The following is a 142,803-nucleotide window of genomic DNA, read 5'->3' on the forward strand; positions in this document are numbered from 1 at the left end:
TGCAGGGCAGCGCACCAGGCAGGGCCTCCTGCTCTGTGTGTTCAAACTTAACACTGCGCTGTCATGCGGTGGAGGCACAGCCAGCAGTCTTCTAGAGGCTGTTAAGATGGTCAGTGTTGGGCTGACCAAAGAGGAGACCATCAGTGCGTGTTCTCACTTTGCACGGGCAGGAGCAGGACGGAGTCATTTTTTGAGGCGGGACAGATGAGATGAGAGTGGCCAGGATTTTTTTCCTAACGTCAGTCGTGCAGGTCAGAGGGGGGTAGGAACGCTTCTCCCGTCACACTGAACCTTATCTCAATCCCGCTCCCCTCTGTGTCCGGCGGTGAGGAGGTTCTCCTGCCGCCGCCGGTGCCGCCCGCTCGGTCCCGGGCCGGCTGCGCACGGGATGCTGGCACCTCAGCGGGCCGGGCTCCGCCGGCAGCCGCGCTTTGCTAATAGCTACGTTCCATTTCCTCGCTTCGCAACTTGTAGCAATAAGTTTCTGAAGCGAAACCCGTCTCCAAATCCAGCCACGCGCACGCGTTTGTTTTACACCCGAACGGCTCGGCGATGCCCGCCCTGCCCCGCAGCCCCGCCCGCGGGGTCCCGCCGAGCCCTTTGTCCCCGCACCGCTCGGATGGACGCCGTCACGCTCGCGGGGCCGCCGCGATCCCGCCGCTCCGCGCAGGCAAACGGCGCTCGGCTCGGCCCCGCCGGGGGCTTCCTGTTGGCGGCGGGGCCGGGCGGCTCGGGGCCGGGCCGGGGCGGGGCCTGGCGCCGCCGCCCGCCCTCCCGCCTCCCGCGCGGAGCGGAGCGGAGCCCAGGGGCCGCGCGGCTCGGGCCGGCCCGCGGCGGCGGCCGCTGACGGAGAGGAGCGGCGTCGGCGCCCGGCGGCTGCGGCATGTCCCGTCGAGGCGCCCGAGAAGGAACTGAGAATGAGATTGCCGTGGAAAGCTAAAATGGTAACCGGGTCTTCCCGCGGGGTGCGGGGTCGGCTTTGCGTCGCGGCGTCCGTCTGCGCTGCGGGTCGGAGCCCGGCCGGGTCCGTGCGGGGCTGCGGCGGTTCTTTGTGCGGCTCTTCGCCGCGATCGTCACGGCACGTGTCCGGTTAAAGTCGGGGAGACGTCGCGCTCCTTTCTTTCCTTTCGTTAGCTGTGAAAGCTGTTAAAGCTTCGGCTGCGCAAAGTTTTTGCAGCTGGAAATAATAGGTTTTGAAGAAGCGAACCGCAGCGCTTCGGATCCCTCCTGTCAGAGGAGCGGAGGGTCGCTGCGCTTTACACGCTCGTGGAAGTTGAAAGGCTGTCCGTCCGAGTGTGCAACGGTTTTTAAAAGTGCCGTTCCTTCCCTAAATGAAAGGCCGGAGAGATTAATTGCTTTAGAGAAGGGGGGTGGGAGGGAGAGGGAAGAGAGGCTGCTAATCAAAACCAAACTATTTCCCTAGAAAAGACTTTGTACAACTATTTGAAATATGTGCTAGTCTAGGAAAAATAGCTAAATGGAAAGTCAGGGTATCTCGATACCACAGGAAGGGCCAGCTTGCCAAGAATATCTCCAGTGTTCCCTCCGTTTAAAAGTATCCATCTCGCTTTGATTGTTGTGCTTATTTTGTGCAGCCCATCTCTGCCCTCAGCAGCACGGCACCTGGTATGGATTGCGGTCTGCAGGAGAGGGGAAAAGTTCCTTTCTCTGTTTTTCTCTCCCTTTCCCGGCAGAGCTCAATTCAAGACTGGGGTGAAGAGGTGGAAGAGGGAGCTGTTTACCATGTCACCCTGAAAAGAGTGCAGATTCAGCAAGCTGCCAACAAAGGAGCGAGGTGGCTCGGGGTAAGTGAAGCTGGCACGGTGGCATTTTGGAAAGCCGCTCGTGGACTTTGGAGCCTGCCACAGAGAGCTGGATTTCACACCAATCTCTGTGATATTAACTTCTAGCACTGGCTGCTCTCGTCATTTAAAAACAACAGTGCTGGAGTTGTCTGTCAGGGCAGTCTGAAAGAACTGTTGGCTCTTCCTTTTTTACAGATGTGCATAAAAACAGATCTGACCAGTCGTGGCCATGGATCAGGCGATGCTTCATGCAGAAATAAGGGTTGTCTTTTGGTCTGATCTAAAATGTTGGGCATTTAACAGTTATTTCACATGGGCTGTGATTTGTTTTAGTCTGCTTCATGTACCTCAAGCAAAGAGTCACTGTATTTTAACTAACGAGGGTCTCTCAAAAGTTAGCAGAAACTTCTTCCAAGTTTGAGTGAATGTAGCTTTGGGTCTTGTTTCACTCTTTCTTTCTGGGCCAGATGAGATGTTGGTATTCCCTTTTACTTGTCAGCATTTCTGCAAGAACTACAGCTATGTGCTCGGTGTATTTCAAAGCAGGGAGGCTTTAGCGGTGAGTGAAATAAGCTTAAATGCACACACACTTAATTTGGCATGCTGCTGAGTGCCTTTACCTTTGTCAGGCCAAGTCCCCAGCTGATAGAAAATGTCCTCACTTCCCTAGAATCGCTGCAGCTGTGTCAATCTGAGCCAGGACTTCAGGAGGTAGCTGTAACTTTGGTATTATTTTATGTTAATAGATTTTCTTCAAGATCAAAGGCAGTCACATAAGAACTTGGTTTGTGATAGTGTCCAGGTTAGTATTTTCAAGCCCTTTTAAATCTGCTCAAAGATTTATATCAAATAGTTCTCTTGTGAAGTTCCACGTCGTGAAGCAATATAGCGATGCTGAAACCACAATCAAGAAAGATAAGCAAATTTTGTCCTGCATACAGATAGTGCTTAGAATTTCCCCTTTCCATGCTTGCAAGAAGTACACAGAATTCTTTTCAGAAGAGATAATTTCAGATCTGCTTCCTCTGAGTGGTAGATTTCCCATCTCTGCCTCCCGTTTTTACCAGGGTCAATAGAAAAACAGTAGAAAGTATTTTTGCACTCCTGTAAGATTCCCAGATGGTGGTTTTGTAAGAGGTGGTCACTGTGAGTGAGCCCACATCCCAAAAGCATCCTTCAGAAAAGCATGAATTTCTCCTGTTTCAGACAGTTGTTCTGCCTGTGTAGAAGGAATCTGCTAAGCCTTGATCACGTTCTCAAAGGAAGAATGTGTCTGTGTTGCTCAGACCACTAGCACAGCTTAAGGTGCTGGTCTCAGGACAAGGGACTGCAAGGTCACAGAGTTGGCTTTTGGCTTTCTATGTCTAGTGCAAGCTTCTTCAGGTCAGGTGGAGCCCTGTTAGTGGGGCAGTGTGTCACCTGTGCCAGGCATAAACCAGTGACTGCAGCTTCCAGGCTGGCATCTTTAATCAGCAATAATCTCATGCATTTTATTTAAGGATATTTTTAAACATATGGGTTTTTTGTTCCCTTAAGCCGTTCAGAACAGAAAATATTTTAAGCTCTTTGCGATCTTGTTTTATTAATGGCTTTACTGTGGTTCTAAGGCCAGCAAATAGCCTCTAACCCAGGATGTTATCTATGAATAGGCATCCCTACCTCCTGCGGTTTTGCCCTGAAAAGCATAATTGTCTCTTTTGTAATTGCTATCAGGTGATTGCTTATTTATCTATTTGTCTTTTTATTTATAATCTGGAGCTTACAGAGTTTTATGATGTAATTTTTATTTTTTTTTCCTCTCAAAACTTTGAAATTCATAGAGCTTAATTAAAAAGCTGTTGGATTCATCAATGGCGGCCCTCACCCTCAGGTTGAAGACAGGAGGACATCTGAAGAATATGGGAATAATGTATTTGTGCATTTGCAAGTATTGAGCTTTAATTGTAACAAATATGGTAACTCTGTCACTGATTACGTGTGGGTTAAGGTTAGAAAACAGTGACTTATTCAGTGTCGGTTTGTATCCCGCAAAGGTCTACTTAGTTTGACCTTCTCTGAGGCATTGAGTTTCTGGTGCTTTACTGCAGAGGGTCAGGTGCCTTGTGACTTGAAAAGCCAAAGTTCTTCAAGAACCTCCATGTTGCATGTGGATATTGAATGTTGCGTGGCATCAGAGTAGGGGTTTGGTCCAGTGATTCTGGAGTGGATGGTTCTTAGTGGTGCTGTGTTTGTAAACTGGAGATGTTTCAGCTGGAAAGCATTGGAGGGTGAATTACTTGATGTGTCCAGGGATGAATGCCTCCAGGGATGGGGCATCCACAACCTCCTTGGGCAGCCTGTTCCAGTGCATCACCACCCACTGTGTGAAAAACTTCCTCCTAATATCCAACCTAAACCTCCACTGTCTCAGTTTAAGACCGTCTCCCTTTGTCCTATCACTGTGCACCCTCATAAACAGCTGTTCCCCCTCCTGTTGGAAGTCATGGATAAATATGTTCTTGAAGAGGTACCAGTAAGTGAATGACCTTAGATTATTTATATTTCAAGAGGGCTAATACACTTTTCTTAAAATTCTATACACTAACATAACTGTCCAGGCTTCTGAATGGTCATCCCTGCTGTGAGGGAATGTTTAAAAGCCCGCTGTAGGATTACAGCTTAAGTCCCCTGACCACTTGTTTATTTTCAAACTTCTATAATTAATAAAAGGAGAAGATAAACAGGCTGTGACTTACACAGTCGTCAGTAGTTCTGTATCTTTCAGAAGTGTGAAGCTTTTGTATAAACACCACATTTTCAGCTTTAAATTTAATACAGACATCAAAGGATGCCAATAATAACTACTGGTTTTGTCATTAAATGCTTAGTCACTAAATATTTAGTGAAGATTAAGACTTTAGGCACTACAGCATTAGGAAGGATTAGTAACCCCAGCAGTAGCTCAGTGTTGTGATAGATGCTGCACAAAAGGACTACCCTGACCAAAAGGAATGTACAGACTAAGTATCAGATAAGGCACAAATGTCTGTGCACATATGTTATCTCTTCTGCTGGCCAGTGTCTGAGGCAGTGCTATGAATCTCACTGCAGTCTTGGTGTTTTTCAAGTTATTTGCAAACATCAAGGCAACAGAAAGTCTTAGGAAAATTTTCCAAAGCCAAGTGTTTCTTCTGGAGGTGTTTAAAGAGGATCCCTAGTGAGCATGAAAAGTTCAACAAGAGAAAGCATGAAGACTTTCTTTTTTTTCTTTTTTTTTTTAAACCTAAGTGGGTGGAAGTGTCTCCAGAATAGATGTGTGGCAGAAGGCATCGTCATGAGAGCGAGAGAGGTGGTGTGGAGACTGGGAACAATCCAGGAACCATGCAGGCCATGGAAATAGACTGATAACCTAACTTGTGTGAGAGAATGGGGAGGCAAAGAACTGTATAGATGGATGGGATGATAAGGGCCAGGAGCCTTTTCAGTGGATGTTCAGCATCATTTTGAATGAGATTACGTCAGGCTAGAGAAAAAGACCTACCAGTAACGGGATTAGAAGGTGAAAGGGTGTAGCAAAGAGTTTTAATGATATGCCTAGAAAGAGAAGGTTGTATAAAAACTATGACACAAAACCTAAAAAATGAGATTGAGCTTACTTTTGAGGATGTAAAGGCAGCCCATAGGCTGGCACCCTGCATGTCAGAAAGGACAGCGCTATTGTCTGTGAAGAAAAGGCAGCAAAGCAGAAAAGGCAGGTGAAGAGTTTAGTGTTTTGTGGTCTTTTTTTGGTCTTGAACTGTCAGCCATGTACTTGTGAAACAAGGCTGAGAGACTGGCTGAATCATACTGTAGCCAGAAGCAGATAAGAGTAGAGCTGTATAAGTAGATCAGCTTCTGAACACCTTAATTTCTGTTGCCAAGAGCAGTATGCTGACTGAGTATAAGTGCTGGAAAAGGTGAACTCCAGTCGATGACTTACTGTAAGACACAAACTGAAGAGTAAACAGGGAGTTGAAAGAAAAGGGAAGAAGCAGCAAGTAGGTGGAAAAAAAGAAGGAGTTTTTTAAGAGGTGATGTACTGAAATAAACTTTGAACGGAAGAAGTGAGTGATGAGAATATGAGAGGCAAAAGGTCCAAGAGAAGGAGTTATGGGGAAATGGGATGGGATCTGTCAGATAAGTGATAGGATCAGAGAAGGAGCACAGGCAAGAAAATTCCACAGTTGTCATACAGTAGAAATGAGAGTTGCTCAAGGTATCCTTTGCAAAGAGGAATGAGGGCTGGAGAATTTCAGGAGCAAGGACTGCAGATGTAGAATGAGATTAAATTGAAACACTAAATTTTTTTGACTGTGGAGAGGACAAAAATGAAGTAAAAGGGAAGGGAAAAAATGTTTTACTGGTGAAGATAATTGGCCTGGTGGTTGTGTGTGTGCCAGGTGCCAGTGGGTGCATCCAGTGAAGATGCACCAAGGATAGGGGTGAGCAGGATAAACCCTACAGAGATGGAAAGAGAAAGGGATGAATGATGTAGGACAGTAAGGCAGGCAGAAATGAATGACTGTATAAAGAGCAAAGACAGTTTAAGGCTACCTCAGTGGAGGAAGATCCTTGGTAACTGACAAGAATTGAGCCAAAGCAGTAGATACTGCTAGGAAGCAAAGAGAAACTGCTGGTCTGGAGACAGCTGCCTGTGGGAGTCCTGCAGGTCAGTCTTGCAACTGAACTGCTGTCATGTGTTCATTAAGGTCAGTGACAAAAGCAGAAGCACGCTGACAAAATCTAATGGTCTGGCAGAGGAGAAAGCAACGAGAGGCTGACGTTTGGAATCGGTGTAACTGGAGCAGGTTGAGGTTACGTAGCAGAACACAGAGACATGTTTGTGAAAGAATTAAAATTTCTGCTACAGGCTGATATCTTTGTCCTTTTTTGTCCCTTCCAACTTTGGACATTTTAGTCAATCAAAGTACACGTGACCCACGAGGATGATTGAAACCAGAAAGGCAGATGTGATGCTCTGGTGTTTTAGGTTATTGCCAGCAGAGATGGGAAGCGTGGATCTCCTTGGATGGTGTCCTTGGTGTGACTCTGCAATTCTGGTTGTTTTCAAGAAAATTGGTTTAAACTAGGAGATAGGATAATCAAGAAAATGACAGCTGTCTCTGACTATTACCTGAAGATTATAGTTTGGTTATCTTAACAAAATGAATAAAGTTTCAAATCATCAGATCGACCAGATAGTGGGGTGACACTGCAGGGAGAGCAAAGAAAGCAAATAACTGTACAGCATCAGCACTGAAGCTGCTTTGTGGTAGAAGTCCCCACTGTCTGAACCAGGCTGATGAGGAAAAGATGAGGCTGTAAAGCCTTGCTTAATTCAAGGTAGGCAGTGGTGCTAGTCTGTCCTGGTGCTGGAGAGACTGCTCTGTGAAGCAGAGTCACCGATGTCATTTTATGTTCAAAGTTGTTCGAGAAGCAGCAGAGAAGGGCAGGTGGGAGAGGAGTGCCTGCAGGGGAGGCAGGAGGTGATGGCAGTGAAAGTGCATGAAGAGTGCCTTGTTTGTGTGAACGTGCACTGGTAAGCAGAACGTGGGGAAGCAAATGCAAAAAAGTAGCAGAGAGGCATTAGAAAAGATTGAAAAATTCTGGTGTGGAAATGGAGGAGGGGGGACAGTGGGATAAGAATGATAGAAAGGATGCATGCTACAGAAAATGAGCAGCGAGAGGCATGGGTGTGGTACAGGCAGATGGACAAGAAGATTACAGAATGAAAAACAGAGTTTTCAAAGTCCAGTGAAGTTATTTTTTGCAGAGCTCCCCTGTCAGCCAGCTGGAGTGTTTTATCTCACCCTTCCAGGGGCTGCAGGGAGGGGTGGGAGACTTGTGTCCAGAGCTCCAGGAATCTAAGGGAAGTAGAGAGCAATGAGAACCAGGAGGGGCTCCTTAATGCTTGCAAATGTTCTTCCTGTCGGAGTACTTCACCTTACCCTGAAAGGAGTGGGGAAAAGACCTGTGCTTTGCCTCTGGAGTTTTTACTGGGGCAGGTCTCGGAAAATCCAGCCAGGAATGGGAGTTCCCTTGAGCCCAGTGCTGGGGAGGAGCCATGCAGGGCCTGTATCTCCACATCTTAAATGGTTGCTAAGCTTTGTGAGCCAGTCCTCAAGTATTAAGTTTCTCACTGTACTAATGGATGACACAGACTGCTCTTCCTTTCTGTCTTAAATATCCAGATAACGGTGAAATAATAAGCTCCCTCATGGCCAGTGCTGCCTGATTTAGTTTAGCCATTGGTTACATTTCTAAAGCAGATTTTAGAGACATGTTTTTTTTTTCCTTCTGCTTTCCTTCTTGGCCGCAGCTGGACTTCTGGCTCTGGAGTCTGTTAAGTGAGAGATTGACTCAAAAGATTACTTATTTCTCAAGCCATCTTTAATGCTATAGCATTGGGCGTACAGCTGAACGTGTTCTTCCAAAACTATGAAGACCTTGTTGTGAAAGGGTGCTTTAAATCCCTCCAAAATTCTGAAAGGGAACAAGGTGAGAAGCTTCAACTCTGTCGTTAAATATTTATGTATTTTCCTAGCACTGATAGTGTTTGATAAGTACCTTTCCTGAGAACTTCATGGCGCGTTAAAACTGATTTTTGAATAATTGTCTTGTGCTGCATGTAACCACATGTTTGGCTTCTGAATGCTTCTGTAGTCATGTACGTTGGCAGGAAGCTTGTGTTGGAGAGATCAGTGAGAAACGGTACAGAACTGTCTAATTGCAATTAGGACCTAGGATATAACCTCCTCACTGACTTGAAAAGCAAGTCTGCAAAGAAGTTTTAGTTGGGATTTATTTTCTTTCCAATGCTGACCTCCTAAGTACAGGTTGAGATTTAAATGGTGCCTGGAACCATCAACATTTTCGGAACGTGCAAAGCCTCACATTTTCTCTGAGCCTGATCCTGCCCTCCTCTGTGCACTTTTAAGCCAACTCTGTGATTTATTTTGATCATACTCTTAGGTCCCAGATGTTCTTCTCAAGTGTAGTTTTCTGTGCAATCAGTAGGCCAGCACTTAGCTGATCTTTGTCCTTGCTGCAGCTTTCTGTTTTTCACTCTTGATTTGTAGCATTTGTTGGTCTCTTCTGGCTAAATCAGACTCCTTGAAATCCTGCTGCCTGTTGTGACCACCAAGCCCAAGGCTGGGCTATAGTTCAGACTGTGTATTTGGCAGAAGTAGAAAGGCAGTTGACAAGGAGCTGACAGGCACCCTGCTGTTGCACTCAGAATGCCGTGTTCTCTGAGGACCTGTCTTGCAGATGGAGGATGGAAGATGGGGAGTGCTCACATGGATTTGGTGTGGCAGAAGGTAGTTGCCAACTGCTGGAGACCCAGCAAGGAACGCAGATAGGAGATTTCAGAGACAATCAAATGATTTTACCTATGGACAGGTACACAGTTATCGAAAGAAAGCCCTGGAATTCATTTGGCTTACCTTCTGGTTTTGAGTAGGCTCTTTCCTCCTGCCCTTTCCTTCAGCTGTAGTCATAGTTGTACGCTAGCATCATACCCCTTATTAACAACTGCTTTTTCCTTACTTCCTCATTCAGGTATGCTTTTCTGCTCTAGGGATATTCCAGTAGCACACTGCGATGCAATCATTAGCTGGGTGTCTGTGCAACAAACATTTGAACATGAGACCTGAGCTTATTATAAATTTTAAAATGGAAGCCTGAAAAATTACCGTCTTTTATTTTTGCAGTCCCAAATGCAACGTGCATGATGAGAAGGATAGCTAGCTTTATGGCACCGTATCATGCTTCTGGTCATGTTTAAAACCTCACATTCCAAACTGTCAGAGAGTGACTGGATTGCAGTGCTTTAGTCTTGCATACTATTAACAATGAGTGAGGCTATAGGATGCTCTTGCTTGGCCACTTGAAACTAGGAAGAGACACAGAGGAAGCTTCTCTTCATATGGGCTGTGCAGAGGCATCTCCTGCTAATGACTGTTCCATTAAGTGGAATAATGAGAGGTAAGGGAGTCTCAGAAGAGCAGATGTTGCTGTTGACTGCACTGTTCTGTTTTTGCACTGATTGTTTGTGACTGCATCTCAGAAATCTCTCAGGCAATCTGTTTCAACCTGAAAGCTTGCTTTTGACATTCTTTAAGGTTACCTGTGACATGTGGGGACATAACAACACCCTGTACAGTAAGTGATATCCCCTGGGAATTCCTCTGATAGCCAGGATGCCTGTCTATTCTAACTATGCTTCTTGGATGGAAAAGATCCTGCCTTAATTATAGTGTTTTAACTGTCCTGCTGCTAACATCAGTGAATTTTATTGTGTTTGCTTCTCCAAGAAGAAAGGAGTGAAAGGGGTAACAAAAAATCAGCTTGCTCTGAAGAGAAACTGGCATTTTCCTTCTGAACATTGGAAGATGTAGGTCACTTGTTGGGTTAAAGAAGTGTTGGCAAGGAATGTGGCTATGTGTCATCGGAAAGCCTGGGAGAAGCAGCATATGAACTCAACTGAGATGCTGTGGAGAGAACAGCCTGGAGAAACCATTAGTTTTACAGTTCAGGGTTTGATGTTTTCATTTAAGAAACAGACTGAAGCATTGCGAGCATGTTAGTCATGCTTGGATTTAAATTTAGCCTTGCTAAAGCTAATTAAAAATATGTTTAGTGACAGCGTGTGTATGCACGCTTTGAACGTGCATCTTTTACTACTGCCGTAGGAATCTATTCTCTAAATATACAGCTTCCTATAGCAGTGCTGTAAGGGGCCACAGCTGTGTGTAGAAATGATCACAAACAATCAGATCTTGGCCTAGCTCCTGAAAGGCAATAGTGTTACCTTGTGTGACGGGGGTAAATGGGTGCTGACACAGCGTGATTCATACTTTTTCTTGTCCTTATGTAGCTGGTGTGTGGTTTGCTTGTCGTTGTGCAGCTGGTGTGTAGCCTCTTGCAGACCAGAGGCAGAGTAAGTGTGATGTCTTAGTGTTGTTTATTACCCTGGCAAGATAGTTTCAGAGCTCATAAAACATTATCTTTGGTGTTGTGGCTTGTTTACACCAGAAAAGCAGAATGCCCCTCGTGTTTGAAATGGTTTATCATTTGTGCATCGCTCAGCCAGCAGCAAAGCTCTCTAGTCCAGTGGATATGGGCCAGGCTGACAAACCATTCTTTGAATACTGCATGTACAAATGCAGAATTTCCATGTATGTTATGTACAAACTTTTCAGTTGCTTTTCATGTTCAGTGGCCACAGAAACTCATGAGATTTGGCCCATAGTTTTCCATGAGTGCTACACCAGCAGGTAGCGCTACCTTCAGGGCTGAATTATAAAGTCTGTGTTATATTTTTATGATTTCTGGGATAAGAATTTTTTTTTTTAAATGTGTGAAAGTGGATTTTTTAGGGAAATCACTCTAATTTGGGCCAAAATGGATTCATACCAGTGCCTGAATACAGCAGCTTTGTAGTTCAGTTCAGCGTGATGCCACCGGTAATTCACCAGAAGTAAAGTAAAAGCATATCCTACTGAAATGATAATGATCCTAAATTCCTGCAGCATCTTTTATCCAAATGGCTTTCAAAGCATGGCCACAATTTTTCAGCAGACAGGCTATGTAAAGTCGTGTAACGTGGTATAAAACTCTGCCTTTGGGTGGGGCTTACAGCTCAGCAGCAATGCTGATGCTTTGGATTTGGTGTACCATAGAACCACGTAGGTTGCAGAAGACCTCTTAAGATCGCACAGTCCAACCATCTACCCATTCCCACTGTGCCCACTAAACCATGTCTGTGAAGTTCCCCTTTCTTCTGGGAGGTGAGAGAAAAGCATTTCTGGGACAATCCCACTTTTTAAAAGCCACTTTTTTTTTTCTTTTTTTTTCTTCTTTTGAGGTTGTTGAAGAGTTTGAAGCATTAGATAAAGTTCTTGGGAAATTGATTAGTTGTCAGAGTTGCAGGATGATACTTAGTGGCTTCGTTGTTTTATCACACGGATATCTTCCCCACATGTGGCAAAGCAAGAAGCAGCTGGTTAACAATGCATAGCAGCACACTGAAACAATTTAAGACCAGAAGTGAATTAATTGGAACCATTTGAGAAGACCCGGACATCTGAGAGTCCAGGGTTCTGTGCAAGACTTCACTCACCTTGCAGCAGCAGTTGTGAAAGCAACCTCAAATATCAGGCTGCAGTAGGCAAGGGGGGAATGGAGCAGTGCTTAGAAAACACTGCTACAAGAGGATACTGTAGTATCTCTGTTGTTCCCTCATCTCAAAGCAAAGAGAACTAGAAACGCGATATGCAGATGGGATATGACTGTTGGCATTTGGAGAGGCACTGGAAAGGTGAGGACTAGCCAATCTGGGATTTGGTGCAAGCAGGATTGATTGACACTGTCAGTGAATAGGAAAGAATAGTGAAAATGCTTGAAATGGTGAGTGGAGCAGGGATGCTTTGGTGCCAGGGAGTGTTTCCTAGAATGGCCTGGGTTGAAAAGGACCACAATGCTCATCCAGTTCTAACCCCCTGCTATGTGCAGGGTCACCAACCAGCAGACCAGGCTGCCCAGAGCCACATCCAGCCTGGCCTTGAATGCCTGCAGGGATGGGGCATCCACCACCTCCTTGGGCAACCTGTTCCAGTGCTTCACCACCCTCTGTGTGAAAAACTTCCTGTTAATATCTAACCTAAACCTCCCCTGTCTCAGTTTAAGACCATTCCCCTTGTCCACCCTTGTAAAAAGCCATTCCCCCTCCTGTGTTTGGTGGAAAGCAGTACATTAAAAGCAAGGGGAAAAGATACCTGTACTTTTTCACTGCATGTAATTAACCTGAAGGACTCACTGCTAGAAGTGATCGAGTCCAATAGCCTAGAAGGTTTGAGGGAGGACTGGGCATTTATATAAGTAATGAGAACAAGCACATGAATACTGCCTGAGATTGAAAACAGCCACATAACTCTTTACTTTTTAGGTGTAAAACAACCACTTCCCATGACTGAGCAGTCTTTCCTTTTAGATCAGTTATTCTTTATGTTATGAATGTTATTTCTGCACCTTGGTCTGTAACATCTGGCCACTGTCAGAAAGAAAATCCTCTAGCTTAGTTTAAGATGACAATTATTATGTGTTGCCATTTATAAAGTTCTGTTTTCTATTTGTTTGTAGCAAATATTTAACGAGGCAGAATAAAATTGAACACAGGCACTCATAAAAAGAATCCTGAGAACTCAAATGTCCCGAAGATGTCAGAGCCATATTGCAACATGACCTGGGAGTTTGCTGTGGGCCTGCTTTCCTACTGCCTCATGCTGCTCAACGAGAACTTTGGGTGCTCAGATCCTGCTTTTTTCATGCATAAAATGAATGTTTGCATCTTTGCTGCTTGAGGCTCTGTAAATGTAGGAATCGCGTGGGTTGCTGTGCCCCATTCAACTTCATAATAGCTGCCGTAAAAATAAGACAGCTAGAACAGAGCTCGGTACTCTACATGTGGTCTCATCAGACCCTTTATGCACAGGAAGAATAATGTCCCTTGACTTGATTCAGTGCTCTCTATTTATACATTGCAAATTGTTTGCTTTTTGCTGCTGCTTCCAAGTGTTGTGCTGAAAGATTGAGTGCTCTGCCTACTCTAAGCCTTCAGATCTTTTCTCTGTTCCGTGTGCCACAGTGTGACCTTTGAAGGTAGTACTTTCAACAGACCTTTTCTGCTGAGCTCTTAAATTTCTCTGCGTTTGGTTGCCTAAGCCATCTGTTGCCTATGGGATGTCGATACCCTTTGACTGCTTTGTCAACCAAAGGCGTGAAGGTTTTTAGCAGTTGAGTTGGTAGCAGTCACCAACCTTGTGACTGTCAAGCTGCTGGGTTGCAGCCTGGTGGAGTTTTCACTTGTTCCTGTTTGCCACGGTTTGATTTACCCCTTGACAGAAGGGATGGTAGTTTACACCTCACATCTTGGCACTGTGTGTTGAATCATATTGAGTTGCTGATTTGATTCAAGCCAGTGTCCTTCAGGTTTTTTTTTTTTAATGGTACTCATGGATTGGATTTATTAAAAGGAGGATGGTAACATTTCAAAGCTTCATCAATGTTGGGTGCCAATGGCAAGTCAGTACGCCCTTCAGGATTAACTACTGACTTCAGTGCAGAAGAGATTAGGTAACTAAATGCTCCTGAGGAGTGTTTGGGAGCCAGTATAAACAGTGCAGGCAAATACAACAAGAAAATGGTTATGAAGATATGCCCACACATCCTTCTGTCTTAGTGCTTGGCTTGTAGTATTCTCTGGCCCTACCTGTGATGCACTTCGCATTTTTAGAGCAGAAACCCTTGAAGGCAGGGATGCTGCCTTACATTTTGACATAGCAGCCATTGTGCTGCTGTTGTAAATGTCTCTTAAGTAACAACAATCCATTTCATTTGGAAGTCAGACCTTACACTTTGCATTCTTCCCAATGAGTGCCACAGATTGATTCTGGCTGTGCAATCCACTGGCTCCCTGCAGCATGTGAAACGGGAATGAACTCTTGCACGCTTACTTGAACCATGAGGCTTGCATTCTTCTTTGTACAAAAGCAGTCTTCTTGTTCAGAAAACTTCAGATGACTGTGGAGTTAGAAGAGGACAGAGAAGAAAAGAAATACGCCATTAACTCCTGATGCATAATTAAACAACAAAAAAAGGACAGACAATAACGTGGAGGACTTCTGTTTCATCTTACAGTCTGACAATTTTCGCTTGCTCTTTCCCCTCTACTTGTAAGCTATGCTTCTTGTGCATTCTGACTCAGTACTTCCACATAATTATGTGTGTTTTGATTTGTATTCACTGCCTAAGGATTTAAGTTCAACTGCAACAGAACTCCAAAACTGAAATACAGATGTCTGCAGTGGGTTCAGCGCCAGCTCACGCAGCTGGTGCTGCTTTCTGCAATGTCAGAAGAGATGGGTTAAAGGCCGGGTGCTGCACTTAGTTATAAGAATGCAGTCATTTTTCTAGATATATAATGTGCTTCTTTATCATACACTTTGGCAGATTATTGTGCAAAAATGCCAGTTTCTCATAGAGACCTATGTAATTAGGAGAAGAATGTTGCCATCACAGACATGGTACGTACACATGTGAGCGTTTGTACACGTAGGCTCACACTACATGTGCATGTGTGCGAGAGAAGGATCTTAATAGACTCCATAATCAATCCCCTGTGCTGTCTAGATAATCTAGTAAAAATGCAGTTTGGCCTGAACTACTGATGGAACTAATATTTTTGGACTCTCTTAGCGCTTGAGTAAATGTTCAAGCTAGTAACTTTTAATATTAAGTAACATTATCTTGCTGCTTTTTCTGGTCAGGCCCCACCCTGGAGACATCTCTTAGTTTCAAAACAAAGAGTAGTAAAAAGCACAGCCATTGAAATGAAGTTTATAATTCAATTTAGATATGTACTCATGCTGTGGTCGTAAAAATGCTTTACTGCTAACCTATTTCTGCTTTAAAATATTAAAAAAGCTTGGCAGTGGAGATTACTCACAGAAATCATTATGAAATGTAAAAACATTTCCTTGTTTCTCTTCTTTCTTCCACAAAATTCAATTTATTTTAAAATCTGAATCAATCTTCTGCTAACTATTTTCTCCTCTGCCAGAACGCGCACCTACAGTGTTATTTTCCAGCTACTCATGCTGTTAAAATCCATCACTCTTGCCTTGTTGTTTGCACTGAGGGCAGTAGCAGTTTACATTGATTTCCTGAGTCAGTATGATTTTAATTTCTGGGCACTTCTGGGGCAAGCTTTATAGTGTGAAAGGGAAGCCAGCCATCCAATCAGGATAAATAAAACCATTTTGGGTTATGTAATATGTATTCATGTTATAATTATGCAACACAATTCTTACTTCTGCCATCCTTACAACCATTTTGAGTTCACCAGTTTTGCCTGCTGTCTCACACAGGACGTTCTTTGTTTCTACTGACTGAGCAGAAAGTGATGATGAGCTCCACAATTAAATTAAATTACATTCCTGGAAGGGAAAAAAGTGGTGCAGCTTTTCACAGGATAAGCATCACAGTTTATGACTACCAACAATACAAGCACTGGGGAAAAATGATCTCTGTGCATTCCGAATGGTCCAAACACCTTTTTTTTTTCTTGCTGATCTATAATTGCCATCAAACGGTGTAACTCTTGCCACCCTAAATGTCTGACCATGTTAGTGGCAATATCAAGCACTCCTTCTCCCTGCTAGACTTGGCATTTATTAAAAAACTGCAGCGTGAAAGAGTTGTGGCAAATTACTTCACCAACCAGTGTTTCACAAACTGAGTTTCTGTAATTCTGTTTTTCTTGGGGTAGATGGAGAGTTTTCATCATCTCTAAGAACCAGACAGCTTATAAACATGAGGGTAATTAAGAATTTTCAGCTTCTGTGTGGTGGTGGTGATGGAGCGGGGCTGATTCCATAGCAGCACTGAGTGGCATCAATATTCAGTTGTACTGGAAATAATATCGTGCTGTCTGGCCCTGTGTTAAAGTATGCAAGGGCCGTATAACAACCAAGAGGGGAATTCAAGAGCTGGGCAGTACGCAGCAAAGCACTGGTGTTGAGGTGGATGAGACTGGGAGATGAGGCTGTAGGGACAGGGGTAACCTCGGTACAGAGGCCTGAGGTCAAACAAAGCTCTCAATCCCAAGGCAGGCTGTAAGCTTGGAGAGTGACTTCAGCAGCTGGATTTTTTACCATGTTTTAATCTATCCTGAAGAATGTAGGTGTAGGTGACTTGGGGAGAAGGGTCTGATGCTGTAGGCCTTTCACATGTGCACTGTGTTAAAACAGCAGCAAGTATTTTGTGTGGAGGCCATACTGTTGTGATATGTCACCGCGTTATGCAGCCTGACTTCCAGCTTATGAAGCCTGATGTGTATAAAGTTCTTAATATTTGCATACAAAAGGAGTCCTGGAAGGGATTCATATGTGCTTTTAAGTCAGTAATTTAACCTCAGCTGCCTAATTAAATTAAAGAAAGTAGGTTGTGGCATGTGCACGTTTGTTTATATGTATGTAAAGCTTCGAAGTTGACATGATCTTAGCCATTCATGCAACACTTTTGCAGTTGGACTAGGTGATCTTTGAAGGTCTCTTCCTACTGAGCTGTTCTACCCTATTTAAATACATTTCAGAGTTCATTTAGCTCCTCTGTAGGAAATGCCTGCTGGGAAATGAGTATCACTATCACGTGCTATGACAATTATTTGACCTGCATACCAGTGTGTCATGTAGTTTAACAGAAGTATGGCAAGTTTGTTTGGTTTTTTTGTTTGTTTTTGTTTTTCTCCTTGTTTACTGTGCCCTGTAAGTTGCTTGGGACAGTACTCTGTAATCACTTTATCCCAGTGCAAAAGCTCTATAAATGTCTGTTCTGCTGAACACTTGAGTGTTTCAACCCAGTGCTCAGACCCAGACTGACTGTTGTTGCATGGCACTGGCAGATCCCTCCAAAGACAATAAAATGGGTGAGGAAAAATAGGGGAGTTTTCATTTTGTTGAGAGACAGTTTGTTCTCGAGTAGGTCTTATAAGAAGTGAGCTGGAGTCTGGCCTTTGAGCTGAATGTATGGGTCTGTCATGTTTACAGCTGCTACTTCTACCTTCCACCATCTGCTCATTGCAATAAAATGATGTTAAGTTGGTGGTCTTCTACATCTGTTGTATGGACTCAGTGTAGGAAAGCACTGCTTAGCTCTGCAGAGCGTTTGTCATCTATGAATTCAGAAGTAGTTCACAGAGGAGGTCAGTTCTCAGCTGCCCTTTCAGAGCTGGCAAAACAGAGCACACAGATGTCTTGCACATGGCCACCCAACTGGTCGGTGCTACCACAGCCGACATCGCTGGAGCGCTCCCTTGAGATCCCTTGGAGCATAGAATCATTAAGGGTAGAGAAAACCTCCAAAACCATCTGGTCCAACTGTCAGTCCATCCCCATCATGATCACTAAACCATGTCCTTCAGTGGCTCATCTCCGCAGTTCTTGAGCACCTGCAGGGATGGTGACCCCACCACCTCCCTGGGCAGCCACTGCCTCACTGCTTTTTGGAGAAGAAATTTGTGCTAATATCCAACCTGAACATCCCTCAGTGCAACTTGAGACCATCAGCTCTCATTCTAAAGCATTTGCCAGAAGGGACTCTTCTTGCAGGACCGTGGTCTGGAGATTTGCACAGCTACTCTGAAAAGAGTTGCATTTCTCCTACGAGGTTGCCAGTGGTTCTGGCTCAGCTCCGTGGTGCCCAGCCAAACACTTACTCAGTGATTTGTCTGAAGTTTTATAGATAAGGGTTACATTAATGTCTGGGGTGGTTTGTGGCAGAAACTTCCCGTCTGAGTGCAGTGTTTTCCAGCACTCATAACTGAGGCCTGCATTCTGCTTGTAAATACAGCACCTTTACCCCTTGGTACTTGCAGAGTGCAGTGTATTGTCATTATGAGCTGAAGTCAAGATTACTAGAAGCAGTTCTCAAGTCAAAGTCCAGTGCAATATTTGATCTGCCTGCCATCTTTAGTACCACTTTCCTCTGCTCAACAGCTCTTCCTTACTCCTTTGGACTTACTAGTATGTAGCTCAGCCTTGGCACCTACCAGCCTCCCAGACAGGCTGCAAGCAGAAAATGTGAGGAGGGCATGGGAGGAATGAGGCTAAGATGAGGTGCCAGTGGAACAGTAATTGCTGCTCACTGCTCCTGTGCACAGAGGGACTGCTCCAGCTGCCTGTGTCTCCTTCTTGCGATTCTTAAAAGCCATTCCTGTTTTTGTACCTGCTTTTATTAGTTCTGACCGTTTTATGCAAGGCTGAAGACTCTGTGAAGAGCTCTTTGCTCATGGAGACACTGTGTAACACATCTGAGTCTACGCAGGTCAAAATATTTTGCAGAACGGGCTGAGCTTACTGCCAAAAGGGGCAGTAAAACCTATTTCCATGCCCTCATTCTGATGCACTGTTCACTTAGACTTCTGCTGTTTCTAGTATTTATTTACTGCTCAGTTTGGAGACTGGACATTTTGGTGTTCCTATGCACTGAAGCAAGGAGAATGCCAGGTTTTATAGATGTTATTTTCCTCTAATATGAAAGGGGTATAGAAAGATGTTTAATATGAGTTGTATTTGTTAGTGGGCTAGGAAAATATTTATACTAAGTGTCATTTGATGACAGATGCTTCTCAAACAGTATGAAATGCACATGACTGTGAGTTCTACCTGACTTACCAGTTCCTATTTCTTGGTTTTCTGTTTTAAATTAAGCACTTGCTAAACTTCAATGTCCGATCAAAGCCACCACAAGGAATATTTATACATCCCAACATATTATGAAAATAACATATCCATGGCACGCTAGTGAAGCACCACACTGTGGCAAACTGCTGAACTGTGAAATGTGTCAGAACAAAAAGAAAGGAAGAAAAAAAGAGAGAAAGAGAGGAAGGAAGGAAGGAAGAAAGAAAGGAGTGGAATGAATCTGATAGGTTCAGTTAATTCAGTCAAGACAGTAAGTTAGATTAAGAGGGTGCGAGGGCTTGTCTTGATACTGCTGAAAGGCACAGCAAGGTGGGAGAGTCAGCATGAGAAGGGCCTTTTCGTAGGTTAGAAGGAATGAGAGGGTAAGCATGTAAATCATACAGGATAGTGGAGATGAAGATTAGGATGAAGTTGTTTGGGCAGTTTCGGTCCCTCTAAAAAGCGTGTGTACTGCACAGCGAACCTCTTGGAGGACTTGCTTCTCACTGAATGCCACAGCTACATTCCTTTGCACGGATATTTCTAAGAAGTATGCCAAATTAGAGAGGGAGAATTTACATGTTCCCTTGGCTGAGATTTTTTGCACTACTATAAGAGTCTCAACTGCTTTATGCACTTGCTTAGACTCCTCTAGATATGCGCAGCAAGAGGCGGTGTATAAATTAGTCTTCTTTACTTTTGCTTTGATTCATTTAGAAGTGGTTCCACATCATTCATGGTACCTGAATGAGTCCAAATTTGCATAACTTCAGAAGGTGTGAGAAATGCTGCTCAGTGCCTCCGTATGCTTGTTGTTTCTTATTTTTCCCCAAGTAGCTGCAAGGTGCCTGAGTGAAAGGGTTCTAACTGAGCAACAGTGTTTGTGGAAGGCTCCTCTTTCTTTTACCTACAGCTTTTGTTGCTGTTTGCTGGTTCTTCAGACAGATACGTGCCAAGCTGTGAGCTCTAAAGATACGAGAAAATGAGAATGCCTTTTGAACAATGATCATGGAATTAATTAGTCCTGGAAACTCTGGGTTGCTGCCAAGAAGAGTTATTTATGTGGTATGAAAGGAAAGGAAAAGGGTGGAGCTTTGGAAATCCAGGAATACCCCTAGCTGTCAGATCACAGGAAAGAGCTCATAAAGTTACATTGGCTTCTGAGTTTGGTGCAGTCAACACACAGTATTCTGATTTTCAGCAGCATCTGAAATGAGGAAATGGGAGTTAGCAAAGTGGAGAAAGCTCTGCAGAGAGCTCTGTGTTCATTTTATTTCCATCTGCACTGTACGATAAAAACAGCTGCTCCTGCAAAGGCAAGCATCCATGCTGCCTGGAGCCTGCAGGCTGCAAGGAAATCTAGCGCTGGCCACCCAAATCCTGCATTCCAGCCACGGTTTCCTAGAGTGGAAATTCTGCTTCAAATTCAGCCTTATCTCACGCGAGCTGTTTTCCAGGCTGACAGCTCTGCAGCATGGAGGACAAGGACAGAGAGGAGAGAGTGCTGGATGCGAGGTCCTTATGTACTGTCAGAGCTGTAGAGCTGATTGCAAGAGGAAGCACAGATGTGTGCACCCCAACAGCACTTGAAATGCTGTGTCTTCACCTGAGGGATTTAGTCTGGTCGCCGGTGTCAGTGATGTACACTGCTACGTGGTGTTGTTAGAGCAAAACAAAACATTTTTCACTTATTTTCTTTAATGATGATGTGGCCTGGATGGGGGCAGTCAGCAGAACGTGTGCACGTTTGAGTCAGTTCAGCATGATGGTCAGCTGCTGTGGGTTTTATCTGTCAGCACGCACACGGGGCTTCCTTCTGACGGGAGCAGGCTCAGCTATAAGGGTCATTAACACTTCAGTTGGAAACGCCATGTTAAATACGTCGTTAATATCTTTGAAGTTGTCATTAACAGTAACACCTAACTAAGGTGATAAGGAGTTTTGTAGAGCATCGTCAAGTCTTCCTGCTGCTTATGTTCTGTGCTTTTTTATTAGTAGTATTATTTTCTGTTCTGGAATCCAGTTCTTAAAACAATTTCTGTTTTACCTGTTTTGATGCTCAAGGGTGAAATTGCAAAAAGTGTTTTATTCCTCTTTTCAGAAGGTTCCCAAGGAGGTTGTGGATGCCCCATCCCTGCAGGCATTCAAGGCCAAGCTGGATGTGGCTCTGGGCAGCCTGGTCTGCTGGCTGCTGACTCTACACATAGCAGGGGGTTGGAACTAGATGAGCATTGTAGTCCGTTTCAACCCAGGCCATTCTATGATTCTATGATATGATCCTATGATATTAAGGCAAAGAGCAAAAAGGGCCTTTTTTTTACCTAATGTATAAGTTACTGCAATTTGGGCAGCATTAGTCCAGTGTAGAGCGTATGTCCAGTAAGTTGATGAGAATAACTATAATGGAAAAGTCCACATCTGGAAAAGCTGTGAACTTCATACACAGTCAAAAGCTTTGAAAAATCTGTCACAATCAATAAAATGGGGATTTATAGACAGTGGTTGATTATGCGCTCTTGAAAATCATTTTGCAGGATTTCTAAATGAATAAATCTTTACTGAAGTGGTGATGTTTTACATGACTGAGTCCAAGGAATATTTGATTTACTTATTTTTCATCTCATTTGTATTTTTTAAGTATCTATTTCAGCCTGCTTAATGAATAGTGATTGTGTTGACTTCATTCCATCATTGTGACTGTCAGAATCTCAACAGATAATATTTGCATTGGAAAAACCTTCAGATTAGTGGTTTTGGGGTAAAGGAGATTGTTTCCAATGGCAGTTTCGAAATCCTGACTACCAGTGCCTCCTAGCAGCGATCACCATGTGTCACTGTCAAAACTCGCACAGAGTTTTAGGCGCCTGCAAAGAGCAGTCAGTCAGCACAAAAGCAAATATGAAAACTCTTTTGCTTTGGGCAGCCCGGTTATGTCAGTGAGGAGATGTCCTCTTGATTAAATCCAGACCAAGCAGTTTCCTGTTAGCATGCGAGCGCAGCCCGCAGTGTCTTACTCTGAGAGCCTGGCCCTGAACTCCTCTGCCAAGTCCTTTCCTCTTCAGCTTACAGGCAGGATTGCTAAAATAATACAAATACAAACAATCCCTAAAAGACTCTTAAAATGATTTCTAGCAGTTTAATGTCTTGCAGACAAACTTAGCCTTAGATTTTCAAAGTTTTGATTTTTATTGTTGTTGTTTTTTGTGTGTTTTTTTTTTTGTTTTTTGTTTTAAACGTTCTCCTAGGGTTATGTATTGGGGAAGTTGCAGTTTTGCAATTACAGGAAAATTTTGTGCACGCATCAGTCTTGGGAACACATTCTGCCCTTGTTTGGCACACATCAGTGAGTGCGAGGAGGCTTTTTTATGTGCCAAGGAGAAGACAGCCTTCCTTCAACTATCGTGCAGTGGGGGAATCTGCTGCATAGAAAATGAATGGTTAAATGCAGTGGTGCACAGACATTCTGTGTTTGAAAGTGGTTGTATTCTGTAACTAGTAATTTTCAAAAGTACAGTTTAATCAGAAGATGAAAGGTCAACAGTATATTTTTTTTTCCAAGCCAGTTTTACTTAGGGTAAATTTGGATGGGGTTGTGTAGCATGAACAATCCGTTCATGACAGGAGACCAGGTTAACAGTCTGCAATTGCATGGTCTGTTTGAACAGATGTAAACCTGCAGTGCTTCTGGGAATCGTCTCTCTCCTTGAGCCAGAGCTGTTTTCCCTGTGTGGGTCCGTGTGTTCCTGCAGCCCTGGGGTAGCAAGGTTGGGCAGCTTGTCTGGGTTACATCTCACCCCACCGAGTGCAGACTGTGTTCTTCCTGGACTCCTTTTGTGCTCCAGTTCATCACATGGCTGCATGAAAAACAGCTTTGGAGCAGGGCAGCATGTGGGGAGAAAAGGGTCTCTGGAATGGCTTCTTGCAGTGGCTTAAACTCGTTGTGAAATGGTGCCATTTTCCTGCTGAGTTGTGGCTGCAAGTTTCCTGAGCCCTCTGCCTGTGGACTGAGCCATTGGTATTTGTAGGCTGTTGAGAGGTCCCTGTGCCTCAACCCTGCACGATGCTCCTGGTTCTTCCAGTGCTTTTTACAGACCCAGAGGAACATGGCAACCAAAACCATTGCTGGGACCATTTCTTGCTATGAAATCCAATCGTTGGGAGTACTGCTAGAAACAAACAATTGGCTAGTGAGGATGCTGGAGTTACTAGTCCCATTCTTTCATTCTCCTCTCAACTCTGTTTTAGCAGGCTGGATTTTCATGTTCTACCAAGCATCTGTTGGGCCCTGTGCCCTGGGAAATGGGATCTCCTCATCCTAAAGCAGCTGAGCTGTGCACTCAGTAAAGACATCTACATTACCCAAGAGAGGAAGAGATATCTATTATGAATAATTGAAAAGCAATAGAAGGTAGTGCTATAAATATGAACTGGATGGGCTGTCTGTTCCTGATTACTTCATAAATAGCTGACTTTTTTCTTCTTCGTATTTTGCCAGTATGCAAAGCCAAAGTCTATAATGCCTGTGAAGTCAGTACCGTGACATCTTCAAGTCCTTGAGTCTAGGTGCTGGGTTGGTATTTGGAATAGAACTGTCCTCGTTGTTTTGAACTTACACCTTACTGGAAAATTTCCGGAGCAAAACCTCTGGTCAAAATGTCTGTGTGTCTGAACTTCACGTGCAGTCCAAAATGTAGTTCTTCAGGGGGTACTTGAGATGTGTTGTCAAGCAACCACGGAGAAACACAAAATATGCCTTAATTTGTTACTTAGAGGAGTCTCTCAGTCTGGTGTTGCTCATCCTACGTGCTGGTGAATTCAACATTCAAAGCCCAGAAGCGCTGCTAAATTGCAAAATATTACTGTAAGGCTTCTCTGGGAAATGTGACCTAATGAAACACCATTACTGTCTGTATCGGGATACAGCAGGGCTGTTACCCAAGAAGGGAAGGCTGTGTGGTTCAGAAGAGCATCATCACAGCAGTCCCAGCTGAAAGCTTGCTGTGAGTGCATATGTGAGGAGGAAATCAGCACTGCAATACTGCTGCTCTGCAAATGGCTTTCTTCTGAGACTGTAGGAGAATTGGTGATGCAAAGTCTAAGCTAGGCTGCTGTGTGCTTTGGTTCAGTTTATTTCCTGTAGTATTTTGCTGCTGATGCATTCAATCCAACCTAAACAGATTAAAGAATTGGTTTTCAGGCTTGAACTATTTCCCAGTGGCCTGATTTTTTTCCTTTGTGTAAACCTATTAATCCCAGATACTTACAAAACTCGCTTTAAACAGAATATATTCTGATGTCATTGAATGTGAGTGAAAGTAACTCCATACTGTGAAAAGATATTTCAGCCATTCTGGTGGCTTCCCAGGAGTTTATTTACCCGTAGATAAATCCTGATGTCCAGGGATTTTTGCCAGGGTCTGTATTTTTACTGATGGTTGCAAACAGTTGGATGAGATGGGGCCATCTCTTTTTCCCTCAAGAGAAATGGCTTTTTTATTTCTGCCATTCTGTTATTGGTAGTGCAGTGTGATTACAGTGATTAGTGACTGTTTAAAAAATAACCCTTCCCCCTCATAAAAACAAAGCATCAAACCTGAGATCTGTTGCCAAATACTGCACCAAACGAAAACTGTAAGAGTGAACTGAGGGGTTATAATGGCATGTGTACTAGGTGAATTGACACCTTCCTTCCTTGTGAAAGTATCCTGAAATGTTTCTTGTCCAAATGTGCTTTATGACTATAGTTTGGTTGTCAGCCCAGAGCTGGTATTTCCAGCATAGGAATCCTAAGTTCTGACACTAAAGTTGTGACTTCATTGCAATCTTTCAATACCTTAAGGGAGCCTACAAACAGAAGGGGAGTTGGCTCTTTACAGAGGGAGATAATGGCAGGGCAAGGGGAAGCAGTTTTAAATTGAAGAAGGGAAGATTGAGGTTGGATGTCAGGGAGAAGTTCTTTGCTATGAGTGGTGAGGTGCTGGAACAGCTGCCCAGAGAGGCTGTGGATGCCCCGTCCATCCCTGGAGGTGTTCAAGGACAGGTTGGATGGGGCCCTGGGCAGCCTGGGCTGGTATGAAATGTGGAGGTTGGTGGCCCTGCATGTGGCAGGGGGGTTGGAGGTTCGTGATCCCTTCCAACCCAAGCCATTCTATAATCAGTTTTAGAGTTTATGCAGAAGTTAAGTGGGACTGAATCACCACTGTTGTTTCCTTTAGCAATGTTATTATTCTCTTTGTGGGATAATGAACTTTCTTCTAGATTATAATACGTAGTAGTGCCACAAGAAACACTGATAGCAGTCAGAGTGTAAAATATTCCGCGGAACATGTCAGGGAAGTAAAGATAAACTTACTGAATAATGTCCATTCTTGACAGAGCTCCTGGTGTTTGGAGAGTCAAAATGGACAATGTAGTTTAGTAACTAAGGGTGGACTCCCAAATAACTGCTCCTGTGAAAAGATGAGTTGAGTGTGACAGCTGTGTGAAGGATTTGGTTTTTGCCTGATTTTTATGTTTTGTTTTTGTTTTCGCTTTGTAGGTTGAAGGGGACCAGTTACCTCCAGGACATACTGTCAGCCAGTATGAAACATGTAAGATCAGGACAATAAAAGCTGGAACTTTGGAGAAACTTGTGGAGAACCTTCTGACAGCTTTTGGGGATAATGATTTTACCTACATCAGTATCTTTCTTTCAACATACAGGGGCTTTGCTTCTACTAAGGAAGTACTAGAGCTTCTCCTTGACAGGTAAGAGCCAGTGGATGGTGGGAGCTAAGCTGTCATTTACATGGCAGGGAGATGTTGTCAGGAATTGTTTCCATTACTGTCAGTGGACGTGGACTTAATAACCCAATGGACAGGTGTCAAGAATATGTCAAAATTTGGAATGTATAAATACATGCTGCTCACATTCACGTTCTCATTAAAGCATGCTCACCATGTAGGGAAAATACATTGTGTCTGGCAACTGAGGAATCAAAATGGGGCTAGCACGTGGAAATTAATCTAGCTTGTCTCTCTCCAAAAAGACCGAATGAGAGGGCTGCAGAGTCACATCTAGCCTTGATTCCTGTATTTCACTGGATATTGAATTTTCAGACCTAAGTCTCCTGTTGGGGGAAATTGATCTGAAGCAGGGATAATGCAAACATACTCAAAACCATGTCTACATCTGTTCACATCAACACACTGTAATAATTTTTTTTTTGTGGACAGCACAAAACCCCCTAGATATACAAATTATCCTTAGATACACAAACAGGCAAGGTCAGAGGTGGAAGTATCATATTTATTTCATTTTCAAAAGGAAGTGATGTACAAAAGCAGCTATTCAGGCATGTAGTAATTAGAGGGCTAGTGTAAGAACTAGGTTTTGATTTTGGCTCTCCCACTAGGTAGATAAGGAGCAAGGTGCATGTAAGTTATCTGTGCTATTCTTTTATATCTGAAAAAGAGTGTGATACCACTTGCTTTGCAGGAATGTTATGTGCTTAATTAACAATGGTGTAGAAATGCCTAGCTGCCAAGCCTGCTGTAATTATAATAACAACTCTGCTAGCTCAAGAGTAGTAACTTCACAGCCAATAAAAAGTCAGATCTGAGAAGAGAAGCCATCATGGGTAGAGGCTGTGCAGTTAGATTTCCTACAGTGACCTTTACGTCTCAGTCCATACACATTCTGACGTAATTAGGACATAAGCAAAAAAAGAGCAATGGTTCGTATATGTAGGATTGTAAAAATGCAGAGGAATTCCTTCTCAAGAATAAGGAATTCTGCCTTTACATTCAGGTTTTTTTTTTTATTCTGCATTTTGGATGTAAGTATCTTTTGAAGAAAATACCTTGTGAAAGACACCAAATTCGTCTGGATTCTATTAAATTTAAAACAGAGCTGGCTGGCAAACGGGCAGTGTGGTATGAGAATCTCTTGCTCTTAAGCATGTTGGTTGCCCAGGAACCGCACATCTATAGGATAAGCCAATGGCTATATGCATATACACTCTTATTTCCAGCCAGTAGTGCTTCCTATGTGATTTAATTGAATTATTTTTTGTAAAGATAGAGGTTAGCAGAAGAAGCTCTTTTTATTAAGAAAGAGTTGGGTTAGATAAAATAATACCTTTTGCAATGATGCGTTACCCAGAATGGCTGTTTAAATTCTGTTCTAACAATGCAGTTCTTGTTGCTCTGTGATGGAGCCAGACTGCTCTTTTGGGGTTTTCTATTAGTTGACATGCACCTAGGGAACTTGCCTTTCTGTAATCAACGAGATCTTTAAGATGGCTTATACAATGTGAATTAGTCATTCCAGAGTGGCTCCAAACCTGTTGATACACACTTAGTTTTTAAATTAAAGGTGCTTGTATAAAACGCAGGTAACTTATTTGGTCTTAAAAGTGTGTTCACGTACCCAGTTTAAATGCCCAGAAAACATCCTTATGTGTTTGCCATCCAGTTTAACAGAGTTTAGACTTTTAGTAGTTTTCCATTTTTATTTCTTTGTTAGTGAGGTGTTTTGGTAATAGAAACAAATGTCCCACCTGAGACTATGACCTCATTTTAGGACTCACTGTACAAACATGCCTAGGAGTGTTTGCAGCAGCTCCCACCCTAAGGCCCTTCTTCTGTCAAGAGATCCTAGAGACACAATGAGAGGAGCAGGCTGCTGGCAGATATTTAGGAGTGCCCTGAGGCACAGAGAGAATAAGGGTTCTGCTTCACTTTATGGTTTTGGAGCTGGATCTCTGTTTTTGTCTCCATATCTGGTTGTTGTTTTGGTGTGCTTGGGAGATAGAAGACTATTATGCAAAGAGCAATTCATATGTTGTGCTTATTTAATTTGCATAAATTATACAAGATCCCACGTATCTGACAGGCAAGTCTAGAATCTACTACCAAAACCTGTTAAGATGGATGACCAGCAAAGTGATGGTGTTGGAGAGACATTCTTGTTGCTGGGAGGCTGCCTGCATTTTTAATGGAGGGCTGGTTTGTTGGGCACTCTGCACAGAGCCCCTGGGCAGGACTAGAGAGGGCTCCTGAAGTGCACAGCTCTGCAGAGAACTCGCTGTGCATAGCACTGCAATACCAAAATAATGAAATAACATCTCTGGAATTGAGGATTGAAGAATGATAAACTTGGGGTTTGTGCCAGATGGGTAATCCACTGAAACAACAGGCCATCTTACAGTCAATTAGCCTGGTTATGGTTTTGATTGTTTTGTGGTGTTTCATCACTAGCCATTAAAATGTTCAAACTCTGCAAGGCTGTGCTGCTGTAAGGATGATGAAAAAGTCTTTTGGGAATCTTGCTTCTTTTGCACTGACGTTAGCAGACTCCGCTAGATAAATGGTTCTGATTTCTTCCTGTATTCTCCCCAAGAGAAAATTATCATAGCAAGCTAAAAATAGGAATGTACAAAATTAATAAAACACTGAAGTTGTAAATTCAGATACTTAAAAATCAGGAATCTGAGCAAGGAAAGAAGTCAGGATCGTTATCAAGTTCATACATCATGTGCTTTAGTTTCTACTTCTATATAGGTTTTTAACATAGGCATTAATGATAGGATTTTGAAAACAGTCTGAAGAAAGTAATTACTCATTCTCTGAGAATCACTAGTCTTAAGACACCTGTACTCTTCAGGCTTATATGAAAATGCAGCAATGGTAGCTGTAAATTGTATTTTTGGTGCCATTTAACTCAGTTAACTGCAATTAAGTTCTTAATATTTTCATATCTGGGAATTACATCTGTACCATTACAATTAGATTGAAGCACAAAAGTAGTAGCAAGTCTAACTTAAGAGTCTTATATATTTTCAGGCATTTATCAGGGGAGCAAATGAAAATCAACACTGATTAGAAAACAAATTGAGCAGACAGGACTAACTTCTTAGCTTTGAAATCTGTGCATGGCTATTTTGTAATGAGTTTCATTTGAGTCTTCAAGCAGACAAGCAGGAAAGTAGGAATCTTCTAAAGATGAGGCCCTTGTTGTTCACGGCTTTGTTGGTTGTCGATTGAAGGGAAGGATCTTGGCCCAATCTTGTCTGCTGCTGTGTGTCCTCTTGGGCTTGTCTGAAGAGTTTGTGCCCCATTGGAGCTTTTGGTAACATGCTGGCGTGGCAGCTGTTCTGCCTTAAGGAAAGGAGAACAGGGGAAGTTCCAATGCTGCAGGTCTGCTTCAAACAAGTAGGCCATGTGATATTTCTAGCAATGTCTAAGTTTGGGCACTCAGGTGAGTGTCCTTCTCCTCCAGAGCAACTTAAAAGAGGTGAAAATGTCATAAGATGGCAAGAAAACACAGGGGACAGAGCAGAACCTACTTTCCTGAGCCAAGTTCTGGTCTCCAGCTTACATACCTCTTGGAGCAAGCCGTAATATAGTCTACGAGGAGGGGCACGTAGGCTGCTTGACCTTGTCAACGTTATCCCCAGCTTTTTATAACAAATGGTAGAATCCTCAGGAAATCCTAGGAGGTCACCACTTCCTTCCCCTCTCACAAATCTCAGGAGTGCAGTGTTTAAGAGTCTGAGTTAAGTGTTTAAGATGTTTCTCTTGGCTTTTCAAATATCATGGTTTATCTAGAAGTGTACGGATTGGGACAAAATATAGATTAAATGTAAGCTGTAAAGGTTAGAATGATTTACATCATGTGTGGAATATGAACTTGTGAAGAAAAGCAGATGTTGTAAAGAAAAATACATAGAAATGGATAGTAATTGAATTTAACTAACTCAGTTTTCATCTTTACTGCAGAATAGGTAGCTAAGAGTCTGCATTTTTCAAATTTATTGTTAGCAATATTTCTAAATAACAGCACAGGGATGAAGGTTGGTATTAGTGCATAGTCTGTGTTCTATAGCTATTATTTTTACTTCCCAGTTGAGTAAAAAAGAATGTGAAAAAGGCTCTCAGAATAAGCATTAGTTGTCAATTCCAACTTCATGTGGAAAGCTTGAGCACTGTTTCCTCTTCTTGGTGACAGAGTAAGACTGTAGAGTAAGGGGGCAATCATGGATGGCAACGCTGAATCTTTATTTGTAGGTGTAAGAAAGAACAGTGATGTGGCCAGATCCAAAAAGGCCCTTCCATCTTTCTGCAGGGGAGCAGCTCCACGACATGGGGTTGAAGGAACTGCACCTGTACTTCCTGCTCATAGGACACATTGTATGTGGGAACGTACACATTGGGAACGTACCTGCCCAGAAACATAGGTCAGCCCCATGAGTGTGTGAGGCTCTGCAGCCATCGGGACTTGGAAGGGGCCTTCATTTCCTGCCTGGCCATGGAGGAGTTGGTAGTTTTGACCCTGTGGAGTGGTGGGATGAGATAAAGGGACATCCGCATTGCTTACACTTCCTTTGCTCCTCTTCACACGACATAGGAGTGCAGGAGGAAGTCCTCCCAAAGCCACACACACATGGCTTCATTTATTTCACAGCAGGAATCTCATGGTTGCACAGCACTTGTACTTGTGGTGTCTCGAGCTCCCACATCCTGTGCTGGTATTGTCATCACAGAAACGCACAAACAGACTGGGCAAAGAGAAACATTCCTCAAGGTGATGCATCCAGTGCAGTGAGTATCAAACAAGATGTGTGAAAAGGGTTAAATCTGCTAATGTAAAACTCAGAATATTGTTAAGATGGATGCAGCACCCTCTGCATCATCCAGGAGGTACTTGCTGGATTTCTACAACTGTGCTGCTTGTAATGGACTACCAATTGTGCTCTTTGATAATTCCTGCCTTTAATATAGTCAGTGATGTGTTATTTGCCCTCTGAGTAAACTAACATTTCTTGCAGACTTTTTTATTTCTTTGCACCATGACTTCAAATTAAATTTTTGCTTTTTATTAAATCTAAAACTGGAGCCTTATTCATTATTTTGGCTGTATTTGGTCTATAAAGATTTTCTTTTAACATAGAGTGGAAGTCAAACTAAACAAAACACTGAGTGTAGGCCAGTATGTTAAGAAGTGAGAGGGATGTCTTGTACTTGCAAAGCTAGTTAAGAGTAATTGGACGTCCACGACCCTTTAGTATGCATGGAAATTTGGCATCTAAATACACTAGGCAGCTTTGAAAACCTGCCAAGTCTTTAATACTATGCATCCTGATATTGCCTCTTTGTTTGGTAGAAGTGGTTTAAAAATAATTAAAAAAAAAAAAAAAGTCTCTTGTCAGGATGGAAGACTGTGGAAAGAAGGAAAGAAGGGGCAGAGCCAAGAACAGACAAGCTCCTCCTGCCCCCAGCACAGCACTACAGCAGGGTGCCCTCACTGAGCCTTCAGCATCCCCTGCTGCTGTGTGTGCTGTGGCATTAAGTGCTCCCAAGCGTGATGGAAGCCAAAGATATTTAGCTGTCCAGAGGAGAGCAGGCATAAGCCAAGTTCCTCTCTGATGTATTTTACTTTGTCATGGTAATCGTGTTCCTTGCAGTGGTGCTTAAAAGCAGGCTGTGCTGTGCTTGTGCAGTAGCATATAAAGTAGCAACCAGTCCCTATCTGAAGAAGTGTGCAGAAAAGGAGAGCTGGAGCTGGAGCTGTAAGCCCAGCAGTATGATGATGGCAAATAACAAGTTAGTTTTACGTTTCCAGTTCATTTCTTTTTCTGGAGGCTGGCTTGATAAGAGGGCAAATGGAGATGAAGAGGAGAGAGGGGGGGGGAACTTGAGAAAGGCCTGGCTGGGTAGAACAGAATAAGGAAGCAGGTATAAACAGAGGGCTTTGCACAAGCTGCAGACAGTCCTGAGGCCATTTTGAACAAACAGGGCAAAAAGCTATCACTTAGGACAGTGTGAAGAAGAGAAATCTCCCAAAGAATCTGCTCTTGCCATTTTTCTTCTCTGGAACCTGAGTGCTTTCATTCCAGGTTTTGCACCCTGGTTACAGTTTGGTGAGCCTACCATTGTGTGCTGCTTTCTGTGGGGGGTTTGTGCCATTTCTGCATGCTTCTTCCAAGGAGGGATGGCCTGAGCAGCAAGCCTGTCCATCCCTCCCCCAGTACCACAGTGTCTGCTTCTGGAGCTTCCTCCCTCACCAGGCACCTTCAGCTCACATCCATGGTGTTTTAGGAGGCACAGAGGCGTGGATCCTCCTGTAGCAGAGCAGATCCTTCTGTGCATTTTAGGACGGTAACTTTATATGGCATCAAGTTCACTGTTACTGCTGTAGCATTTATCTTTCCTGTGCAGTTTCCCTGTATATCACTTGGCTAAAGAATTGACTTTGTTTCCATTATTCTGTGTGTATAATTCCAAACACCTCACAATTCTTGCTGAATATCTGTGCTTCCAGTTATTTTCTGCTCGCTTTGATGCTCCCAAGCATTATTTAGGGCTTTGGCACTTCTGCAGAGAACCACCTTTCCTTATTATTTCCTAATCATTCAAAGAGGATTTTCCTTCCTCTTCTTCCCTTTCCTTCTGAACAGAGATGCAGGGGTGCATTTTCTACCAGATTTTTCAGTATTTAAATATTCAGCACTACGGGTTACATTCCGGTCTCATTTGCTTAGTCAGATCTTTTGAACTAAGTCTATAACTTTCCAAACACCAAGCAAGGCTGAAAAGTTCTGTGGGCTACAGGATCCTTTTGTTTCTCATGTCTCTTTTTGTATGCAAAGCATTCATACAAGGCTGGGTAGTGAATGGCTCTTTGTCCAGGAGCTGGTGAGAACAGAGTGGTGGAAGTCTGCAGAAACACTGTTCTTTACATCAGATGTATCATTAACTCCTCCTAACCCGTTTTTAATGGCCTGTTGCTCATGCAGAGCTCTTTTTTGTTGAGAGATAGGCAGAGATTTACATTTGGCAATATGACAAGATGTTATATACGTGCCAGGTTTTGTACTGCAGATTGCTTGCTTTCTATGACTGGGTTATAGATTTATATTAGAAAAATCAGCATAAGTACCTCTAGTGGGATTTATGTGCAAGTGCCTAATGTTCTTCAGATACATCTTTTATATTTCACATGTTTCTAGGACAGTGATACTGAGAGTCATCTCAATGCATTTTGCTTGGAGAACTAATGGGAAGTTTTGAAAAATGAGTATAAAAATGTGATTATTATTCAAGAGTTGCAGCTTTCTTTGCTCAGTAGGGGAAAATTGTCTTTTGTACTGACTAAGATGTATTTTAGTCACTTCCTAGCAGATGGTGATGGAGAGTGAAATCCTCTCCATTTATCAGCAGGCCAAGAGCATACGATACACACTGCATCAGCAGCACGGGGTGTTGAAACTAAATGATTATTGTGGTCCCTTTCAACCAGGCCATTCTGTGATTCTATGGTTGTTCTTTCAATGTCTGCTCCCTCTCAGCAACCCTCTCCTGTAGCTGTTCCTGTATTGGAACCAGTGATCCAATATTTGGAAGTGCAAATATTGAAGCCAATAGAGTTCAACCTATTTTGATTGGATTTAACCTCAGCTTAGCAGAGTGATGGGCTTTGTGGAGGTGTTGTGGCAGTGTTGTTTAGAAGGCATTCAGATTTATTTCATCCTTGCAGGAAGGCAATGGGAAGTACTTCAGTGGTTAACTGCACTCTGATTTGGAAAGGGTGAGACTGATCCCTTAGAGAGGCCAGGTGGGATTAAGTGCTGAATTGCATGGATGGAAATAAAGAATCTATTCCATTTCACAGCTTCAGTAGTGCAGATCTCAATGAAAAGATCACAGGTAGAGTGTGAAATTGCTTGGAAGCACATAGGAGAAAGCAGAGAGGCCACTGATGGACTGAAAAATTTACGAACAAGATTGACAGCAAAGTAGTGATTCCTCTGTGAATGCTCCTGCTGTGATTCACGGCGACCCTGTGGAGACCAGGGTGTCATGCAGCGTAATCAGAAGTAGATTCTTACCCCACTGTCACCATAAGCATAAGCTGAGCATGTTTTTCTTTAGATGTTTGCAGTAGCTCTATGAAATCACAATGGAGAAATGGCTTATTCTGCATGAACCTCCAGGCCAAGAACCCTTTACATTTTTAGGAGTCCTTATAGTGTACTCTCATGTCTGCAGTCCTGTAGGACCAGCAGTATTGTTTGGGTATAACTGAGAAGAATTTGGGCCCTTCAAAGTGTAGTTTTGCAAGTGTTTATGTATGTGTTATACCTTTGTTTCGTGGGCAGACATAATGCTGAGATTTCTGAAGTCTTCACTACTGGTCTTGTGTTGAACGAGGGACAGCGTGTTGGTCAGACTAAGATACTGGGATCAAGCAGTCATATTTTGCTCTCAGCTTTGCAACAGATAAGTGGAAACAACATTTTTGTTGTGTCTACATGTAACTGGAGATGCAGGAGCCAGTTTTAAATGAGCCATTGTTGCAGATAACACAAGTGGCCCTACTGCGGTACTCTCAAGGTTAAGGAAGCCCAAAGTGACCTCCTTACAGCTGCAGCCATACTGCTGCTATCTGAGGAGCTTGCCTTCATTAGTTTGGGTTTACTTTGTAATGCACTGGAGTGAGCTGTGCATTAAAACCACTGATCTTTCTGTGCCTCAGTTTCCATCAGTATTGAACAGTCCAATGTTGAACCCCTGGCATCATATTGTTGAAACTTATTATAATGTGAAGTTTTGAGACTGTGAGCCATGATAGGGCAGAATGTCAACATGAGGGTGGTGCAAAAACACATTATTTACAACCCACTGGTGAGAAGGAGCTTGAATTAAACTGTGCTGGTTCAGTTTCTGTACAGATCTGCAGTTCTTGCATATGAAACCTTAGACTGATACTTTAGAAGAACATAAAGCTACCATCATATTTCTAACCTTTGAAAGTTATGGATGAATTTGTTGCAGTTCTGCCGTGATCCTTCCTTACACAAACTGACAGCCCATGCTATTTTCTTTGATGTTACTAGAACGTTACAAACAGTTAAAGATGCACTTGTTCTCCTAGCTACTCAGATTAATTGCAGGTGCTCGACTAACATAATTAGTCAAACACAGAATGTTTAAAACCAGCTTGCCTAAGTCTGTACTGCGAGTAATTGTCTGCCTTCATTAAAGCTGGCTGTAAGGAGCCATGAAGTTCTTTGTAGAGCTGTGTATCTGAAGCAGTGGGTACTCCTATTGAATATGAAGTGCATTATCCTGCCTGCAAGGCACAAGCATTACATATGTAGGTGTGAGATTTTGCTTTGTGCTGATGGAGTTGTACCTCTGGTTTCCTTTTTCCAGTGGCATTTTCACAGTGCTGCACACCATTCTTGCTCATGACAACTGCATCAAGAGTTTTGACACGAATGGGCAATTACCACTTAGAAAAAATCTGTGTGGAAATCTCACGTGGTAGGAATGATGATAATTGTGTAAGAAGCGCTTTATTTGGGCTTGTGTTTTCATTTCGTAGATGTTCCTCTAAACAGCCATCTCCTTTTTCAGGTATGGAAACCTGGAGACCTCAAGCTGTGAAGAAGTCGGGAGCCAGAATTCCTCTGAATCCAAAACAGTACTCAGGAAGTAAGTGTGGTTTTGCAGTGTGCAGCAGTCAGGATTCATACTGGAGGAGGATGTGGGTAACAGAGCTGTTGTTTCCTTTGAAAATGCACAGCACTGTTTTCTTGCTTAAACAAGCTTGTGTAAAAGCCAAATATCAACCATCTCATAGACGTATCCAATGATGTAACCCAGAGGTCTCTCAGTCAGCAGAACTGTCTTGGAATTGAACAAGAGCTGAACACATCTAGGCCAATATTTTATTGATTAAACAAACAAGGAATGTTTGTTTCCCCTGCCTTATCTATAGCAATAAACGGTTATTGCTTATGACTGATTTTATTGTGCATTACAGCAGCATCTGCAGAGCGTAGCTGAGGGTGTTCCAGGCAACATGTGCATGCATGCATCTTCTCCATTAGTGCCCCTCTGATTTACAGTGTTGCTTTTTGAGTGAAATTTAAATTCTGAGGTCATCCCGTGTTGCAAGAAGAATAGCTGAGCTGATTTGAAATGCAGTTTACATGGAGAAAAGTGGTTATCTTCCTAACATCCTATGAAACTGCATTTTATCTTTAGACATGGGATGTAAAATGTTCCTTAGGTCATCAGAATTTGTACTTTGACATCTGTATGATGTGTGGTTTGCACTATGGCAATGAAAAGTAGCTGAGTAGTTATATTTGATTACAGTATGTTGGGAATCAACATTGTTGTCAGCATCACTCTATGATTCTATTTCATCTATCAGTTAAAAAACAAATTTAAGTCTGACTTGGCAAGGAGGAGTTGAAGAAGAGACCCTACAGCATCAGTTTGTTTGTTTTGAGATAGAAGAGAATGTTGAATTTTTCTAGAACGTGAAATACACTGCATAATTTCATTCCTAAGACTGATGCAGATTGTTGATTCAAATCACATCTTATTTTAAAATATTGGGCCTGCCCTTCACACTGCTTCTCTTGCTGCATTTCTGATGACGCATGTATTGGGACAGAAGGTTTTGAGTCTGTTTTAAAATGGTTCATACGTCCCCAGTGCAGATATTTTCCATTAACATGCCCAGCACCTCCCTGTCCCTCATTGTCTGAATGGAATTGTTGGACAATGGGCTCGCTTTGCCTTCTGTCATCCATGCAGAAACTGTTCTGTTTAAGCACCATAGATAAATTGCTGAAAGCCCCTTGTACAGGAGTGTTACTCTGAAAACACAAGTAATTATGTTTGCCTGAAGGTGGAAGAAATGTAGAGCTTAATTAACGTCTATAAATGATACAGGACTATCAAAAAAGGCTTTAGTTAGAAACAAAATGTTACTGCTTGTTAATTGTTTTAATGCTTAGAGAGAACAGAAAGCCACAAGTTCTGGTGGATTGGACTCCTCCTCTTGACCCACAAGACTTGGTAGGAGAGCTCATATCTCTGACTCTTTTGTGATTGCCAGAAGCAATCTTAATACAACAGGTGATAGTTAAAACTTGGTCACAAGCATCAACGAGACAGAATGATGATGAAGGTAAAGGAAAGAAAACAGGCAGTCAGCCATGCCCTTCTTGTCAAATAGATTTAGAACTTTTTGTTTAGATTTAAAGGAGGATTGTTTTTCTACTGACACACATAATTTATCATCATGCTGCTTCCTGCTGCATCCATGTTGTCTTCTCTCTTGACAGTAATTGTCACACATCTTTGCACAGTTGATGAATGACCAGTGTATGGGGTCTGTCTTCCCATTCTTCTAGTAGCACAACTTTTAATGCACTGATCTGACTCCATTTTCATTCATCAGCATGGCTGATTTTGATTCTTCAGCCCTCATCTTTTACATCTGAACTTGATACCTGTTACCCAACTACTTATTTATAGAAAGTTCAGCAATGAAGTTACCAAGCGAGTAATTTATATGTCATGGGCACATGTTTCAACAGATCCTGCACAAACGTGAGTTCACTTCCCTGCCTTAAAAATTTCCATTGCCTTTCAGTTGCTGTGGCTACTTGTCTCTTAGCTATGATTAATGCTATCTGGAAGAGAGACTGCCTTTGTAGTCCTGTTGCGAAACGCGTCATTCTGGTAGTTCAGGTTTTCTCTTGTCTGGGGATAATTCCAATATAATTGCATTTACCCTCTTGTCTCATAGAACAGATACATGATATAGGTGTGCTCTCAGTGTTATATGTGCTGGAGCAATGTTATTTCTTGCCATTAACGCTGTATTTTTGGAGGTGAAACATCTCTTGGGAAGTCCTGGAGTTTGTGCGCAAGGCTCTTCTACGTTCATCAGACTCCTGGTGTGACACATCTGATGTTTTATAGTTCTGTTTGATGCATTAGAAATGTAAAGCATTTCCTCCTGTTTGCCACAAGAAATGCTGTAGAAGTGGAAAAAAAAACAACTTCAGGAGGAGAATTCATTGCTCCTGAGATATCTCATGGAGCTTTTAAAAAGTAGGGGGTTTCTGCAAAACCTTAGGTATGTATAGGAGGAATATTCTGTCATATTTTGTGTACCGTTAGGCCTCCAGTTAGTACTTTGTGTTGAAACTCCCTGTTCTTTTTGCACTTGTGGTATAGAGCTGTGATGTGTTTTGAGAAGGAAAAGCCCCGATACATGTAAATTTCCTGTACTATTTTAGTGTTCCACCTGGTGTTAATGTAACTAAGAACCTGCATGACCTACACGAGGGCTTGAGTGCACTTGTGGCACAGCATGGTTTGGGAGCCCTGTGGGAGCTGTAAACCTCGCCTGGTGTTCCAGGTCTGAGCCAGCAGCTACTTCTCACACTACTGCAGTGACATGGAGTTGTTACTGACCCAAGCTCACTTCAGCTCTGCTCACAAAATGCCTTCTTAGGGATCCTTTCTGCCAAGGGGATTTTCTCCTGTTCACTTAAGCGTCATTCCTAGCATTTTTGAGACACAGGAATGGTCAAATTCTTCTCTTTTTATTCAACATCAATTTGACAATTATGTTTAATACAAAATGTCTGATTTTTTAAAATTAGTATGGCCGTTTTCTTTAGATCTCCATTCAGTAACAGAAAGTTTAAATAAAAGTGCTGTAATGTTGTAACTTTAAAAAAAAAAACAAACAAAACAAACAAGACAGCACATCTTTGGCCTTAAAATAATGATTAAACTCTGAACAATCAAACTTTCTGTGACCTTAATAACATTGCCTTATACCTCTTTATGTTCAATAGCTTGCTTTTCACAGTTCTCACTGCTTTCCGACAGTCAGAATGCTTATGACAGCAATGTGAACGCCAGAAACAGAAGAATAAAGTTTGGAAAAGGTCAGATGCAATGCCCAAATGTCTGAGTTAGATGGACTTCGTCCCATGTTTCCAAAAACATGAGGCCATACCTCACTTAATTGTCTGATAAAGGAGTTGTAAGGAGTAACTCACTTGACCCTCTGTCTCCTGCTACAAGCAATTCTTTTTGCTCTTCTTGCATCATGTAAACAAAACTCCCAGGACATTGCTTAATTCTACATCCTCTTGTGTCAAGGTGTTGCCTTCTCATCTGTGGAGCTCTCTGTGCTCTGTGTGTTTTTTAGCTCAGGAATTCTGGTGACTTTCAAAAAGAAAATAATGGACACAGCACACCAAGACGATTCAGAATAAAACCATACACGTGCTAAATATAAATGAAAATTATCAGTATGATGAAATGATGGGAAGTTTTAATGAGATAGGCACGTGTAAGATATTTCAAGCTCCTTGACCTGTTGTGGGAAGGGCATCTTCTGGCCAAGCAACTAATGCCACTTGAGGACTTCAGGTGACCGAACTGTTGTGTGTTGCAGATGAGATAGATGCAAACAGTGCTTTTGGTGATATGAGCTGATAGCTGTAATCTCTATTCCCAGACTCGGATTCCTCCTTGGTTAACTTTTAACTGATAGTTAAATGTTGAGTTTCAGTGCAGGAAAGATGTGGACCTGTTGGAGTGCACCCAGAGGAGGGCCACAGAAATGATCCAAAAGAGGAATACCTGCCTATGAGAAAAGGCTGAGAGCTGGGGCTGTTCAGCATGGGAAGGAGAAGGCTTTGGGGAGACCTGAGAGTGGCTTTTGCAGAATTGCTGTGTAACCTACTGAATCACTCATGTCTGTGTGATAGGAGAGCTCATTCTCCACCTTGTCTATGCTCTGCTGGCTCAGTTTAACAGTGATGTTAGGCTCAGAGCCACCATGGTCTTGCCCTGTTTCATGGAAGCTAGTGAGTGGATGAGTAGTTCTGTGTTTCCATTTGTAAGGCAACAAAACCACACGTGCGTCTTCCGATATATAGGTTTTAAAGTCTGAAATGTTTTAAGCAAGGGTGGTGCAGAAATTGCAAGATTTTCTGAAGGGTGCAAAACTTGAAAGCATTTTTGAGCAGAGCCCAGAGTCCGTGGTTGGAAGGACGGGATTTAAACATTAAGAAGTTTGTCTTACAAGCTGCAAATATAGGAAAGTAAGAATTTATTGCTCATAATCAGCCCATGAAAAATGCAGTCTGTGATGTTTCTTTCCTGTCTGAGATCTTGGAATGCTCCCATTGCTATCTGTCTCTGGATCTATCAAGTGTAGGGAGTGTAGGGAGCAAATGTAAAGCTCCTGCAAGCTGCAGGCAGCCCTCCAGCTCGTTTTCAGAAAGCTTTCCTCCCTGACGCACCAATTAGGAAGTCAAGTGATAGGAGGTCAGTAGGCTAGAGTGTACCTTTTTTCTCTTTCCTATTTCCCCTCTTGACTGAAATTATTTTGCTGGCAAAGAAATCTGTGTCTGTAATGGCTGTGAACTCTTCACCCTGTTCTGGGAGACTGGGTCCGTGTTCAGCTCTGTTTATTCTTCAGCTTATGAAAGCGGCCATCAACCAGGCCTCTGGAAACTGAGCTCAGTATGTGAACAATATTAGTACAAAAAAGTGTCCTGGGGAGAGGCTCCTGCTTTGAAATCATTGCAGAACTGGTAAATGCTCATAAAAAAAGAAATACCTATTCAACCTATTCTGTGGCAGTGGAATCAGTAGGAATGACAGTGAGTTTGTGGTGTGGGGAAAGGAGGCGCAGAGCAGGGGACTAAAAGGGGACAATTGGAAGTGTGGGGAGGCAGGAGTGAGGGCTTGGGAGCATCACCGAGGATGGCTGACTGTTGTGGCAGTGATCATCCTTCTTGGGAAGTGGAGCTGGTGATGCTGGCTTCCCTGTATGATGGCATGGCATTTATCCCAGCTGAGACAAGCAGTCCTGGAGCTCCCAGTGAAAGGTTTGGCACCCATAACCTTAACCTGGGAAGAGCTTGCTTCCTTGCTGTGTGCACTGAAAGCTTGTCTGGGCAGAGGTGTGAAAATCCATTCCCAAGTGGTTTTCAAATGTGACGAATCTTTGGAGCTGCGTGATCTGTATTTCATATTTGCAGTAAAACCTGAAGCACAGTGTGTTTGTATGTTAATTTTTGGTTCCAAATACTCTTTGTAGCTCTAAAATTTTAATTGCAGATTTTTTCCTGTCAGCAAGCCTAGCCGAGCAGTATTACTGACAGCTTTCCAAATACTGTCACTAATTAGAAGTTTGAAGTTGTCACAATATCAGAGAGGGAAATAAAAGAAACAACAGACTAGTGAAGTGAATAGAGCTTGCAAAATGGCATCTGTTTGGGACTGAAAGTTAGACAGGGTGTGAGGAATAGAATGGGAGAGGCAATCTTTACCCTTCTTTAACTATTAGTTTATTCTGAGTGCCACCAAGCAGCTGAATTAACCAGGTGTTGCTGGTTAACAGCAGATGCTGGTAGCATCTGCGTGCAGCTCTGCAAGGAAAGCTGTCTTGGCTGGCTTCCATCTTCTTCACTGTACAGCGGTCTAAATGTGAAATCTCTGTTCATATTGAACAAATTGAGAGACAGGTCCTCCTGGCTTGTAGCTCTGTGTTTTTCAGCTGTTAATGTGACAAACCTGGAGCCACTACTTCTGCATACCATGCTTTTGAGGACTCTCAGAAACTTCGAAGGCCAGGTGCCTGGTTGCCATGAGGGGAGCACAGATGCTCACTGAGCTGCCATGTTGGTGTCTCAGACTGCATGCCTACGGTTAGAGGTTGCTCCTGAAAGCCCAGCCCTTCTCTTCATGTATTGTGTATGAATATGGGATACTGTTATTGAATGAGGGCATTGTGAAATGAGGTTAGTGGAAGAGGCACTACTTGATCAGAAGGTTTCTGTAGATGTGAATAATGTTTTCACTGTGGGGCTAAGTTCTCACCTCTAACTACACAGCAGAATCCTAGGGAGCTGTGGAGCCGAGTGAGACCTGCTGCCATCCAGGACTGCTTCACTTAGCTCATCTCAGCTGCTTTCTGAAGGCAGTGTGAAGAGCTCCTTCCCTAAAATACTGCATTTTTTCTCTCCTAGACATCTCCCCCGACTTTCCATGACAGCAGAAAGTGCAGCTCACCCCTCTTTCTTGCTGCAGCCTCTATTGACTGCTGGCTGGAAGAGGCTTGAAATAGAGGAGTAGTCTTAGTGTCCCAGAGAAAATATCTGAGACTTCCTTTTCTCAGGGATTTTGATGTCAGTGGTGCATTTCCTTATGGAACAGAGTGTTTTGCTTTCATGTCATGTCCTGTTCTCAGTACCACCCTACGTGTCTGTGAGACAGGTCCTTGTTGGTGTGTCATGCTCATGGAATCGTGGATAGGAAGCTCTCAGAGTCTTTCATTTCTTAAAAAGTTCCTATAATTTTCAAGCATCCTTTCCTTCCATGAGAGAGGCATACCTTCTTGCATGGCATAATTTGATGGTGCCTCCTTCTCTTTGAACTAAGGGTAAAATCCACATTCTGCTGATGTTTCTGTTACACAATTTATCCAGAGATTAGCAGACCCAATCTGTTTTCTGGGCTCAGCCATCTCAGCTCTTCCAGCCTGCTGTGGAGAGCTGGCAATGCCGTGCTGTCCATGCTGCACAAGTCGTGGTGAGTCTTTTATCTGCACACACACGACAGTCTCACTAACGATCTGCACACGTGGGGGTTCAGGCTTACACTGCTTTTTCCAGCACACACAGCCTTGGTGAATGGACAGGCTCTCTTCTAAGAAAGCAGACACCTTTGATTGTGCAGGACTCTGCTTGGGACTGCATTCCCAGGCTGGGCAGTGTGATTGATGAGAGGAAAGACACCAGAGGAAGTGTTTGATTTAGCACTTCCACCAGGAAGCTCCTATCCTGAAGGAGCCACAAATACCTTCTGCCTCCCTTGTATTTTTCCACAACGTCCCAGGGAACAGTAACTGAGCAAACATTGTAGCTGTGCTGTGCTGCAGCATTTCCCACTGGTGCAGGAGTGAATTAAGAAATTATATTCTCCTTCTGATTGTGTGCATTACGACTGGTAGTCATTCAAACGTGGTCACAGTACAGCTAAGCGAAGATACTTCAACTGCTTAAACAAAGGCTGACTCCAAAGTAGTTGGCAAGTCTTGCCTTTCTAGCTTAACAAAGTACAATGCAGGGAAGCAGGACTATAATGAATCCAAGAGTTAGGAAATGTTTGGGCTTTATTCGAGGATGCTGATCTTATATGCTTGGGAGATGGTTATTTTTTAATTTATTTTCTTAATTGCTTTATGTATTACTATTTGATATCCTGAATTTAATAGAAAGGTCTCAGTATTACTTAAACGGATTTTGATTCTTCAGTACTGTGTGTTCTGTGGCTGTAGTTGGATTTACTTGTAGTAGAGCAAATCAGAAGCAGCTTCACTCAAGTCCCTGCAAAATCTGAGCGATATCTTAGTAAGATTCCATGCATAGAAAAGAACAAATTAAATTCTGTGCTCAGAAACATCCTTGTACTGCCTTCAAGAGGAATATGTATATCGTCGTGTTTACATTTTTATATAGATACATGCAATTGGCAGAAGCTGTACAAGCTATGTGCTCTCTGTGTATTTGCTTTCAGTGCAATAGCATCAATCTTACGAGCGTGGCTCGATCAGTGCTCTGAGGACTTCAGAGAGCCTCCCAGCTACCCATGTTTGCTGAAGTTGCTGGAATACCTGCAGAGGAGCATGCCTGGCTCTGACCCAGAGAGGAGGGCACAGAACCTTTTGGAGCAGTTCCAGAAGCAAGAAATAGAAAACGATTGTAAGCTACCTTCCCTTCTTTCTTTCCTTGTTTTCACATGCTGAATGGTACCTTGGGATTTACGTAGACTACATTTTATTAACACTCACGCTAACTGGTAATATTGTGAGGCTCAGCAGTGACTTCATTCTTTTTTAATTTCTGAATGAGACATCAGGTTCTGTGTGAATAGTACAGTACAGCGTGGGAGCCTTCTGTTCATTCTGGGGAGGACTGGGAGTCCCAGCACTTATGATGTTCAGCCAAAGTCTCAAGACTGCTGCAGCAGCTGAGTGGTTAACTGTCAGCAGATTCCCCATTGTCACAGAGTTAAAAGAAACAAGCTGTTATTCAGCTGCTCCTCTTACTTCAACCCTCACAGCAAAAAAAAAAAAAAAAAAAAAAACCCAACAAAAAATCAAACACAAAACAGCAAAACCAAAGTCAACCCCAAATCAATAAAAAACAAAACCAAAAAGCTCGTCTTACTGGGCTGCGACAAAATACAGCCTGAGTCACACAGCCTTGTTGCTATGAAGCTTTTCTTCCTAGTTACCACCATGTCAAAGGAAGTGTATGTGGCTGTTTTTTCCTATTTGAGTGGCTGGCTGCTTGGTATCCAAGGACAGAGGAAAAGCTTACGTTATTGGGGGTCACAATCTACTGAAACAATAGAGAACTGTGGTAATGCAGATATGCTGTGTGCAGTGTCAAGCTTGACACATACCCTTATCCTGCTTCAAAAGTTTCCTGTGCCATAAGCTGAAATGTCATAGGAGGTCCCATAGTGTGTGAATGGGAGCTAAAACCAACTTCCAGGTTTGGCAGAGAGGCAAGTGGGAGTAATTCATGGAATAAAGGATAAAGGAAATGAGAGAAAAGAAACATTTCATTCCTAGGCTAAAGTCTTCCTTGCTGAGTATCCCAGAAATGCTATGTCAGTGCATAACGTGGTGCAGTGCCAACTTTTCTTGCTCATTAACACGTGTGTAAGAAGCACACAGAGCCCAAGCGGTCTCCTTACTGAACACAGGTGAGTGAGCTGGGTTGCTGACGTGTGCCCATTGATGTTCTTCCCTGAGTTCAGTTCCCACAGGTCAAACAAAGACAGCTCAGAAGAGCTATATTCGGATTCATCTGTTGTTCAAAGTGAGCAGCTGTTCCCAGCAGCCCTGCTTTCTGCGTTTGTTTCCTAAAGCAACAACTGAAAAGGCTCTTTTCTGAGTTATATACAAGTCAATTTGAATGGTAACATTTTCCAAATTGGGGCAGAATAGAAACAGTGAATTAGAATAAAAGGAGAGGAGGAGAATGCAATTAACCTGAGAGGTCTACAGAGAAGAGTTTGAGTTGTGGCTTATTTTATCATCACTCCATCTTTGCTCATTTCTCCAACTTCTTTCAAATCTTGTAATGTATGGCTGCAATCATATCTCAAGACAGCTGATAATTATTGTTCTAAAGCACTAATGTGCTATAAATTTACAAATTTAGATCCTAATCATAGACTCATAAAATGGCCTGGGTTGCAAAGGACCACAGTGCTCATCCAATTCCAACCCCCTGCTATGTGCAGGGTCACCAACCAGCAGACCAGGCTGCCCAGAGCCACATCCAGCCTGGCCTTGAATGCCTGCAGGGATGGGGCATCCACAGCCTCCTTGGGCAACCTGTTCCAGTGCCTCACCACCCTCTGTGTGAAAAACTTCCTAAAATCAAACAGATTGGTTTCTGTGATCAAACCTCCATTCAGTGCTGCCATCACCTATCCCAGCAGAGTAGGTGGCAGTGCCAGCTGCACAGCTAGAAGCTGCTCCCAGCCTCAGCACCAGCAGCTTGAGCAATACAAAGCAAGGTGAGTCAGCCTGGGTCAGACAGAACCACAGAATTGCTGGGGTTGGAAGGGACCTCAAGAGATCATCGAGTCATCAAATGGTGCAGTTGGAGTGTACAGGTGGAAATCGTGGACATATAATTTGTTACAGCAGAACTGTAGGAAGTTACACTGATAATTACATTTTGCAAGTTTGTGAGAGCCAAGTATTTTAAAAAGCAGCAAAGTACTGCTATCTGTCTTGTTGCTTTAATGTTTGCTCTGCTTTAATTGAATACAAAGGATTGCATAACGTACTCTGAAATGCACTGCTTGTTTTTGTTAATGAAATCTCTCTGGTAGTAAACACAATGCTTTTGCTGTTAGACTTCAACAAAAGGGAAAGTCCAATTTTCTTTTTTTTTTTTTTTCTCCCCATTCTTTTGTACTTATTGTCACCTTCCAGTAAAAGGGATTTGAAGAGGATTTATTTTAGGGATTTTCTGTTTGACTTCCTCCTTCACTGTGGGCATATTTCTTTGTGGCTTTTTTTTTTTTACTGTGTCCTTGTTCCAAACTGTGGTAGCCAAAAGGTGACACAGGAACATCTGGGAAATGGTGTGCAATGCTGGAATAGCTTCTCTTCATTATTATCCATGTGGTCCATATTGTGCCACTATACCTGATACATTCTTTTCTTTCCACATACAGGAGGTGAACTCTGGGTGTAAGAACATTCCTCATGCAATGGTTTTGGAATGTAATCACAGTAACAGCTGCTCTGATTCACTGTTTACTAAGTCATGTTTTCCATCCTGCACAGATGAGTTCCATAGCACTTCCCCCTGTAATCTGTATGATGAAGAGGAAATGGAAATCAGTGGTCCAGAAGAATTCTCTATTTTCCGGGAAGACCTTGTGGCAGAGCAGCTGACGTACATGGATGCAGTATGTACAGTATATGTACTACTTGAAATGCTAGGGGAAATACTGCTGGGCTTCTGAGTTTTTTCTTGTGTTATTCCCTTTTTAATGATTTCAATATAAATAGTGCTCCCGAATAAGTCTAGTTCTGGGCCACAGAACGTAGCTCTGCTTGGTCATCCAAACCTCCTTCATTTGCTGGGCTTTTTCCTTCAGTCATTCTGAAGATTTATAAAAAAAAAAAGACAACAAATAAATGGACAATGTTTGTGTATACTATGTATATTATGTAGCCTTTTTTTGTGTGTGTTTTTTTTTTTAATTTTTTTTTATTATGTTGTTATGTGGTCTAAAAACGTATACATACTCCAATTCTGATTTGGTTTGTCTGTGCCATTCTACTTCAAAACAGCATTATTTTTTAACAAATTTCCCCTCAGTTGCACTACTAATATAAATGTGTCTCTTATATTCCAAAGGTTTAGCTGGCAGTTATTCTAGGGTATCAAGCCTACAAGCAGTATGCTGAAGTTTATATTTTAAGCTAAGAGAAAGCAAATATTTATATTTTAATATGGCACTAGACTTCTAACATGCATTTCTTGCAAACAGTAGAGACCTAGGAGGATCCTGCTGACTTAGACACCTCTGTTTCACTCTAGAAGCTCTTCAAGAAAGTTGTGCCCCACCACTGTTTGGGATGCATCTGGTCTCGAAGGGATAAGAAAGAAAACAAGCACCTGGCACCTACCATCAGAGCCACCATCTCTCAGTTCAACGCGGTTACCAAATGTGTTGTCAGCACTATCCTGAAGAGCAAAGAACTCAAAACACAGCAGAGGGCCAAGATCATTGAGAAGTGGATTCATATTGCACATGTAAAGCATTTATTCTAGATTGTTTGATGTTCCTCATGCAGGTGCTTTGGAGTGAGGGAGACGAAGAAGGGATTGTGTGCATTGATCTCAGGCCAAACTTAGCTCTGATTCTTTCTAGATTTGGCCAGCTTTCTTGCTAATAGAAGATTGATACTGCCACCTTTTCCCTAGTTCCTTTTCCCATATGGAAATTGGGTTGATGTTTGTCTCTTTGCAGGGTGGGGAATGCTAATTAATAAATGAGGCAGATAATGTGCCTTGCAGATGGGGAGCACTGCACACTGGATAATGTAACATTGATGGTAAGATGGATATAAATTCAATCAGTTGAGTTCCCTGGTAAGAAAGTGCTGCTCATATCAGTGATAGAAATGATGTGGTGGTTGATCCCCACTACACTTCCTTTATCAGGCAGTGCAGTGACAGCACAAGGGCTAACAGTTTTAAACTAAAAAAAATAATGGTAGGAGGAAATTATGTTTGGTAGGGGTGGTGGGGCACTGACACAGGCTGCCAAGAGAAGCTGTGGTTGCTCCATCCCTGGAAGCGTTCAAGACCAGGTTGGAGACTGGGATTTGAGAACCTGGAGGTGTCTCTGTACATGGCAGGGCATTGGAACTGGGTGAGCTTGAAACTCTTTTCCAACCCAAACTACTCTGTGATTCTATTATATCACCAAATGTTAGAAGAAAATCAAATAGAAATGGAAAACTAGCAGTGGTGTAGGCAGTAGGCAGAGTGAGCTTTGCACTTCACTTGCCTTGGCTGTTAATATTCAGTGAGCATCAGCCTCCCTCTCCTGCATATGCAAATGATGTAAGAGGTGAAGCCAGGTATGGTGGAAGACAGCATAACTGTTGTGTTTTCATACACATACATTTAAATATACGTGTATGTATATATGAAAGTTAAGTACTAGATTTTAAGTGCAGAAAAAAATAACTTCTAAGTAGTAGTAGCCTTTTTTATCATGAGAAAAAAATGACATTATTGTTTATGCTCTTTTGTTCTGAACATTTCTTGAGGCTAAAGAGTCATTTGCTTACTGAATTATTCCTTGCTTACATTGGGTCTGCAAACCAGCTGGGTTTGGGATGGGGCAGGTGGACAGAGCAAGTAATGGTACGATATGGCACTGGTCTCATCATCTTACTTTTCTACTTTTTCACTGTCTTATATTTATTTCTCTCTAATACATTCTTCCTTTTCACCTCAATTCCTTTGTCTTTTAAGAGATTGTGCGTTATCTTGGCACAGCAGAGTTTTGCATACCTTCTTTGCATAACTCTAGTTATCTTATTTCTTAGACTTTATCAGTTATATTTTACTGTAAGCTTTTTAATAAGTCCCTTTCAGGGCTGCTGGCACCTAAACCTAGGTCTCCTTTTTGAAAGGAACTTTAAAGCACTTTAATATGGATATCTGTTGACTTTGTTTGAAAGAATCACATGGATTCTTTCAAAGCTCTACAAAACAAGCAGTCATAAAAGGCTCAAGCCAAACAGAGACCTTCCAACCTTGACAGTGCACGTCTGTGCTTCCAGAGGCAGCATTGTTAGTACTGGCACTTAAGCTCCAGCAACTGCATGGTTCAGAAAACTGGTATGGGGAAGTTCTTTCACCTCTACTTCGGCACTTATGTCGAATCGTTATCTGCTGCCCACTTTATAGACCATGTGAATGGATTAGGAAGTTTGATTCTTATTTCTTGTGTGCAGATCTCCAGTTAATGGGGCCTTCCTGGAGCACGCTGGGCTGCAGTCTGGGCAAGCAAGCATGGAGCTGCATCTTGCTCATCAGAGGGTGGCAGGAAGGGCCAGGGAAGCCAGGCCAGGCACCGTAATACTTGTTCTGTGGATGGAGAACTTGGTTCTTCACCTCTATAAATCCAATCTCCTTTTACTTAGTTCATGCACTTAATTAAAAACTCCAGTCTTTGCTAGGCACATGAAAATGCATGTGCACACTCTGCAGAATAATTGCACATGTAAAACAGCTACTTGCATATAGAGTCAGCTGCCCACTTCTGAAGAAAGTTGCTTGCTTTGTGCATGCAAATGAGTGTTTGGAATAGTTAGATGCCTGAATTAGAAAATAATCCACTCATTAAAGTGCAGTTATTCACTGACAGCTAACTCTGTATCTTAGCAGCGTGGAGTTCTGCATTTCTTATCTGTTCATCAATTCTGGATCCAGTTTCTTAGATTACAAGGAAAGCTGAATAAACTGCAGCCCTCTTTGCTCCACCTCCATCTAAGCAGGAGCCAATTTTATTCAGACAGTATTTTCTTTAAAAATAAAAAGTAAAAATGGAATAATTAGTATCCTGTTATGCTTAATTAAAAAAAAATCCAAGTTCTTTTGGAGCACTTTGCAGGATTCTTTCTGGTTTTCCCCTTGAGAAGGACACAGCGTGAAATGAAATCATTCAAAGCAGTCTAAAAAATTCTTATATGCAAATGGGAGTTTGCTAAAGTTTAGGCAGCAGTCAGTTAGAACACTGAGAACATGAAATCCAGTATTGAATTCCTAATGAGCTTTTAATCATATGACATGCATTTTAAGTCAAGATGGTTCTGAACTGGAGCTTCCAGTCATAACTCCTGTCATACTTGAGAAAAAGAAATGTTAAGAATTTGCCTCTAAATCTATATTCTTCACAGCCTGAATTTCAAGCTGAACATGAAGAAAGAAGGGTTTTGTTCTCAGAGGTGTCAGAGCTGTGCCTTCTTTGGCTGCAAACCATGCAAAATTAGCTTCCAGGTCTTGTGTGTCCTACCACATGATCTTGAACTTGGTCTTCACAAGTTCTTAGCCGTATCTTAGTCTGGGGTGGTGAGGCACAGGAACAGGTTGCCCAAGGAGGTTGTGGATGCCCCATCCCTGGAGGCAGTCAAGGCCAGGCTGGATGTGGCTCTGGGCAGCCTGCTCTCCATAGGAGATTTTGCCACAGCAGAGCTCCATAGGAAATGCCCATGAACCAAATCTCTCTGTCAGGATTTGATCCCAGATCTGGAAAAACTTAGAAGGTTTACTCTTTAACAGGGTGCACGTACTTGAATAACTGGTTATTCCAATCATGTCTTTAGTTTTAATGGACTGAGGGTTTACATTTTAAATACCACATACAAAGAGGTGAAGCCTGTTTTTTTTTCCCCTAAAGAGCATAAGGAGTTGGTATCTATAAAGGGCTTTTTAGGAAGCGTAACAATTCTGCTCTTTAGCCTGGCTTTGCGAGCTCAGTTCAACTTATTTTTTTCTAGGGCTGGACTCCATAATTCTGCAACGTCTTCACAAGTACATGAAAGTGAGGAAAACAAGATATAAGTGCCAAAGCCCATAAAGCATTTGGTGTTTGGAGGGGGGATGATATTTTTGATGCTCGGTATTTGTACAGCTGCCTGCTTAGCAGGGAGAATATGTAGCAAGCATGACACCGGTCAAACAGAACAGCACTAACCTAGCCATAATGCTGACCTTTAATGCTCCTGTATTTCTAACCACTCCTTTTGCAGGAATGTAGGATCCTGAAGAATTTTTCTTCCTTGAGAGCCATCGTTTCAGCACTGCAGTCCAACTCCATCTATCGGCTAAAGAAGACCTGGGCAGCTGTTCCAAAGTAAGCCCCCCCCCACCCCCTTGTTTTGATTGTTCCTGTGGCTGGCCCCAAAGGCAAGAAGTGCTTTTTCTCTTTATCATCTTTTTCTCAGCCTTCCCACTCTGCTCCTTCATGGACATCTGTTCTCTTTCAGGAGAACCTGTCATTCCTGTGAGGCTCAGACCCCTTTTTTGGGTCTGACTGCTCCTCTTTGCTGTTCAGGGATCAGCTTGTTCTCAGGGGGCACTGGGACTCTTCCATCCTTTTCAGCATACTGATCTCCCACAGCCCATTGCACTTTCCTTCCACTGCCCTGTTTTCCTGTTCAAAATATTGCTATCTCAAGTCTGCAGTCCTGGACAACAAAAAGGATCTTATGCATCAAATGCTTCTAGCTTTCCAGAGAGCATCAAACAAGGCAGAAATTAAGTACTTGGGATATGTCTCACAGCAAGTATTCTGCTCCTTGTTATCCATTTATCCACTTTCCTACAGGAATTTTATACTAGTATGACTGAAAATCCTATTCAGAGTCTGAATCTTAGTACCTGTAGCTTGTATGGTGCTGTCAAATAAAGCTCTGCCTTTTCTTGGAGCACCACAAGGTCTCTGGAGGGTTCCTAGGAGATGTGCTGAATCTCCTTGAGTGCACCTTGATGTTATTTTTTTATATGCTTTGCTGTTATTGATTCATGAGGGAGAAAAAAGGCTGAAGAGCAATCTGATCTGATTTGAAGTGCTTACTAATGACCTAAATTATTCAATTCTTTTCCTGTGCAGGGACAGAATGCTGATGTTTGAAGAGCTGTCTGATATCTTCTCAGATCATGACAATTATTTGACAAGTAGGGAGCTGCTAATGAAGGTGAGAATTAGCTTGAGTTGCAAGGCTCATAATCCCAATGAAAGCTGAAGCTGGCCCATTTTCCAAAACTCATCCCTTCCTAACCTACTGCAGTGCTTCAGGGGAGAAACACTCTATCGCTTGTAACGCTTTTCTGCTAGGATGAGGTGATTTCATTGTTCATCTCCGAGCAGATCTGGAAAGGTTCAGGTTTGCACTGCTGAGTGGAAAGCAGCTCCAGCAAGATTCTTGACTGGGATGCACCGCTGTGACTTCACTGGAACAATGCCACTGAGCTTCAGCTGAGGAATTAAACCAAGATGTTTATCCAACTGTCCTGTACCTTCCTTGGAACCAGAAAACAGGGCAGGGAATCTCGATGGAACAAGCTTCCTGCTCTGCGTGTGGCCAAATGGACAACAAAGCAGACTCTGTCTGGAATAGTTTGACTGGTGTGCTCTCCTGGGCAAACCCCAGCAAACTCAAGAGCTTGAATGGAGTGAGGAAGACTAGCAGAGAAGCTTATATTATGTAGCATCTGAGGAATGTGTCTGTGGCAATTTTTTATTTGTATTTTTACATAAGAAGTTTCTCTAAACCAGCTAACTAGTTTACTTTTTGGCAGTTCTATCCAGTCTATCTGGCATTTGTACCTAACCCTTGATATCTGAAACACTGTTAAGCTCTAGAGTGATTGGTGAGCGCATTCAGAACTGGCAGTCTGTTGTTTATCACCCACTTACAGTCAGCCTGTAGCTCAGTTTTAAAGCAGGTGAGACAGTAATAAGCGTAGAGGAAAAATGTGTGTTTGGAATGGTTTGTTTGAACTAAATATTAAAAGGACGAAACAACCCAATCCAAGCCCAGACCTTTTGGCTCCCAGCACATCACTCTCTCCAGCTGCTGTAAGCAGATCTGCAAAACATTTTGAAAGCAGTGAGAGGACAAAAATTCCATAGAATTAGCTAGAACTCCTCTCCTAGTTCTTGTGGACTGATTTGGAATGATGGGAGGATTCACATACGCTGCATCCTCCCAGTCCTTGCTTTGTGTCTGTATAAGCAGTTTTCCTGAGGAGGTCGTGTTTGACTTTGTCTATCCATCCTGCAAATTTAAGTGTAGAGCAGAAAAAACACTGCACAAAACAGGTTGTCTGGCACAGAGAAGGGAGTGCTCTGTTCTCTCCTCCCCAGACAATGGCTCTGCTGTGAGCTGTAGCTTTAGCTTCTGGGCCTGCCTGTTGGTGACCCTGCACATAGCAGGGGGTTGGAACTGGATGAGCATTGTGGTCCTTTGCAACCCAGGCCATTCTATGAGTCTACAGAATCTCGTTCACCTTCCAAGATCTTGAGGACATGGATAATTCTTTTCCATTGCTCATTTTTCAAGTCAAGGAAGGAAATGCAGAGTTCAATCCATCTGTTCATTAAATCTGACTGAGAGAAGTAAATGTTGTAGTGAGAGGCTCTTTACAAGTGCAGGCTGTTGTTTTGCGCAAGGTTAAAAAGACACTGATGATTCATGCCATATCTATCTGGCCACTGGAAAAAATAACAGTAACTCCCAGCATCCCATATGGATCTGGGGAAATAAAGGCTGCAGATGTATTGTGAAATAGCTCATCCATTCATAGGAATTGTGGAGATCAAAACCTATTACTTCCATTTCCTGCGTGTTTTTGGATTAGTCAATAAGCCACAGAGGTTAGTTGGATCTCTGTGTCACAGCCTAAGAAAAACAGCAAAGCGTTACATAAGGCAGAGATGTTTACTCATAGCAGTCCTCATCGGGAAATTAAACAGAAATCAGAGAAGGATACAGACACCTAAATATGCCTAAGCATCTCAGATTTTAACTTTTAGGAGACTTACGATAGCGCTTAGCTTTGGCCAGAGCTGAGCTATTTTACAGAGAAATTCCCCCATGGTCACCTGGTGGGACATTGCCAAAATCCCCACGTAGTGCACAAGACCCAGAAAAGCAGCACATGCATATATGGCCAAGTAACTGTGCTAACCTAGCTTGCCTTGTTAAATACATTTGCAATGATTTTACACAGACGTAGTTGCCAGCTCACCACTTACCTCCTCCAATAACTGGCTTTTACATCCCTTACAGGAAGGAACATCCAAATTTGCAAATCTGGACAGCAGTGTGAAAGAAAATCAGAAAAGAACACAGAGACGTCTTCAGCTTCAAAAAGATATGGTGCGTCTGGTGCCCTCCTCTCCTTTTTGAACTGGGAACGTGGTTAAGTTTACCATGGTGAATTATGAGAGAAGCAGAAGCTAGAAGGGTATCTAAAAAAGGGAGCATGCAGGAGGTGATGCTCTTGTGGATGCCTTCTGTCACGCAAAAAAATCACTAATAATCAATGCTGTTGATTAGCTGATACCAAGCAAGTGAAGCGCAAAGCTTAGACTGACTGTGTCACACTGAATGTGTTACACTGTGCTGCCAGGCTGTGTGAGCTGTGGGTTGTGGTGCAAACTAGTTCTCCTTGTGCTCCAGTAACACCTGTCTGTGTACTGAGGTGCCAGAGGAAACAGACCAGGCATCAGCATAGGCAAGGTGCTCAGGGATCTGGTGCTGAGAACGCTCCAGGATCACAGGATCTGGTGGATGTATGCAGTGTATGCAGGGAGCACACTGTCTTTCCTGGTGCCGACCTTCCCTTGCTCCCTGACAAGAGATAAATGGGTGCATCAGGCTGCTACTCCTCTCCCCACTTGTGTATGTTTTACATCCAAACCAGCTGTTGGGGATGGATGCTGAGCCAAGTGCTTGGCCTGAGTTTCAAGTCTTGCAGAGATTTACAGAGCATGTCATGTAAAAGAGGGACAAATGAGTGATGTGTATAAACATGTGCTCGTCACTTTCAGCTGCCTTGTTTCTGCCTCACAAGCAAGAACCCCATCAATTTACCCTTGTTATCCTTTAGAGAGTAATGGGGAAAGCTACACAATTGTTTCTTAGTAAAATACGTAATGTAAATACTGGGATTCTTCTGATAAAGAAAATTAGCTCTGACCAGAGCAGAAATCTCATTTACTTTTAAACAAGCTCGTGAAGCTTCTGACAAACCAGCTTGAAAACTGCACAGAGCTTCACAGAGATTGCTTTGTAAAATGTCTGGTTTCCAATCTGTTGGTGAAAATGGCTTTTGTCTCAAAGTTGGCAAAGATTTAAAAGAACAGGGGAAGAGAGATCTGGGATAGGAAGGCAAAACTGCTGAATATGATTTTTTGTTTGTCTTTTAGTTTGACTGGAAAAAAATACTGATCCTTTTGGATGGTAGGAACAAGCATTTCCTTCATGAGTGTAGGAACGGCCTGAACTCTATGACTGGTTGCAGTCTAGAAAGTTAAAATTTGAATGCTAAGTAATTAAAATGCAGTGGATGACTGGGGGAGAAATTAATTTTTCTTGGAGGAAAAATCTGTGACTTGATGTACTTGATTGTCACATAATATAGCAGTGTAATCGAGTAAAATCCCACCAGAATGAAGCAGAAAGAGATATTTCCACCAGCTAGCCTGGATTGCTCCAGCAGGTAGTGGAGGAGCTCTCAGTGCTCTTCCCACAAGTAGGGTTTCCCAGTGCCTGTTAGAAATATTGCAGTATAAAGCCACTCCTCAACGTCTGCAAAAGCATCCTGCTTCTCAATAGGATTTAATTTGAATTCCAGCCTACATACCAAAGGTGATGCGATGAATGAAAGCTTCAGTGAAAAGACTGACATTTGGTTAAGCTGCTTTTATTTCTTCTTTTAGTAGTTTTTGAGCATTCTAATTACTGTTTCCCAGTCCATCCAACGCTGCTCTCCTCGTTTGCAGGGAGTGATGCAAGGCACCGTCCCTTACCTTGGTACCTTTCTCACTGATCTCACCATGCTGGACACAGCCCTTCAGGATTACATCGAGGTAATCTGGGGCAATGTTTTCAATCCTGCATGCTCTCCTTGCCTGCCTGGCACTGAGCGCTTGTGTTCGTCTGTCTCCTACTGTGTTCATGTGCGGTTCTCAGATCTGGAGGAACAAGTGAGCACAGGAAGGATTGCAGGAGTCTGGTCACATAACAGAGCTTGAGGAGGGGGCCAATTTTCAGAGGTGTTTGTTTCAGAGCTTTCTAGACACCTTTGAAAATTGGCTCCCAGTTAATGCAGATACTTGAGGAGCCCTGCTGAAGGCACCCAGACTTAATTGTGCCAGTGCTGATGGTTATGATAGGAATGGGCAAATAAATTTCTGTCTGGGCTGGTAAATGCTGCTGGCGTGTTTGGTTGTTGTTTGTTTTCCCAACTGCACTAAAGCAGGCTTGAATGAGATCGCTATATATCCATTTTCTTTTTGGCAGTTTCCCATTCCTCTGTGCTTTGTGTTCAGCTGGTGTTCTTGAAGCTTGCTGGGAATGCTGCTGCGCTCACAGTATAGGCAGAAAACAAGTTTGTTTCCTGCATGCAAGGACTTCTTCAGACCTGATCTCAATGCAGCTTTCTTACACTGGACTTTTCTTCTTGAGCAGATTGCCCAAGAAGACAGATAATGTTTGGAGATTCATGTATATGAGCGTTATGGTTTTCATCCAATTGGGAAACAGTATTTTTGAGCCCTTGCTCAGGGCAGGTTTCTGCTCTGTGCTTGTGTGCTACTCCATCTTGTTTGTGATTAAATTCAACTGAGCATTTGCTCTTCTACTCTGATCCTTTCTCTTTGCTTCCAACAGGGTGGCCTGATAAATTTTGAGAAGAGGCGAAGGGTAAGAAGCATGTTCTGTGATTTTCAGTTCACTGAGGCCCCTTCTAGAGAATTCTCATGCTTGACGCCTGTTCTCTTTGCTCAGGCATATGCAGCAGCTTGGGACACATTTGTCTGAATAAAGTTGTGCCAAATCTCTGTTCTGGGGCCTGAAAGTGACTTGGATTTGGCTGTGATGGAGCCATTTCCTTCCCTAGCCTCTTCCCAGCTCCATAAACTGTTTCTTGGACTTACCTTTTATGTATAAGTGCATGGTTCAGGTTATTGATAAGAGTAATTTGTGAACTTGTGACCCTTTGCTGTTTGTGGAAGAGGAGCTGCTGTGCTGCTGCTCAGCTGGCTTGCACTGATGCTGGTTGAGCGTGGTTCCTTGTGCTTGTCTTTGAATTGGTGCATCTTTAATAAAATGCTCACATTTCAATGCACAACCAAGCAGAAGCCACAGCAGATTTAATTGCTTATAAACTGGTTGTTGAAATAGTTCCTCAGCTGCAAGTGACAGTAAGTTTGTCCTGGGTCTGTTGTTGCATATATTTAGTATATGAATGAGTCTGTTTGGCTTTATCTTGTTTTCTGTTTATATGAATGAATATGTTTGGCTTCATCTCGTTTTCTAAATAGAATTTCTGTTTGATTATTTCTTAGGAATTTGAAGTAATCGCCCAAATTAAGCTCTTGCAATCTGCATGTAACAGCTATTGCATGACACCAGACCAAAAATTCATCCAGTGGTTCAGGAGGCAGCAGCTTCTGAGCGAGGAGGAGAGGTATGGTTCTGCATCCAGCTGGCAGAGCAGGCTTTGCTTTTCTTTCCCCAAGCCCACCTGGATGAGTTATGTCAGCCTTTAGGGATCCTCTTACAGACGTAGCATACACTGCTGCTCCAGCATGGTGGAAATACATCTGTCTGCTGCTCAACAGCTGTAGAAAAACCGCCTAACGCTGAGCAGGGCTTAGTTCTGAGATTGGAAATGAGGGTTCTGACTTTGAAATGTGAGAGCCTGTTGTGTCTGGCCTGTCTGCATACCCAGACATACTCAGACCATGATCCAGAGGGACATCAGGATGCAGAGCACTCAGCTGGTGGACACAGGCAGCAGTAGCCAAGGCAGCTCAGAGCTCATGGTAAAATGGGAGCTGTGTTCCTCTTTGTGGGGTTGCAATTCTTCTGTGAAGTGGGAGTAGTTGAAGATTTCTGAAACGTCTTCAACACTTTGACATACGTAACCAATACTACTGTATGTAAAAATTGAGGCAGTGCTCTCTGTCGTGCAGTTATAGCCTCTCGTGTGAGATTGAAACAGCTGTTGACACGAGCACCACATCACCGAAACCTCGGAAAAGCATGGTGAAGAGACTCAGCCTGTGAGTATGACCGGGATGTAGCAGCATTGCATGTGTTGGTATGAACCAGAATGAATGCAACAAGCAAAACTCATTTCACCAGCTGAAAACTTGGCTAGGAACCCAGACCACCATGTTACTTTAAGGAGACACCATCGGCCAGAAACTCTTAATTCTGTCTGAAGCTGTCTTCTTCTATTGTTATAACTGATCGTGAGGATTATTAATGATGAAAGAGATTAGAGACAAACAAACCTTTTTAAGAGTCAGGAAAAGGAACAATTTCTGGATTGGGTTATAAATTCAGTACCTATTGTGCAATAACTTCCCTGAACGCAGTAGCAAAACAGAGTAAATGAGGATAAAGTCTGGCCTGTTATTAGTCTAATTTACTATCCACATGCAAAAATTCCTCGCAGGATTTGACTATGATAATTAAGGTTGGCAAAAAGGCATTGAAAATAGAAACAATCTGCCTAACTGCCTTTAGGTTGGAAAAGGAACATAATCATGGGGACACGGTCCAATTTAGTCTAATAGCTTAAAGATTTGGGTAGGTAAAGAGCTAAGCAGATGTGGAAATAACAAACGAGCAGGAGCTCAGGGAAAGCTGCAAGGAATGAAAACACAGGTCAAGAGTCAACGTCAAAATACCTTAAAGATGAAACATGTGAACCTGATACGAGAGGAGGTACGAAGCAACTCCCATGTGTTAGTGGTATCATCAAGATGAGGGGAAAAACTATGAACAGCTCTGTCAGCTCTTAACTGTTCTTTCCTGGCCGTTCTTGTACCTGGCTTCCTCAGAAGAGCAAACAGCCATTCATTTTACATCAGCACTACTGCATATTAGGGTCTGAAAGAAGAACAGATTTTTTAGTCCAGAGTTCTGAGTTCTGATGTGCAAAACAGTAAAATGTACAAATCTGTGGGTAGCTGTTTGGGAAAGGTGTGTTCAGTCCATCCAACTTGGTTGTGAAAAGCTGTGGCACCACGAGCTTTGCAAATAGCCTCAACTCTGAGAGCTTGCACGAGTCTCTCCTTTGGTGTGTGCCTAAACTGATTGTAAGAAATGTCACTGCTGATTGGTCTCTTATTTCTGACTGTTTTCAGTGCTCCAGTATTGTAATTTACCATAGCATCAGCTTTGTTTGCACTGTGCAGGCTTTGTGTAAGGAGCTGTTTCATCTATGGGCTGAGTGTATTCTGCAAATTAATACTGTAGAAAAGACTGGCTTAATTTTCCTGGAACCACCGGGTGACACCACTCTGAATTGTTTTAAATCATTAACTACGTGCTGACGTGGCATCTAATCCACTTGGTTTCTCTGCTTTATGTATTATACAAGCTTGTTTCCTTTGGCACTCCTTTAAACTTACCTGACCTGCATTTGGAAATGAGTCTCGGTGAGGGAGAGCCTGTCATTTATGTCATCTACACTTTCTTGTCATCTTATTGTGCCTGTGCCCATTTAGCTCAGAGAGAAACTGGTATCTGTGGCAGCTTTACTGAGTGCAGGAATGTGCAGCAGAGGTGAATCTGCATTCTGAAGACCTTTGCCCAGTGTATGGGCCACACATTACCCATCACTCACTGTCCTACTTACTCACAGCGTCTCTGTCTTGAGTTCCTTTGTGTCAGAGAGACAATGGCGTGCAGCAGTCCATAAGGAGTGAGCTGCCAAGCCTCTAGCTTGGTTTGTAAACATGTCATATTTACCATCAATCAGTTCCTGGCAAGAGCGTCTGAAAATGTATAAGACTGAAGAGAAGCCTCGTTTATGACAGTGAGCATTAGCTCTGATTTTGGTCTTGCAGCTGGAGCTTACGCGAGGTCAAGACAGGATTATGTTAGTGTGTAGCAAACTCTCTTGACAAATGATATAAACAGTAGAGAGGAAATGAAAACAATAGGCCACTAGAGGTAGAAAAGCGAAGCAGTACAAAAGATTTTGCACCGAATGACAGCTTTGCTCAACCCAGCTCTGTTCTGCTTTTACTTACTGGCTGTTACGTTTGTTTTCTATGTTAGACTATTTCTGGGCTCCGAGGTGATCACCAACAGCACGCCCACCAAAGAGCAACCCAAATCGACTCCAAGTGGGAGCTCTGGTGAGAGCATGGACTCAGTCAGTGTGTCATCCTGTGAGTCTAACCACTCTGAATCTGAAGAAGTCTGCGTCACTCCCATAGACACTCCTGATGAGCCACAGAAAAAGGTACAGCCTGGGGCTTGTTGCCAACACAATTAGACAAAGGCAGGCTTTCCATACTGCACCTAGATGTTTTCCAAGTCTTGAGTCTTGTCTAGGGCACTGCTGTAAAGGCAGAGGAGAGACTCTAAAAATAACTGTGTCAAAATGAAAGCAATCCAGTCGGGCTTTTTTGCACAATCCCTTTCATGTTGCCTGGATACCAGGCAGACTGCAGTTTGCTTTCTGTGAAACCAGATTTTAATGTGGTGCCTGACAGCGTTTTTGGTTTTAGAGGAGGCTTTGGAGCAATATGAGGTTAATTTGTCTCTCAGCCACCCATCATGCTTTTTGCGAGGGATGGGACAGACTGGCAGCATTTCTACCTTGGAACCATAGGAACTGGGGTGAGGAGCCAGAGCATCCTGCTCGCAGATGGTGGCACGTCTCTCCAGCATGCAGCAGTGTGACGTTAGCAGATGAGGACAGGAGGATCTGTAGGCTCCCCCAAACAAAACCAAAGGAAACAGGAGATGGGATCATCTGAACATGAGTGAATCAGCAGCAGGTCATTTCACCCCAGGCTGTCTCGGGTTCAGTGAGCTCTTCTGTGGTTAGCAGCCTGGTGCCATGCTTGTGCTGAAGCAATTGATGTGACATGGCTGTGTTTTAGCTCATGTATATGTTGGTGACAGCACTGGTCTCATCCCAGAGTAGGCAGAGCAGCTGCAGCTGCCCCCAGGAGAAAGGTATTGCACTAGCAAGCCAAGAAATCCCCCCTTTTTCCTTCTTCTTGCTTGGCAGAGCCCCATACCCTGCACATGGCCAACTGGGATGTCCCCCAGCAATGTGAGTGTAAAGATGTAGAGGTGAAACTGTGTGTCTGTGCTGGCAGCAGATGGGCTGGCCATTCTCTGGTACATTCTGGATAGCCAAAGTGTAAAGACAGGAAGGCAGTAGGTGGGATCTGACTGGGGGATCCACAGGAGCACCTTCCCTACTGGCAAATTCTTCCGTTTTGTTCTAAGTCACGTTGGAGACATTTTAGGGATGTTTGGGCTTGAGCTTACGGCTATTTTAAATGAAATTGCATTTAGTGTTCTTAAACCAAATGGAGCACAAGGTCCCAGACATCAGCATCCAACTCACTAAGTCATTCAAAGTTCAGCTGGAGTGGTTGTTAAAGTGGATTTGAAGCATGAGTTGGAGAGGGAACCTCCTGGTGGCAGCTTCTGAGCAAGGCATGTGGAAGAAAATGGTGAAACCCTGCACTTCAGGGGGAGGGAGGGAGGCATAAAGAATAGACAAGGAGCAGGGGCAGACAAGGAAGGGTGTGTCTGTGTATATGTATATTTTCACAGCAGTCACAAGTCCAGTTCCCTGTGCAAATTTGGGTCTTGCTGCAGAGCAGAGTGCCCTTCCCACACCCATTTGCCCCCAGCCACGAGCCCACTCTGTTCCTTGTTTCTGCTGCCACCTCCTGGCATTCGCACACTGTGAGCAACTCACCAAATTGGAAGCAGGGAAGCACTAAAATGCTGAAATGAATCAAGTCAAGTTTTTTGGGTTTTTTTTTGTTGTTTTTTTTTGGAGATAATACTGCAGCCAATGTGCTGGACAGAGTGCAGAGCAGTGAGGATTTGCACATGCCTCCTACTTTCCTGAGTTCTCCTCCACATGCACAAAACGTCTGGTTTGTAACTGTTTTTCTTCCTGTTGTGCAGCTCTCGGAATCCTCCTCCTCCTGTTCCTCCATCCATTCCATGGACACATCCTCCTCGGGGCTGTCATCTTTAACCAACATAATCTCGTCCCCTCCCTTCTTGTCCTCCAACCCCAAGATCCACAAGCGCTCCATCTCTGTGACATCCATTACCTCAACAGTGCTGCCCCCTGTTTACAACCAGCAGAACGAGGACACCTGCATCATCCGAATCAGCGTGGAGGACAACAATGGCAATATGTACAAAAGCATCATGGTGAGTGGTGTGCAACAGCAGGCTGCTCTTAGCCTTCATCCTGCTTTCTTTCTGGGTGATTGCTAAAGCACAAGGTGCTTTTAATGGTGCAGAGACCAATTGGCTGAGCCAACTACTCAAAAAGGGCTTGAGAGTGAAAATGACGAATGTTTGAATTCAGCATCTGTGGAACGTGATGTGCATAGGAGATTTGAATACAGCAGAGTATCTCCGTGGCACTTTCTAGTCTTGAAATTTATGTTTGTGTTGGATCAAGAAATTTTAAGTGTGATGGGTGCAGGATGTGCTGCTCCTGCCTTTTTAGCCAAAGCCAGCTGCTGCCTCTCCTGCTTGGTACGTGAGTGACACAAGCTCTGCTCAAAGCCTTACCTGGGAGCAAACAAGGGTATTTTTTTAGCAGGTTCAGCTTTTTCATGGTTTTAATGGTCTGCCCTAGCCAAATTGCAAAGAGCAGTTCCTTCTGAGGGCCTGCCAGATTCTGCCTCCAAGAGGTAAATCTTCCCTCCGACTTGGTAAGGCCCTGCAGAACCTCATGTCTGTCCCTGGCACACCACTGCAGACAGTACTGTAAGTTACAAGGCCAAAAATCTTTGCTGGATGTCAGAGGAGGTATTTAGCACAGTGAGGCTCCAGATTAATTGATGTCTGCAAACGGCAGATGGGGCAGTTAGTTGTGTGGAAGTTTATGGCTAGCAATAATAACATCTCATTTCTCAGAGTAGTTGCTCAGGGAAGCAGACGGTGTGATTTACTGCTGGCTCTGCCCATACAGCATCTGTCTTCTTGAATTAAAATAACAATAAGTGTCATAAATACCACAACTTAGTAGCTAGGAGTATCTGTCTACTCCCATGTTACCAACCCATCAGAGTTTCTCGGTTCTCTAAAACCTTTTGCAAGGCCAAGTGGGCTGCAAAGAGACAGGCCTTTACTGATCATTAAATCATTATATAAAGTGATCGAGGAGAACATCTCACTACTCATTTGTCTCTCTTGCAGCTAACCAGCCAAGATAAAACTCCTGCTGTCATCCAGCGAGCTATGTCAAAGCACAACCTGGAATCTGACGCAGCCGAGGAGTACGAGCTCGTCCAGGTCATCTCCGAGGACAAAGGTAGGGAGGCAGAACTGCTGCTGCTTGAGAAGTCATGCTCCATTTTTAAGGAAGGGGTAAAATGCCGCGTTATTACAGTAGCAATAATCACTGCGTGGGGATGATGTAGCATGGCCTGCCAGCACCTTGCCTTCTATAGGGAGAGCATGCTCGTTGGCTTCCCGACAGCCCCTCTGTACGTGTGCTATGTGGGCACAGCCACCTCCAGGGCTGCTTGCCTTCCCTGAGCAGAGCAGCCTGCCCAGAGGGGAAGGGCACAGCCTGGATCCCTGCTGCTGCCACCTCATGTCCTCCAGAGCTCTTCTCTCCTGTTTCTGAGAGAGCTTATTGTTTTCTGTGCAGCAGAAAGGGGCAGCACTGCTCAGCCATGTGCGGGCATCTGTTCATTGGCTCCCTGTTTTGTCCTGCAGTACCACCAACGTTTTGTGCAGTATCACCAATGAACACTCACTCTGCTCCCTCTGTTGCAGAGCTGGTGATCCCAGACAGCGCCAACGTGTTCTACGCCATGAACAGCCAGGTGAACTTTGACTTCATACTGAGGAAAAAAGCTCCTGCTGACGGGCAGGTGAAAATGAGGAGCAGATCCAGCCTGACGCTCCCCAGAACTGCCAAACGGGGGTGCTGGAGTAACAGGAACAGCAAAATCACGCTGTGAGGTGGATGCGGCGGCTCTGAGGTGAACTGCTTGAGAACCCAACCTTCGCTACCATCCAGTATTACAGAATCACAGCAGGTGAATGTGTCAGTATTTAACATTGAAAATATTGGAGGCAAATGCAAAGTGAGCATTTGGTCAACGTCCAGCCAGAGGCGTGTCTCTTCACCTGAGCTGGACAGATACGGATTTACAGGACAGGCCGGACTAGGATGATTTTGTTTTGCACATTAGCCTAGGAAGGTGAGAAACCCCACCTAGAGGGGAAAAAAAAGGACTGCAATGTTTGTACTCAGACCACCACGTAAGCCTACTTCTTGTGTGAGAAAACCTTTTCTTTGTGCCAGTATTACATACAGTGAGAATACCTAAATTTATTTTTATAAAACTGGAGAAGGAAAGCCACAGGCCTGTTCTGTCGGAAGGGAGCAGGAGCCCCCGGGCCGAGCAGCTCATGGAGAGTGCTGGGTCATAGGAGGGGTGGGCACAGAGTGCACCCATGGCAAGGCACTGTGGGTACAGCCCCAAAACGCTCATCTCTGGAGAAGGAAGAAGCAGCTGCAAGCACGCGCATTGCCTTCACACTGCTGGCAGCCTTCTTTTTGCACTTGTTCGAAGCCAGAAAGTTACCTACTTTGGGATTATTATTATTATTTTTTCCAAAGAACATTAAAAGAGAGGACTGTGCTTGCTTTCACATGAATGTCATGATTTGTTCATGAGCAAGGCACTCAACACTACATGTCTGGACTTCAATGCCACTGCCGCCTGCTTCTCCTTTTGCTTTGCTAACCCACTCAACAGAAGTCGATGCCTCTGCGTGCACTCTGACATGACTGATGTACCTCTTTGTAATGTGCAATCAATATTCAGGAGCAGAACTTTCCCCACATTACTCCACCTGTTTCATTCCACGGGAGGCAATTACATTACCTTCTGTCTTAAAAGTGGGTGTTGACAGGAAATAGCCCCATGTCTAGCATTACCCTCAAACAAACAGATTTTATATCCTTGTAGCATTATTGTGCATAATCTCCAGCCACTCCCCTTGCTCTTTGTATACACCTATAAATGAATTTCCTGACATGGTACATCCTTTCAGCTGGAATAAAGAATTTAACCATTTGTTCTCCATGAATGCACGCCTGGAGTGTCTTCCCACATCCAGGCTTCCTTGAAAGGAGGGAGGTTTGATTTTATAAAGCCATAGATGAGAGTGAGGACTGTAAACAGCCCTTACTGAACAGACAGCCTTTGAGATACCTTAGTGTTAGTTACAATAAACTCAGATACTGAATTTTACACATTTGCCTGGGGCTGTTCTTCCACCCATTCTGCAGCTGCCATGTCCAAACTGAGCTCAGAGTACATCAGCAGTCTGCGATAAATGCATGACATCAGCAGCAGTGCAGGTGCAGTTTGGCACACTGCCTTCACAGGAGGCACCACCCAGGGCACATTCTGTGTAAAAACTAAACCTGGACTTTGGTGAGCGAGGGAGGACTGAGTTTGTAACCAGCCCTTCACACATGCCAAGGTTAGCACCAGTTTACAGCAGAAGTGGTTTTCTTTGTATTTCAGTGTAAGAGTGCACTGATGTCTGTACAGCATCCTTTGTAAACTGCAGTGTTGCTAACTCCACCATTGCATGCCTGTATTAAGCTGAAAGGAAAACGGTCTTGACCTCAAATTGACCCCTCCCCAGAACATTATATATAAAGATTTTTTTAACTGCTTACCTGTAATCTTTATACAATAAGCATATAAATATTTTTTTTTCCACTGATACTTGCCTTAAGTTAATCTATGCCCTTCTCTTAGGCTTTATTACTACTGTGCGTCAGTTCCTTTGCATCTCATACCCCCTTCCATTAATGCCCCTCTCTTCAGCATCACCACATTAATTGGCTCGAGTTCCCAGCTCCTTCTGCCTCCCCTGGCAGAAAGCTCTCGACTGCACTGTTTGGGATTGAATGGAAAATGCCGTGTCAGCCAAACCAAGCATGAGCAGTGCCTGCTCCCACCCAATGAAGAGCGCACACAGCTGCATTTCTTGCACCAGGTTCTATGTATTATCAGACCCGCTGACAGGTAGTAACATGTCGTCTTTAGCAGAAAGCACAACATGGATCAAGAATTATTAAAAACAAACAAGAAAATTAAAAAAACACAACAAACCAACCACACACAGATCAACTGCACAGATCAGCTGGCAGCGAGGCTCTGCGCTGCCGTGCAGGAGAGCGGCCCAGAGCTGCAGCCCATGGCCACCTGCCTGCTCCCAAACCTCTTCGAAACACCACCATCGCGCTCTGCTGTCACAGGAGCCAACAGCAAGGACGTCAGCACACACCCAAAAAAAAAAACAGGTTTGCTCCTCACATGAAAAAATATCAAGACAAGTTGCCTTTACGTCCTGAAGGAACACGTGGAGGGGGAAGGAAGCTGAATGTGTTCCTTTTGGAGTGCAGAGGAAATACAAGTGGCAGCACTGCTCTGCCTGCTGCTCTGCAGGTTCTCTGATGCACCAACACATCTGTCGTGGGCCAGGAGCCCATCTGAATGAGATCCGGGCAGCCTCGACGTTCAAACAGGAAGCCAGGAATGCTTTTCTGCAGAAGCGTGAAGAGAAGACACTACACTTAGAGCACTGCTCCAGTGCATGGAGTATTTTTGGAAACCATTCTGATACTGACAAAACGAAACCTCCTAACCCAAATACTCTCTGCAGTTTCTCTCATAAACAGGGTTATAAAAACCTGCAGACTACAAGGAGAAAAAGCTACACAGCAGCCCAATTACAGCTATCCGGAAAGGTATGGAACACTTGTACACCTCTATATATTAATTTTCATAAATACAGCATTCTACACAAGGTGTTGTAGAAAGACGTCATTCAAGGATTTTTTTTTCAAACAAAAGCTTACAAAGGCTTTTGTTCAGATCTCTGCCTGCCTGGAACACCTTTTTCCTCCTTTGTTTCCCCACAGTCTCGGAAAAGCAGCCCGGTGAGCCATAACCCAACTGGGTCCAACCCGATTGGATCCAACCCCACAGGGCCCAACCCAGCAGCCCCGCCGTGCCGTCCCACGCAGCAGGACAGAGTCCCTGCAAACAGCTGCTCTACAACTTCCAGAGGTGAAAAGCCAAAGCGTGAGGCAGGTTTGGCTGTCAACAGAGCCCAGAGGAGGCGGGCAGTCATAGCTCATCCCTGGAGGACGGCGCGTTGAGGGAGGACTGGGGCGGCAGGGCATCCTTGTTCTGTGCCTCGCTGTGGATCTGGCCCTGCTGCCGTGACTTCCAAGAGTGTGTCCTGTCCCAGTCCGTGGACACGGTCTCGTTGTCCCAGATGGTGGAGGTCTCTGTGTCACTGAGGTAGCCTGGCTGCCCTGTGTAGTGGGTGGGGTAAACGAGCAAGGGTTCTGCTGAAAAGGCCTTCAAGTCTCGGGATTCGTAATACTCCATGTACTTCGCTCTAAAGGGGGACAAAAACCATCAAGAGCTGAGTGTATGTCCATGTGTAACTTGGAGCCACAAGCCAACCCACTGAGCAGACAGGCCCCAGTGCAGCAAGGTGGAGCTGGGGTGAGTCTAGAGCAGGTCTGACCCTCGGGATTGGGGACACCGTCTTATAGTGATGCAGATAAAGCCTCTGTTACCAGACAAGCACCTCAGAACGGCCCACAGGCCCTGCAGCAGGCAGGCACACAGCCCCACTGCCACAGGGCTATCACTGCCTTGGCCCCACGGCAGCTGTTCTGCTGCAGACAGCCCGCAAGCACAAGGAGCAGCCCTGCTCCCCCAGCCTGGCTGCAGAATTGAGATGCATTGATGCCATCCATTTTAAGACCATTCAGCAAGTCCCAGTATATGTCAACCCAAGCCACAGAGACATCGTACTTACACAGGGTGCTTGTTGTACATGACTGGCAGAAACTCATCCACAGGCAGCATCTTGCTGAAAGGCTCTGCCCCAATTAGCTTCTGAGCCCCTTGGAAAGAGATTGCATACCCCAGGGTCCAATATGAGTAATCAGCTTCCACCAGATTCATGACATTGGGAACTGCTTTCTCGGGCTGCTGCACCTGCATCCTTTTCCGGCCAATGTAGCTGAAAGGGTGAAGAGACCACAAAAACTTGAGCTGAAGTGAATCTGTAGCAATGAAAACCACCCAGCTGTATTTCCACCAGGACAGGGCAGAGAGTCAATCCAAGAAGCAATCCCTGCTCCCAGACAGCCACAGCGTAACCCAGCAGTGGCACAGCTGTGAAAGGCTCTGTCAGGGCACTGAATGCCTCAGTGCAACCCCAGGACCAGGCAGTGCCAGCTCCTCTGCCACAGCAGCATCTCTGACACCGCTGGGACCAACCAGCACTGCCCACAGAGGGTACTAACAGCACCCACGACAGCTGGGGCACTCTACTCTGTCCCAGGGAGTGGGGAGAGCCCGCTGAAGTCTGCAATCTTAATGCTCTCTGGCATAAAGCTGCACCTCTGCCATGGCATGGCATGCTGCTCCCCACTGTGTGCCCAGCAGCTCCCAGTTGCCTGGGGCCAACCACTTACATAAGCTCCCAGTCTAGCTGAGCTTGTTCTATGTCATCCATCAGCTTCATCAGCTTCCTCTTAAACTGGTGTTCAAAGCGCACGTCATCCTCGATAACGAGAGTCTTCTCCAGTCCTCTGCTCACCACCTGCAACACGAGGGCACAGATCAGTGATGGCCCCAGAACACTCCTCACACCCTGGGATCACTGGAGGTCAGCCTGACCTGACAGTGGCTCCCAGATCCTGCAGGCAGGGAGGCAGAACCACTCTCAGACTCAGCTACAGATCGCAAGAGCTGTCAAGAACAGCACCCACCAACCTCTTACCTCCTTCCAGATGTAGTAATGGCTGAGGAAGCAGCCGATCTCTCCCCTGGTCAGCGGCCGGGAGGAGTAGGGGTCCCGGTACCCCGGCAGCATGTCGATGCTGAGAGCTTTGAGCTGACTCGTGTTCAGTGCTCTGAGAAACAGAGTGTGTGTCACCACTGCACAACAGTCACGTCTCGAGCCAGACACAGAGGCAAAATGGGGAATGCTGCTGACATTCTGGGAAAACTGATGGACACCCAAGATTCAAAGACCATGAGATCCATATGAGTTCCTCATTCCTCCAGGAACCTGTGCAACTTCCAGACCTGACATGTGTGCTTTTATTCCTCATTATAAAAATGCCCTAACACACCTTACAGTAGGGTGCTCAGGGAAAGGGCAATATCAGGTTAACACTGTAGCACAGAAGTTTCATAGCACCTTGCCAGGAGGTGAATTCTCTCAAACACTTTTGCTGATGACTTAAGAGAATCACAGAACTACAGAATGCTGTGAGTTGGAAGGGATCCCCCTACCCCTTCCTCAGCTTAGGCTGCCCAAGGCCCCATCCACAGCCAAGGGCACCCCCAGCTCTCTGCAGCAGTGCCAGCACCTCACCACCTCTGAGTAAAAAATTTCCCCTTAATATTGACCTAAATCTCCCCTCTTTGAGTCTAAAGCCATTCCCCCTTCTCCAATTTCAATCAGACCATGTACAAAGTTGGTCCTCCTGCTTATACCCTCTCTCCAAGTACCGGAGGGCCACGTGAACTCACTTTCCATCCACAGCCTCCATGATCTTGACTGCAATCTCCTGCTCATAGAGTGTCCGCAGCATCCGGTCCCGCCTGTCCTTTCGACGCTTCAGATTGATCATGAAAATCTGTGTTGAAGAGAGAGACATCAGCCTCATGCTTTGGGAGGAAGCACAGGGAGTCCTGATCCGCCCTTTTTCCAGCAGCCCCATAGGAAGAACAGAACTCATGAAAATACCACATCTGTTTTTGTCCCAGGCTTTGGAATTTGTCCCCAAACTGGGGCTGATTTTGAGGGGGAAGGTGAGAGGCTTGTTCTCTGTCTAAAACCAGTTTGTGCAGAACGGGGGAACGTTGCTTTTCCAGGATGAAAAGCTGCAAAGAGACCAAGCCTGTGTTGTATAAAGACACAGGACGCTTTGATTTTTGTTTAACACAGGGTACAATGGTCAGCTCCAGCTCAACACTGACCCACGTGTCTCTCCACTAAGATGCAACCGCTCATATTTAGGGTGACCAGCAGGGCCACCAGCCAAACACGAGGACGCCGTAAAGAGAGGATTTTTGTAATTACTTCAGGCACTGAAATTCCACTGCTCCCCTTGCCTGAGCAGATAGCCAAGACCTGGAGCAGAGATGTCTGGGCAGGGCTCAGCCCAAACCTGGAGGACACAGACTCCTTGGTGGAGGGCTGAAGCCCTCGCTTGTAGGTAAACAGCAGAGGGGGGGGGATATTTTTCAGCCCCAGGCACACACGTACAAGTACAGCTTTGTATGCTGTGGAGCAAAACCTCATCCCAGTAAGAAGCAGATGGAATTCCAGGTCAGTACAAACACAAAAATAATAAACTGGATAAATACAGCACAGCCACAAAGGGCAACGTGGAAAAAACCTACACCAGCTGTGCAGCGAACACAGACACACAGCCAAGCTGGGCTCCCACTTCTCTGTGTGAGCTGTGTAAACAGATGTAGCAGAATGAGCAACAAAACTGAAGAAATCATTCCCTTCTGTCACTCAAGAGCAGGAGAGGTTTCCTAAAAGACAGTTTCTTTTGTCACAAAACACAGGGATGAGCACTTGTGAACAGAGCATCAAGTGCTCACAGATCTGACTGGCTGCATGGCCACCCAGCACAGCTTCTCCCCAATAAGGGCTGCTGCTGTCTCCATGCATAAAGTTTGAGTCCAAAAGGGAGTGACTGGGAAAGAACTAATGATGTAAAAACATATTATACTCCAAGGAAAACATCTGGAAGCTCAGCTACGAGGAGTACGTAACGGATGGGAAAGCAATGACAGCAAAACAGGTTCCTTACTTCATCAAATCCCATCTTGTCAGGGTGCTTTGGAGGAACGGAGACGTACTGAGAAGGCTCAATGGGAGGACGATCGACTGAAAGAGAGGAGAGATCCCAACCATCACCTGGGTGTACCTTGATTGAGATAACTGAAGATGTTTGCAAACGTTCACTGGGGGCTCCAACGCAGCAGGGCACAGCCACTTACTCATAGCCTCAATCAGTGTGTGCACAAAGTTCTCTGTCTCTTCCTGCAGCGTCTGGTGTGACTTCAGGGGCATGGGAAGGAAACCGTAGTGCTCGCGGTTGCAGATGAACATCTGAATTCCTGAGGATTGCAGAAGGGAAAGGAGAGCCGGGTGTTTCATGGGCAGATTTCAGTGCTCTGTTGATACGCAGCCACAACCCCAGGGAGCTGGGCTCTCATCCACAGGGGCTGGGGTTGGCTGGTGCTGTGTGCAGCTCAGCAATCCCTGCGGCCTTCCAATTCAATCAATACATGCTATGATCCTATGAACATCACTGTGTCATTTTCTGTTCTGTTGCCTGGCAGAGTCTGGCCTCTTCTATGAAACCAATATCTACTCACTCCCTAGCAGCAGGTGTTTTAACCACAGTCAAGATTTCTCTAGGAGAGGCTGAGACCAGAGAAAGGGGCCTTTTTCAGCCTTTGCATTCAAAGTGATCCTACAGAAGAGGGCAGAATGGACCTTTAGCAAAAGCAGTGCCTGATGTGAGCTGCAAGAGGTGAAGGTCAGGTGGAAAGAAGCAGTCCTGCTGGATGCCTTGTTCCTCTGGGTGACATGAGATCCTGCCTGGGGTCACACAGGATGGAGCTGCAAAGCCCAGATTATCAGTGCAGCTACAGGCCCTGCCACTGCCTCTGCAAAGGATTCAGCAGGGGCTTTGCTACCAGACATCCTCCTACTTCTGTTTGCTTTGGCTGGGAAATAAAGATGAGACATTTTCACCTGTGTCAGCAAAAAAAAGTCTGATCACCATCTTGGAAATGCAAAGTCCAGGCACTGGCACAGCTGCCCAGGGAGCCGTGGGGTCAACCGTCCCTGGGGGGATTCCAGGCCCATGGAGATGTGGCACTGAGGGATGTGGTCATTGGGCACAGTGGGGGTGTGCTGGGGTTGGCCTCAGGGATCAGAGAGGTCCTTTCCAACCTGTGATTGGGCTCAAAACACCCAAGGAAGGCAGCATACTTGTTTTCATTGAGTTTTGGTAAGGCCCTTTTATTAACTAAACACTGCTTGAATCACCACAACTGGCCAAGCAGATTTAAAAGAAAATGCAAAACTGGAATCATCTGCATTTTCTGCCTTATCTCCCTTTCTTCTCCTAGTTAATAAAACAAGGACAACCACTCCCTCTAAAGAAAGCAAAAGCAGACAGACGCTACCTGGAGTGCAGATGCTTTCATGTGCAAGTCCCCCTAATCCCTGGTATTCTACAACTGTCTGCACTAATGACCCCCATGTTCCCACCTCTTGAAGTTCTGTAAGCACATTGCTGGCTGCAGTGCTTGCCAAAGCACATCCAGTTGTCAACTACAGTTAAGGTGAATGGCAGAATAAAAAAATTCCTACCTGCTGACATTAATTGGTTTGGCACTGATCTAATCAGCTAAGCTTATCTGGCTCTCCGATCTCTGCTCTCATCTTCCACTGGCTTAAACTTGGTTAATCTGTGTATATTCACGCCAACATTTCTGTTCCTTCTGGGATAAAGGCAACTTTGAAAAAGCAAAGCTACTTCAAAATGGGGAGGGGGACTTCACTCGCTCGATCTGTTTTTACAGTGAAAATCCATTAGTGTGACAAGTAAAGGAAAAGCTGCAGATGCTGGTGTTACTGGCAGCCTTTGTAGACAGAACCCATGTTCAGGCACCAGGAACATCCCCCCACACCCTTGCATTTCAGGTCGAGCTGAAATCCTCCTCTTTCAGAGACAGACGCAGTACCAGCAGCCTCCTGCCCTGCCCTTGGCTCAGGGAGCCTCCTGAAGGGATGACTGTAGACACCCCAGCTACAGAATGTAGGACGCCTTCCACTCTCACAACACTGACCCTTGGTCACTGCTGCCTCGCTGTGACACAAATGAAGGGTGGGTGCCACAAAGCCCCTGTCCCTGTAAGAGCTCGCATTCTCCCTGAGAGACCTCTCAGAGGAGGAGGGGAGAGGGGTACAAACTGACCACTGGAGTCAACATACAGCTTTTTGGCCTCTGAACTCCAAGCAGAGCTCTGCATGTCTGCTAGTGAATCCTCCCCAAAGGCTCCAGGCATACCTGCTTGGCGACTGGAGAAGGCAAAGACCATGATATCATCAAAGCTCCAGGTGTAGTCCTGGTGGGGCGGGTAGAACATCAGCTTGGTGGAGGCCTCCTTCCTCAGGTCAATGAGGAATGTGGAATGGATCATCGGGACAGCAAAACAGCCCGTCCTCTTCCATTCCCGGATCAAGGGGTAATCCAGGGTCCTTTTGTAATAGCCCTGCAAACACAACAAGCAGGCCGCTCGTTACAAGAGATCTGTTGCAAAGATGCTCCCCAGCAAAAGCTCTCACCCTCTGCCCTCCCCAGCAGAGGTGGATCAGTGCCCAGTTCACAGACTTTGAAGCATTCCCTAATTGGAAAGCATTTAGAAACAATTCCCATCCCACAGGTTAAAGCTCAACCTTCTCTCTGTTTTAGCAGCTACTGGAAACTCAAACCTTCCCTCTGCAAAATCAAGAACACTTCAAACTCAGCATGGTGTTCCCTTGGCTCTCTCCAAAGCTCTTTTTGCATTCAGGTCTGATCCTGGGAGCACTGCTCACACTCAGCAGCCACAAAGGGCTCTCCATGTCTGCCACAATAGCACCTAGAGGTTATTTCTGAACGTGACTTAAACAAGCCACATCCCTGGCTGGAGGGCAAGTCGCTTCTCAGTATCCATTGGCTGTCCAACAACTCCTGCTTCTCCATCCCAGGGCAAGTAGGCTTCACACCCATCTCCTGAGCTCAGCCCTCATCGTCATCCCCAGGGAGAGAAAGGCTGAGAGCAGCATGAAGAATGCGAGCACAGCCACGTGCAGCAGTTCCAAGAGCAGCTTTTTCCTCCCCATATTCTGGAAGGCGCATTTGCTGCTGGTTTTTTTCCCTTTCTTCCTTTTGCAGCTAATGCCGGTGTCAATGGAAACTTCCTACTGGTGAGGGACTCGCAGGGCCAGGGCTGAGGCTGGTGCATGCAGGCAGCGATCCACTTCAGTCCGTGAAGAAATGCTGATTTACATCAGTGGAAAACCTGGCTGTCTCAGCAGCAAACCTTAAAAACCTACAGGAAAATGCCTTCACCATGAAGTTACTATTTCCAACTTAAAACAACACGAAAAAAAACCATGGAATAACTAACACCACTCACAAACATCTTATCTCTACATGAAACTGCCAAGAATTTGGGAAGCTTAGGATCCTTTCCTGCTGTTTTTATACCCAAATAACTCAAGCTGTGATTTTTAGAAGATGGGAAAACATTGTGGGGAGGTATCATTTATGTTTGTCACTCCTCACTACCACCCCTGCTATCAAACAAGACGTGTGGCATCTCCACAGCTCTGGAATACCCCCAGGGATGGTCATACCATCATTCCCTAGGCAGTCTGTGCCAATGGCCAACCACTTTTCCTGAGAAGAAACTTCTCCTAATATCCAACCCACCTCCAGAGAACCAAGTTTACAGATGGGGTAGAGATTGCCCAGACTGTGGCAATAGATTTTCCCCTCTGTATTAACGATTTTCACACTAAAATCCTATTCTTCCTGTTGTATATGAGAAGGAAACACCAGACTCTAATTTCTGGCCTTAGCACTTCTGTCTTTTACACCTGAGCACGCACAGAGATTCCTCTGTGACCCTACTGCATAAGTCTTGCTCACTCATGAGAAAAATAACTTGCATGCAATGGGGAGCCATAGAAAGAAAAGCAGATTCCTCCTGGAGCAGTGTCAGTACACAGAACAGCTAATCCAAAATAAGGTACTGTCAGTTTTAAGGCTATTATGCAAACATGTGGATCTACCTCAAATAAACACTGGTGTGACTGTATGTTGGTATATACATTTTTTTTTTTAAATGTAGCTAGTGGAATTGTACGGCTTCCCCAGACTTCTGCATAGGAACAGCATCCCTCAGATCCAGCACAGCTCCCTTCAGACGCGGTGTTTTCAAGTGAGGAAAGCCCCAACCTGCAGTCACCGTGCCTCATTCACCCAACCACCTGCCTGGGGGGTGATGCCACACCAGAAGTTGGAATACAGAAAGCGAGACTCCAGCATCGGTGCCACCAAGGTCTTGTTTTCTGCTATCAGCAGGTTCAGAGTTTCTGGGTTGGTCAGCAAATTATCCGTATCGAGAAACTAGAGAAGGAAGAGGAAAATAGTTTGTTATTAGATGAGATGAGACCGTATGCTTCCCCTGATGCTTGCCAAGGAACACGGCAACCAGAAGTGTGCGGTATTGGCAAAAAGCACCCAGCTGGTGGGTCTGACACTGCAGGACACGACTGCTGTAGGGAAGCCCAAGGGTGGTTGCCCCTGTGACAGAGACAGGAGATGGGGAAGGACGTGGAGCTGTCTCTCTGACTGCAAAGAATTGCTCCAGCACAGGGCATGGGGAGCCAACAATGCTGAAAATTCAGGGCAGAGCACTCTGTGAAGAGGAGCAGGAAGAGTTCTGAAACAGGCCCCACACCTTCACCTTGTTCAGAGCCTTCAAGACCACCACCACCACCACTCCCCATCTCTGCACAGCTGCTCTGCTCCTCTGCTCCCTTAGCCCATAGGGATGGCCTGAATGGCTTTAGCCTGAGGACAGAGAGAAATGCAAGGTTTTCCTTACCAGAATGTAGTCTGACCACTTCTCCCGCGCGGCACGCAGGGCAGCCTGCCTCAGCTTCATCACGTGGGTGAAACGGGAGCTCGGCCAATGCTTCGGTCCCATTTCTTCTGGGTAGGACCTAGCAAAGAAAGCAGTCAAAAATGCACAGACCTCTTGCTGCCTTCTTTGCAAAGAAAACAGCATCAGAGTCACCTTGGGCAACTCGGGAGAGGAAAAGAGAGTGGAAGAGTGCTTCCGAGGGAAAATGGCTCCAAATTCATGCTGGCAAGTGTAGAGCACAGAGCACTTCCTGACAACCAAGGAACCACAAGCACAACAGAAGGATCCCATCAGGCCCAGAGCATCAAGTCCAAAGGCAAAAAGGGATTGAAGGAAATTGTGGGACAGATCCCTGTGCAAGGTGATGCCATTTTCTGGCTCGGAACTTGCTGTGTAGCTGACAGCAGTGACAGAGCTTTGGTGGAAGCAATGGGAAAGGGCTGTGATTTCTCTGTTCTCTCACACATAAAGAAGGGCAATCTTACGTGCTCCACCAAAACAGTTCCAATGGGGCAGAGCCCACAGAGAAAAACCACATGCATAACTGAATGCATCTCGTGGTTGGAGAGCAGGAAAGCACCTAGGGAACGCAGGCTATGCTTCAAAAGCCAGCCCCTGCTGCAGTACTCACTGTGGGTCTTCCATTGGCCTCCACTCCACGTCATGGTAGAGGTTCTGCACGTTCTTCAGCCACTCCCTAAGGATTGCAGTGGTGTTATCAGCGTTGTGGTCAGTGGCCACCCTGGAAAATAAGAGCCCAGTTCATACAAGATTTACACACCAGGAGTACGATCTGCCTGTTTGGCCCAAGATGGTGCCAGGAAGGTTGGGCTCCAGTTCCTTCACATATCCCAGCTGATACGTGGGTTGCTCTAGGCAGAACTATTTTTTACAGGCAATCTGACTGAGCTGTGGGCATCCCTGTTCAGTGCAGGGGAGCTGGACTAGATGCCCTTTAAAGGTCTCCTCCAACTTGTATGCTCACAGCCTTGTGACAGCCTTTGGGTTACATGTGACCAAGCTGATGCTCTTCCAAGCTGCTTCTCTCCAGCACAGAGCCCTGGGAGTGGGACCTCAGTCCAGCTGCTCACACAGCTGTGATGGATCCCACAGCACATTCCCTTAAGCTGAAGGGCTGCTCACTGCTCCTGGCCAGAGGAGCAAAGCACTGCCCCACAGAAGGACATATCCTGCACCGCCACAGCTCTAGAAGCTCCACTGAAAACTGACAGTTCCTTCCTATTCCTTCGGGAGTACAAGCATAGGGTTAAATTTAACAAAAAGAATCATCAGAAGAACACAGTCACTCAGGGACAGGAAGCTTATTTGTTGAACGCCAATTCCTGTTTATTAAAACAAAAAATAAGGAAAGCAGCAAGCAAATGGATGTTGGTTTCCTGCTCTTGATATCTGCTCTTGCTCTGCGTGGCAGAGCAAGGCTGGTGTCAGCCATGATGTTGGGATTTGCTTTTAACCAAGCTCCTCATCAGACCCCACGGTAAACCTACATGGCATGGATGTTGAGTAAGACAAAAACTGCCACTTGCTGCTGAGTGGAACAGATGAAATCGGACTGCTCTGTGAATTGCAAACACTTTTCAGGTCACCCACCCAAACCCCATTTCAGCAGACTCACTCAGACCTCCCTCAACCACGCGCATTTCATTGGTCTTGTTCCACTTCCCTCCTACGCTCCCAGCTGTGCAGGCACTGAGCAGCAGCTCCAACATTCCTCAAATACCACAGAGAACCGTGAAAATGGCTTTCTGTGAAAATGGCTTTTTGTTCATGGCCGTCCTTGAAGCCGCAGCAAGAGGCTCCTGCCACACAGCAGGACCACACCACTATCAGGCATCACGCAAACCCAGCACAGACAACGGGCCATCATGAAGAAGGTCGGGGCCCAGCTTACACCGTGCTCTTTGCCATGGCTAAGCTGGTCCCACTGAGCAGGCTCTCCCAACAAGTCCACAAGACCATCCCTGGAAGTATACAAGAAATGTGTAGACGTGGTACTTATGGACATGGTCAGTGGGCAATATTGGTGGTAGACAGACAGTTGGACTGGATGATCTTAGAGGTCTTTTCCAACCTTCCATGATTCTAAGAGCTGACAGCCTCCAGCCAGAAGTGGGACATGGGAATGGGAACCTGGAGGCATCTCTCCATCTGTCCACAAGGAAACTGCTAGAAGGAAAATGCCATTTTACTGCCAGGCTGTAACAGTGGTGTTATGTGGAAGGCAAATTCACAGCCCAGTAGAGCCTTCGGAATACACCAGTGAGCCAAAGCTCTGGCACAAAGAAAGGACGGCTGCCTCCAGGACTATCCACCCAGCAGCTTTTCTGAGCCCAAAGTGCTCAAAGGCAACACAGTTTGTCACACCCTGGATGAAACATGCCCTATGACTAGTAGTTTGGCAAATCATTGTTTTTTCCGACTTTAAGCCTAAAAAACAAACAAAAAACTCACATACAAAGAAACCAACAGTACAACAATTATCACTATTAGTTTTGGGACAATTCACATTTCACATCAAGAGAAATTAGCACTTCTACTGTAATACCTGTACCACTGCAGCCCACTTACTTCCCCAGATGAAACAGCAACTATGGTGCTTGCAACACTACTGGATGGAAAAAAACACAGGGAAATACTTTTTTTTAATTATTATTTTAAATGACTACGAGGAAAACAGGCAAATAAAAATATGAGCAGAACTTCCCAACTTCCCGTTGGCAACAGCTTCTCAAGACATAAGAGGCTCAACAGGATATTCTGCTATAACCACTTCTGGTGTAACACATGATCCATAGGACCTGAAGTGGCTGAGTATTGTTAAGGCTTCAGTGCCCTTATTGGATGGACAGACCCACTGGACCCTGAATGTTCTGAATCCATTTGGAAGAGACTAAGCCATCTCTGCTGCAGCATCCACCACTACCAATGGTCTGTTGTCCACTTTGCACACCTCCCCAGTTCTGGAAAACAGACAGGAAGGGTTGAGACACTCCTCACCATCCTCATGGCTGTCTGCCATGACTCGATCACATCTTCCTTGTGTCAAAGTGGGCTAAAAGCCAGATATGGGATTGCAGATGTGGCATTGTAACTGCCTCGCAAAAGAAGAAACCTCTCCTCAACCTCCTGGTTGAGCTTCTGCTCAGCTTGCCCAGGCTGCAGCTGGTCTTTGCTACCAGCGTAGCTCACAGACCACAAAGTCTCTTCAGCCAAGACCTTGCTCCCCCTAGCCTGCACCATTGCAGAGGGGTTCTTCCATGATGAATTTCAAGAGATTTCTTGCAGACAACTAAATTCAAGGCCAACATATCTGCCTGCAACCGTTAATTGTTGTAGATTCAAAAACTAAGTTTCTGTGAAGAGGTATAGGATACATCGATGACTTTTGCACTACAACACGCAAAATCACAGCAACATTAAGGTTGGAAAAGACATCTACGATCACCAAGTCCAACCCCAGCCCATCCCACCATGCTGCTGCCCACAGCGCCATGGCTCTCCAACACCTCAGGGATGGTGACCCCACCACCTCCCTGGCAGCCCGTGCCACTGCCTCACCGCTCTTTTGGAGAAGAAACTTTTCCTAACGTTCAACATTCAGACTTGTGCTCCAGACCTCGCACAGCTCCGTGCCTTTCTCTGGACACGCTCCAGTCCTCAATGTCTTTCTTGCAATGAGGGGCCCACAACTGAATCTAGCAGTTGATGTGCAGCCCCACCAGTGCTGAGCACAGAGGGACGAGCACCTCCGGCTCCTGCTGGCTGCACTGTTTGATGTTTGGATTTGTCTCCTGCCGGTTTTACAACCTAAAGCCTGTGTGACTTAACCAGGAAAGACTGGTGGAATGTAAGAAAAAAATTCATCTCCTGCCACGCTTTGCAGAACAAGAAAAGGGTAATAAAAGTAGAACAGACCTCCAGATGAACATCCTGTAACATGGCAGCTTTTTTCACTCAGTTCTAAATCCATTTCCAATAAATAGAAGTTGAATTTTAGAAAAAGTTTGAGTGAGAACGTTCATATAGGGGGTTACATGGGCACGACTACAACCACTCCAGTATTTACTTTGGCTTTTAGCAGCACTCTTAGCACAGACACAAGTCCTCATTGTCCATACTGAGCAAAGTAACCCCCTCCCAAAAAACTCAAGCACCATGAATAGTGGAAAATTAAGCAAAATGTTGAGCTCCCACTGCTTTAATTAAGTAATATGTGAGCAGTAGCACAAGGCAAACCGCATGTCATGGAGCACTTGTATTTTTAACCTGACATCTCCACACTCTGTGTTTGCAAAAGGCAGTTAATGTGGGCTCTGATGGTTCTCCTCTTTTCATCCCCAAAAGAAAGAAGAAAAAAAAATAAATTCTCTTTTTCATTACTTCACAGCCCAGCCTGCCCTCCCCTGCTATTTACAGGTTATTTATACCTCAGGCACCAGGTTAGAGGAGGTTTAATTATTACTATTTTTTACTCTTTATCACTGCTATAGGAAAAGTACTACAGGACAAACCCCAACGCTGTGTGCCTCTGGCTGCTCAGCAGTCCAGCTCACACTGCAGCACTTGTGGGAAACCCCAAGGCCATGGACCGTCAGTAATCTTCCTACTGAATTTAACAGTTCCAACCGCCTCCATTAGCAAACAGCAGCAAGTACTTCATGATCAAGGTCTGCAGAGTGCAGAGCTGCTGGGCTGCAAATGCTGGAGCTGTTAGAGGGATCCTTTTCCTTCTTGGCCACGCTCTGAGGGCTGCAAGATGTGAGTGTGGGGTTCTTCCCCCACTGCAGTGTACTGTAATACAGCAGAATGACCAGGGCTGCTGAAGGTAGCTGGTGCCAAGCCATCTGCTCCAGTGGGAGCCAACCTGAGGCACCTGGGTGGGAAGCACAATGGGTGACAATGCTCAGGATGCTGACAGTCAGGGATGCAATGAGACTGACATACAGCAAAGAGGACATCTGTTGCTGTAGTTGGCCACGTGCCCTCCACCCCAGGGACTCATCCAGAGAATAGCCCAAAGCCAATGGAAAGCCACTTAGATCCCTCCTAACAGATGGAATAGAAACAAAAATCGAGCACTGGCCATCTTCCAAAGGAGAGAACAGCCATAAAGCACTCAGAGAGAGGTTATGCAGCAAAGCAAATGGCAGCAGAGGTCCCCCCTGTGAGGTGCAGACCACTGCATGCCTTGTGCATGCTGTGTTCCATCAACTGTGGTAGCAGAGGAGCCCAAACCTCCAGTTGGGCCCAGAACCTATCCCTTTGAGAGGACCATCTGCCCTCAAAGCTGGGGTCTATGTGTTCCTGACAGCTTCTGTCCCTGACACCATGGGGAAAAAACTAGGAATTCAAACTGCAGAGCATGAGATGACCATGTCACTTTGCCCAGCCCCATACACTGCTAACAGCCATTGCTGCACGCTACCAACCAGAGCACTGTGCAACACTATGCACAAATTTAACACCCTAAGCTCAGCTGAAGAATGCATAGCTAAAGAAGACAGCAAGAGACTTCCAGTTTTCTAAGACTTCTAGTCCCCTTGAGTTGTTAGGATCAGCAGGCAGAGCCCACCACTGCCCCCAGCCAACCCTGCAGCTCAGGGCAGGCTGAGCACACAGCCCCCAGTGCCCAGCAGCCCACTGACTGGTGGCTGTGCTTATTCTGGCCATGAGTTCAGCCCTGTCAAAAATAACTGAAAAAATAAGATTCGCAGCGGAGCCCTAATGTGAGTCAAATACAAACTTGAACTTGGATTTCCCAAAACAAGTGGTAAATAAAGTAACAGGGAGAGTCATCTCTCCCTGCCTTTTTGTTTGAACACTGCCAGACTCAGAGAACCAATTCCAAAACACCAAAACCACCAAACTGGCAATTTCCACTGTGAGCCAGAGATGAATTACCCTGCATAGGGAACAGTGCAGCTGAGAGAGATGGGAAGAGAAGGCATGGATCCTACAGGGGAGAGAAATGCTCTGTTGCCTTGCAGACTTCATTTCTGCACTCTGGACCATCAGCTGTGCCCTGCAGCCACTGAGCTGTGAAGGACACCTCCAGTCCCACAGGTATCTCTGGGATCAGACAGCAATACACGGTCAGACCCACCAAGCCAGCTCACACAGCGCAGCTCAGACGCTGAACAGATGTCAACTCTTCTTGCCACTCTGCACAATTACACTCACAACACCTCATTAGTAAGGTCCCAGCGTTCAGGCTCACATTCAGAGAACTGTTTAAGTATTTAATCACGCTGCTAGGAGTCGAACTGAGTCAGACCTTTTTGGCTTTGCAGCAACCCACCATATATCCCGGGGTTTTCCTTAATTCAGGACAGGCTTTTGGGAGTACCTCGTTTTTCGGTGCGGGATTTTGTTGCTGTTGATTTGTTAGCAGCTCTGGTGGTTTTTCCCACATTAGTTGGGTCCCTGGGCTGCCAGCTCCCAGCGGGGATAGTGGGAGCCCCAGCAGCAGCGTGGAGGCACAGGAGCAGCACGGTTCCCAGTCTGGGCAGCTGTACAAGAGAAGGACCTCACAGTACAGGAATGCAACAAATGTCTCCTCTCATTCCCCTTGCCCTTCAGCCACTCATGGATAGCAGATTTTGCTGGCAGCAGCAGCAATCTAACAACATCCAGCAACCTTCCAAACCGAAGTAAGGGAATGACTCACAGATGTATATAAATGTACACATAAAAACACACCAGGGTTTCTGTTCTTTGTGTGCTAACCAAGAAATCTCCCAGACGTTCCTGGCTTCCAACCCAGAGTAATGCAACACCAGGGAGGGGGGACACTCTAGTATATGCAGAAAGAAGAGATGAAGTTCCTGGAGACTGACCTCAGAAGCACAGCTTCCCAGCACACTAATGATGGCTGTAGGATGCAGCAGCAATGCCTCAAGCCATCGAGCTGCTGCTATTAGCACAGGCTGTGCCAGATCTGTGCTTCAGCCCAGCAAGCACACACAGAAGCCTCTAGAAGACACAACAGAGGAATCAACATCTGCCCAGAAAAGCCATCAGAGCCGGGCAGCACATCACTTCACCACACAGCCAAAATTTCACACCGCCCAGCTTCTGTAGAAATTCTCACTCCAGTGCAAAGCAGGTTCTGCCCCTTCCATCCCAAGGCCCCTCTTTGTCTTGCTCGAGTTCTTTCCATCTCGCCCCAGTGCAGACAGAGCTTTCAAACATACAACACATTACACCTGGCCTTGCAAGTATTTCCAAGCAGACTTGGCTTGAAGGGAACAACTTCCATAAAGAAAGCCCAGGGAGTTTCCTAAGCATGGGATCAGGGCTGTGGCTGGCCTATGGAAGGGCTCAAATAAGGAATCAGTTGCAACTGTACCCCAATTTCTGAAGGGGTAGCTTGATCCTACCTATACTAATTGAAACACCAGTTAATGCAGTTCAAGGTTAATTACAGTGTACAAGCCACTGGGAAGGAATGTTGGTGTTTAGAAATATTCTTGGTACTGGTAACAAAAATCTGATAGATTTTGAAAGCCAGGATCTAAAGCTGCATGGTTCCACTGATTTTTCAATGAGCACATTGAGCACAGGCACATAGCACGTTACCGAGGGTCCCCAAAATAGGGACACATAGTAAGCTCTCCACCTCTTTGCCAGCCTCCTGCAGGCAGGCTGCCTTGACCCCAGCACAAAGCCTCACCTCAGGGACCCCTGATGCCCACAGCAGGAGGAACAGGCAGACCCAAGTCAGCCCATGCTGTGCTTTACTTTCTGTAGCTGCAAAAAAAAACTGAATTATTTGTTCTTGTTAGCCCGCATTATGAACAACTTAAGAAAACAGGAAACAAACTGAATATTCTATTTCAGGCTTCTAATTAGGAGGAATTATAGCAGCAATAAGAAATTGCACAAAGCTAATCCTGGAGCAGAGGCAAATTCAGTCTTCACCAGCCGAGAATCTGCTCTGTGAACTGGAAATGGCAGGATGTTATGGGACATAATGACTGACCCTTCATGTGAAAACTTTGCCCAAATGCAGCAGTAGAGACTTTGCTCTCAAAGGTTTTCAGCTAACTTTCTGAGGTCATGGTAAATAGGAATGCAGCGATTTGTGTCTCAAACCAGAACAACATCACAAAAGGACGCGTGTGAAGTAAGAGTGTTCTCCAAGATGAAACTCAAATTTAAAATTTAGTTTGGTTAAGAGATCTGTACCGAAGACACAGAGGAACTGTGAGAGAAACTTCAGAAAAGGCTAACAGGAGCAGGGAGCAATCATCCCCATGTCTCAGCTCTGCTGGGGCTTTACATCAGTGCTGTGCTCACTTCTGGGCCCCTCACTGCACGAAAGACTCTGATGCCCTGGATCATGTCCAGAGAAGGGCATGGAGCTGTGTGAGGTCTGGAGCACAGCATGATGGGGAGCAGCTGAAGGAATGTGATGGGGCAGGGTGGAAAAGAGGAACTCAGGGGAGACCTCACTGCTCTCTGTAACTGCCTGAAGGGAGGCTGTGGTGAGGTGGGGTCAGCCTCTGCTCCCAGGTAACAGCGGTAGGATGAGAGGTGGTGGCATCAAGCTGAGCTGGCAAAGGTTCAGGTTGGATATCAGGAAAAATTTATTTCCAGAAGGAGCAGTGAGGCATTGGAAGGAGCTGCACAGGGAGGTGATGGGGTCACTGTCCCTAGAGCTGCTCAAGAACCACAGAGATGTGGCACTGAGGGACATGGATTGTTGGCATGGTGGGGGTGGGCAAGGGTTGGATTTGATCTGAGAGGTCTTCTCCAACTTTAATGATTCTACAGTTCTATAACTGGTTTTTCCAACAAGCAAAGCAGAAATGGAAACTTGACTATTCTGAAAGATTTTACCTCTAGAAAGAGGGGGAAAAATGTTTAGAAAGGTGAGAGATGCTCAGAGTTGAGCAGTCAATGGCATTTCATATTTTTGCATCAGGGGGAGACTCACTGGAACATCTAACCTCTATGTACATGTAATGCAAGCACTGCTGAAATGCACAGGAGATTTCTTTCACCTTCAGTGAGCTTCAGCTTACAGCTCACTGGCCTTCTGCCACCTCAAGGAAGTCATTCCATAGTTTACATTTCTCATTTAGGTTTTCAAAGTTGTACAACTTTCCTCCCAGTGCGGAGCACAAGTAATGAAAGTAAGTCACTTCCACACATCAGAATGTCTTAAGCCTGCTTTCATTTTCAACTCAGACTTTCTCCTGTTGAAAGCACAGATATAAACACAATGCAACCCAGCTGCTGGAGGCACCCTTAGCACTCTCAGCACCCTGCAGGCTTCCCACCACACAGTCATTTGGAGGGCAAGAAGCACATTCCAGCAAGAATAAGGGGAAGAGCCATCAGGCAAATGTGATGATGAGAGTACCTGGTGCTCCTGGAGTGATGCACTGTTCCTTGCCATCCAGTCATCTTCTAGCCTGGTTTCAACAAACCAAGCCTGCTCTTCAGCTGAGCAGCTATTGGTCTTTCAACAAAATCCCTATGGAGATGAGGCAACACCAACTGCCTCCTCAACATGTGCAACATGTGAAGCCAGCTCAGCAGCTGCAGCACCAGCCAGACCCTGCCTCTCTAGCGGACCCAGGAAATCCCTGACTGTCGCTGCAGGCTGAGTAGCACCGTCAGTGGTAAAACTGCAGAGTTCACCTCCAACAAGTTGTTGCCTGCCTACATACTCAGGTGCAGAGAGACATGACAAAGAAACCTCAACAGGAAAGCTTCTTTTTTGGGAAACATAGCACAAATGCTGAGACACTTTCCAGTTCAGCAAGTCTAGAGCACTTTAATAACTCATATACACACTTGCTGTGCAGCAGCCTGCAAAATGCCACCTCTTTAGACTTTTGGATAGCAGTCGTGGCACTGTGTACTAAACCTGTGCAGCAGAATGGAAAAGCTGCCCTGCAACCTGTCTCATCTCCTGGGAGGGTTTCTGCAAGCAACAGCTGCGCAGAGCTGGATGAAGCCATGACACGTGTGCCCCATGGGTGGCACAGCCTGCCCTGCAAGGTGAGAGCGGCCTTGCTCCCTCTCCCTCTGCCATATGGCTCACACCAACTGCCAAGTTTAAAGGTTTGGATCTCAACAGAGAGCTTGCCTTGCACAAGCATTCCCAGCACTTACATTAAGATCAGTTTTCTCCCATTGCATATGCACATGGATTTCTTTCCACTCCAGCGATCTGCGATGCTCCCACTAGGAGTGGACAATACAAAATAAAAAGACAAACTTAAGCCCAGGCAAGGAAGGGAAAACTTCCCTGGTGCTCAGAGCAGATCAGGCTGACATACATGAGTGCATTTTACCAGGTATTAGACTTAAAAAACAGGAACAGCCAAAGTCAGCAGGATGTTTTCAAAGGAACTCAACTTCAGAATGGCTGTAGAGCAGCAGTTTTCATACTGTGATTAGTAGACACCTGGAAAGTATTTCCTATGTGTTTGTGAAGGTAAGTCACAAGAAAAGCACATCTACTGTAAGTCCAGGTTGCTATGCAGGGCCCTGTGTTCTCACAGGAAAAGTGTGTTGGGTTTGCATTCAGCCCACAGAACACCATTTCCCTTTTGCTTGCCCTGGAAGTGCCAATATCAATACACCCATCAGACCCGCTGCTCACATCTGCATCTTTGTAATGCAATCCCTGGTACAACCTAAGCAGGCAGCAATAGCAATCTGTGCCTCTAGAAACTCCCGACAACGCACCACCACAAGCCTATTCTTAGTGCCAGGCACCCAGATTAATGCTGGCATGGGCACACAGTAAACACTTTCCTGCTGGCTGCCTACAGACAAACAAGGCAAGTGCAGGGAGTACAAAACCCCAGATTCAGTGCAGAGAAATAAAGTCAGAAACCAGTTTCTCAGCTGCTTTTCCAAAGGTATCCAAGGTGCTTGCATCAGCTCTGCTGCTCTGCTGCTGGAGGAGGCTGAAAGCACAGCTTAGAGGATGGCCATGGAGCACACGCTGCTCCTGGGCAGCTGCCTGCCAGATGGGGAGGAAATGAGAGCAGCTGAGGGGTGCAGGTCAGGGCAATCTGCCTTCACAGTAAGGCACGTGTGCTGCCTCTACAGTCTGTGGTACATTGCAAAGGAGCATACAGTAAAGGTACTGCAAGGGAAATAAAAATAAATCAAACATCCAACACAGCTCCAACTCACTGGTCTCCACATGGTAAGACAGAGAATGGCTGCACAGCTTTCCTCTCTGCTGCAGGGGTTTTATCCAGTCCCTGCTTCCAGGCACTCCGCTGACTCCAGAGGGCTCAGACCTCTGCCACGTCTTCACTGCCCTGTTGAGCTACGCCTGATGCTCAGGATCTGATCTTCCCTCTGTGCTCATCTCTTGTACGGAGAGCAGACCCTCCTGTTCACAACCTGGTCCCCACCACCACCCAGCCATGCAGAGCTCCTACAGTCAGTCAGCGAGGGCTACAGCCAGGGCACTTTGTTCCTATAATACCACAGACAGGCAGAGCCAAAGCACCATCTCTCCATGTGAACATACAAGATAATATTGACCATACACAGCATTTGAATGACATGCAGATGGCAGACTCCGAGCAAACAAAAGCACGGTGAGTTTTATTATCTTCTCACTTAGCACAGGCTTTGCCAACTTTTGGTCTCGTCAACATTAAGCTTGCAGTCATGACTAAGTTATTTTGGGCTGACAGTTTACTGAAGCCAGCATGGAACCTGAAACTTGGTAATTTTGGCCTAACTTACTTTCTTAAGTAGCCAGTTACACTGGGAAACTGAGGTGCTCTGAACTGCATGGAACAGTGCAGGGCTTCAAAATAAATGGATTATGTCATATTTGCTGGCAAATGGCTAACAACCTTGTATATGCAATTAAGGAAGAGATTCAAAAAACAACTACTATAGCCAAGCTGGAAAAAAAAATATTCAGCCTTGGCATGTGAAAGAGTTTTGCTGGATGACACCTGTGACTTCATCTGCCACATTTCAGATGAAGAAACAGCTGGGAAGGTGACACCTCCTATACTGAGAGGCTTTGAATATGGAAACAAGCCAACCTGCCTACCTGTTGTAAACATGAAGTAGTCAACCTATCAGTTCAAATTTTTCTGGGGGACAGATTTCAGCACTTCCCCACTGAGATGGTTGGGTGTCCCCATCCCGGAGGTGCACCAGGAAACCCAGCATCACAGAGGCCCCAAAAACCACAGCAAAGGCCTCTGTGCACTGAATTCAGCAGCTCTATCGCTCTGTTTTGCAGAGAGGGAAACAAAAGCAAAGAGATTAATGGATTTTCACAGGTCACAGAAGAGGAGTGGGTGTCAGGCTGGGAACGATAAACCGTGCCGGCCCTCCCTTCCGGGATACGCGCTGAAATAAACTACAAACGTTCTGCTGCTGCAGGGCTGTTTACTTAACACGTTCACAGAGTATTTGTCACACTTTGGTAGATCTGCAGCCATGGCAATCTCTAGAGCAACTTTTCTTCCATGTAGCTTTCAGGAAGCTCTCAGAGGCTCAAAAGCAAAGCCTCCCTTTCTGCTCGGGTGCCTTCATTACAGAGAAGAGCTGCAGTTCAGGGTTTACTTTTCAAAGCTGTGAAGCACTTGTACTTCAGGAAAAAAAACACATCTCCAGGATCAGACATACCTGTACACACTTAGGAAACAAGTGGATGAAGTCTAAGAGCTCTGAATTAAGGCAATATAACCAACAACTTCATCACATAATAGCTATGTGTAAGCAGAGCACTTTAAAATTCCAAGTACTCTGGGGCAGCTAAAACTTCTGAGCCCAAATCTCTTTCATTTGTCAGCTCTTATTTTGCTCACACGTGCAGGAATCCACGGGGCCTCCCCTATGAAGGAGGCCCAGGCACACATGCATGACACGTGGCTACTGCTTTGCAAACGCACATACCATGCTATGGGTTTCTGAGACAGAACATATTTTATCTGGGGAAAGAATGACTGCTCTCAAACTGACAGAAAAGCAGTGGTACGCTGATGGCTGGCTTAATAAAGAACGGAGAAAGACGCAAACCAAGTTCTCAGCATTTCCCTAATCTTGCACATTAAAAGGGATGCAGAGTAATGCCAAAAAAGCTGTGCCTTTCTCATTGCCAGCTAAGGAAATGGGATTGTTAAGTGGCATTTAAAGAAACCGTGGGACCAATACCACAGAAACATTAAGGCTGGAAAAGACCACAAAGGTCACCTAGTCCAGCCATCAACCCATCACCACCGTGCCCCTCAGTGCCACGACACTACATGGAGCTCCACCACTCTCACTGTGGGTCTGTCCCCTACACGCTTCCAGGGAACTTTATGGAGAGCCAAACAAACATGGTAGGTGTACAAAGAGAAAAGCACGCATGCCCCATTTCTTTCAACTCATTAATCCTTAATCCTGGCCACAGAAGGAGCTTGAGAATAACTTTTCCTTCATCACACAGATGTAAATAAAGAAAGGAAATGAGCACTTAGTAGCAAGCAACAGATTACTGAGATTAAGTTTACTGGACAACTGCAAGTTCCATAGTGCACACATTTATTTTGCAGAGCATGGTTTCCATCTGTGCCACCCCCAAGGGGACAGACTCACTATCAGATAGCACTACCACAGTTGCTGCCAGTGAACAAACTGCAAAGGCTGAGCCAAAATGCCATGCTGTCAGCATGAGACTCCCCCAGGCGTCAGACCCAGATGTTCTAACAGGGACACGTGCTGACCCAAAAGCCCTTGCTCATGGCACGACCCTCATCCAGCAGCATCCTTCCACCTGGGTGGGAGGATGGCTCCAGGGTATCCAGTAGATATTTAACCTACGATATGCCATGGGCAAAAAATCATTTACTGTCACTATTTCAGCATTGCCATTCAAGATACTTTTATGCTTGGTTGTTTTTCTTTTTTCCCCTCCTGACTTTCATCTGAAACTGGCTTAGGATCTTTAGCTGAAGCCTTTCAAGTAAGCCACCAAAAGCTGCATTTGAAATCCATATGATGTGACGTGCCATATCCTCTGCACATCACTCAGTGATGCGTCGTACAAGCAAGTGGCCACCAGGGGGATTCCTGAAATCGGTGATACAGAACCAATTGCTGATTTTCTTCATGGAAAAACTGAGCAACAAAGTCTGTCTCAGAGGAAACATCGTTCTGGTCTCTCCTAAATATCTGCCAGCTCCTTGCTCAGCCGCTGCCTGGCAGGACCAAAGAGCAGATAACCGGGTGAGCTCTCACGCTTGTTGAGGATGCTCTCAGTTGCAGCCCTCGTTTCTCAGGCTCCAGTTGTTACCCAAGGCAGAGAGCAGAGACCTCGCAGACCGTTGCACCAGGAACATTTGTGCTAAAGCATTCCACTGACTAATTCAGACCATGTAACCTGATATAAGATCTAACAAGCTGAAATCTCAGTGTTTTGGCTACTTATTCGGTTTCTCCCAAATACGTTCCTAACCTTCCACACCAGAGCTCGTAGTGCTCTTCAGCTCCATCTGTGCTGTCAGTTCAGGAGACCTAGAGGAAATAAATCTTTCTTGGTTCAGCAGATCTGGAAGAAATACATCTCCCAGAGCAGAAAAAGCTGCAGTTTGGGTCTACACACTGTGGTCTCAAGCTACGTGCCCAAAAGCTGTCATGAGCAGATGTTTTTCTTTATCAGCAGGCTGCCCCATAAGCACAGTAAGCAGCTTGGCCACGCACCCTGCAGCAGCACCAGGAGCTGGGCAGTCAGGCAGGAGTTCAACTGCAGCAATGAACTCCCTTTTCCCTTTGAGTTCCCACTCTGCTGGAGAAGGAAGAAGTAATTGAGAGAGACTCGAACCACATTTTCCTCCAGCAAGCCTCCTCTGTGGTACACCTGTATCCACGTACACAGGATATGGGGAAAATTTCTTCTCTGAACAAGTGTCAATACATTGGAACGGGCTGCCCAGGAGGTGGTGGGGTCACCATCCCTGGAGGTGCTCCTGAACCATGGAGATGGAGCACTGAAGGACGTGGTCAGTGGGCTTGGTGAGGTGGGCTTGGGGATCTAAAGATCTTTTCCAGCTTTACCAACTTTATGATTGTATATGAAGATAGGCTGGTCCAAAAAGACATGTTGTGATGCTCGTACTAGAACCCCTCTGATAGCAGTCTGATTCTCACTCTGTGAGAGCTTCCTTCAAGGCTCAGGTATGAGGCAAAAAATCCTGGCAGCAGCCTTAGTTTGTGGGAAGAAGTCAGAGCAGAGTTCTGCCAGCAGACAGCTATGAGCTCACCAGTCTGAAATAACAACTCATTGACAAGACTTTGTGGAAGCAACAACTGACTTGTTTGTGTGAGAAATAAGGATGGGGGGAGGGAAAGAAGAGAGCGCGTATGCTAAGAGTCATTAAAAGTGTAACATGAGCCCACTCTGTGGCTTAAAATGGTCATTTATACTTAAATCCTGATTTGCACTCATAATAAATTAAGAGAAAATATTTGAAAGCAGTGACATTTTCATATTCCAGTCACATACACAGTACTCATTTCAGATTGTTTAGAAAAATAAGCATAACCAAAGGCTCCATCACCAAGCGCTGGAGGAAAAAAATATTTGAAGAAGCAGAAGACTCAAAAGCAGTTATTACTCTCCACTAAGCTATTTAGAAGAGTCTGAGGAGGGTCCTCCAGAATCCTGAAGCCAGTCATCTATACAACTAAACAGCAGCCTCCTACTGAAGAAGCCATGTATCATCTGGAACACACTGCATCCAGAAACTGCTTTGGGCCATGAGGTTTACTTGACAGTCACTAAGACTGATTTCAAAACCTGAAGGCTAACCTCCAAGCCAATCCAGCCATGGTAAAGAGGTCCCTCGTCTATGCCCAAACAGAATGCACCTCCACCCACCCATGCAAGAAACCTCTTAACTCTGCAAAAGCAGCAGAATGCAGCAGAGACCTGAGTGCCAGAACTTTCACATCCCCTAGCCATTACTAGAAGTAATGGATAAACAGTACCATAACAGAGAATACAAGGACCGTGCTCCTGCTGACCACACGCTCCTTTCCAAACCCAAATTCAGTAAGGCTTGCTACAACCTTAAAACTCTCCATTCTTCCATCATAAACCTAATCCCCAGAGCTACTCACAATCCTACTTGTTACAAGAGACCAAACTCTAACATGAGACAGAACAAAAGGCATCAATCCCAAATGGCATCTGCCTCCTCCCCAGCCCGACCTTCCCAGCGATACCCAGCGAGCCAATACCACTTTAACACCAAACACACTGCTGCTATCAGCAAGGGCCTCTCATCACCTACAGCTGTGACTTCTTGGGCCCTTCCCTCCCAAGTGCTAATTGGGGTCTCAACTCCAACCCCTTCTGATCGCTGCAGTTGAACAGCGGATGGAACCACCACAGTCTTTCAGGCCACCTTTCTAGCCAATTCTAGACAAGAATTAGGAACAGAATATTTCATTCTTCCTTATAGACGCCAGAACTCTTTCTAACCTCCCAGCGTGTAGAAATGAGACCCAGCAAGGCTTCTATTTGTGTCTGGGAAGACAACACAAGCCTTGGCCCCAGCAGTGCCATTTCCACCCTGGCCCTCCATCCCCCAGCACAGAGGGGCTCTGGGGCACCAGCTATTTGAGTGCACTGACCTGTGCACATAACTGCTGTGCCTTTCGCTTCCCTTCACAGCATTTTTGTCATTGTCTTTGCACATTACAGTGTCAGGCTACAGGAACAGAACCAATCATTTAAGAAGCATTTTTGAGAGCAAACGCACATTCTGCACTAATCCTCGAGGGGAGTTCATAGCATTAATACACATCTCAGTGCTGAATCTCCCACGTAGGGTACATGCAGCAAAACCTTGGGGCCCTGGGATCTCGCATCAGGCTCCTGGGACACTGCTAGCTCACCATGCCAGCCCAAGCCCTGAGCATGCCCCTCCAGGGCTGTTTCTGCTGCAGCATTTATTTATCTTCCCGCACAGCACTGCAGCTGGGAGACAGATCTCCCCCCAAAAGTCACTTCCCTGCTGGCAGGCAGCAGGAGGAGGCAGCCAAGGACCACACTCCAGTGCTCATCAGGGAAACAGCTCACAGCTACAGCCAGAGTCAGTGCAGCTGAGGTCAGCACCCCACACCTGTGCTCCTCAGCTCTGCACCAAACAGATAAAAAATAAAATAATACAGTGGCTCCTCTCCAAAGAGTTTTCAATCTCAACTGGATGCATTTGTTTATTTTTGATGCAGAAGTGGTGTAACATCCCAGCATCCCTCCATAAACTAAGTGCTGATAATTAAGGGAGGGAGAAGAGCTCTGCTGCTGCATCAGTAACATCAGCAGAACTTTGCATTTCACGTTCCTCTTTGACTCTCAACGCAGTGAGAGGAACAAAGGACTTCTCACTGCTCCTTCTGGTTCTCTAAAACCCAAGCTCCCAAGCTGTTGTTGTCCCAGGGCCCTGCCATGAGGCTCCTTCTGGCCATCAGTCTGATTATGGGAGCTCTGATTTGTTTGGTTGAAGTCTCCTGGGGTATAATACATGCCTCTGAACCAACAAACAAGCAAAAAAATAAAAAAAAAAATCAGCGTTTGCATTTGGCAGAGTTACACATTCAACTTCCATGTCATAATTAGCAGATCAAAGCACGAGCGCAGGAAAACAGCCTTTTCCTCCAGTTTTCCTAGGTACCTTCTAAGGACACAAATGCCTGAAAACACTGAGGAAATAACACAAGCTGCAGCTTTAAATTCCTGGGCTGCTCCCAGAGGCAACAGTGCTGTTATCTCATTTGGGAACAGCTGCTGAGCAAGCAGCCACACTGAGCTTCTGCTGTGCCACCAGCAGACAGCCACCTGCTGTCAGCTCCCACGCAGCCCACAGCTCACACCACCTCAGCTGCCGGTGGGCAAAATTCAGAGCAGAGTCACGCATTGCCTTGCCCTGCGGTGGGATCAAAGAGGAAAAACAAGTAAGCAGCCCTTTCCAAATGAAGGGGGAAGCCTGCAGCCTGGCTGAAAATATGCATAAATGAAAATCTTATTTTTCCGCCTCAGAGAAAAACCAATCCCTGCTGGAGCCAAAGCCTTTCAACACTGATGTGAAAGAGCTTATGTGAACCCAGCTGCAGCATTTGGGCTCCCCTACCTAAGCCCTAGGGAGCAGGTGGGACGGTTTCGAGTTTAATGCATTTTTTGGCCCAGGTCAGGATCTGCTTTTGCTTAGGAAGAGATGTGCTATTCCTACCAGCACATACAGGCAACAAGAGTTCACAGTGAGCAACCGGTTTATTTCCACGTGTCACAACACAGGGACAAGAGGGGTAACACCAAAGCTGACACCTTCAGCAGTGCCAGCATTTGAAGAGACCCTGGAAAAGAACATGGTTTTGGCAAAACATGCTACAATCCCCAAATAACATTCTGATTTTTCGTCCTGTTTCCCCCGTTACACATTAATAAGTGGGGAAGATATATTAACCACGTAAAAAACAGAATGTCACTCCTGAACAAGGTGTTATTTCCCAGCTTTTTGTTTGTCCCAAATAAATGATCACCCCTCTCAAAGGAACTGCACCAGCACAGCTCAAGCCCTCCTTACTCAGTCTCCAATACAACGTTAAGCCATTTGTTTATGTCTGTTATTATTTCTTCCTTTAGCCTGAGATCTTGATGCATGTGGGCCCCATTAGCTCTAATCCACCTTTGAAGATGAAGCTAAAAACGTCATCAGCCTAAGCTATGCTTCATTAAAATAAAGGAAATGAAATGCACTCCAATAGGTTGGAATAACACAAAGCCTGAGCTGTCACCCCAAGGAAGGACATTCCAGGTGCCAAGACAAGCAGCCCCCTGTGCTCATCACAGCCCTGTCCCTACCCCACGGCTCACACATCCCTCTTGGGATGCCCCACAGCACTGCCAGCGATGGGCAGCTCCCCGTGTTCTGCACACCATGTGTACCTCTGCTCTATTTTTACAGCATCCTGACCCCGAACATGAAGACTTTCAGTATCAAAGGACTCAGATAAACAGCTGCAGGTGTTGCAGTGCTTTATGTAAAAGATGAGGAATGCCCTTCAACCCACAGCTCAGTGTGCACACTGCAGCCAGCCAGGCAGGATACTGTGCCCCATAATTTGCTCCCTCTGTCCCCTGGGATCCTGGGCAGAAACAGACTAGAGGATTCTTTGAGGTCTTCTCACCCCTACTTTATAAATATCAAATCAATCCTGAAAATTAGTTCTCCTTGACATCTGAAAGCATCCAAAAGCTTTCAGTAAGAAATAACATTTGACAACACCCTCTCTCCCATGCTGCTTCTTTGTAACAGCACAGTATCGTACTGTTATCTCCCCTCTACATAAAAAAGCAGCATCACAAGGCACCTAGCAAACCATTCCCTAAGAAGGAGATAAATGGACAATAAGGTACAGCCATCTCAGATGGCAGCAGTCCAAATAAATGGTTGCATTTTGAAAGATACAAAACACACAGAATTACACAAAACAATTTTAAACACGCCCCACAACATATAACATTAACTAGTTCCAGAGAGTGCTTACATGTTCTCATGGTATGATCACTCCCCAAGCACTCATTATGAAAGACCCCAACATTCACACTCTTGTCTTGTGAACCCTAGTACAAGACATGAGGCATGATGCTCTCCGACACAACAAAAGCAGCATCCTATCTGGCAATTTAAGAGCACAGCAGGCAAAGAGAAAAAGAGAAATTGCTGCTACCCAGCAAATATTTGCCATCTCACAGCTCTGTGAAGAGTTCAGCTGCAGCAGAGCAGTTTAAGCCTTGCTGTGCAGACCTCAGTTAGGCACAGCCGTAATTTCGGCTTCCCATCAAATGCTTCTGCTGGAGGATTTCATGATGTCATTCCGTAAGTTTGCCAAGGCCTGGATAAGCAAGGCAGACCCAAAGGACAAAGTTACTGTGGATACTGGGATGGGATCATCGTTCAGCCTTCCACAATTTTCCATTTCTTACACATATTTACAGCACTGAAGTGTAAAAATGGCCTCAGTAAGGTGGAAGAATCAAGAAATGTCAATTAGGAATACTCTCTCTGGTCCTAACCAAGTCAAAACTCTGATGTAGGTTACCCAGCCTTTCTTCCCAGTTTTCCCAGCTAGGAAGTAAAGTATTTTACTCCTAGACTTTCTCTTGATGTTGTTACTTCAGTGCAAGGCCTGTGGAGGAGAGATTAGCACAGGATGTTGCACAACATGTTAGTCACTGGATTCACAGCTCCAAGGCTGTGCAGGTCCCATCCCACTCCACGTTAGTCTGTGATGAGAGCCAGCAAGACGCAGCCTCAGCACTCCCAACCAAGTGATGCTGGCTGTGAAGGTAGATGTGACCAACAGAAGCAAACCTGAAAGCCAATGCTTCCCAGGGAGACCTAACACCCACCAAGGTTCCCAATGGTCTCTGCATCTTACCAGCAAGTATCTTCATGTGGAATTCCTTACATTTAAAAGTAAACTGCTGCAGAATAAGAAGACACTTAGATATGGTATCATGAGCTAGCTGTAGACTAATGATGTGTAATTATGACAGTTATCATTATTACACTGATCTCATCAGCTTCTAATTTTGGCTACCACTCACTCTTCGGAGTCCAAGCCACACTCTCCCTGGAGCAGCGTTACAGCATCCCCAGTGACCCAACACCCCCACCTTCCACCCCCACCTCCCAGCTCACATTACCATTTCTGAAGCACAAGGACACTCCATTCTGCAGGACAGGCTCAGGCTTTCAACAGTAACCCAATTCCTGCTTCTCAGGGCCAACTCATTTACACAGGTACTTAATCCCCGGGGTGCTAAAAGATGAGACAGCAAACAGCCCCTCGCTAACAGGCATTTAAAGGTGAAACTACAGACAGCTTTCCCTGCTGCACCAACGCCTCATCTGAGCATAAGGGAAGTGTAAGCCAGAGCAGTAACTGCTGAATACATGAACTTTTACTCTGCTCACTCCAGCCAAGATGGTCCTTATCTATCATAGAATGGCTTGGGCTGGAAGGGACCCCAAGGATCATCAAGTTCCAACCCCCAGTCACAGGCAGGACCACCAACCTCTAGATCGGATACTAGCCCAGGCTGTCCAGAGCCCTATCCAACCTGGCCTTGTACACCTCCAGGGATGGAGCATCCACAGCCTATAATTGAGTGGGTTTATTTCTTTGAAAGAAATCCATCTATACACTTGTTTAGAACAAGAAAAACAACCCCCAAAGTGGCCAGGGTTATTGCAAGCAAGGGTCCATTCCCAACAGGCCTCCCAATTCCTGGAGGGGGAAGGAAGGAAGCGTTTAACTGCAAGGACCCGGGTCACAGCGTGCCAGCTGGCCTCCAACCAAGCAGCCTGCTCAATTCATTACGGCGTATGCAGCCAGCAAGTCTTTCCCAGGCTGCTCACCACCACCACAAATCAGCATTAGGACCAAGGGGAAGAACGGAGTACAAGGCTGCCTGCAGTACAGCTTGTTAGGGACCAGGCTAACGAGGACTGGCACGTACTGACACACAAATTCCATGTCTGCTTCAAACTCATTCCTCATCTTCTGACCCATCTTCGCTGTCACTCAAAACTTCCACCTCAGAAATCTGAGGAATCCACTGCTGAATTTAAGCCCTCAAGCAATACAGAGCCCATATGGAAGTTAAAGAGATGATACATGTTTCTAATTTGCATTCTGAAGATCCACATTTGGGTACTTCCGAATGCTGATTTCAGAAGCTTTTAAGTATAAGACGAGTGGCAGCAAAGGAATGCAATAGCCACCACTCCACTGCCACTCAGCCCAAAGGCACAGCACAGGGACATGGGACATCTTGGAATCCAGCCACGGAAAGCACTCGCTCAGCTATGGAGTCCGGTGATCACAGAGGTCTTTTCCAACCTATGTTATATTTTATTTATCATTTCTTCTCAGTGGGCCTCCTCTCAGGGGGCTCTTCATGTCCCAGTGTCCCCACACCTACTGAGGAACTGCCACCTCTGCAGGTGCTGCTTCTCTGGTGCAGCTCCCCAGGGCTGCAGTGCCTTTTCAACTGCCGTGACATTTAGGCATTCTTGTTTTGAAAAGCTTGCCATTTTCAGCACAAGTTTTTCCAGGCTATCCATGCCTTGTGTCTGCACACAGTCCTCTTAAGAGTACCACCCCACTTGTTATGGAAACTGGCACATTTTTAAGTTATCTTGGGTCATAATCTCATAAACAATCCTCACAAACACTTTTACACTGCAGAGACAGTAAGCCAATTAAGCATAATGCAAGAAATACATTTTAAAAAAAGGGTTGTAGAGGCAATCAGTGCTCTGCAGGACTTTGAATAAACCAAAAACAAACCTTTATTCTGCACTTTTACAGCAAGAAGGATGCCAAGCTCCGCTCTGACCAACAGGTCCACACCTACAACTCCTGCTGCATCCCACAAACACTGAGAGAGCACACCTTGCTCCAACACAGGTGTGCAGAGACCTGATGGCATCTACTCACACAGAATCATGATGGTTGGAGAAGACCTCTAAGACCCCCAACGCCAACCCCAGCCCAGCCCACCCCACCATGCCCACTGACCACATCCCTCAGTGCCATGTCTCCACGGTTTTTGAACAGGCACGGTGACTCCACCAGCACCTTGGGCAGCCTGGGCCAGCGCCTCTTCGCTCTTTCTGAGGGCCTATGTGATGGGATGAGATCCAAAACAGCAGAACTCCTACGAGCCTGCACACTGGTAGGCACAGCACACACCCACTGCACCCACATCCGTGGCTGGGGGCAGTGGGGAGGGCGCATAGCCCCAGATACCCCGCGCACTGGGATACTTTCAGCAAACAGGAGCAGGAGCTCATCAAGCTGCGGGTCAGGCCTTACATCCCCTTTTCCACGTGTATCAAGGTACCTATTTAAGGCAGGTCCCGTCGCTCTCACCATTAACATCTAGATAAGAGATTTTTTTCCCCCTCCGCAGACGGACTGCGCAGTCCCCATCGGCTCCAACCCTCCGCTCGCCGCACACCCGCGCTCCCAAATCCACTCGGGCAGGCATCCCCCAGCAGACAGCCCATGTCAGCGCCCCTTCTCGACGCCCACCCGCAGCGATCAGCGGGAGGCACAGCGCCCGATCCGCTCCTCCTCACTGCGTTTCGCGGCATCGGAGCGGCGCTCAGCCAGCGCGTGTTGCCCGGCTTCGCTCCATCCCCATCGCAGCAGCACCGCGCGGCCCCGGCTCCTTACCAGAGCGCGATCCTGCTCTTGGGGTAGCGCAGCCTCTCCACGCAGCCGAGGAAGTGCGGCAGCGCGCTGGCCGCGTTGCGGGCGATGATGGCCAGCAGCACGGTGGGCTTGCGCAGAGCCGACTCCGGCAGGGGCTGCGGCTGCAGCTCGGGACTCGGCGGCGGCGGCGGCTCGGGGGGCAGGCTGGCCCCGCAGCCGCCCAGAAGGAGCAAGAGGAGGAGGAGGAGAACGGGACAGGGGGCGCGGGGCGCTGCGCACGCAGCCATAATGGGCGCGGGGCGGCGATGCGGGGCCGCGGGGAGGGGCGGCGGCGGCTGCCCGGAGCCCCGCAGCCGGCCCTGTGGGCAGCGCGGCTCCCCCGGCTCCGCTCGGCGCGGCTCGGCCCGCCCCCACGGGCTGCGAGGCGGGGCCGGCGACGGGCGGGCAGGCAGGTGGAGGCGGGGAGGGGTCCGCGCTACGCCTCGCGTGGCTTCCGCGCACCTGCGGGGCTGCTGAGGAATAACCCGGTAGCCAAGCTGAGCCTCCCCTCGCGCGGCTGGATGCCACCGCCTCCCACCCTACCGTTGTTAGCTGCGGGCAGAGGCCGGCCCCAGCGTCACCGCAGCCTCCATTCAGGCAGCGGGAGAGCGTTGAGTTCTCCCCTGAGCTCCTATCACAACTCCTGTAAAAGGTCTCCAGAGACGATGCAATGTGAGAACCTTCTGCAGTCTGTAAGCATCCACCGGAACAATTAAGGAGGACGCGTTCCTCCTGTTTGCCCTTCATGACGTCTTTCTAATTGTTCCTCTAGAATGATACATTAATGAGGCTTTCCTTTCACGCTCAGTTTGCCACACTTCACTGTGCTGCTCGGCTTCATTAACCACACAGAAGGAACAGCTTTGGCATCTGCACAAAGGGATTCGAGTCCCACAGGAGCCAGGCACACACTGTGCTGCTGCAGCCCTGGGACCCCTCAATGTGGAGGAATTGGGGACCAGTGCTGCTGTGTGACACACAGGGCTGGCACCCAGCTCTTCCCAGCGCACTGAGCCACGGCTGCTCCAGCTGGTCCACAGCGCCCTGTGTTGTTTCATAAGCCAGGACCCACTCTTGGAGATTCATGATCCTTTGAGGTCCCTTCCAACCCTGGGCATTCTGTGTGATTCTGTGGACGTTAGGAAAAATTGCTTTTCTGAAAGTGTGGTCAGCTGCTAGAATGGGCTGCCCAGAGAGGTGGTGGAATCACTGACCCTGGAGGTGTTCAAGGAATATTTAAATGCTGTGTTGAGGGACAGGGTTTAGTGAGAACTATTGGTGATAGGTAGACAGTTGGACTGTATGATCTTGGAGGTCTTCTCCAACCTTGGTGATTCTGTGGTTGTGTGCTTCACTCTCACATACACAGGGACCAACCCCCCCTCCCCCCATTCGACCGTGCATTTCTTGCAAGGCCCTGTGTTGATTTGAGCATCCCCAGCTCAGTCCTGGTGTTTCCCCTAAGCAGTGCTGCCATCCGGCTGCTCCCAGGTCTGCCTTGTGTGCACCCTCAGCAAGCTTGCTGATGGTGCCAAGCTGAGCGGTGCAGTTGGTGCAACAGGACAAAGGGATGCCATCCAGAGGGACAGGCTTGAGAAATGTGCCCGTGTGAACCTAATGAGAGTCAACACAGCCATGTGCAAGGTGTTGGGGCAATCCCAGATACATGGATGGACTGGGAGGAGAACTGCCTGCGCAGAAGGACTTGAGGTATAACAGCACACCATTTGCTTTTGCTTTCGTTTCACAGAATCACAGAATGGCCAGGGTTGGAAGGGACCCCAAGGATGATGAATCTCCAACCCCCTGCCACATGCAGGGCCACCAACCTCCACATTTCATACCAGCCCAGGCTGCCCAGGGCTCCATCCAACTTCCAGGGATGGACGGGGCATCCACAGCCTCTCTGGGCAGCTGTTCCAGCACCTCACCACTCTCACAGGAAAGACATCCAACCTAAATCTTCTCTCCCTCAACTTAAAACCATTTCCCCTGCCCCCTTCTCCGTTTGTCTCTTCCTTCCCTCCTCCCCCCTCCCCCCCCCCTCCACACACACACACACACACACACACACCCCTCGTAGTGCCGCTCCCCCCGCAGCCGTGAAGGAACGGCGCGGAGGCGGAACTACAGCGGCGAGCAGAGCCGTGCCGTGCCGCCCGGAGCGCGGCCGCGTTGCACCGGGGAAGCATGGAGGAGCCGGCGGCCGGGCGAGCGGACGAGGCGTGCGGGCCCGCGGAGGGCGGCTCGGGGGCCGAGAAGGGCTGGGCGGGGGGGAGCGGCGACTGGATGGCCGCTCATCCCACGGTACGGCCGGGCGTGCGCTGGGGGCGGGTCGGGCTGCCCGCTGTGCGGGGACGGAGGCGGAGGGCCGAAGCTCGCGGCTCCCCGTGCCGCCGACACGAGGTGTTTGGTTTGGCCGTCCTCTGGTGTTGATGTACTGCGGCAGAAATTCAGAGCCCTTCTTCCTCCCCAGCGCCAGCTCTGTTCCAGAAATAGTTGTGTTTTCCTCTGTCGCTCATTTATTTGATTCCCTTTTTCTAAAACGGGGGGAGAAAAGCTCTTGAGAAGCTCTTAGCAGACTGCTCCTGTTTTTCGTGTCCTGTCAGCCCCTCCAGCTGCTTTTGGGTTCATTGGATGGCTGTGCAGATTGTGGGTTTGGCCATTGTATGGCTGTAACTGCAGCTTCCCCTGAGCAAGGCTGCCTTTTGGCTTTCAGTACCTAAAGGAAGCCTACAAACAGAAGGAGAATCAATTCTTTGAAAGGGTAGATAGCAGCAGGACAAGGGGAAATGGTTTTAAGTTGAAGGAGGGAAGATTGAGGTTGGATGTCAGGGGAAGTTATTTCCTATGAGAGTGGTGTGCTGGAACAGCTGCCCAGAGAGGCTGTGGATGCCCCGTCCATCCCTGGAGGTGTTCAAGGCCAGGTTGGATGGGGCCCTGGGCAGCCTGAGCTGGTATGAAATGTGGAGGTTGGTGGTCCTGCATGTGGCAGGGGGTTGGAGCTTCATCATCCTTGGGGTCTCTTCCAACCGTGACCATTCTGTGATTCTGTGATTCAGTTCACAGCAATGATGTCCCTCGATATATCCGACAGCTCTCAGATCTATGCTGCGTTCCTGGTGTACCTGGACCTCCTGGAAGGTAATTGAATGAACCGACCGGACAGGCGTAGCAAAAATGCATTCACATGTACTCAGGTGTTATGAAAGCTTGTGCACTGGCAGAGCCTTTCCTAGAAAAGTCCTTGGCAGTGGTTTTGAAACTTCACGCAGTGATAGTTCCCTAAGAAACACAGTGTTTTGGCACCTCGGATCCCTGTCACGCGCCTGCACAGAGCCTTTGCAAAGATTAGAGCCTGCCTCGGCCAGCTGCCACAGCTGCAATGCCAGGATAGAAGCAGGGGAAGAAAGAGGGAGGTAGAAAGGAGACGTTACAAGTTCAGTGGTCGTTGTGGCAATAGAATGCTCTTCTATATGCTAAAATCAAAACTACTAAATCATAGCATCTCCCTAAGAGTCCAGTTTAGCAATGGGCAGAAGTGCCCTGGCCTGATCAGGATGCTGGTAGCTGGAAAGGGCAAAGATTCCTGTAGGAAAGAAAGATGCCTAGTGGCAATAATTATGACAAGCTTTTGGAGCCTTACAAGAGTGGAATAGAGTTATGTGATAATGAAGAGTGTCTTTTATAGTGAGGGCAGTAAGGCACTGGCACAGGTTGCCCCAAAATGTGGTGGGTGCCCCATCCCTGCAGACTTTGAAGGCCTGGCTGGACCAGGCTCTGAACACCTGATGGAGCTGTGCGTGTCCCTGTTCACTGCAGGGGAGTTGGACCAGGGAATCTCAAAAGGTCCCTTCCAACTCTAAGGATTCTATGATTCTAAAGCTCTGCAAACTCTTCCAAACTGGCTTAACTGAAAAGCGGGAAGGCAGTGTAATAAATGTTCCATAGGAGCGCTCAGAAAGGAAACTTGGCGTGTGAATGGGCTATTTGTCTCTCCTGGGAAATGCCCTGTGAGGAGAGGGAGGGAAACAACCAAAGATGTTAAATAAAACTTGAAACCTAATATTTGAATGAATGAAACTTGTGTTTTGTGTCCTGATCCTTCTCATCAACTATCGACCTTTTTAGGGAGAAGCTGGCATGAAGTGAAGCATGTTGGATTAGCAGAACTGCAGCTCGTATGTTTACATGCCCGTGAAAGAGAACAGGGAGATCTCCAAGTGATGGTACCGATACCTGCGGATGTGTTAGTGAGCCATGAGAGGTGAGGCTGTGCTCAGTGTTTGGATCCCATTGCCCGCAGGATGAAAAGTAGACTAGACAAGAGGCTGTTAATTCAGCCCAGGGGAATTGGGAGGAAACAAGGAAAGCAGTATCTCAATCTGTGAGCTGAGTTATTTTGAGTGCTGCGAATGTGTGTTTCAAGTTGAGATTGCTTTCTCTTTCTAAGTTGCATCAGTCTCTGCTTCTCCCTCCCTGGAAGTGGCAAGCCTTGGATGTCAGCTTCCTGCAGCACCCAGCTCCTTCTGTTGAGCACTCTGGATTGTTTAGAAGTTGCCTGTGTTGTAGGAGGTAATAGTGGATATCAAAGCGTGCGTTGGAGAGACAAGGTCAGAACATGAGACCTTCACAGCTTATGTTTTGAACATTCTTATGCTGCGTGTTTGCTGATAATACCTTAAGTCACTGGGCTTTCAAGTACCAAAGAGGAACATAAATCCCTCTGGACCTCTCTGAATAAACTTTTTAATTGCTGAATCTCAGGGATAAGCCTAGTGTGCTACATTTGTTTAGCTTTTTGGTTGGATAGCATAATTTGGCTGCTTTCAACTGGAAATGCATCATGCTTACTGAGAATCTAATGCTCAGCTATCCTGTGAGCTGTGATTCTGACACAGTATGTTTTAGATACGCTATGTTTTCTGCTTTTTCTTAGGCTTCAGGAGTGACAAATCAGTTTTCAGCGAACAAACTTACATCTTAATTCTGCTGTGTGCTTTCCTAAGAGCATATCTTCAGAAACAGTTCATTTTGAGGGGAAAGAAAAAGACTCAGCAGATATTGATCAATTTGAGTGCTATCTAGTTGCTGAAGAGTCTTCCATTGGCCAACACTGGTCATTTCTTGTGGGCTTAGTTTTATAGATATGGTGTGATAGAGCAAATCTGCTTACAGGACTTGCAGAATGATATACTGAGCAGCAAGTTGCTATAGGCCTTTGAGAAATTACTCCTGCGTGCAGAGTTGCTGTGTTTGTTTAACATAGTGGGTTTCCACTTAGGTTGGAAACTTTGATTCCTAGGAATTGAGTCAATGCCAGCAAGTATGTTCTAATTAGTTTTTAATGACAGGGAGATGATGTGCTGTATGTATGTCCTATCTGGTACTGTTTCACTGGGGCTTTTCACTTGGAGCCTCTGGACTTGTTTGTTCTGTGGTGATGCTGTTTGCTCTGCTGCTGGCACCAGCATGCATGGAATCTGTTACTGGAAGGATGTGTGTTAGAGAAGCAAAGAGTGAATGCGTCACATTGATTAAAAGTACAGTTTGTGACTAGGTTTTGCTATAGAGCAAATGCAGAGAGCACATTGTCACTGAAGTGAGCCAAATGTTGGGCTTTAATGCCAGGTGAGTTCATTAAAGCCTGTATGTGCTTGATACAAACGTGTACTGTCTTCTGCCTGACAACAGCTTTGGGAGTTTCTGTTACTGAAAATGTGTGTGTGCATGCTTGGAATTTCATTAGAAGGTCAGCTCTGATCAGAGAGGCCTGGTGTGTCTTTGTAGAGAAAGGACAGCATCAACTCAGCTCGTTTGCTGAAGCAGGAGGCAAAACAGAGGGTTATGGACAAAAACTGTGCCTCACTGAAGAGGAAGTTCATTAAAAAGAAATTGGAAACACAGTTATAGTGTCACTGCCTGTTTGTTCTGGCATCTGCGTTGTGACTGTTGATAGCAGGAGGCTTGCTATATATATATATGCTGTCTGAAATAATATTTTCTCATTTGATGTCTCAAGCTGTAGACAGGAAAGCATCCATGCTTAGTTACTTCGCTGTTCTGTCCAAAAGTAACAGAGTTTTTGTGTTACTTGCTGTAAAGTAGAGGAATGAGTCTGAATACTGAATTTACTGAAATGAGTAAATGCAGTTCAGTTAACATTGAAGCAGAAGCCATTGGAGGTGGTTGGGAATGTGAAAATAGTCTGTCCTCATTCCTGGGCCTTGAAAGTTTGCACTAGCTGCACAAGCCGCTAGCAGTTGGCACTGTTCAGGTCAGCATTTCCATGCTTAAACAGTAAGCCTGGGTAGGAGCTGCAGGGGTGATTTTCTTCTCAAAGCCACTTCAACAAAACCCTGCCAAGCTCTGCCTTCCCAGGTGGCTTGGGAAGATTCCTGTTTGGCTGACACTCCAAGGACAGTGTCCTTAAAAGGCTACAGTGAAGCTGGCATGGAAATTACCAGCAGGACACCCAGATGATAAATATGAGTGGCCTGAAAACACCCAACAAAATGTTCAGTGTTTTTTTAGCTTACTCTAAGATTTCCTTTGTCCAAAGGCAGGACAGGCTGTTGTGTGTGCTGTGCTTTATGCCCAGAATTGTGACTCCTCAGAGGGGTTGAAGCAGGTAAGTACAGGTAGTCCTGTCTCAGAGCTAGTAGAAATGAGATGCTGGATCTAATAGAATCAGGCACAGTCTGTCCTGGACAAATGACATTGGCAAAGCAATAAACCACCAGACTATATGATATGTCCCTGTCCCATTTGTTAGTTATATGGAAGTGTTGGAACTGAAGAATGAAGCCAGTTACATCTGGTTATGAAGACTGTGGAGTTTGTTCTAGGCTGTAACTATAATGGGATGATAATAGCAGAGTGGCAAAGTCTTTGGCTGCAGCAAATAAGAACAAGCTCAAGTGCAGCAAACAGGTACAGAAATGAAGAAAAAGAGCTGCTTACCTCTGGAAGGCCTCAGACGAAGATCTCCACCAAGAGATGCCCTCACCTTCACTGCTAAACCTTAAATGAAGTCAGGGAAGGAGTGGATCCTGGCTCCATCCCTTTGGTCACTCAGGTTCATTGCATACACCTGAGCTCTCCTGTGTTGGCTCTGCCTTCCAACCAGGTTCTCAATCTCTGCTTCAAGCCATGACTTAGCATTTCTACTACATGGGCTAAAAGGAAATGGACTATTTTATTACAATGGTAACTTGATTTCAGGAAAGGAACATGTTAATGTTTAATTTTAAAGCTGATAGCATCTTTAGAGACAAATCTGGTGGTTGGAAGTGTAATCTATAGTTTGCAAAATAGATCTTCCTCTAATCTAAGGGGGTTTTGCTTTTAAGCAGCACTTGTGATTTAAATGCACTGGAAGTGTGATGTGCTCCGTGCTTGGCATCTGCTTCAGTTTTGTCAGTTGTTCTGCTGTTAGCATTGAGTTTACTCTTACAGTACATCAAACATTAAAAATGTCATCAGTGGCTCCTAGCTAAAAATTCTTTATCAGTAGTTGCAAAGTGACTGATGTAGCTTTTGCAGCTGAGTTAGACATGCTGTACTGCTTGAACTAAGTACAGCCAGCGTACCTCGCAGAACTTTGCCAAACTGATTTCTCCCTTTTTGCACAACTTGTTTTCTTTTTCAGCTTCCCTGGAAAAAAAAAAAGGGCTTCATATTCCTTGGGGTTTCAGTTCGCTCCTCTGATGAGTGGTATTTTCTTTGGTTCTGTTTTCTTTTCCATTACAAAAACAGGAGTTTCTTCTTGCATCCCATATTCTTGTAAGAAAGAAATCCCAAGAAACAGTGGCGTCCATTTACGCACCGTCCCCCTGCCCCACACCACACGTTTCTTCCCCTGTATTTCAATGCTTGTATCAACTTGTATAGACTCAGCACTGCCTTTCATGGAGGGGAGGGAGCTGTTCGGGTTGGCCGTGCCTGCGATGAATTATTCATCCCAGTACAAAGGGCAGATTGAAAGCCGTTGGCTTTTATGGTAAGGAAGGCAGTAGCTCCATTTCAGCTCAATGGAGCACTATGCAACCTCCATAAAACAGCTCTGAGCTCTCAGTGTTTTCTCTGCTTCCCAGAGGCAGCTGCATGGGATAGACCACTGAAATACCTGTGTTGGCCACAAAACTTTCTGCCAGCGTTCTTTGCTTTATGATTCTGTTCTCTTTTGCTGGTTGGACAATCAGTTGAAATCTCAAGCCCGAAGTTCACCCACCATACTTTTAAGCTGTTATTTACAACGCTAATAGAAGACAGCTAAATTCCCTCTTGTGATGTAGTTTGAAGGCAGCACTGAGGGCAGATGCAGTGTGACCTTAGCAGTGATGTTACCTTACTGCAGCGGTCCTTGCTTTGACGTTCAGTAAGTTAATTCTGCTTTTTCAATTAATTCTTTTTAGAAAACTAGCAATCATTGCTGAATGTAGTTTGTAGTATCTAGAAACCCCCTCAAGGTTTTCCGAAGCAAAGGGCCTTAGAAATGGCAGATGTTTACTTCCGTATAATAGCATCTCCTTCATGTGTTTGAGATTAGATTCCTTTCATCTTCTGCAATGTGAGGTGAACAGGAGGTTGCTTCCTAGGTGGGAACTGAGGGCTTCATCTGCTTGGGTTTGTGTTGGTGGGAGCAGATTTAGCTTGCACTGAACATGCAGACACCATCAGCATTAGGGATGGGTTTTCAAGCTGTTCTGAAAAACAAGTACAATGTGATGTACAACTGACAGTAATTATTTGGGAAAAATGTTTAGTCTTACTCTGTTCATGGGACTTGAAGCTTCCCAATGCGTCCTGTGGTGTCCAGCTTTACATATTTTTCCTTTCACGAGGCCTTAGTTCAAAACACACCTTTTTTGTGTGGGAAACGTGATGTCTGAGTATTGCTGTTTTAACATTCAAGGCTTTTCTCCCTTGGGAGGGGGAGAGAAGGGAAAGGAGTGGTTGCAGGGTATTTTAACTCCTAGACTCCCCCCTGTATGTGCAGCAGCACGCATGCTTGACTTTTCTGTGAGCTCTCCCAGGACTTTGGCATAAATCTCAAGCAGACAGCATGTACAGGGTGTCTGTCCCCATTCTTCATAGCCAGGCTGAGCCTGTGGATGAGCCAAGCTAAGGCGATGAATGCATGCATTGCTTTACATTTCAAATGCCTTATAACCATAAAATTAATCACTTCTTGTCCCCCCCCTGACCTCCCCCGTATTCTTAGGCACATCAAAAGGATTTAAAAACATACAGATTTCCTTCAATGTTTCATCTTTCTATCTGTGGCAGGTAGCAAGTACAGTGAAATGGGGCAAACCCAGATGTTCTTCCCTGACTACTCATATGTCTGGTGCTGCAAAGAAACTTGGTGAGCGTGCTGGCTGTCATCCTTGTTGGACGCCCTCAGGGAGGAGCGGAAATGCAGGCCTCTGATACAGGCTTCCTGAATTCCAAAGCTTATTCTCTTCAAAGATACCATCCCACTAATCTGCAGATGTGCTGGTTGTGGTCTGCATGAATACAAGGTCTTGTTTTGGTGCTGCCTGTACAGAGAAAAGAAATGTGCTGTTAGGGCCTGGCCACTTCTGTGAAACTGTGAGGCTCATTTTCTAAGTCTAGGTGCTAAATGGTGGGGGGATAAAGGTCTGTGCGTCCCTGCCTGAAGTTGTAAGAAGAAATCATGAGTGATGGTGGGTCGGTGTCCCTGGAGGTGTTCAAGAGCTGTGGAGATGTGGCACTGGGGGATGTGGTCAGCGGGCATGGTGGGGTAGGTTCAACTAGATGATTTCAGTGGTCATTTATAACCTTTGTGATTCTGTGAGAAGTGTAGATCTAATGCCTGGCTGTCCATCCAACCTCCTAAAAGAGTAGGAAGATAAATGTAACAGTTACTAAAGAAAATACAAAGGAGTCTTAGCTGACAGTACAGGCCATGCTCAATACAGCTTTGTTGTTTCGGGAGGTCCCAAAATATTTCTCCAAGGAAGCTGTGCCATTTTCTGACTTTCTATTTTTCTTTCTGTTTCTCATTCTGGGGCCAGGGAGAGGTTAACCTCTGCTGCCACAAAAAGAACAATGGATACTTCTTTCCTGATGGGATTGCTGCCAGCAGCCTGGCCCCACCATTGGCTTCTGTTCAGAGCTCACTTCAGACAGAAGCTGTTGAGGTGTGACACCGGCTTCTTGCTCTGTGCACATACAGCATTCTGTAAGGACAGCTCCAGTCCTTTCCCAGCCCCTTCTCTCCCATGAAGCTCCTCACTAGGTGCACTGCCGGAAGGCCTTGCAGTGTTTGAGGCATGGCTCGTATGGGAATGCATCTCTTTCTGGTTCCTGAGGAGGAAGCTTGCCGCAGCAGTGCTTGCTGGGGCACTGCTGTTCTCAGCTCTGAGCTGAAAAATAAGTAGCTTATTATTCTTAAACTGAACAGGAAAAATTGCATAACTTTGTCTTGAATTTTTAAGGAAGATGTTATTTATGCTGACTCTCCTGAAGAACATCATTAGTCTTGTGGCTTCTAGTCTAGACAGGGAGGTAGAAAAGCCTGGCTTCAGTTCCTGGGTCTTCCACAGGCTCATAGAGAACTGTAGCACAAAGACTGAAGGGCTTATCTCTACAAATGGAAGAAGTCACTTGGTTCTATGTGGGGTGTGTTGTTGTTTTGTTTTTTGGGGGGGATTTTTTTCCTCTGAATGGTTAAAGGAATTTGGATTTTTGTTAGAGCAGATGTTACACTTTCTCTATGCAGACAAATTTATAGAACAAAACAGGCTTTTTACTGGATAATCTCCTTCCAGCTTTTTTAATAGCAGTTTTGCTGGAGCCCTGGTGAAAGGCTCAAATGCAAGTTTCTATTACTCCCAAGTTTTGCAGGAGTTTTTTTGGGGCTTGTGTTTTTGCAGGAATGATATTAAATAAAATAAAAGTGTGTAAAATACCTTTCAAGTTAGAGAATCCACAGTAGGAAAAACCGTTTTCTGCTTTGAATGTCATCAGTACGGAGTCCTACAAAACCCAGCTTCTTCCTGTGTGCAAGGTTGCTATGGGGTCTTTTCTAACTGACTCTTTTCTCTTCTAGGTTAAGAGAAATCATGAAGAAAGCTGCTCTCCCCCACGATGATCCTGACACCCCGCTGTCAATTACCTTGGCCATAGTTGAGACAGATTCCACAATAGTCTACTATAAAATGACTGATGGCTTTGTGTTACCAGAGCCTCCTGATGATACTGAAGATGCAGACAATAAACAGTGGAAGAGGAAGAGACGGAAGCTTTCCAAGTAACGAAGACAAACAGACTTTTCTTGAACCACTCGAACAAAAATCCAGGAACTTAAGTGTGTAAATAAGCAGTGTGCAGAAGTCTGCCTTCTGCATATCAAGTGCATGTTCATGGAGCATGGAGTTTTCTTGCAGCTACGCTGTAATAAAATACCACTCGAAGCATGAAATGGGTCATGCTTTTGAGACAGATTGCTCCAATTAATTACTATAAATATACTTCTCAGAGGTTTGCACTGCAAGATCTCTGATTGATACCTGTTTGGGTATGTAACAATGTACAGATCCTTACCCATATTATAAATACTTAATAAAGGTCAATCTTAACAGTATCCCTGCCAGAAATCATTACTAAGGGCTTTGTAGTTCACAGTGTCTTCATCTTAACGCTGTCAGAAGTGGTCGTGCTACCTCCCAGGTTACATTTCTGAAGGCTTCCTGCAGAAGTAACTACATCTTTCACATAACAGTCTTCTTCAGATTAAACTTGATGCCATCCTAGTAAAAGCTTCCTGAGTAAAAAGATATCCTTGCCCCCATCATCCAGGGGGGAGCGTGCTGATCTGGGGTCCTTGTTACCTGCAGGGAGCCCTTCGCTGGCTCACTCATCCAGGAAAGCTACTTCAGAGCACTGGAGCAATTCTCTGACACCATCCCTTGTGATAGCATTATTTTTCTGATTTTGGTGATACTTTGTTCTGCTGTATGCTGTGACCACACTTGCTGCTCTTGGATGTATTTTATGGACTCTGCTGCATATTCCATAAAGCAAATCTTAACTTTGCTAGGCTGCATGCCATTAGGTAACTCAGGTCCTTGTTAGAAGCTGTTAAATCCTTCAACCCTAGTGTGAGTATGTGCTGGAAAAGAGCTGGTTTTGTGTGAAGAAAGCTCTGGCAAATGCTACACCTTGCAGAATTTAAGCAACATGTGCTTAACCTCAAAAGCCCTTTAGCATGTGCTTTCTTTTCTAGAAAACACTGACATGTATTTGCTGCGTGGCTGATGCTAGCTTGGCTTTTCTTCCTTCATTTTATCCCTTTTAAGTACCAAAAAGAAGTGTCTATTTTTTATATACTGCAAACTGCAACTCTGTCTTCAGGAGCTGAGGTAGAGGATCAGTATGTAGAGGCTTTGATCTCTCTATGCATCCCAGTGAGCAGTGCTTATGTGGGCCTTTTTCCTGGTGGTCCTGTGTTTCTCAGGGGAAAAAAAGAAGAAATACTATCAGTGCACCCTTTGTCCCATAGGCATTACTGTGCAAACAAGGGGATGTTAGAAAAGTTCAGAATGACAGTGCTGCTCCTTTACATCCCGTTGAAGTGGTATTCATAGAATCATAGAATCATAGAATCACTAAGGTTGGAAAAGACCTAAAAGATCACCCAGTCCAACCATTCACCTATTCCCAATAGCTCCCACTAAACCATGTCCCTCAACACAACATCCAGTCTTTCCTTGAACACTCCCAGGGTTGGTGATTCCACCACCTCCCTGGGCAGTCCATTCCAGTGCCTGACCACCCTTTCTGAAAAGTAATACTTCCTCATGTCCAGCCTGAATTTCCCCGGCGTAGCTTGAAACCATTCCCCCTGGTCCTATCACTAATGACACGAGAGAAGAGGCCGACCCCCAGCTCACTACAACCTCCCTTCAGGAAGTTATAGAGAGCAATAAGGTCTCCCCTGAGCCTCCTCTTCTCCAGGCTGAACATTCCCAGCTCCTTCAGCCTCTCCTCATATGGCCTGTGTTCCAGACCCCTTACCAGCTTCGTTGCCCTTCTTTGAACACGTTCCAGGGCCTCAATATCTTTCTTGCAGTGAGGGGCCCAAAACTGGACACAGTACTCGAGGTACGGCCTCACGAGTGCTGAATATAGGGGAAAGTGCTGAATATAGGGGAAATTGCCTCTCCATGCCCAGCAGTGAGCACACAGAGCTGAGCCTCTGGCATCCTGAGCACTGAATAAAGATGGGGAGAGATTTCCTTTGGAAGCCTATCGCATCTGAGCAGCAGCACATTAAGATTCCTAAATCCACAGGATCTTGGTACTATGCCTGAAGTACTCAAGCTCTGCATTAAAGGTTTGCAAGACACAGAATCATAGAATGGGCTGGGTTGAAAAGGACCACAACGCTCATCCGTTCCAACCCCCTGCTATGTGCAGGGTTGCCAACCAGCAGACCAGGCTGCCCAGAGCCACATCCAGCCTGGCCTTGAATGCCTGCAGAGATGGGGCATCCACAACCTCCTCAGGCAACCTGTTCCAATGCATCACCACCCTGTGTGAAAAATTTCCTCTTAATATCTAACCTAAACCTCCTGTGTCTCAGTTTGAGACCATTCTCCCTTGTCCTATCACTATCCAGCTGCAGAGGTGTGACCTGTGACATCTGGCCGTGACACCTTTGTAAATTCAGCCTCCCAGCCCACCAGGTTGCACAGGCTCTACTTTACCATCTTCTAAATGAATCCTTGCAGGGCTGAAGCGACAACATTGAAGTCTTCAGTCCTCCCCATCCCTTTTGCTAAGAGATGTATACTGTATATATACAGCTAAGAACTGTATGTATATTGTATCTGTATATACAAATACTCCATTTGGGAGCTTTCTCTCTGCCATTCACATTGCTATGCTGCAGCTCAGCAGGCCTGAACTTCAGGACAGTGAGGAATTTGGTGCAGCCCCGGTTTGTAGCCATCCCTGCAGCCCCAGCTGCCCCCCAGCAAAGCACTACCACAACTCTCTTCCTCTTCCAGCCTCTTAGTGCAGAAACGAAGGTAATTGTGAGCAACTGGGCTTTCCTGACTCCTCCAAAACAGCTGCACCTCGTTTTTCAGACTGTCCCATGGGACGATCTCTTTACCATTTTCTTTACATAGTTTCTCGATGCTCTCTGTCCCTTTGGTTGCTCTGTGAGCACCTAGCTGCTGCCTTACCAACAGCCCATTTGCTCAGGCAGGTTAATGAGCCCATGATGAGCTGTGTGCTGTCACCTCTGCACTTCACTGACGCCGTGTGCTGCCTTGATGCCCTTCCATCTCATTGATCCTCCTTCACATCCAGCTCCAGCAATCCTCCAGACTCCCTCTGCCAAAACTGGGCAGCTCTTTTTGGGGCTTTTCCCCCCTTTTTGGAGGGAACCCTCTCAGTGTGGGAACTGAATGTTGTTTCTGCATCAGAACAAAAGAAGAATGTTGTTAATTTCATGGCCTCTGCTACCTTTTGGGTCCTATATTAGAACTAATGGTTCTTTTCAGGGGCCTTTCTACTTTATTGGGGTTCTCTGATAAGTTTTCATTGCTAATCCCCTAGATGAATCTTCCCCAACAACACATACTAGGTATATAAGAAAAGTAATTTGTATATATATATTTATCCGTAGAGATTAGGTAGATGGAGTAAATTATAAGCACAAAGACTGAAGCTCCTGTCTGTCCAGCCATCTGAAAAAAAAAAAAAAACTTCTGGGCCTTCAGTTAAAGGCAAGCTAGATGTGATAAACATCTTTTACTACTAGCTTTTGGTGCTGGATAGACAGGACCTGGGTAATAGAGAATTAAAGGAGAAGTTAAATAATTAAGAACATATATATAAGCTAGTAACAACTTACATATAGCCAGCATTGAAAATATATGTCACCCACATTGCAAGAGTATCCTGCGCAAATTACAAGGACAATCCGTTGCATGCCTCAGGGAGAGCCTGAAGAAGGTATGGAGGAAGATAGGGCACCTCCCCTCTGTACTCTTTGTTTAACAAGGACTCCGAACAAAATCACCATATCCATACGAACAAGAAGAGTGTTGAGACATCTTGGAGACGACAGGACTGACACGCGATAATAAACAAATTAACAAGTAATTAACAAATGTAAACCTTCTGATAAGATTGTGAACCTGGACTACTCAGGCAGTGGGGAAACGGGAGGGAGGGGAAGGCAAGGGGGAGAAAACAGGGCATAAAGGCTGTCACGTTGCGTCCATAAGTGCATTGCAATCGCGAATAAAATCTGCTTTTATCAGAGATGCCGTCCTGACAAAAATTATCTGGATATTTCCAACATCAGGCTCCCTCCCTGCTCCCCGGAGGACTTCCAGCCGTGCCACCAGCTGACGGCGGGCACACGGGGCCGAAGCCGCAGGCTGGCGTTCAGCAGAGGGCGCTGCGGACTGCGGAGCGGCTGCCCTCCTCCGCCGGCTGCTCCGCCAGAGCCCTTCGATCTGCGTCAACCCTGACCGCTCCATCACGGCGCTGACTACGATGATGCCTGAACTACAGTAAGGCCAGAGAAGAGGACAACCTTTCTCTTGCAGCTCTGTAACGCCAGGCCCCATCCAATCCCGGCTGGGTAGTCCTACCACAGCACGCTGTTCATTCCAAATTTGGCTCCTGACTTCCACCTATTCAGGCCAATGAAAGATGGACTTTGTGGGCAGCATATTCCCAGCACAGTGTTGTGCTGTTGCTGTGAAACAGTGGGTCACCTCCACAGGTGCAGATATTTACAAGAGTGGCACACAGGCCCTTGTCCGTCACTGGCAAAAACGCATGGCTAATGTGGTGGCCACATTAAAAAACAGTGTTTTGCAGCTGCACTCTTTGTATCTGTTGTCATTTGCATGGAAATAAATAGAAGGCATTACTTTCGGAGCTACCGACATACATCACCATGAAGAGCATTTCCCCACAATCAAATATTGCCAGGAATGACACAGCACAAAATCCTACCAGTTGTGACAGCGAAGCAGTGGGTCCTCCCAGCTGCCATCCTCATGCAGAGAGTTCTGGGTACGCCTCTACCTTTGTATGTCACCATCTGAAAGCTTGGAATTGACATCCAGAGGGAGAATCCAGCTTGAATCCTGCCACAGAACATCATATTTAATGGAGAAGAATGTGACTGTCACCTAAGAGAAGAGGCTTGGAACATTTGCTGTTCTTACAAAACATGGTGCCTTCTGCAGAAAAGCAGTTGAGAAAACAAACTACATAAAGTAGAAAGTAATACTTCAAAATCCAGGATCTCCAGCAGCCTAAACATGCTGCTTATCTGCCTGAGAGCCAGACTGCTACCTGTTATAGCCATCTTTGTCCCAAGAAGGGATGGGCTCCACTGATCCTCTGCCCAATCTATTGCTTAAGCAAAATTATCACAAGAGAGCAATCATAATTAACTGGCAAAGTGGGTTTGGAGGTGCGACAGCTAGATAGATGAGAATCTGATCAGGGAAGAACCAGGAGTTGCACACATCAAGGAAGTTGGACAGAGAATAAATCTGGGGACAGAGCTAAAGAAGTGACAAGGCAGCAAAAAAAATACAGAAAGGAACTGATTGCTGTGTGAGGAGGAACAAATGGCACAAAGTGCCAGGAGAAATACCTCTGCCTTGCCTACAGAATCCACGTACAAATCCATGCTGGGGACTCTGGCTTACCAAGCAGGGCTGTTGGAAAGCAGGATCTTAAGGTATTAGCCATTAGGCTCAGCAAGATGCCACCAAATAACAAGCCATGAAGAGAAAGGCACTTTCTAGGCAAAGTATTTCCAGCAGATACGTGCTCTAGGAGTTACCAGTGCTTGTCCCATGGAGTGAGCACCTGTCCCCGTTCTGGGACACTGTTGGCAATGGTGGGCATCAGGTCCAACCAGCCAGGCTGCACAGCAGGGTTCTCTCCATCAGAACAATTCCTGTCCAGCTTGTTCCTCAGCACCATCCTTAATTGCTGGAGCCTCGTGGAGCAGCCTGCCTAATGAAGGAAGATAGTAATTAGCCCAGTGTTTTCCCTGCCTTTGCTGTCTGTCCACGAGTACTGCCCTTTTAAACATGTATTTGGTGAAATCAAGCTGTTCTGGTGGGTTGCTGGAGAGGAGACAGGGAGGAGACCACACAGTGCTTGTGGGTGGCTGGCTTTCCCTCCAATTAGCAGCATCGATAACAATCAAATTAGAATTAAAGCAGGAGCAGCATAATCAGAAGGTCAGCTTGCCAACTGAAAATTATGCAAGAGCAAAGGAGGCTGGTGCTGTGCCAGCAGGATGCACTGCTTGTTGGGCTGCGTCTCAGAAGCAACTTTAGAGAGATGAGAGGCTGCAAAGGTATTTAGTGTTGTGGGTTGATACTGCTTTATCCCAAAGGAGGTGATGCAAGTAAAGCTTGGCAAAAGATTTTATGGGATGTGCAAAAAAAAAAAAAAAAAAAAAAGAAAAAAAAAGAAAAAAAAGAGAATGTAACTTGACAGAAAAACAAAGAATCAAAGTGCTGAAGGATGAGGGACTGTGATTTCTTATCTATTTTTAACAATTTGGTAAGAAAAGGGAAGATCCATCACTAACCTGAAAGGCAACGGATCCAAAGGATGTCCGAAACCCATCCACAGTGCAGAGATGGGGTCAAAAATTTCTGGCTGTTTTGGGAAGAGAAAAAACAACAGAGAACTTCAGCACCAGTGCTAATAATAAGATATGATGACTCAGTGCCTGGGAAGGAGGCTGGAGGGAGAAGGAAAAATGAACAAAAGTTGGGATTTTTGGAAAATGGAAAGACTGAGGCATCCTGATGAGGGCCCAACTGTGGGAAGTTATCTAAAAATACACAAACAAATAAACCCCCATCTCTCTACAGAGATGTAGAGATGTGTGTCAGAGCTGTTCACACTGGCAGCTGAGTTGAGGCCAAGGCTTGGGGCTGGAATCCAGCAGAGATGTCTGGAGTCCCTGTTGATGCGGATCAGCTCACTGCTGGACCTGCCTTGTGTCTCCCTGCCCTTAGATCTGAGGCAAGGCTGGTGGAGGGAAAGGGGAAAGCAAAGAGCATGTTTTTGCTCTTCATCCCATTTTCTCTTTGAAGAAGAGAGCCTGCATCTGTTTCTTCAGATGTCCCTCCTGCACCATCTCAGCAAATAGGCAACTATGAAGTCTTTTCTCTGCATGAACACAGAGCTCTGGAGCGAGCACCACAGTTATGCTCAGGACTTACCCTTGGGGTAGATGCTCCTGGTGAAGCCTATGTTAGTTAAAGCATGCATAGCAACTAGCAGCATTAGGTCAACTTCTGAAGGCAGCTTTTGAAGCCTCTACCCAACCTTCTGCTATCAGGATTTCTCCTCCCAAAACTTCTGCAGATATACCAAAATGTATCCTGCACAAGAATTGCAACTGCAACGATCCACTGAACCCATACAGGAGCAAAGAGGACACTTTTTACAGATCTAATTTCCCCTTGGCTGAATCCAGCCCTCTGGATATGAAACTGCTCGAGGGTGAGAGCTTCTTGTGCTGGGCAAGTGCCCCTGCTTTGATGCACCAGCCACTACAATGTTGCAAAGGAGGAAAACAAGACTGCGTTTTGCCTAATTACCAGACAGTGAAAGCAATTCTGATGCTGTTGAGCCAGTAGTAGAGAGCCCGATGAATTTCCTATGGTTTCTTCAATTTGTCACAGCATGGGTATCTCACACACACACACACACCAGAAAAACAGCCTGCAGCAGGGCAGAGCCTCACTCACTGCCTTCCCAGATCTGAGTCTGAAGGATGAGGAAGATGGGTTCAGGCCAACTTTTCCCATGCAGGATGAAGGACAAATGACAGTCCTTAAGATTCAGTTCACATGCCTGAGAGACGGGATGCTGAATTCCTGCCCAGTGTTTAGCTGTTCTTTTGTAGGCACTAATCTGCTGACATGGCAACTGGGTCCACTTGGATCCTGAAACGTGAACAAATTTCCCAGGGAGGTGGTGGAATCACCATCCCTGGAAGTGTGCAAGAACCACTTAGATGTTGTACTGAGGGACATGGTTTAGTGGGGAATATTGGTGATAGGTGGATGGTTGGAATGGATGATCTTGGAGGTCTTCTCTAGCCTTGATGATTCTATGACTATGATTGTGTGTTTTAAGGACTGGTTTAAGCTTTAGGAATAACTAAACCTAGACTCATGCACATATCTGTGCGTGGGTGTGCATAAGACACACAGGTACTGATGAAGGAGGGGTTATTCATATAAAAGCAGACTTTCAATAAGCAAACCTGAATAGCTGGGGATGTTTGGTGAAGGCTGAAGGATTTTACTGTAAAAGTTGATTTTTTCACCTGGAGAAAAGTATTTATTTAGCCAGGCCCCTGGAAAGTATAAAGGATGGTCTGTTTAACTCAATTTCCTCACTTTTTTTTTTTTTTTTGCCCAGAAACTTCCCCAAGCACAGATCACCACAACGCCTGCACAAGGACTGGTCACCATCCTACAGGTTGGGTGGGACGGGTGTTTTCCTTGCAGCACTTCGGAGCAAACCAGACCTTCAATACATGGGTGCTGTTTGGGTAAGGGTGGGCCTGGCCTTGAGACCTTTTGTGGCTGAATGGTGTTTGGATTTGTCCAGGCTGCTTGCTCCAGAGAGAGTTTGTACTTTGGAGGATGATCTGATTTAAAGATATTAAAACCCACTGACCTGAAGACCAGCGTCTTCCTGGCTGGTGGACAGAAACGTGAAGTCTTTGTCTTGAAAGCAAACCTGGGAAAAGACTGCTGGGTATCCTCTTTCACCTCACCAGGAGAGCAGAACTGGAAGGAGAAGAAAGGAAAGCAGGTTATCCCAGCTCTGCGCTGGTCTTTCAGCCTTGTTCTGCTGCCTCAATGCTTCTTTCTTGTGATCCCTCCACACCTCTGTATGCACCCAAAGAAAAAACCCAAACTACAAACTGCCACGAGTCAAGGATGGAGGTGGAGAAACAAGCAGCTGAGAAGGATGAGCAGCCACTGAGCTGTGCCAAACGCTCAGTGCCTTCAGAGAGACACGTCTCCTTGTTAGAGGTTTGGGCACTTTTTGTAGCACATCCCCAAACCTGCCATAGGCTCAGTGGGAGCATTTGAGCCAGTGCTGCCTATGGAAAACGCAGCACATGCCTTTGTGAGGGCTCACACTTCTGCCTCAAAAGCTGAGACACAACACTCGTAAGCTTGTTCAGGCAGACCAGCTATTTCTGCACAAGCAACCCTGGAGCTCCTGACAGGCATAAAAGCCTGGCAATAAGGAAGCTGTGCTCTGCATCCAAATTGAGATATAATTTTACTACTGGGTGGTTTATATTCACACACATCTGCTTAAGGATGTAGCTGTAGGATCAGTGATGTTAAGAAAGCAGCAAATTAACCAGCAATTTGTTTATAATGTCAATTCTAACTAGAAAAATCTTCTTCCAGCATAGTAGCAGCATATCTGCACCAGCAGTGGGTCAGGGAGTGAGATGCAAGAACCAAACTCAGTCTTTTTAACAAAGGCAACATTCCTACCCTGATGGCTGCTAGCATGCAAATTCACACCAGTGTCACACGTACAAAGCAGGGTACCTAGCAGGCTGCAGGGAATGGCCTGTGCCATAACTCACGTATCTGCAAACAGACTTTGGGTTGCAGCAGAAATGTGGGACTCAGCAACGGGCAGGAGGAACATCGCAGTAACAAATGCAAATGTGTTTGCCACCTCGTGCTCCTGCTCTCTATTTGTAGAGGGGGCATGAATGCAATAAGGCCTTAGCAGGGAACTCAGGATGAGTCCTATGGCAATTCAAGCCAGTAGATCATCTTCACTCTGGCTCCAGTAGCCTTCACATCCTTTGCTAATTAATGCAATGTGGTGCATTATTATTCACATCTTCATGGTTGGGAATACAGGAACTCAAGAGCCTTATCTCCAGTTGTACAGCTTGTGATTTGCAGGGTCACGAGCAGACACTCAGCAGAGATGCCAGTCCCAAGACATGGGCTCAGACTGGCAAGTACATTCTCAGCCCTGGCATGCCATTACTGGATGTCATCCTTTTCACAGGAGGAAGCAGCAGAAAGGCCCTTGCAGCCATCAGCACAGGAATGGTTCCAAAAGGGGATGCTTAGCTGATAAAAGATGTTTGTTTTCATTGCCGTCTAACTTGGATGTGCTAATCCACTCTGTCATCCCTCAGATGTAGAAGTGACTATATAACGAGGTCTGACAGGGAAACTGTCAGAAAAACAGGCTAGCAGACCTCTGCTGTCAAACTGTTGGCTCCCAAGTCCCCTTAGGTCTCCATTATTTCATTAGTATGCACTTTGGCAATCAGATTTTTGATCCAAAAAATAGATGACACGAGCTTAAACCATGCAAACAGGTTTCAGTTCAGCCTAGCCCTGTCATCTTCTGTCAGCTCCAAAATCACATACTCAGTATGTGCATATCTATCTGCCTGAAGAAGTCTGGTTAAAAGGGTGGAGGCAGCAGACACAAAGGTGCTCTGTAGCACAGGCTCCCTGGAGTCGGTAGGACAAACAATGGCTTTGCTCCAAGAAAATGACAGGAACCCTAGGGTGTTTTCAGGTCAGACATCCTCCTTTTGCTTGTGCTGAATTACAGAGCAGTCCCCAGATGAAACAACAAACGACAAAGGTTTCGTCCTTCTGCAGCCCAGCAGACTCTGCCCACAACCCAAAGCAAACTACGGTGAAAAATTAAATGGTATCTTACATCTGGCAGGGAAGGTATTTGTTTTACATTGGAGCTGATGTGCAAATATGCGTTAGAGAAAGCAGTCACCGTAGGTTCACTCTTACTTCAAGGTACCTTGGCCATTCCAGCAAAGCTGAAGCTTGGAGCAGAACAAAACTATGTTTCAGAAGTGAGAAGACATCTCCACCACACTGCTGTTAGTAGGAGTTGGAAGATGCCTCTATCCAGAAGTTGAAAACATAACAGAGAAGTAGGTCAGCTCTAATGAGCCCTGTAAAAGTTTTGCAGCACCACTCTGGGCTTCTGCATATGCTACACCAGCTGTGAAGAAACACCTCCATAACAAAGGTGCATTGTTCCTTAGATTTTGTTTTGTTTGGTCTCACATAATATTTGATTGCTTGGTTTGCCTTCTGTAAAGTCAGAGCCAAGTGGTCCTGAGGGCTCAGTAACAGCACCTGCAAAGAAAGAAATGTCCCAAACTGTCTCTGAATAGGACTTCAGGGATATCCAATTTATTAAAAGGTAAGGAGAAGTAAAACAAGCTTACTAAAGCCTACTGCTGGTATCAAAGTGCAGTGTTTCTGTCATTTAATATCTGTTTCTGGTAAGAAAGCTCCCTGGTGGCACAGAACCATTAGCTCTGATGACTGGGGATGTGCATGACACCTTATAGGTGACTTTGTTTCAGCCCTTCCCAATGCAGACACTGACAACACAAGGATTTGGGGCTAACCTGGCTTTAGAAGATCCTGTGATCCTGTGTTCTTCAACACAGTTCTTTATGATTATGGAAGATGCATTTTGAGAGCCTAGAAAATTTGGAAAGCCAGCCTTTGTCCTACAGAACACACACAAGAAATGAAAACCAACACTGCAAAAATCAAGAGGTAGAGGTACGTGCATTATTCACTGCAGGGACTGATACATCTCAGTGCACACCACACAGATGCAAGCAATCATCTTCATGTCATCGTTCATCCAACCTCCTTCCAGCTCAAAAAAGCACACTGCAGCCCACGAGATCACAGCTGGAACCCAAACACTGAAAAGCTTTCAGAAATGATAACACCTAAAGAATCAGCTTTCAAAGAGCGGGGAACAGAAATGAGAAAAGGTTTCCTCTTCATTGTGCCCTCGCTGGACACCATTAGCTTGGGACATGCCTCATTCCTGCATTTTTCAAAGCAGAGCCAGTGGAAAGAGGCAGGCTTGCAACCATGGATTTGAATTCTCAGCAGCTGTTCGGCTCAGCCATGCTCAAACCTCTCGCTTATTCTTTGCAAGTCATCTGTAAACAGTCAGGAAAAAGGCTTTTTGTTCTCACAGAATGCTTGGGAAGTGCCTCTGCGTACTAAACATCCAGAACTGCGCAGGTACAAAAACGTATTGTCCTTCTGCTTGCAGAACCTCCCAAACATCAGGTGGGAAAAAGCAAGCAGAGTGACTGTGTGCTCTGAAAAGCGTCACTTCTGGAAATGGTTTGTAGCTGGAGATCTGTAAAATAAGCTGTGGGTTTGGGTGCTTTGCATAAAAGCTCGATACTGCTTCTTTATCACTGTAATCCAAGTTCGTCTGCTTGTGGGAGCAGTTCAAGCAGTCCCTCCATTAAGGTTGCCTAGAGAACTACTGAGGTCCATTCTGTCCTGGATTGTTGCTAAAAAAAAGCTGATGTCAAATGGATGCCAGTGGCAGGAGGAGACAGTGCCCATGAATGAGTGGAGGAGATCGAGTTTTCCTCCTGATTGAAAGATTTCAGCCCATCAGCAAGCAGACATGATGTTACTGCCGTGATCACATAGGGCAGGAGAAGGAACAGCAATAGAGATGTGTGTGAAAGTCGCAGGAATACATCCAAACTGTTCTAGGAGCACCTAAAATACTAATTAGCCAGTCGAGATGTAACAAGGACAGCAGCTGAAATTAAACAAAGCCTTTGGCAGATAATGCTGCAGGGCGCGCTGTAGTACAAGCAGTCTTTGTGTTGCAGCAGACAAGAAATCTGCATTCACATCCACGCTCCTTCTCCCCATCCCGGCTCTTATGTTCTTCCGCAACGTGATCCCGTTGGTTAATCATTAGAACAAGGGAAAGATGTGTCTCTCAGAAAAAGCACAGCTAGGTTTAAATAATGCAGAGCCCTTCCTTTCCCTGAACAGGGCACAGAAGCAGCAGAGAGCTTGGAGCTGCAAAATCTTAGTTAAGGAACTCTGAGCTGCCCAACCTGTGCCTCATCAATGCCTTACTGGTGGCACATCTCTCCTGGAAATTCAGCAGAAAAGCAAAACTAAAGCTTCCACTAACAGCGTTTATGTTTTCATTGCCCTATTTGTGGGAGGAAAAAAGGAGAAGACTGCAGGAAAGCAATAAGCTTTCCCCCATCCTTTAGACATAACACAGGAATACATTCTCTTTTCTCACCCACAGCGTGACAAACCTCATCATCCAGCCATGGCAGCCCAAACATCAGCTTTGTCATCAGCTCACTGAAAAATGGTTGAATGCTGTCTGCCCTCTCTCCAATGGGTTGGTCATACTGCACCACAAAACTGGACCTAAATGGCCATTTTCAGCACCTGAATGCACCAGTGAATGGTGTATGATGGGTGAAGCCATACCAGGAGGTGAATAAATAAAAAATAAATAAAGCCCATAGCTTGCATCAAACACTACCAAGGGAAAAGTGACATTTGCCATGCAAATGAGATGTTGCCAAACAACAGATACTCCATGCAAATGCAAAAATCCTCCTTCCTAAGCCAGAGCCCACCTCAGAGTACCTCACTACTCTCACCCAGTACCCGTATGTAGTCTCATAAACAAACCTGGACTTCCAGTTTCCTCTAAGTTACTTGGGCAACAGGTCCCTTCCAGGAGAAGGGAGGGAGCCTGGGCTTGGGCTGCAGTTCAACTTGACTGTGCTCCAAGAGCTTCTGTGCACTGAGGTGTTGTCCCACAGACAAAGGAGTCAATGATGATGCAGTTACAAGACAGTGCTGTTCAACCTTGCTGCTGCTGTCTCTTATGAGAGGTCTTGGAGTACTCGATTTTCACTCTTTTGCGTTTGCCTTTGCCTTTTTCTCCAGCTCTATCTGGTCTTACATATAAGGTGAACAAAGACAGCAGTTTGCTTTATGTCTGAGCAGAGAACCTCTTTCAGCAGCGTCTTGCTCAGCTCTCAAGGATGCCCACAGTCCCAGTAGCTGCTCCTTCACAGGAGACACCAGCTCCTTGGTAATTCAGACATTTGGCAGTTCTTTTGCTTGCTTATGAGGTGGATTCCTCCTACCTCATTCAGTGTAGAGACACCTTTTGGTGTGGTGTCAGTCCTGTTCTCCATCTGGCTCTCCCTGGTTTCCCTCTGAGCAATGAGCACTGTGTAACACAATGACCTGCATTGCTAGACACAACTTCTGAGCAACACCTGAATAACTGAAAGGCAGTTTCTGATAGCTGGTTCCCTCCTCAAACCTCATGAAGGTGAAAAATCATAGAACCATTAAGGCTGGAGAAGACGTCTAAAATCATCAAGTCCAACCCCATCCCACCATGCCCACTGACCATGTCCTTCAGTTCCACATCTCTACCTCCAGGGATGGTGACCCTACCACCTTCCAAGGCAGTCTGTGCCAGTACCTCACCTCTTGCAGGAAAACTTTTTCAATTCAGCCTGAACCTCCCCTAAAAGGGGAGGCAATGGTCTGGACAGACATTACTCCATGCCATCCTCAGTACCTGGTACAATGGGAGCCAACATGGAGTTTCCAGGACTGAGTGAATATCTCCACTTGGGATTTAAGGACAACACTTTGACAGCTGAGCTTGCAATAGCCATCCAGTTCCAGGAGATGCTGCTGTGCTTTCAGCTAAAGGCCTGGAAGAGATGCACACAGAGCAGGGGAGTTGTGAAAAATTAGGGGAAAAAACCTGCAAATGCATTTGAAGCAAATTGTGCCAGAGAATGTGTGGGAACAGGAACCTGAGCAACACCCTCCTCAGCTCTCAGCAACGTGGCCCAGCTACACAATACCATGGGCTTCCAGAGCAGGGCTCCCTGGTTACTGGATAAAAGGTGATGTCACACCCTTTTTCAAGAAAGGATGACCCGAGGAGTAACTGACCTGTCAGCCTCACTTCTGAGCTGGCAAAGATAGTACAGCAGGTCCTGCAGGAATCTATGCTAAAGCACATGGAAGAGGGGGAGGTGATATGATATGAAAGAACTGGCATGGCTGCACCAACAGTAAATCCTGTTTGACCAACCTGCAGCCTTCTAAGATGGTGTCACTGCATCAATGGACAAGAGAAGTGCCAATGATATCACCTACCCAGACTCCAGTAAGGCCTTCCACATGGTACCCAACAACATTCTTCTCTCCAAATTGGAAAGATATGGCTTTGATAGGTGGAGTGAGATTGGATCCAGAGAGTGATGGTCACTGGCTCCATGTCCGGATGGAAATCAGTGGTCTCTCTCAGAGGTCAGTACTGGGATCTGGGCTCTTTAACATCTTCATCAGTGACACTGATAGTGGGATTGAGTGTGCCCTCAGCCAGTTTGTGGATGACACCAAGCTGTGTGGTGCAGCCAGCATATCAAGGAATGGGATGCTGTTCAGAGAGACCTAGACAGGCTAAGCAGTGATCCTAGGAGAACCTCATGGCGTTCAACAAAGGTGTTGCACCTGGATGGTGGCAACCCCTGCTATCAGTACAAGTTGGGGAATGTAAGGATAGAGCACAGCCCTGATGAAAAGGACACGGGAGTACTGGTGGATGGCAGCTAGACAAAAGCCAACAATGTGCCCTCACAGCCCAGAAAACCAGCATTCAAGGTCAGGCTGGATAGGGCTCTGAGTACCTGATGGAGATGTGGGTGTTTCTATTCAGTGCAGGGGAGTCAGACTAGATGGCTTTTCAGGGTCTTTTCCAACTCAAAATATTCTGTCATTCTATGAAACAGAGACTCGGGAGGCTGCTATCAAAATGCAGAAGGGCAGCAGTGCCAAGAATTGGGCCTTCATTTCCAGACAGCTGTCATGTCTTGGATGGTGCTGCCTCCTCATGCTTGCTGATCTGATGACACACAGAAAGAAAGACACTGCTCTGAATAAGAATTCAGTTCTTCCCAAGTATTCCAAGCTATCATGTGCATCTCAACCCCTATTACAGCACAACTCCCCTAGAGAATGACAACAGGAGATATGTACAGTTCTTCTAAGCTTTTAAACAAGAACTCAGATAACAATTCCTTCAAGGTACAGAGTGCATTCCCTAGGAGCTTCTAACAAGGAACAGGGCTCCAGTGCTGTGTGAGCAGAGGAGTCAGACTTGCCCAGATGTCCTGGTTTAACTGGGTCCATCCCAACATGCCAGCAAGATGAGTCACAGTGCTGCCGTGGGGCTTGCTCAGGCTCCAGGATATGCTGCTGCCATCACCCCTAGGCTGCAGCCCTGGGAACAAGTCAGTTCCCAGCTCCTCAGCCCGTCCATGGGGCTATTACCCATGTACAGGGTCACACGGCTCAGCCCAGCCTGGGGGGCCTGCCTCCTACATTTGTTTTTAAAGATTGGCCACCCTATGAGGAGAAATAAGGATGGGAGCATGTAGGGTTACTGCCTTCCCATGTCTACACTGCATGGGCAGAAGCAGCTTCAAGCACTACACCCTGCAAACCCCAAAAGACATGCAGCTACAGAGCAGAGAGCACTAGCAGCCTGCCTTGCCTCTGCCCTAGACAGAATCTGCTGCTAGAGCTGTGCCCCTGAGCCACAACCTCATCCAGCACAAGCCATGGAAGCTAAAATACCTCTGAGAGAATGAAGAGGGTGTTTGGAGTAATTAAACTCTTCTGGGTGAATTGCTTATTTTATCCATTTGTGTTACAGCCAGCCCAACAAATGAATAGGACTGCAGCCCCAGAGAAAACAAGCTTCATGCCCCAAGGATCCCTGTTTTACCAAGGGACAAAAAGACACTCCAGGAGAAGTTAAAATGTGATGGTAATAGACAAGGACACATGGGCTGCTCAGAAGGTTGAGTCAGCATGCATTTACCCGCAGCACAGGGGATGGGTACACTGAAATAGCTGAGGAGCCAACTGCATTCTGGTGCCTAATCTCTTTTAAACCTCTTAATTTGTTGCTTGTTTTCCTCCTCTCTCAGAGAACAGAACTGCATGGCTTGGGGATAAATGAGATTCATGCAGGATTTGGCCAGCTGAAGAAGGATGCGGGCTGTCCAGTTCCTATTCATGCAACCACCAGGGTGTGGAGTTACACACATGTCCAGGGCTGCCCCTGTACTGCCAAGTACCTGCAGCATGCATTGAATACTACTGTTAGAAAGCAGCTGAGTGCACAACTACTGATGCAAAAGAAAACAAACAGAAAGTGTCTAGACACAAGTCTGACAGGATGAATTCTTTAGTCCTTTTCAAGACAGACACGGAGCGGGAGCAACTTGACAGGACTGCAAGCTCCTGGTCTGTGCCCAGTATAATTGCTTACTGCAATTACCAAGTCTGGGCACCTTCATGCTCTGCACTGAGCTTTGATCCCTGAAAGGTAAGCACTCCCCAGGACAAAGCCTTCCTGCTGCTGCTTTTCTGCCTCAGGCCTCTGGTTTGTACTAAGAACATGTCAGAAATACCAGAATATGTCAAAAATAATGGAGATCATGGAGGAAACGCACTCAGTTTCCAAAGCACTTCCGTTTTCATGCTGTGGACACAATGAATGAGATACCTGCCCATCTAGCTGATGATCACAAAGGCTTGACGTGTTCTTTGCTGTTATTTCTGCCCATCCCAAGTGGTTGCCTCTCAGGACACAGACTGGTGCAGAAGTAGCAGCTGACTCCCAAAGCACAGAATTGGAAGCACTGATGGAAATGCACACTTCATGGTGACCTCTGCATTTGCTCCTTTGAAAGATCAGCTAGAAGAGCACAGTATGGAGGCAGAGGTGAGCAAACAGTATGGCAGCCACTGATGCCAACATTGAAAACCGCGGTATAGCTGAAGGCACCTGGACCAGAGAGGTCATTTTAAAAGCGTTTGTATGCAGTGAAGTGCCTTAACGTTCAAAACAACTTTGGGGACACTGCAACTCCAGAAGCCTCCCAGTCCATAGCAGACCAAATAGCCCTGATGAAATACGGCCACTGCAGGGGCTGTGTGGTTTTACTGAGCTCCTCCATGAGGTTTCAGCAGGCACCAGCTGATGCTCTGTCAAGCAGTATCTGGTTATTGGGAGAGCACAAGCCCTGGGCTAACTCCAGAAGGCAGTAGGGACAAAGTCCTGCTGTTTTGGGCAAGAAAGGCAGGAAAGAGTGCAAGGACAGGGCCTGCACAAGACCACTTGTCTTCAGGACTGCCCAACAAGCCTTGTCCTATCTCACTGAGCAGCTCACATGTGGCCAGAGAAACTGCAGAGCTCCTCCATGTCTGAGGAGTGAGTTTTTGCAGGCACACAGCTGGATCCATCAGGCTTGACTGATTCCTGGTTTTCAACAGAGCAGCTCCAGTCAATACAAATATTTCAGATAAAGTGAGAAAAATCACTTGGCTTCACCTTCAAAAAGAACCTTCACAGCTGTATAAAACAGTTCTCATTTCTACACTTTTGCATAAGCTTTTCCAAATCCTCCAGCTGCAGCTCACGGCACTGGGAAAAGCCAGGCAAGCTTACAATACTTCTACATCTTTTTGTGACGGTGTTGAAGTAACTGCCTGCTCACTTTTAAGTCTTTTAGACAGAAAAAAACCTGACTTGATAAATTCCAAAGAACTGAAGAGCCAACATCTCTTCGCAGCTGAGAAGTCTCAGTGCAGGTGTGGGATACAACCCAGCTTGCCAGGAAGGAACAGAGCTCAAGGTCATCACCCGTGTGAGCTTGGGGTCATACTTCTTTTCAATCCTCGATAAATTTGTCTTCATACTCTGCTTTGGCCCAAGTTCTGGGGACTCTTCCAAGTCATACTGGCGTTGTATTTGGATTTATTATGTTTATATGCAATAACATGTATTTATAACATGTTGCAATGGAATGGGTTTCATACAAAGCCTTCTCAACATCCGCATACAGCATGAAAAAAAACAAAAAAAAAACCAAAAAAAACAGGTTCAACACAACAGGGCCTCAGCTTCTGCTCTCCAGCATCACCCCCAACATCTTCTTTTTTAGAAGCAGAGCAAACCTGCTAGTGCTGAATTTCACAGGCAACTGTCAGTGCTGTGGTGCTGCTGATCAGCTTCTTTGGCTGCCAAAGACCCTGAGTTTCCACATCCATCACAGCCAGCCATGGGCAAGCAAGGCCTGCCTGGAAAAAAAGCTGGCCACCAAAATGGCTTTTGTTGCCTCATGTTGCAGAGATAAGCTGCTTGTTGCAGTCCTTCATCCAGATTAGGGGCACCAAGTTCCATCCCACAGTGTCCCTCAAAGCAAGACCTGGCTCTGCTTGCAGTTGGGGAAGCTCAGGTGCCCCAGAAAGGTGTGCTCTTCTGACCCATGATGGTACTGACCCAGTTCTCAGTATTTAAAGACAGTGGTGCATCAGTCCTGTTTTTGGCTTTGGTGTAAGTCACTTAAGGAAGAGCTAGGTCAGTAATCCCCTCATACCATCCCATATCACAGATGCCAATAAAAAGGCAATGCAGTGAAAATGCAGTTCATCCCCTGGTCAGTAAGAACTGCTACAGACTATGACAAGAGACTCAGTCCAGAAGGGTGTGAATGAAAGAGCGATCCCTCATTTTTCCTATTTAAAAACAAAAAGATTTCAGTAGTGAAAATAAGGATGAACACTGAGCAGAGATACTTTACACAGTGTCCTTCAGCAGCTGGCTTCAGTAGCTTCTCATTAAATAAAGTTTCACTGTCAGAGGGCTGGAAGTGAGGAAGGCTTCATTAATACAAAAACAAAACAAAAAAAACAAACACTGAGTCAGGTGTTAAGGTTTAAATTCTCTCCTCTGACAGCACAGAGAATCCAAATGGAGGCATCAACCACCACTACGGCAGCTTCAAATGTCTTAACTGAAGCAGGCAGAAGGAAAACCATCAACAAGTCTAAATGAGTTTAAAGTTATAAAGAGTCAAAGCAAAACCTTAAGTTTCTAAGCCCTGAAGACAACACTCCATCACACTTATCCATTTTATAGCAGGTAAAAATGGTTTAGAGTGTCTTTATCAACTAGGATATCACTGCTTAAGAAAAAAAATTTCCTTCAAAGCCCAGAAGACTCCTGTAATTGGTCATAATATTGACTTTAGGAGCCCACATTTACAGAACTGCTGGGAAACTCAATATCCACATAGCAGGAGAACTCGTAGAATCATCACAGAATCACCAAGGTTGGAAACTATCTCCAAGACCATCCAGTCCAACTGTCCATCTGCCACCAATGTTTCCCCACTAAACCACGTCCCTCAGCACAACATCTAAATTTTTTTTTTATTATTTTTATTTTTTTTTATTTTTTTTAAAGCACCTCCAGGGACAGTGACTCCACAACAACCTATTACTTTATCTCCTAAATTTCAGTTTTGTTCAACTAAAATTCCAGAAAAAAATTATCACAATTGTTTTCCAACTCGTCATAAACTTTATCTTAAAATGGATTATTGCACTAGAGACCTCCATTATAAACTGGAAAAAAAAAACAAACGAAAAAAGGAAGAAACCAATTTGAAGGAATGCGTTAGAGCAGCAATAAAACTCCTAGGTATGGCTGGAAAACTCTGCTTTTACAGCTAAGTGAAAAGGGGCTAAGAAAATTGTACATAATTTGTGTGCACCAAATTTATTTCAGGAATGGTCAAGGATGCTACTGCAGAAACATGCAGGCAGTGCATCTTCCATCACCACAGTCCTACTCTCAAAGAAAGAGGTGGCTACAGAATCTGTCCTCCATCATTTCAGCAGAAAAATGACTAGACCTCCAGGCAAAAATAGCTGTCTGTAGTAGGATGTGGGCACTGTCTCCTCCTGACACTGACATCCAGTTGACATCAGCTTGTTTGAACAACATAATTATTCAGGTCAGAACAGACCTCAGGAGTTCTCTAGCCAACCATGCTCCCAAAGCAGGAGGGGTCCCAGGAGGGGTCCCTGAGTCATTCCACAAGTACCCAGCCTTTGGGTAGAGCACAAACCATTAACCACCATGCTTTGTGCCGCATGACCCGGCCAGTTCTTCCACACATCTATGAGGCCACCCATCCAGTCCTCAACATCCCAACTCAGATACAGGAAAGCTATGAGAAGCCTGCACTGAGGGCCTGGCTAAAGCCAAGGTAAGTGAAATCCACTGCTTTACCTCATCCACAGATTTATTCATTTTAGCTCAGGTTGGTCAGGCATAATGTACCCTTCACATATCCATGCTGTCTCTTCCTAGCCACTGCTTTCTCTTTCCAGTGCCCAGAAACATGCTCCAAGAGGTGTTGCTCCATGATTCTCTCAAGCAGCAAAGGGAGCCTGACCAACTAAGTAGCTTCCTGATCTGTTCTCCCTAATCATGTTGGAGGTAGGTGCAACATTTACCTTCTTCCAGTTGTCAGGATCATGCCCTTATTTCCAAGAGCTTTCAAAGACAACAGATTGCAGCCCTGCAGTGACAAGCAGTCAGCTTTCCCAGCACTCACAGATGCATCTCACTGGGTACCTGGATAGTTCAAGTCAAGGTTTCTCAAGAAAACCTTGTTTCCCAATCCTGAGCTCCACTATTCCTTGGTCATTTCAGGGAAGGCTGCTGTAGCCCACCACATAGTCAGCCCATTACTGTTAGAGGAAAGCAGATCCAGCTGCACATCTTCCCTGCATGACCTGTGTCAAGCTTGGGCTAAGTTGTTGCCTGACATCCTTCAGAAACCTCCTGGACTGCTCGTGTTCTGCTGTGAGGAGTCAGGGTGTTAAAATCTCTGGAAAGAACCAACCTCTGACTTGAAGACTTTCTCCAGTTGCTTGTAATGAAGACCGTCCTCAGCCAGACAGGGCTGGCAGGGTCTTTTGAAGTCCACCAGGCTTCCAAACAGCCCCTTCTGCAAAAGGATTCCTTCACTTGAGCCACTCCATTGTTAGCTTGGTAAGACTTGGCAAACACGCTCCTCTTCAACATGGGCAAATGGATGCCTTCTAGGCCAGCAGCTGTTATCCTGCCACAACTTACCAAAGCCATAGCATTGCACACAACCTCAGCCGCATGGCCAGCTATGAACTCAGAGGATACATTCAGCTCTAACAGAGCCCTGCTCCTTCACTTACGGGATCAAAGAATTGTGCAGCCACTGTCCCTGGAGATGTTCAAGAAACATTTAAATATTTTACTACAGGAAAATATTTAGTGGGAAAATATTGGTGATAGGTGGATGGTTTGATGGATGACTTTCCAACCTTGGCGATTCCATGAGATACTACCTCACCTTCTTTCTTTATACATCCTTTTAAAATAAGCATCGGTGGAGGATCAACAAGGGTTAATGAATCCAAAAGTGGATGAGACAGCCTCTTGTATGTGCTCTCCAGCACCAACTGGGGACAGAGACACGTGGCTTTGCCATCACAGTTGCTGTATCTCCCATGTGGTCTAGAGCAGTTTCTGTTTCTGGCCTTCTCCACCCCCTGCCCTGCTAAGAGGACAAGTCAGCTGTGTTCCCTGGGTGAGCCCAGCACACATCTGCACAGAAGCCCCATATACCGTGACCAGTCCAGAACAAAAGGTAAAAGCCTTTAGGTTGTTCATAAAGGGCTACAGAAGCAGGTAGCTACAGAAAACACTTGGAAGATACTATGAGCAAGCTGAATTCAAGAATAAGAAAAGCTGAACAAAACCAAAAATGCCTTGAGATACAGCAAATCTTATAAACAAATACAAAAACCCAGAGAAAATCTCACCCCCACAAAAGCCTGCCTGTATAAATAATTTAAAACAAAAACAAAACAGAGAACCACCCACTTCCCTAGACTGCCAACAATGGAGGGCAAAGTCAACAACAACAAAACCAAAAACCATCTAAACAAAACAGTCCAAACCCAGAAACAATAACCTCCCAACCAGACCTGCTGAAAAGACCAACAGCAGTCATGTTTCCTGATGAAGAAACTCTCTCTCTTAAAAGGAAAGAAAAAAAGACAGAAGCCAAACAATAGTTTGTTGATTTCTTGGAAATATTTATGTACAATATTCATAGGAAATGTTCTCAAGGGGAAGTCACATAACTGGGTACAGAAATGAGACACAGATGGGAAAGTGGATGGATCTGGCTCTCCAGAGGGGAGTTCTGGTGCCTAACAAGTCCAAAGTCATCAGTTTGTTCCCACCAAGCACATGCATCAAACCTCTGACAAAGAATAACCTCATAGAACAACTTGGTACATTATCTACTGACATTTCTGATGAGATACTTCAGCTGGCAAGGGTTTGATTTATTAACTGAAAGAGCTGACTGATGGCAGTAAAGATACATTGATCAACTCACCCAACCCGCAGAGGGTTTTCCAGCCTGTTCTCTGTTTTAGCTGAATATTGCAAAGGTTCTTTAACTGAAAGCCCACAGTACGGATTGCTGTAAAAGGCCTTCTCATTTATTTGCTTTCAAATGAAAATTTTGCACCAGAGGATGATTTTTGCAACCAAAGACCCAGACCATTAAGATCTTGCCCCTAATGTGAACAAAGGAGCCAAGTCCACCAGCCACAGAATGCAATGAAGAGTAAACCATTCACTTCAGAGGGCTCTTGAGTCTTTACTGACACCCATACAATTTTCCACAATGGTCCAGCATTAATAATCAGTGGCGCTGCTCACCACCTGCATTAAAATGTTTGTTTTTACTAGAAGCCTAATCAGCATTTGTGGTGCTTACCACTGGCAATTCAGCCTGGATGTCAGAGGCTGAGCCACTGTTCCCCTCCAGGATGGCACGAGGGCTGGGGTGGTGCAGCTGGGACATGCACTAGAAGAGGGCAGCAAGGTGTTCCACTGCATAGACGTGCTTTTCTGAAATAATCTGTGCCCAGTAGGTAGAAACAAATCTGAGTCTGTCCTTGGGCATCAGCAAAATGAAGCTCTAATAATACTCTGCATGCAATGGCATCCTAACTCCTCTCAGAGCAAACACAGGTAGCATCTATTTTTGTAACTGGATCTGAAAGCTCTTGCTGATTTCTGTTAAAAGCTAATTGCCAGCAGCTTCAGACAGGTTGCACCAGGACTAGCTGCCCTGGCCCCCCAGGCAGCTTGGTGTCCTGCAGGCAGAGGTAAGCTCCTACAGCTCACAGGATGCTACCACAGTAAAGATAAGCAGATCTTTCAGATTGAGAAATGTTAAGGGATACACAAACTTGTGTCACATGAAGTTGTGGACTTGTTTACAACTCATAAACCCAGCAGACCTGTTATGGATGCTCATAGTTCATATGGATGCCATAGCTCATATGGATGGTATCACTGTGCAATGCAAACCCAGTCCAAGTGCATGGACACATCAAGCTGTGCTCAGCAGAACATGCTGTCCTCTGCCCCTCTCAGTGCATTACCAAAACCCTTAATTGGACTGTGATATCACTGCCTTGCCCTACTCTGCATTTATCTTTAGCAGGAGAATAGCATGGTCGCACAAGCTGTGAATACATCTAGACAAACATGCTGTGTATTGCTGGAAATGTTTGATTTGGGACTTCATGCCTCACATACAACACGCTCCAAGGAAATATAAAGAAATTTCAGGCAGAGCTCTACCACCCCTCTGTCCACAGCCAGCTGGTCTTTATTAGCCTTAGGAGCCATTTAAAGGTTCTGCCAAAATGAGAACTGGCTCTATGTACATTTTAAATGCACTGTACATTCGATAACCTGCATTAAATTTGCAGGGCACGTTCCCACTATGCTAATAATCCATCATCACCAAGTAATTCCCATTTTTCGTTCATAGTTTACAGTACTACTGAGTTTCTTACAGCATTATTTTTAAAGTTCACCAACTGTTCAATCCAAGAAAGAAAGGAAGGTCAAAAAAACTCAGCAACTCGCTGAGGATCTCAAAGCAAAGCAGCAAAACCCAGGTGTCTCTGCATCAGCCCAGCACTCTTATAAATATAGATTCATTTTACAGTCCTTCAAAGGTCAAAGCCACAAAGAGCTTGCAAGAGAAAATAAAAACATATGTGCACAGAACACTTTGTACATCAAACCTAGAGGTACAACTACATTTTAGAGGCCTGAATAAAAGCATTATAACTTGTTGGCTATCTGAAACTGAGAGATGAACTGTTTGGTACTCCACTGTGAACAGAAGCACCAAACCCATCCTCTGCCTCTGGATCCCATGCTAACTACCACATGGCAGCAGCAAACCTCTCAACCCCAAACAGAACAGACCTTTGCCTGTCATTTCCTCACCCGAGTTTCTTACTTATGTTCACATATGGAAAACAACTTTCTTCTCACTAGAGAACCAAACATTTCTCATTTAGAGAAGAAGTGATAACTGCAGTGTGATTTTGGATCCCAGTTTGCAGTTAACTCCATGCTCATTACATGCACTACCACTGCAGATGTGTCTGAGGTTTCTTAACACTTGTCTACACTGATATGCCCTAGTATGTTTATAAGTCCAACCTCAAATACAGCTTGGTCTCCCAGCCACCTGAGCACCCAACAGCAGCAGCAAGGGGAGCTCAGCACACAAATACTTACAGAAGAATGAACTGCAAATGGAAACACATCTAGCATTACTAACGTGGCTAACACATACTAGAAGTTTCCTGTGACTTGCATGCTTGCTTTCCTTTTTTATATATATACATACATATATATATAGTGGGTTTTTTTGTTTTTTTTTTTTTTTTTGTTTTTTGTTTTTTTTTTTTTAAACAAAGCCTGGCAGCAGTTCAGACCTAGGATTGAAATAAACACTTGTTTCACCCCAAGGGAAAAGCAGAGAACACCTCCATGCTTTGCCAGCCACTCAAAGCCCGCAGAAGGCGTAGTTCTGTGCAAGGCCTGGCATGAAACATCCCCCATAGTGGCCAGCACTCAGAGATGCCATGCAGCCTTCCCATTGGACATGGTTTGGGAAGCTCAGTTTGAGAAGATTTGAAAACCAGCTCTCAGTTCCTAATGTCATTGCTTAAAACCTGTACTGCACAGAAGTCCAAATGGAGAAGAAACACATTTGGTAGCATTGGACAGTAGGAGCATTCAGTTCACACACACACACACACACACAGAAGTTACAAAACTCAGTTAGGCTTCTATATGGCTGCTACTACAAGAGAAGATTTCTTTCCACGACTATGAGGGGCTGAATGCTTGAGAATAAGAACTCAATGTTCAGAAGCCAGTAAGAAAATAAAAACACCGAGGTTTCTTTGTATTAAAACAAAACAAAACAAAAAAAACACAAGAACTGTGACCAAGGCCTCATGACTTCTGGATTCTTGGAGGTAGCAAACTTAGTAGTTCTGTGGCCTGTTGTGGATTGGGACTCGTATACATTTCTTTACATGTAGCTAACAGAAGTGTCACACAAGCCTTCCAACCCCTACACAGCCACACTGCACTGAAATGCTTCACTCCGAGCCGTCTGGGAAAAGCCACGCTGCAACTTCTGCAGGAGGCATTACTGAATAACACATTGAGCTGTTTGCAGCAAGATCAGTCCCCTAACCAAAAGCAAAGGCTGTGTATCAGTCATATCCCATACACCAACCCACTGTGAGCAGCAGAATGGAGACTTTCAGTCTGGCTTAGAGTGAAGCACAGAGAAAGCCAAAAGCATGGCTTTACATGTGCTACTTCACCTTTTAAAAAGGTGTAACTGTAGTGGCTTGCACTACTGGATGCCATCCTTCAGTACAAACACAGCTCCTATGTGTTCTTTCTGATCCCAGGAAGCAAGAAGTGGGGCTGAGACATTTGCTCTGCACTAAGTTCCAGGGCTCCTCACCTGCACTCAGTTATTACAACTCCATTTCCCACAGCCCGGCGCTCCCTGGAACGTGGTATGCTGTGCCTGCAAGTTGATAAGGCTGCTTTATGATCTATGGCAGTTGGTTTTAATTAAAGCTGCCTCCTCTGCATTGCTTTTAGTCTTGTGCAGACAGGAACACAAATGATTTCATCTTTGCCCATCTACCAGCTGCCAGGCTCACACTTATGGGCTGCCATTAATAAGGAAGCTTTTTCTACTGCTCCTGCTATTTCAAGTGGAGTCAGAAAACTAAGGAGAAGACATACAGCAACAGCAAACTAACCTTCCACTTCACTACACAGACTAAGCAGAATACTGATTAAGCACGTTACCTTCAAACCTCCCTGCTTGGGGAGCTCCTAGAAGCCGACAGCAGAGGGATAACGAGATGCCAGCACAACCAAGCTGCATGCAGTCACCTTCAGGGCAGCATACAGCATTCCATCTTCAAAGCAGCAAGACAGCTCTCAGGCACAAAGACACTCTACTTTTTACTAATGGGACTCCATCCTTCATTCCTCCTGACAGCTTTCCAGGGGGATATATATTGATTGGAGGTCTAGTTATACCTGGGGTTACACTTCCACTCCTCCGCCAGTGGGACCAAGCAGTTTGCAGGGCGCTGGAGGCATTAATGGAGCTTGCTCACCCTGACAAGTCTCACCTGGTTCACTCACTAACTGCTAAGAGCCATGCTTTTGTTCAGGCCTGAGTTCTCAAGTCACAGCTGAATGCTATGCCATGGTTTGTGCCCAGTCCCTGATGCTCCTGACATACTGTCTGTCCTTCCTCCATTGATCTTGGCCATAACCACCACGGGGCTGTTAGGAACCTACTGCTGTGGTGCTGTGGCCACTCAGCCCTACCACCTCACTCAAGCACACCAGCTCAGCACAGGCACCCTCAGCTACTGCCTTGTGCCTGCCCCTGTTGCTCCCTAATGGCCATCTCAAGCCCTGAACTAAGCACTGTGAAGCTTGGGCCCTCCATGAGCAGCCTGAGATTCAGAGGAGCCTCTGGGGCTGCAGGCAGGGGGAGTGTGGGTCCAGCTGGAATAAGCCCTGCAGCACCTTGAGTCTGGCTTGCCTTGGCACTCCAGCAAGATCTCTTGGTCTGGGAAGCTCATCTCCATGTCTTCCATCTCAGACAGCTCCACCTGCTACAAGGGACTCAAGGTGGGGAAACCCCAAGAAGGCTGGTGGATGCTGGGGATCAGTGGCTGTGCAGTTGAGGCAGAAGTAACATTTTGTGTCCCTGGTAGATAGTTTTTGCATAAAGATGAGCTCAAACCATAGTTTTGGTTGGCACAGAAATTCTATCTATCTTCTGTTCTTCTCACCTTTACACTGTTCAAGTGAGCCATATTTTCTTCAAAGCAACCTGAAAAAGGAAAAAGCATGAAACTCCTGACCCTGCATTCCAGGGAAGGAAGTCAAGCAGTTGGACTTTTGTTCTGTGGTCATACTTGGTAGAGACAATATTTAAGCTTTGTAGAACTAGCTCATTGATAGATGGTATTCTCATCAGAATAGGAGGCTGTGTTTTCCATGTAACTAATAGAGCACACGTCAGGGCTGCTCGCAGCCTTCCTCAGCTGTCAGGTCATTTCTCCCAGCCTTCCTGTGCTGAGGGCTCTTAACATTTAGACTGGAGGCACCACAGCTACTGTCAACTCATGATTCCCTATTGAGGGTCACAGTGGTGGACGTTGCTGTGCTGCAGAAGGGCTCAATTTGCCAGTTCCCCAGCATTCTCAAGACATGTCATGCAGACACATGAAACAAGGCACGTTAAGCTATTAAGTCTCAGGGAAATTTCTATGGCCACTTCAGGATAGCAGGCAGTTTCATCTCATCGTGTGGGATGTGCTGTGCAGAAGTTATTGTATGTCTCTAATGTTGTCATAGAAGCAAGAAGCATGGGGTGTTTTTTTGTACAGATCCACTTGGTACATCCCAAGCTGATACATTTGGTGTTTAGTTCCTTTCTCTGGAAGACAAAAATAGCAATCTCAATCCCGCTTGAACTTTTAGGATATCAAAGCACGCTGTGTTTTTTAAAAGAACCTGCAGTATCCATCTACAGTCAACAGACTTAAATTGCAGGGGGTAAATGGTTGCACCAGGCAAGGACACTGCTCAGTAGTTTGGGACTGTCGATGAAGTTAGCTGACCTATTTGGAAATACCAAGTATTTTTAGAAATAATTTGTACATTCAGTTTTTAATGCAGAGGAAGAAAGAAAAAGGCATTTCAAGAATACCACTGACTGAGAACTTGGCTTGAACAAAAAAGCTGAACAAGCCCAGTTCCACGGTTGAATTTTTTTTTTTCCATGAAAGGATCAAAAATCTCTTAAAACTGGGTTCAGCACCTAAACCTTTCCCCATCAGAGGAAACGAATACATTTACCTAAAGATAGGATTTTGGCCTGTGGCTATTTGGCTCAGTCCTTAATTTCACAGAACGTCCTCCAAGAAGGTCATGGCTTTCAGCTTGCTTTACCAAAGAGCCCTTCTGAAAGGGCTGAGTTATCAACTGTCTTAAACCTTTTTCCCAATGAATGTTCATCCATTTGTGTTTTCCTTCTTTGTCTGTTTAGTAATCGTGGTTCCCTGTGGAACCTGGTTAAAAGATAAGGCTCTTCAGGAGCTGGATCTGCAGGACGCAGGAGTGCTAATCCACTCTGTGAAGTGTACCTTGTGATACCCAGCTGTAAGACAGGGGCCTTCTGCCTAGGAATGAAACCCTCCAGCCTTTGCTCCAAGCTTGATTTCGTGATGACTCAAATGAGCATTTCTGCTAGCAGTCTAGCAGGAACTGCGTATCGCGCTCGCTGTGTATCATAGCTGAAGGCTCAGAGCAGGGTGAGTTTTCCATAACATATGGAACTTCAATCTATGTTTATAGCAAGGCTTGTCATTTATGAGAACTCTCTTCTATGTAAAAGAAAAAACAACCACGCAGGAGATAAAGCACTATTCAAAGCTATCTCAGAAACGAATGTTTTTCTTCCCAGAGAAATTAAAGTCCAGAATAAATAGAAATGCCAGCCCAAACACAGGAATCCATGCAAAATTCATGTGAGTTGAACTTCCTGGCTCCCTTCATTCTTTCTCATCAGGCTCCTTGTGTTAAAGCCTGAAAGCAAAGCGAGCAGCACCCAGCTGGTCCAACCTCCTTCACCTGGAACATCCTTCACCCTGCAGTCATGTCTCATAAGGGGCTGGATGGAGACACTGACCCTCCCTGCAGGTAAAGAACACTAGATGCAAGCATTTGCTTCAGGTTTTACACGACCAGGTATCGCAGTCTAGCACCAGCCCTCCTTCCGAGAGCCTCAGAAAGATTCTTGTGTTCGTCCCACATCGCTGCCACTGCTTGATGGTGTCTCAGCAGGCAGGTATTGAGCTGTGCAGTCCCTCCATGGACTCAGCCCGGGAGAAGCCAGCAGCCCCCATTGCCTTCTCAGACAAGGTTCCCTGAGTAGTTCTGGTTTCTGCCGTCTCTTCCCATGCATCTCTGAACTTTCCCAACGTGTGCTGGGGCTGTGCTGGCAGCTCCATGCAACGCCAAAAAATCCAGCTCGCCCACAGGGCTCCTCATTCTCACTACAAACAAAACATCAGCCCTTGGGGGGAGGACCCGGGGCCTCCCATGTCCGGCTATGGGATCACGTACATCTGGGCTGAGTCCTTTGCAGCAGCTTTGGGTGAATCCAAAGTCAGGTAAAGAGCTCTTGCTTTTGCCAGGGAAAACCACACAGAGAATTTGGCTTGCAAGTACAATTATTTCAGATGATCTAGCTAATACACATTGCACTTCCCTCTGATATAAAAGATTATGATCAGGGCTCTTGTGGAGTCATAAATTAAAAATGAAGCTTCAGGATATCGCTGTGCTCTCTGACAACAGCGGCTCTGAGGTGCTGCTGCAGGCAGGGCAGCTGACAAGCCTCCCACCACATCATCATCAGCAGCTACCCAGAGGGAAAGCAAGCTGCCATTTGGTAGCAAAGCTGCCTTCTTGCTTACATGGACTAGCATCAACTACGTGCTGAAAGCAAAAGCCATGCACTTCAGCACATTCAAAAGATAGTTACAGCTCCTATTTTTGAAAACAAATGCTAAAAGTATTGTAAAAGACAAGTCAAATGGAGAGCAGAGAAAATCAGGCATGTTGTAAAGTGAATATTGTTACTGTATGCCCTTCCTTGGCAAGACAGGCCAGCAGGAATGCAGGTTCATTTGGACTTGCCCCTGGGAGAAAGGCTGTCAAAGACCACAACTGTTCTTCAAGTGCCAAACCAAGAATGTCATCATGGGTAAAACTCAATGGCATTGTTCAACACATCACTCTTGTCCTACCAGAAAATGCCAGATGGAAAGCAGAGGTTGTAGAGTCTACACCTGTGGAGGTATTCACGCACAGTCTGGACATGGTCCTGGATAGCACACTCCTGATGCTGCTTCAAACAGGAGGGCTGCATCTCCTGCAGAGTTCTTCAGCCGCAACTATTCTCCTGTCTGGTCAGCTTTACTGGTCTCATTTCATCCTTCTACTCTTGAAAATACCATCGTAACTTTCTTGGAAGGAATTGCTAACACTTTTAAGTAGCATATGGGCATGCTTTCACATCATTTTGACTAAGAAGGAAAAATCTTGACTCCAAGATTCCATAAGTGTGCACCACTTCTCTGGCCCTTAATCATAGAATCATAGAATGGCCTGGGCTGAAAAGGACCACAATTCTAATCTAGTTTCAAGCCCCCTGCTTTGTGCAGGGTCACCAACTACCAGACCAGGCTGCCCTGAGCCACATCCAGAGCCTGGAAATTAAAACCCTTGCTGAAGTGCTGTCTAGTTCGCAGTTCAATTTTCCGTATTATTTTCACAAACTAATGTCCCAATTTTTTGATCATCCCATGTGTCTGGCTGAGAGTATGGGTGGCAGAAGGCAGAAATCGAAGAGGGCTAAAGACGAGTATGGGAGAATGAGGAACAGAGTCATGAAGTTACCTCGGGTTGTTGTCACATCCATTATTATACACTACAACAACCTCCTGCAGACTAATGAGCACATGTCCTATTAATTCTGCAGTCACCACAAGGAAAATAAAAAGCTTTGGAAGGGTCTCAGTTTCGAGCCAGTTTTATATCATGGAGTATTTTTGGCCAGTACTTCTCATTCAGGTCCTTCTCAGAGCTGTTGTTAAGGGAAAGGTCATTTTCGTAGACGATGGTCTCTCCATGGTGCCTGTGGCCCACATTCTGGCTGATACAAGCACGGTTCATGCCTCTGTTTTCATTCATTTGATTTGCTCTGCAACAACACCTGCATGGCCTGATCAGAGCCATGCTGGGCTGGGTGCCATACACATCAATGAGAAAGAGCATACATTTATTTTTTTTTCTGCAAAAGTGGCCCTGAGAACCTGAACCCACATCAGTTGTGCAATTATTTAAAAATGCAATCTAAACTCATCATAAAGGGATAAAAAATAAACACTGCACCATGGACCTGCACAGTGGAGCTTTGTTTCCACCCTTTACCTCTGTCCAACCTCCTGAAGGATCTGGTTCTTTGAAACCTTCCCAGTAGCCCGCCTGGCTGTGGGCCCTTCCATGTAATATATTTTATAGATTTCATGAAAGCACAGAAAAACGCTCCTTCCAGGCTACTGGAAGTCAAAAGGTGAGGTCACCTGCTTCACTGCAAAGCTGCTCCCTGTCCTCTCCCCATAACTCCTTTCTGCATCTGCAGCCCTGGAGATCAGCTCAGTGCCTCTCCACACTGCTTAGGCCGGTTCTCATGGGCCTGGCTTTGCTCATGCTCCCTTTGCTAGGCAGCCTGTCAAACCATGAGCAACGTTTTGTTTCATAAAACACATTTTTGCAAGCATTCCTGTACCTTTCAGGCATCATTCTGACCTGGTGGGTGTTAGATCAGGGTCAGGGCAAAGTGAGTTCAGCAGGGCCAGAATTAGCTAGATAGCTGTTTAAGCAAAAAATATATATTTGGGCAACCTAATTAAAGACTATATTCAATCATGTTTAAACATCAGATTATTTTTTTTTTTCAGAAAACTTGTTTTTTTTAATGATATTGAGGCTTCTGTCATTGTTCTGCAAAGACAGCCAACTTAGTGCTAATTAACTGCACTTGGAGTCACACAACATCACCTCAAGCATACAAAAACAATGAGCAG

The 142,803-nt window shown here is 45.5% G+C and overlaps 3 protein-coding genes across 4 annotated transcripts; 2 read left to right on the plus strand and 1 right to left on the minus strand.

The window, feature by feature from the left end:
• The first annotated feature begins 790 nt into the window (after positions 1–790).
• Positions 791–65,035, plus strand: RGL1 (ral guanine nucleotide dissociation stimulator like 1). 2 transcript variants are annotated; one of them, XM_048944391.1, is made up of 18 exons: positions 791–944; positions 1,695–1,805; positions 25,605–25,813; positions 35,468–35,545; positions 43,469–43,653; positions 46,269–46,393; positions 47,032–47,247; positions 50,763–50,866; positions 51,626–51,710; positions 53,808–53,897; positions 55,526–55,612; positions 56,415–56,447; positions 57,092–57,213; positions 57,722–57,811; positions 59,823–60,009; positions 61,707–61,961; positions 62,961–63,075; positions 63,546–65,035. In XM_048944391.1, exons 1-18 carry the CDS (start codon positions 918–920, stop codon positions 63,731–63,733), a joined length of 2,307 nt encoding a protein of 768 aa, XP_048800348.1. In that variant the 5' UTR covers positions 791–917; the 3' UTR covers positions 63,734–65,035. The 2 variants fall into 2 exon arrangements, with proteins under 2 accessions (XP_048800348.1, XP_048800349.1); XM_048944392.1 differs by lacking the exon at positions 791–944 and having other exon boundaries at positions 1,782–1,805; positions 25,605–25,656; positions 25,769–25,813.
• Positions 65,036–65,778: 743 nt separating this feature from the next.
• COLGALT2 (collagen beta(1-O)galactosyltransferase 2) lies at positions 65,779–99,185 on the minus strand. Its single transcript, XM_048944393.1, has 12 exons — positions 98,834–99,185; positions 76,203–76,313; positions 75,533–75,650; positions 74,917–75,051; positions 72,943–73,147; positions 70,856–70,975; positions 70,666–70,742; positions 69,368–69,474; positions 68,610–68,742; positions 68,302–68,429; positions 67,638–67,844; positions 65,779–67,208 (listed from the first exon to the last, which is right to left on the minus strand). Exons 1-12 carry the CDS (start codon positions 99,097–99,099, stop codon positions 66,932–66,934), a joined length of 1,884 nt encoding a protein of 627 aa, XP_048800350.1. The 5' UTR covers positions 99,100–99,185; the 3' UTR covers positions 65,779–66,931.
• Positions 99,186–100,945: 1,760 nt separating this feature from the next.
• TSEN15 (tRNA splicing endonuclease subunit 15) lies at positions 100,946–110,940 on the plus strand. Its single transcript, XM_048944720.1, has 4 exons — positions 100,946–101,158; positions 101,914–101,995; positions 102,983–103,118; positions 109,932–110,940. The coding sequence occupies exons 1-4, from the start codon at positions 101,042–101,044 to the stop codon at positions 110,134–110,136; spliced, it is 540 nt and encodes a 179-aa protein (XP_048800677.1). The 5' UTR covers positions 100,946–101,041; the 3' UTR covers positions 110,137–110,940.
• Positions 110,941–142,803: the final 31,863 nt, after the last annotated feature.

Source organism: Lagopus muta, chromosome 5 (assembly GCF_023343835.1).
Source record: "Lagopus muta isolate bLagMut1 chromosome 5, bLagMut1 primary, whole genome shotgun sequence".
Taxonomy (NCBI): domain Eukaryota; kingdom Metazoa; phylum Chordata; class Aves; order Galliformes; family Phasianidae; genus Lagopus; species Lagopus muta.

Excerpts from the sequence above, each read along its gene's own strand:
- TSEN15 (XM_048944720.1), top strand. The coding sequence starts at position 101,042 with ATGGAGGAGCCGGCGGCCGGGCGAGCGGACGAGGCGTGCGGGCCCGCG. Across the intron at positions 101,159-101,913 it reads GGATGGCCGCTCATCCCACG|TTCACAGCAATGATGTCCCT; the intron begins GTACGGCCGGGC and ends TCTGTGATTCAG. Across the intron at positions 103,119-109,931 it reads GTGTTAGTGAGCCATGAGAG|GTTAAGAGAAATCATGAAGA; the intron begins GTGAGGCTGTGC and ends TTTCTCTTCTAG.
- COLGALT2 (XM_048944393.1), bottom strand. The coding sequence starts at position 99,099 with ATGGCTGCGTGCGCAGCGCCCCGCGCCCCCTGTCCCGTTCTCCTCCTC. Across the intron at positions 73,148-74,916 it reads GGTGTGGCATCACCCCCCAG|GGCTATTACAAAAGGACCCT; the intron begins GCAGGTGGTTGG and ends TTGTGTTTGCAG. Across the intron at positions 69,475-70,665 it reads ACAAGATGGGATTTGATGAA|ATTTTCATGATCAATCTGAA; the intron begins GTAAGGAACCTG and ends TCTTCAACACAG.
- RGL1 (XM_048944391.1), top strand. The coding sequence starts at position 918 with ATGAGATTGCCGTGGAAAGCTAAAATG. Across the intron at positions 25,814-35,467 it reads CTAGAGCTTCTCCTTGACAG|GTATGGAAACCTGGAGACCT; the intron begins GTAAGAGCCAGT and ends CTCCTTTTTCAG. Across the intron at positions 60,010-61,706 it reads CTGATGAGCCACAGAAAAAG|CTCTCGGAATCCTCCTCCTC; the intron begins GTACAGCCTGGG and ends CCTGTTGTGCAG.